The sequence below is a fragment of the Panthera onca genome, chromosome D3 (genome assembly GCF_046562875.1).
Source record: "Panthera onca isolate mPanOnc1 chromosome D3, mPanOnc1 haplotype 2, whole genome shotgun sequence".
NCBI classification, from domain to species: domain Eukaryota; kingdom Metazoa; phylum Chordata; class Mammalia; order Carnivora; family Felidae; genus Panthera; species Panthera onca.
Window position 1 is genome coordinate 61,423,992 of NC_138350.1, and position 144,179 is coordinate 61,568,170.

Consider the following 144,179-nt stretch of genomic DNA (forward strand, 5'->3'; position numbering starts at 1 on the left):
AAATCAGATGACACTGAATAGAGCTTAATGTTTTCATTAAAGCGAGAAGAGACTTTTACTTGCCTAAGAAAAATGTCTTAACTAAAAAATAGATTTTTCAAAGACCACAGACAACAGCAAGGTAAAATGTATCTGATTTATGGCAGGTTTAAAAGGTCTTCTTCCCACATGTGAGTCTAGAGCCACCGTAGGTGCCACAATAGGATGATAAATGGAGAAATAACTCAACAGGAAAGCGGCCAGGCAGTGGACTCTGGGGTGGCTGTGGCCACACCACTGGGCCTCAGCATGAAATCTCAGTGCTGAGGGGGGAGCACTGTGTTATGGGGTGCAAGAGGCAGATAAAGAAAAGAGGGTGACACTGGCAGGCAGAAAAGTAGAATTTCTGTCCCAGGCCTGCCACTAATCATCTACATAGCCTTAGGGAAATCATTTCACCTTTCTTTACCTCCACTTTTGCATCTCTGAATAAGAATAACAATAGACCATTCCACCTACTCACTGGGACGTTAAAAAAAAAAAAATAAAACACAGTGTGATAATAGATGAACTAGTTCTTTGAAGAGCTCAAAGCACCATACAAATGCAAGGTATTAATTATGTTCTAAAGGTATCATTTCAGTGAGAGAGATAAAAAAAGAAGAAACATATTATTAAATTACATATTTGAAAAGATAAGAGGCATATTGGGAGGGCTGCTTTCAAGAGATATTATAAAAGCTGGCATTCTATTTTCTAGACACCAGCCAATCGTCACGCAAAAACACAGACCTGAGATGAGGGAGAAACAGCTGATGGTGTACAGGAGGTGAACCGTGTACCTAGGTAAATTGCAGAAATGTACTGACAAAGTAAAACTGGTGACTTACATAATGAGCACCGCAAATTAGCAAGCATACAAAAGACTTTACATTACAAAGAAGTGAGAGAAGAGAGAGGTTCAGGGCAAATTCAAAGCCACAAGATGAGCTTAAAAGGACAATTATAAGCCAGCACTCCTTCCTACCCAAAGACAGGCGAGCTGTGGAAATATAGGTAATGAAGAACCAGACCTTTGCTGTGGTCCATCCTGCCAGTGGCATGAACAATAATTTCAGAGACCAGCAAGAGCTTCAGGTCCAAGCAAAAATAGTCCTGTAAAATATTTAATGTGTACCTAGTGTTTATTCTGATTTGTGCATTAGGTTGTGAGGGAAACAATAGAAGGAAAAGCTGGAAAATTCTGCTTTTATAGGCTAGCAAGAAAGGATGAAAATGTAGGAAACCGTGTTTAAATGTTAACCACGGGCTATTGACTACGAATGTTACAGCTGGTAACTTGGTTATTATATCAGTTATATATTGGTCAGTTGGTTATTATATTGTAGTTGGTTTTATAGTTGGTTAGAAAGATAATTAGAGGGTTTGCTTCGGTGCGAACAGTACTGTTAACTACCATTTTTTGAGCTACCACCATACGGTAGGCATGCTACCTATGAACTGTTTCATGTATCAATGAACTGTTTAAACTCAAACCATGCCAGGTTAGTTATTTTGCCCATTTCATAGAAGAGGTGACTGAGGCTGACAGTCACATAACTAGTTACTGACACAGACACAATTCACAGCCAGGTCCAACTGGCTCTAAATAAAGCTCATGTTACTTCAACTGTGGCAGGCTGCTTCTCTGAAAGAAGCACAATTTTTGATCTCGGTGCCAGACTAGTGGAAAATATCATTTGAAAAAGAAGCCCACCACCAGTGGCCCTCAAATCATACTCAATTGGCAACTGCATAAACCACTTTATTTGAAAGACTGGACCTGGTGAAGAGGATACATACGCAAATGTAAGTAAGTAAATACCACAAACCCTTGAATGTATTACATATATGAAACTTTATAATTCACCTAATGCAAAGTTATATTGGACTATTCTGTAGCCTATTCAAGCCCTAACCTGAAAAAGCTCCCCCTTTTTCCTAACACTGCTATTGCTTCCACACTGTGAAATTCTTGTGTATATACATCCCTTGGGCTACCTAGATTAGTTATCTTCCTATGTAAATACCTTAGACTTTGCATCTGCTATAGGATTTAATCCTGACAGCCTGGAGCTAAAACAGAGAGAAGAAGATAATAAACAATGGTAACGAAAGAAAGAACATAAATATACCAAGACCAGAAAGCAGCAATACCTGCTGGTGCACTACCACCATTCAATATTAGAAGCTTTATCCTCCTTTAAAGTATTAATCAGTAGGAAGATTTTTCAAGCTCAAAAATCAACAAGATTCCTTTTCTTCATCCAAGATAAAGTCTCCTTTGTACCTCACGCTCTTTTCATTGTGCTGACACTCTAAAACTTGATGGACATTAATAAATAGCCCCAAATGGTCAATTCAGAGACTCCCAGAAAAACTTGGCAGAACTGAAAGTGCTGGGCTCCAGATAGGCATGAACAGTAGACCTTCTGGAGTGTTACCCGCCCAGTCGGAACATCTTACCATTCACTCGTCATTCCTTATTTCCTCATTCCAAAACGGCCACGTGCTGCCCTGCAATCTTTCCACACACATTGCACCTTTGGCAGAGAGACTGCCGCTCCTGTTTAAAGCAGTTATTGGTCTCACATTTATGATAATTAATCAAATGTCTTGCTGAAGTTCCATTTTTTTATGAGGGTATGTAAGAGACTCATGGCGACTTTGCTCTATTTGGCGAAAATTAAAAGCTTTGAAATTTCTTGGCCTCTTTCAAGAAGGAAGCTTTAAGGCAAATCCATTCCTCATATCTCCTAAAGGGATTGACATCACCCTTGGGCTGTAGGCACTCCTGATGCCAAGCTTGGCATGCTGAATAGTTATTTTCTATAATTTATTGCATGAAAATACACACAATTCTGAGAGTTGCATTTGGAATTAGGGCCTAGTCGCAGAGCCACGAGGGCACACCTCCTCCTCAGCAAAGTCATTGAACTCCTACCCCAAACCTCAGTATCACATACCAAATTATACGTTTGCTGAGAACTCATCTTTTACCAAGTGGGTCAAAGGGCATGAAATTAGAGAAGGAAGATAGGAAAGAGGTGTAGGCCAGGTACAATGAGAGTAACAGAATTCTTCAATAAAGTTATGATCACCCCTATTACAGACAGGTTAACTAAGACTAATAGAAAGTAAGTAACGTGTGCAATGACCACAAAGCTTATGGTGTCATATTTGATATCAGGACTCTCTGGCTTCAAAGACCAGGTATGTCCACTTCTTCATAATACAGAAAGAGAGAATACATACTTTGAGTAAAATTCATGTCCAAGAATCTATATTTTTACACAATTACCTGGCATCTGATTGAAAAGAATTAAAAGACACCCACCCCTTTCTCCACTGCCAAATTATGCTGAAAGAATGTGCACACACATGTGCGCGTGCGCACGTGCACACACACGCACACACACACACACACACACACACACACACACACATGCAACAATTCTAAGCACCTGGTTAGGGGCACAAAGAAGCAGGATCACAAAGACACTTTTTGAAACCAATGCAACAGGGCGCCTAGGTGGCTCAGTCAGTTAAAGTGTCTGTCTGACTTCAGTTCAGATTATGATCTCACGGTTCAAGAGTTTGAGCCCCGCATCAGGCTCTATGCTGACAGTGCACAGCCTGGAGCCTGCTTCAGATTCTGTCTCCCTCTCTCTCTGTCCCTCCCCTGCTTGCACTCTCTCTCTCTTTCTCTCTCTCTCTCAAAAATAAAAAAAAAAACATTAAAATAAATCAATAAATAAACCAATGTAACAGACACCAGCTTTATGAAACACATATACAATGGAAATAAAGTCTCCTGTAAGCATCAATTTATAAAGATTCAAGACATACACTCATACCACCAAAAAGTAGGCAATCTATTTCCAGAAATGGGAAGATTTTCTTTTTCTTTTTTCTTTTTTCTTTTTTTAAGAGAGAGAAAGAGAGAGAGCACAGGGGAGGGGGCAGAGGGAAAGGGAAAGAGAGAATCTTAAACAGACTCCATGCTCAGAGTGGAGACTGATGCAGGGCTCGATCTCACATCAAGAGTTGGACACTTAACCAACTAAGCCACCCAAGCTGCCTGGAAAGATTTTCTCTTAATTGCAAGAATACAGCCATGTTACTAAAAATGAAAATAGTGAAATACCTGATACTGTTCAGTGAAAATATAATGCAATCCACAAATGTGAGTCACATGTAACTTAAAATTTTCATAGTAGTCACATTAAAAAAGCAAAAAGAGACAAGTAAAGGTAAATTTAAAAATAAGGTTTTATTCATTATTTTAGTCAATGTAGACTGTTACAACAAAATATCATAGACTAGGTGGCTTTTAAATCACAGAAATGTATTTATCACAGTTCTGGAGGCTGGGAAGGCCTAGATCAAGCCACTGACAGACTCAGTGCCTGACGAGGGTCTATTTCCTGGTTCACAGATGGCTATCTTTTTCTCTGTGTTCTCACAGAGCAGAAGGGATGAAGAAGTTCTGCTTGGTCTCTTTATTTTTTTTATGTTTATTTATTTATTTAGAGATAGAAAGAGGGTACATGTGTGCGGGCAAGCAGAGAAGGAGCAGAAAGAGAGAGGGGGAGAGAGAGAATCCCAAGGAGGCTCCACACTGTGAGCACAGAGCTCAACATGGGGCTTGAACTCCCGAACCATGAGATCACGACCTGAGCTAAAATCAGGAGTCGAATGCTTAACTGACTGAGCCACCCAGGCACCTCTTGGGTCTCTTTGATATGGGTACTAACCTCATTTAGGAAAGTCTCACTTTCATGACCTAATTACCCTCCCAAAACCCACTTCTGAAAGTGTTCACATTGGGGATTAGGTTTCAACATATGAATTTGAAGGGGTGGTCACAAACATTCAGTCTATAGTACTCCATATATACAAAATGTTATCACTTCAGGATATAATCTATATAAAATGTATTAATGAGATATTTTATATTTTTTTGATAAATCCAGTGTGTATTTTATACCTAAAGCTCATCTCAATTCAGACTAGCCACATTTCAAGTTCTCAATAGCCACATGAAGCTAAATGCTAGACAGCACAACTCTGTACCATACCCCACAAAAAAGAGCTAGAATGGATGTGTGTCAAGACATCAGAAAAATAGCTATTCTTCTCCTTACTGGTCTTCTTGGTTCATAAATAAAGGATCCAGACTAATCAGCCTACTGAGGAGTGGAGGGGGCCAGAAAAGACCAAGGAAAACTTTCAAAGATAAGTAGCAACTATCTCAGACTATGAGTCAAGCAGTGGGAAAGGTCAAAGAGCTTTGGGTGACAATTTGCCCTCCAGAGTAATGAAGCAAGAGTGGGAACATGCACCAGAAGCCTACCTGCAGACTCTGAAAGATGTGGCCACAGCTCAAGTTGACAGAGTGAGACCAATAACTACAGTCATGCCTTCAGTTGACAAATATTTTGGCTGAGAAAGATTTCCCCCAGAAAAATTTACAAAAACAATAATAGCCATAACTGAAGGAAAATTTAAAAAGCATAGCAAATCACTGGTAAAAGAATGGATTATTTTATTTTATAACTACTAATAAGAAGGTGAATTAGAAAAAGTATAGTTACATCAAAATGTAAATGCTTTTCTCTTTAACAAGACAATAGAAAGGTAGAAGAAAATATCAAGAGTATTTTTGTAAGCATAGAACTTATGGAAGAAAGCCATTTGGTGGCATGAGAAACAATCAGGTTGTTTGTGTCAAAAATAGAACAGTTCTGAAATTCAACAAACATCATAAACCAAATTAAAAACACATGACAAAAAAGAAAATACTTAATATAAATGTGTTTTTACAAATTGATAGTAAAAATAAGAATAATGAGTTAAACACATGTATAGACATTTCAAAAAAAATGACAGAAAAGTAGATGAAAGTCACGAATGGACAATAGCCTGGCAGAATTCAAATAAACTGAAAACTGAATTATAATATTCAAACTTAACCAGTCATAATAAAACGAAACAATTCAAAAGACACCACTCATGTGAAATTCATCTATAGGATTGTTTATTATGGTATAATATGTACCAGCAAAAGACAAAAAGTAGGAGGATTCTATGTGCTAATGAGAAGAAAATTAGTTATATTAAATAAAAATTAATAAAATAAAATTAAAATAAAAAGTAAACATTCTTTTAGAATAATATTTTTTTTTAAACTTTTTTTTTTAACGTTTATTTATTTTTGGGACAGAGAGAGACAGAGCATGAACGGGGGAGGGGCAGAGAGAGAGGGAGACACAGAACTGGAAGCAGGCTCCAGGCTCTGAGCCATCAGCCCAGAGCCCGACGCGGGGCTCGAACTCACAGACCACGAGATCGTGACCTGAGCTGAAGTCGGACGCTTAACCGACTGAGCCACCCAGGCGTCCTAGAATAATATTTAATGATATGTTTCTGATGTATAATAAATAGGAAAATTTAGTCTACAAATATTTGATGTAATTCTGAATAAAAATGAGATACAAATTAATGTATACAGATAAAATTATTTCTGTCAAAATATGTTTATATTTTAATAATGAGATCTATAGGTTAGATATTATTAAAAATATATGCATATGTATGGCTCTATGATATATATTTATTATATATGTACATCCATATATATACATATACACATACACACATAGAAATACAGACAAACACATTATAGAAAAAAAAGCTTGAAATTATTAATTTTTTAACATAGTTTTCTCTGGAAAATAGAGTTGTAAATTATTTTTATTTTTCCTATATTTATTTTTGTATTTTTCAAGGGTTTTAAGATAATCACATATCATTTTTATCATTAAGTTATAACTAATTTTAAAAATCCTAAATATGAGTAGATAACATGTTTAATATGGGGCAAAAGAGTGATGTGCCCATGAACAAAACTAATGAGATCTCTATTTCTGGAGCCAAAGTACAATATCAAGTCACACTGTACTCTGTATTTCTGGTTCAAATGAAAAAAGTTACTACAGTACATAATCCAAGAATAGATTACCCATAGATACAAATATAAAGAACCTGAGGAGGGAGAAATCAATGAGCTGGAATTAGTGGGGTATGACCATGATAAAAATAAAATTTGTCTAAGTCCTTGAAGAGCTTTTGAAAAGCAGAGAAGGTAAATACTTGGGATTGGAAAATACCACTGGCACAGACAAAGCTGTGGAACAGCCCGGGTGCTGAGGCTCTTTCATTCTTGTGCAGGAAATTTCTCTTCTCCATGAGCTCTCCTCCTCACAGAAAGCAACCCAAGTCATCTGACTTCCAGTCTGAATGTCTTTGTGAAGCGTAGTAAAAGAGAAATTTTATCAGCCTCCTGGACTTGTAGTTCAGAGGCAGTGGTGGCTCTCACTAAATAGATCTTATAGGATAGAATAAGCAATAATTTCAGTTTAGTTTAGTACAATTAATTCTTTGCTTGTATCCTGGCCCAAATCACAGGCCACTTATTTGGCCAAAGTCTAAACATTCCTTATAATTGAGTTCTGAACAGAAGGCTGAATTTAAGATATATTGTTAGCATATAACTCTCAATTTCTGAAAATGTGTCCTTGTTGAAACAGACATTCCAGTAACTGTATACAATTTGATTTTAATGATCTCAATCTTTATTCTCATGTGACACTTCTTACTTTCCTTCTCTGTTTTTCACTTCTACTCCATCTTTACTCCCAACCCATTCTTTCTCTTAGAGGTGGTTGTTTTTACACCTAGCTCTTCTGCCTGCCTCAGAGAATTTCACCTATCTAGTATTTATCCACTACATGTGGCCCACAGTGCAACACAGAGAGTCTCCAACCTGAAGGAGGGTAAAAAATGATCTGGAGAAAAATTCTTCTCCAAAGAAACATCTATCTGCGCGTGCACACACACACACACACACACACACACACACACACACACACAGCAGTTACCTTTTGTTGGGGGGCACTGAGGAACACCAAAATAAAATAACACTTCTCTTTCCAGCAAATTCAGAGTCTAAATCATACCACTTGACCATTCCCAGACACCAACATCCTGTATGCCGTGCTGTTACAAAATCTTTTCACATGAAACTATCCTCTTTCAATTAATTGCAAAGCAGATTTCAGAGGGAGAAGCCCCATCAACAACTGGGACTTAGCCAGAGATCCCAATTCTTGTAACTAACTTGTTGATTCCTCAGGTGAACTTGAATCCTCTTCCTGAAGGTGAAATCTGTCTACAGAGTCCACTGAGCCTTTTAGTCCCTTGAAAGTTCTTACAGTGTCTATAAAAATTTCTGCTCTTAACCTTTCTTGTGTTATAAAAAGCACAGCCACGTTCCTCATAACTATTTGATGTCTTATATAAAACCCTTTATAAAATAAAATAAAAAAAAAATCTCCCCAGATAGCCTCAAAAGAAAAGTTGCCCAGCGTTGTCTTTAAACGGCATGCTTATTTAATATCGACATGAAGACAGAGTCAGTGCTCTGAATTCTGGACTGCCCATGCTGGCATTGAGGGGCACTGTTAAAACCTGCCAGTTGCTAAAATATCCCTTCTACTCCGTGGGGAGATAGTGTCAAGAGTAAAAGCCAGAAAGGGAAATTCTGGCTGGCATCCAAAAACAGTTGTAGAAAAGAAGGTTCTCTCTCCGACAGCATTCTGACATGCTTTCTTCAGTTTTGCCATGAAGTTGAAATCTTTCCTCAGGAGAGATGAGTGTATATATAAAGACAGCAGGCACATGGTGGGCTCAGGAATTTCAAACATGGCCCAGTCTGACATGAAGGAAGAAGAGGGAGAGGGGGAAGGGAAGAAACTGCTGAACTTACAGAAAGACCTGTCAAAAGTAAGCCATTTCAACAGGTTTATCTTTGAAATATTTCTACTGCCAAACTCTTCTGGGAGATTCTAATATAATTTGGAGTCAATCCTTGGATAATTTTATGTCCTTTTAAGCTTAATTTCTGAGTTTGGATCCATCACATATAATAATATATATGATCTATATGATAAAAACTTTTGCATTTCTGGAGTAGTTAGCACACAACACTCAAAAAGCAGCTAAAAAATGCAGTCAAATTTAAACAGCATATTTGGAAGAAGGAGGGGTGATAAGGAAAATATGTAAAAAATTTCAATATCAACTGGCAGTGACTCTGTCACAGAGAAGAGAGTGGCAGGCCTCTGTCATCACGTGGACTTACAAAGTCTGAAATTGTTCTGGTGGAGGTGTGTGTGTGTGTGTGTGTGTGTGTGTGCGTGTGTGTACAAGAGCAGGATAGGGCCAGGAGGCCCCTCAAGCAAAAGAAAACTTCAAAAAAAATACATATGCATCTCTTTCCTTGACAGTTATCCCTCTACTGAGAAAACAGTAAAAAATATGGCAAATTATTGAAGTAATTTCATCAATGACTTTTGTTAGCAGTAACTACAGATAGCATGTATATTAGACTTTGACCAATAGTGTGGGTTTAACAAAGTGATCCTTATTTCATGATTTCATATATTCTGAACTGTAAGAAAGGTCAGAATTTCTAACCTTAAGGTCCCTCTGTATGGCTGTTAGTAAGTAAGCAAAGAAAGAAACCAGAAATGATTGTGTGCTAAGGAAGCAGAATTAGATGAGCCTATATAGCTATCAAAATATACCCTGGAAACATAAAGCACAATTTTCTTGGTTTGTCTAAACAGTAAATTTCTGATTCTGTCCTTGGTTCTTCCACTAGCTAGCTGTTTATCTTCTTCACAATAAAAAAAAATTCTTCTGAACATCAATTTTTTCACTTGACAAATAGAAATAATAATAATACCTACTTCTCAGTATTATGTGATTCCAAAGGGCACAATGGGTGTATCTTTAGCAGACTATAAAATGCTGCACACATGTTGATCATCATGAATAGTGGTAATATCTCTGATTCATTTCACTGACAAGATTGAAGAGAAAGATTATTTTATAGCTTCTTAGATTTTAATCAGTTTCTAATGCACTAATTTCATGGTCATAAAATATTAGAGCTGAAAGAGAGCTTAGAAACCATTTCACTCAAACTTCCTCATTTTTAAGGCCCAGAGAGTTTGTGATGTGCTCAAAGTCAAACAGCAAACTTAAAAAGTTATACATGCACAGAATATAGACACGTATTCCAGATGCACAGAGTTGTAACATAGGCTATTGTGAGCTTGCTAAATGTTTTCTTTGATAGTATTTTCTGACTTTTTGTAAAAAAAAAAAAAAAAAAAAAAAATAGGTTAACGAATCTGGCCTTAAAGAACATTTCTGTAAAGTGAATTTTCTATTTACCTATCACTTCTTATAATGCAGTTTAGGAAAAATGACCTTATGGAAACAACAGGCAGAAACATCTTTTAAAGCTATAAATCTAATCACCTCATCCCTTTGCTTAACCCTTTCTATTGGCCCTCTCTGGCCCATATTATAAAGACTCCTGGCCACCTCCTGCAAGGTTCACATGCTCTGCTTCCTGACGGCTTAGACAAACTCATCTCCAATGAAACACCCCTTCCTCAATTATACTTTTGACTACACCTGCCTTTTTCCCCAAAAATTCTGAGATTTAGGTGATGATTTCCCTCCAGATCTTTGCATGGCACACATTTTGTCATTCATGTCTCATCTTAAGTGTCATCTACCTAGATTTTTTGTGACCTCTCCAGTGTCTTATCTTATTTTGCTCCTTCTATCTGAAATGGTCTTATTTGTGGATATTTTCCATAATTAGTGTCAACCTCTGCTACTGGAACATAAGCTCCACTAGGGCAGCAATTGTTCTTTTTTTTTACAACCACTGAATCCCCAGTATCAGGCTAGACCAGCTGGTTAGCACCTGCCCAGCACATAGTATTAGCTACTAAACTTTCTATAAACAAAAGAATAGATTAATGGATAAATAGATGAATGAGTAGATCATGCATAACTTTTGATAAGAAACATGCTAAGATGGTGATCAGGATTGCTTTCATAACAGCCCACAGTTCCAACCTGGTCATAGCACCTTGGCAACAAGAATTATGTTGGAAGAATTATGTAAATAAATATTGACACTTGAGAGCAAGATGAAAGAACACCAAAGACAAACTATATTGGTATCAGAATTTCACATGATGCCAGGCCTCGGCATCAGGCAGATTAATTAGCTCTGTGAGTTAATAGCTAAATGTTTGAAGCATCTTCAATATTCAAGGCACACAGTATACAGGGGAGTGAAGGGGAACAAAGATACATAAGATGCAGTCTTTGACATAAAGTCTATATAGTTTGCTTTAGGATCTAAGGTATTAATAAATAACAAATTGTATTACAGTGCTAAAATTGAATAAAGATTCAAACTTTAAATAGGAACTGTTACAGTCTGAATGTTTGTGCACCACCCTCCCCAGCCAAATTCATATGTTTAAATCTAATCCCCAGAGTGATGGTATTTGGAGTGGGCCTTTGGGAAGTGATTAGGTCATGAGGATGAAGCCCTCATGTATAGGATTAGCACCCATAAGAGAAGAGGCCAGAAAGAGAGCTAATTCTCTTTCTGCCATGTGAGGATAAAAGAAATTGGCAGTATGCCTTCCAGAAAAGGGCCCTCACCAAAACCTGGCCATGTTGGCACCCTTATCTCAGACTTCTAGCCTCTAGAACTAGGAGGCATAAACTTCTGTTGTTTTTAAGCCACCCATTTTATTGTGTTTTGTTAACAGCAGCTGGAGCTAAGACGGCACCAAAGAAAGATACAAATCATAAAGAGTGGTCATGGTCCTGTGTCAGGTAAGTAGAACAGTCAGAAAGTGCTAAGAGTTCAAGACAGAAAAGAGTGTTGTACACTGGTATCTAATGTAAGGTTTATGTAGAAGGAATTTTATTAAGTTGTCTGCATTCATCATTTTAGGCAATAAGGGCTGTTTGGATCTCCTGATCTTTATTTAGGCCTAAATACATGAAGGTGAAAGATTTTATTCCCCTTATTCTACAATGCTCAAATACCACAGTGATGATCGTAAATGACACAGGAAAGAGTGTCAGTAAACCATACAAAGTTTGTCTATGAAAAAAAACTGGGACATGGGCATAAAAATCACGTTACCTTTATGTTACCTTTTGGGGTTTCCTATTCCTAGGCCCATTTGCAAATAGCAGCAGAGCTAGTGTGTTCAATCCGCTTAATAGTGGGGGATCAATGGATTAGTGTGAATGTGACCAGAATGGTTTTCTAGCTAGAGTATGAGTAAACTAAATTCCTTTAGCTTTCTCTTTTATCTGCCAGGCTGAAATTTCTTTTATTGCTCATGTTTTTGATAAGGAAATGGTAACAGAGACTCACTAGAGTATATATATTTTATACCTTTCCTTCAATATTATCTTAGCATCTCTACTCCAGATGGAGCTGGGTTGAACAGGAACTCTCTTCTGGCAGGGATCAAAGTCTCAGGTCCCAGAGACATTGCACCCAGCAAAGTTCAAGCAGCCACTACTCTAGGATAAGAGCCCAGTTCTTCCAGGGTGGGATGCTCTTGGTGACCCTTTGCCTTTGCAATCTGGGTCCTGCCTGCTAGACTCAGGAAAGGGGTGTATTCTTCTTTATGATGGCTCAACTCTGTAAATTAGCAGTAATCAGAGTGCATTGATGGTGCCTGTCAAATACTTGGAGGATGGTTAGATAAACGTCCAGATGCTTGGATGCATTTACAACAGATACATATAACATCTGTAAGGTAAGTCCTTTCATCTGAAGCTACCAGCCCTATTCTCTGCAGACAGTTGGTTAAAGGCAGGTGAAAAACAGGTATTGGCGTGATTGAGACGTGGGTTCAAACTCCAGCTCACCAATTTAGCTCTTCATTATGAAAAGCAAGATCATTATGAAGACTATGAACCTCAGTTTCTTTGTCTTTAAAAAGTCTTTAAAATGTTCAAAACTTTACTTTCCAAGATGAAGATCAATGAATGGAATTATATGTGTAATGGAATACTTATTTTTCATTTCCCAACCGCCAGAATTTTTTCATACCCTGGTCTGAAAACAGGACTTTTGTTTGTTAGTTGCTTGACTCAGGGTTGTTTTCCCAGGCCTAAGACTAGAATGTCTGATGATTTTCTCTACAGCTGATATTAGTTGCCTTCCTTTTTTTTCTTTCTTTTTTCTTAACTCTAACCTTGCTAGGGGCAGAAAGCCATGCAAAGCACTGAAGTAGGGGAACTATCTGCCCCACACCCTAGTGCATATAACAACATTCTGCTTCTTGGTATTATACATCAGGAATAAATCTGAAAATGAGACTTAATTTATTTCATGTTCTCTGCATTGTGATGCTCATTTTGTAAAAACATTCCCACTCATCACTGCTTATTGTTCTCTCAGATAAAACTGCAAAATTGTGAAGGTGGTTAAACTATTTATTTATTTTAAAGCTAAGTCTCCTTCATCTCTTATATCTTTCTCCAATTTCCGTCATTCTGTGACTCAGGCTCTCTCTTCTTATCATTTTCACACTGCACCCAGGCGTGGGGGCCATGGAAGAGCTCATCACTTCCTGGACAAGAGCATCCATATCTCACAGGAGCAGAAATGGGATGTACGCGTTCATTATCAATGAAGAAGAGGGGAATGAGCATAACATTCAGAAAAGCTGCTGTGACAAACCCTGTGCAAATCAGAGATTTGTGGAAATGATCACATTTCTACAGCCTACCTTCTTTCCACAGCACGCTCTGCTCATTAATTCATTAATCTTTGTACCACCCCTGCAGCGGAGGTAACTATTATTAGCTTGGGTTTGTAGTTGGAGAAATAGAACTAAAATACAGTGGAGTTCAGCAACTTGCCCAGGATCACAGTGGGAGATGTTGTTGGGAGTGGGATGTGAGCCCAGAAGTCTTGTCTCCCAAGTGCCTGCTCTCACAGAGATGCCCCTCCCATCCTGTCCATTAGCATAATGGTTAAGGGAAGCTGTCATTTTATTTCTTAGAGTTGCATTCACCCAAGCTACTGAACTCTCCTGAACACACATACAGTTGAGTTGTTCTAACATTTACACTGCCAAATGTCTGCATAATTCCTCTCTTTTCCTTGCCTACCTGTCAGCAGCTGCCCTGCCTGACAGAATGCACCCACTTGGTCATGAAAATATATTTTTGAAAAAAAAAATACTGCTGCACTTCAGCTCAGTGCTACAAAAGGAGCATAATATTGTCACCTAGTGAAACAACACATTTCTTTCTGAAAGGAAAGGTATATCATATTCTTCTTATGCACTGACCCTCTCTGTGTATCCCATACCAAAGTGCAAATGACATTTTGATTTATCACCAAGATGCTGATGATGAAAATGACCTGCCAGTGGAGATGTTTGGCCTGTTCAACTTAAAACTCCTGGTTTGATTTCGGGAGACCTGTGGAACAGATCAGGGAGGAGGCTCATGTGGACTCAGGGCTCACTGGGCGTTGTGCACTGCACTGCACACAATGACTGCCACAACATTACAAGAAGAGTGCTGGTGTTCCAGTTTTTTACCTGAGGAAATACAGAAAATATAAACTGAGAGGTGAATTGATCCGAATTGCTCAGCTACCAACTGGAGCCAGGATCTGAACTCAGTTCTATCTGACTCTAAGTCATGTTGAATCTATGTATTAGAATAAAAATACATCAATAATATTGACCCTTATCTCAGCTGAACTCACCTTATAGAATCCATACCTTTGAAACAAGAGAGGCCTCGAGTTAAAAATCATTTGTTGAGCATGATCTCATAGCTGTGCTAGATCGTGGGATTCTGCCCATGTGTACACAATTGACTGTCAGGTCACACTGTGATCACTTCTAACCTTGAAGTGGAAACGCAAAATGCTATGAGAGTACGGTTCTCCAGCCTAGGCTGCAGAGTAAAAGAATCTGAAGGCTGGAGATGTCCTGAGGAGTTGAGTGTTAGGGTCTATTACAATCAAAGTATTCCAATAGACAAATATGGATAAATTAGCTACCATGTGCCAAGCAATGTAACAGATCATCTCTCCATTCATATATGCTGACACTAAGTTCAGAGGGAAGATGTGACTTGCTCGAGGCACAGGACAAGCTGGTGAGTGAGCTAAGGCTATAAACATTCTCCTAACTTCCCAGCATTGCAGCCCTTTCTCCTACACCACACCCACATTCTGTGCACATCTGCTACCCAGGAAGACACCATCTTTCCTCTACATTCCTTCTTTCCCACTCTGAGAAGTCCATTGTGAGAGGAAAGATAATTAATCTTTCCCAGGAAATTGTCTCTAACTTTTTTTTAACGTTTATTTATTTTTGAGAGACAGAGAGAGACAGAGCATGAGACAGGGAGGAGCAGGGAGACACAGAATCTGAGGCAGGCTCCAGGCTCTAAGCTGTCAGCACAGAGCATGATGCGGGGCTCAAACTCATGGACCACGAGATCATGACCTGAGCTGAAGTCGGATGCTTAACTCACTGAGCCACCCAGGCACCCCTGTCTCTAACTTTATACTTAGACTTTGATGGAAATCTTACTAAATGTGGTGTTAATGATAGTTCTTTTCAAAATACATTCAGAAATATTTATACACTTAGTCATACCATTTAACACTTATATATAAAACAAACTCCAGTATAATAACTACATGGGTTAAGAAATAGGTATTTTCTAGCACCTCAAAGGCTCCCATGTGACCCTTTCCTTTCCCAGTAAAGATAACTATTACCCTGACACATAGAATAACCTCTCCCTCTTTCTTCTCACAAACATAACTTTAAACAAAAATAGCAAGACACTAAAAAATTCATAGAATGCAATTCCATTCATAAAAGTTAAAAAGTAAAACTATATTGTGTATAGATAAATATATGTGTGCCATTAAGAAACAGAAATAAATGAGTGACTTCTTTTTTATAAGTCAAAACATGCCATCTCCCTGTATAAAATCCTTCAGCAACTTTCCATTTATATGAAATAAAACCCTTACTCCTTAGTAACCCACAAGTGTGGGGTCTGATGGTGCCCACTCCTTTGACTCGACCCCCCCATGGCCACTGCATTCCACAAACATGGACTTCAGCCTGTTCTCAAAAAAGCCTTACCCATGTCTCACAGCGTTTTCTAAGTCAATCTTTCCCAGGACCTTTGCACTGCTGGTACCTTGTCACTCAGATCTCAGTTTAATATCACTTCCTCAGAGAGGTCCTCCTCCACCACCCTCAATATAAATTAAATCAATCCACCTTATTATGTTTCCATCATAGTATGTATCATTACTGAAAGTTTATTATTTATTTACTCACTTGCTGATGTCTGTCTGTCCCCACTAGAACATAAATTCCATGAGGGAAAGGGCCACCTCTGTCTTATTTAATGTTGCCTCCTTAGCAACTGAAACGGTGCCTGGTACACAATAGATACTGAATAAATAGCAGTTGGCAAACTAGTCAAAGATCAAATCATTCTCTGCTTAGATGGAGATCAAACCTAAGAATAGATAAATGTTTCTTAGTAGAATTCTGAGCTTGTGGCAGAGAGCTGGCCAGTGGTAAGAACCAGACATATGAAGACAAAGAGAAAGACCCAGGGAAAGAAGTCTTGTTCCAGATGCTGGGACATGGATTCTCATCTTAGGACTGAAATTCATATGTAGGAAGTGATGAATTTTACCTTCTCCTTACAATTTCCACCTCACCCCCACCTCTCCTATTCTGAAAAGAAGGTCTTGATTAAACCACTGTCTGCCCATTCTAACTCTCCTCCCACACCAATAACCGGGAAAGAGAAGAGCTAAGGAGTACTAGAGAAATGTGAGAACTCAGCCAAGGCAGGCTGGGACTTTTAGAGATGCATCCTTGTCTGTGTCCAGTCCTAACTCATGCCACAGCCGTCATCCAGCCGTGTTATCAATGGACCACAGGTCCCATTCAGGGTCAGGTGACCTTGTGAAGCAGAAATAATATGTCACAAAGATACAGTGTAATAAAAGATGTGTGCAAGGCTTGGCTGCCAAGCCAGCTTTTCTAAATAACATTCTGATTGCATTCGATGCCTCAGCAACCCCACTATTCTTGCTGCCCAGGCACTCTGCAGCCAATATATGCACTGGATGATGAAAAGCCCAGGGACCCACTGGGCAAAAGCCAAATCACATATCGGCAACATCGGCATAAGGGCATATAAAGCAATCCTGTTAAATATTTAGATGTGTAGGGCCCCAGAGCGTGACACACATTCAGCTAGAAATGTACTTTTTTTAAAACTAGGAAACGTGAGATTATAAACCTGTATAATATTGTGCCTTTTAAAAGGAAGTGAATCTGAGAAGGATTTGTTGCATATTGACCTACGGGATTTAAATCATCACCATCAAATCACATGCCTGCCTGGGACTGGGTTCATTGAATCACAGCATTAATCCCTTACATTTACATTTCACTTTTTTTGTTGAAAATCGCTTTCATAGCATTATGTTGTTTCATGCTCAACACAAAAATCCATGAAGATAAGTTCATTAGCAAGTATTTTTTGAGCATCTACTGTGGGCAGGACACCAAACTGTGCACAATGGGAGGGAGATGCATAGACTAACCCTCAACCCGAGAAAGAGGGCACATATAGAAACGGATAGGTATTATCATCTCCTGAAGAAAACTAAAATAGAAGGAGTACCAAGTGGATATCAAAGATAAAAGTAGAATTTAACAGCAAGAATAAGCATTTATTGTGTGTGCCTGTGATCATCAGAAAACTACCGTAAGTTTATGGTTTAGAACCAATTACCACACAGTTATTTATACCACAAATGAAAAGTCAGAACACTTTAACTAATCATCATAAATACAATATTATATGTGACTGCCCACCAAGTAACCCTGAATATGAGGATGTAAGATTCTGAAGGAAGAACAGACTGAATAAAGTTTGTAGAAGAATTTAGATTTGGACTAATATTTGAGGGAAAGGAGATATAAAGGAAGTGTAAGGAAGGCTGTGAATGTGGGAATATAAAAAAGTGTCTTCTCAGTTGAAAGCTCATTCTTCGCATGGGGGATAGCATGAGTTCTCAAGAGTTACAAAGCTAACCAGCCAGAACTCAAATGTATTACAACCTTCCATACTGCAAATGCTACCTATAAATAACTGAAATGATCTATTCACCCGTTCAATAAACAGGGACCAAGTATTAGAGATGGGGTCAAAAGACTGACATGTGTACACAAAGAAGTTCAGCTGGGAAGGAAGGAAGCAGGAAACAGAACACATAGGTGAGGCTCCTGGAATGAGCATATGGGTCGAGTTAGAGGATCGATTGGAATTAGCAAGAGGAGAGCTGGGATAGGGCATTTCTGATAGAATAGAAGAACTAGAAGAAGAAAGGCTTGCATGGGTAGAGCAGGCCACCTGCATTCTGGTAGAGTGTGTTATCCAGGGTACGGAGCCCAATAGAGCGAGCCCTCATCTATCTTTTCCTGAATGAGAGCCTTGGTGGGATGGTAATAAAGGAGGATGGTGATACATACTCCCACCAAGAGTGGAACCTGGGCAGAAGCATCAGCACCAAGCAGACAAAATCCAAGTACCGAGCCTCCCTCAGTCCCAGCAACAGCGGTGAGTCCTGAGGAATGTGAGTGTTCTAGAGATGCTACTTCTCAGATTATATCCAAGGTCAAAAAACGGGTTTAAAAAGATCTGCCTACTGACAGCAATGAAGTTGAGCTTCATACTGAGCCATAATGGTGCATATACTTTTTCAGCCATCTGTATTCTTGCTTAATCTTCTCTCCAGTTTTCTGATGGCTCTCAAATACCTGAAGCTTTGCTCAGAACTGTTAAGTATATTAGATCCCATTAAATCATTTTCATTCAAAGTAAGTGAAAGAGTTAATTACAATTACACCTCTTGAACTTCTCTTAATAAACCATGTAAACCAGCACTCTGAAGAAAAGTGATACTGCTTATAGCCACAGCTACCATCAGGGATCGTTGTTCACTGGGACTTTCTTTGAGGAGAAACTCTCAGATAATCTCATCTGTTATTTCATTGATACAATATCCAGAATAACAAAGAAATCATGTGCTCTCACTCTCTCTCTCTAAAATAAATAAACATTAAAAAATTAAAAAAAAAAAAAGAGTTGGAAGATGTGAACCTGGGCCTATATCCACTGCTTCCCAATTGTGACCCTCTTAGGATCATGGCTCTTTCATCTGTAAAATGTGGGTAGTGCAACCACCATGGGAGGCAGTCTGCAGCCCAACTCATATGGTTATTGTGTGCTTATGAGGATTCAATGGGATCAGCTGTCATAATCTCTGCCACATTATAGGAAAGTAAAAATGCTAATTTAGTAAGTGAATAAAGTCTAAAGAGGCTGAGAGTGAGTAGTGCTGTGCAAAGTGTGGTCTTTAGAGTCAGAGAAATGTGGGTTCAGAAACTGATACCAAATGACTGTGGATAATCGTGGGATTTCTCTGCATTTCATTAAATGAGAGCACCTAAGACACAAATGAGGAGACAGCTAACACAGGATGAGGAGAGTGAGTAAAATGTTTGTTTCATTTCCTTTTGTTTCAAAATAACCTATCATCCAGGACCCTGTACTTTCTCTCTAATGTAGTTTAAACTTACCAAAAATCTACACCTAACGCCATATAATGTTACTATGCCACCCACCCCACTCCAAGTTTTGTCAAAACTCTTTTCAGTTAGCAAGTTTTCTGAAGCTTTAAGATTAAAGAGAGAACAAGGAGACACAGGAAGCAAGAACTAATGTTTATGTTTGGGTGAGTTTGAGTCTATGTGTATGTATGCTCAAATGAGGTCAAGAGCGAGTCTATGATTTCCCTAGTAAGATCTGGATGAAAAGTTAACTGGAAGAGAAGCAGATCAATATGAAATAGTATATACATATGATCCAAGTATGCTTAGGGGCCCCCAGGACTGGTTTAATGCAGCTGTAGCTAAGCTATTAGACCAAGACCCTAGGTGTTAACAGAGCTCCTGCCCAGAGCCACACAAGATATCGACTACTGAGAGACAGGGCTGGGGTAGTTAAGCACAAAGATCCAACCTAGAATTGTGTGTCATTTTTACCTGTGCAGAAAAAAAAAATTACTACCAAATTTGCCATTGTAGGAAATAATGTTCCTATTTTCTCAAACTGACTTTTATTCTTTCGTGTCTAAGGTTTTCTGTAAATGGGTTATTCAGGCGAGTAAAAAAGCAGAAAAATAAACACTGCTACTCTTTTCAAATTACAACAACTACTATGGCTGTTAGTAATCCTGGATTGGTCCTGCCACGCTTCAGTAACAGTATTCCATACGCTTCCTCCTTAACAGTAATCTTGAATGTATAGGATGCATTGCCTTATTTTTTATCAGAACCTTCAAAACTGCATTTATGAGAGCAGCAATCTGCTAAATAAATTTAAGGTTTAGTTCTCCTAGCACAACCAGAGAAAGGAAAGAAATTCTAAAGAAACAGTTGTTACTGTATTATTAAAAATACTGAGTCTGGCTGAAGGCCCTTCTCCTTCCTTCCCAAGCACTGGGATAGGATACGGCTCTCAAGTCTGTCAACTGGAAAATTCTTCCTAAAGGGCAAAATGCAACATTATGGATCACAGTCAACCAAAGGGGGAAAAAAATAAAGTAGAAAATTGCCCTCCAAGCTGATAAAAACCCATCTGCCTCCCATGACAAGGCAGTGCCATTCTTCATAGCCTCCCATCCTGAAGACATTTAGAGGGTCATAATTTCTAGTTCCTTTTTCTTTTATTCTTCTTTCTTTTTCTTGGTGGGGGAAGGCAGGTCTGAATGGAGCTGGTTGCTGAAGACTGAGAGAAGATGGCCTGAACTAATTCATCTTGTGACCTTTTAGTGCCTTCACAGTAAGGTGATTTAATAGCACTTAATCTGTCAAAAATCTGAAGCTTTGTAATAACTGTATATTAAGCCAGTTTTTATGGAGCATTAGCTAAAGTTCTTCCAGTTTACAAAGAAAGACAGAAAGAAAGGAGAAAGAAAACACTGGCTGTGTTTATCCTCATTAAGCTTCCTGTCAATGAGTGGATTCCTGCACTGTGGAGTGACTAAGCCCATAAGGCAGTTATGTCCCTTCCTTGTGGGGTGTCCAGGGGACAGTCACACCATAACTGGCCTGAATGGAGCACCGCAGGTTGAGCCATGTTGCTGACTCTGAAAATGGATTTGCTATTGAGAGCTGATGGGAAGAGGTAGGAGCAAACCTCACAACCCGGTGGCTGTTTTGAATCCGGAGTACTTTGATGTAAAGTGAAAGAAATTGTGATTGGCTTGTCTTGATTTTTTTTTTCCCAATACCAACAACCAATTCTCTGACACCAACTGGGTGTCCAACAATTCATTTCAATTCTGACACTATCTAGCTAGAGTCTGCAGCAGATTCCACAACTTAAAATGGTCATCCTGTAAAACTACTCCCACGTCAGATGCCAGCCACAAGTGGGGTCCCAGGTGCCCATACTTCAGACCAGCTGACTACAAACTCAAGGGTTCCCATGACTCCCTCCTCAGATTCTACAATTGGCTAGTGACAGAATTCAGGAAAATGCTTTGCATGTGATTACTCGGGCCCCACCCTGAGTCACCTATAGCAGAAACTCTGGCATGGTGAAAAGGACTCTTTATGAATAACAAAGAAGACAGTTTGTATTTTAGAACATTCTTAGGCTCTTAGGAACTCTGTGCCAGGACCAGGAACAAAGGCTAAATATATGTTTTATTTTACTACACTTGGACACAGAGTGTACAGTCTGACAAGGATGAGTCAAGGCCAGGTTACAAATTTTACCTTGAGTGGATCTAAAACTCCACTTCTTAAAAACAGCGCACTTACATCCACCTGGCGATCTTGCTCATATTTCTCTTCTTGCCTAAAATTTGGATCACTTTGCCCATAGATGTTTAATACCCGCCCTTCACCAACTATTCTGCAGGGTCCAGTTTCGTCTCATCTTCTACATATGCCTTCTTTTCCTGACCTCCCTATCTTTCTCACTCTTACCTACCTTTCTCTTCTCTGAATTCCTATGTCACTTGGAATCTATGACACAAGCTTGGTTAAATTTGATTATTACTCCAACTGGATCACAATTTCTGTATCATTTGGTGTCAAATAAGAAATAGATGGCACATTTATATCAGGGTAAACTGATGAAAATCTCACAGAAAAACAATTTTCAAAAGTAAAGACAAGATATAGAGAAACCAATGGAACACCAGTGCTAGCAATAGCCCTGTTGCTGTTCTAAGGCTGGAAGTGATGAGGGCAGGAGCAGCTGACAGGACTGGAAGGAGAGAGATGTACAGACAGCTTCCTTGAATGGACCTGTGAATTCTACTACAGAAGTGAAATAAGACTCACATGATACCACAGAGGGGACTGGGTGAATAAAATTCCCAAACCCACTGTCTCATCTCCTACTATAGTTCCACGTTGTCTGAACCAAACCAGAAGCCATGAGCAAGCAAGCCCACTGATGAAGTCCACGCAGCTCAGTCCCCTGGGGCAGAGAGAAAGTGGAGAATAGTTCTAGAAGTGCAGTATAACAGAGAGCAGTTTCATAATCATTAATATATGGATCCTGGGGCCCATAGGTACTCCCCAAGACCAGACAGGCAAATCTCCCTGTCAGGTCACTTACACTCTCTTCTATGGCTGCCATGCCCCAGTGCCCCATATTTCTGTCTGGAATATTGGAAAGATGCTTACCAAATGTTCACCATGAAACGTTGCTATTTTGATCTACCGACATTTAGCAAAAGGAATAAAGGAGCTAAGGGTCTATAGAGGATTCAAAGTACTAAACCCAATGGGTAGGGATACAATAGGATAATACTCTTTTCGTCTTAGTTTCCATGAAGCTTCCTTCCTAGTTTTTCTCCTAGCTCACTGCAACTTCTTGGTTCCTTTACATGCAGGAGATAGTCTCCTCCATGCATTCTCTCTGAGCTTTTTTTTTTTTTTTTATTCTTTCTTCCTAAAGAGGGCTTGGCTGTCATGATTTTAAATACTATCAATACGCTTATGCCATAGAAGTTTTTGAAATCTCACATCAGACTTTTTTGACAAATTTCAAGCACATACACCAAGCTCCCTACCTAGTAGTTCTTATTGAATATCTCACATACATCTCAAAATGTATCCTCTCTGCAAATAAACTCCTTCAGTTTTCCCTGACTCATTAAACAGCCCCTCCAACCACCGAGTTGTTCAAGCCAGCAGGGTCGTGTTGTGTTGCCTCCTCCCTCCTCTCTATCCTTCAGCTGTACAACTGCACCAAATCCTGAAAGCTCTCCCTTACTCTAGAGTATGCATGGAATCTTCCCACTCCACAAGAGCCATTTCTGTCCAAACAACCAATATCTCTCACTAACTACTAATCTGATTCTTTTCTTTGTTTCTTACAAATCACTGTCCACACTGCTGGCAGAATGACCATTTTAAAACGTAAATCCAGTCCTGCATTCTTCTTCTTAAATTCCTTTACCAACTTCCCACTGCATTTAGAATCAAACCCAAACTCCTTCCTCTGGTCTACAAGACCCTACATGATCAGGCTCTGCCTCCCTCTGCAGTGAACCAGCCTAACATACCACCACTCTTCTTCTCCCTCACTCCTTCACCTACCAAGTTTATTGCTGCCTGAGAAGCTTCTTTATGGGTGCTCTCCCTTCTTGCTGGAATGTTCTCCCTAAAGAACATGCATGCTGGCTATGTCACTTGGCTCAAGTTTCAATTCAAATGTTATCTCCTGGGAGAAGCATTCCTTGACTGTCTCAAGTAAAATGATTCCCCTCCTAATCACTCTCAAATCTCATTCCTTCAGAATGGTTTCATTCCTTCAGAACCTATATATCCTTCAAAATATAATATCTGAAATTATGTTGTTCATTATCTACAGTGTTTTCCACCAGAATAAAAATTGCTGGAAATCACCAGACCTCACTGCCTAAGCAAAGGTTGATACATAATAGTTGCTCAATAAATTTACTTTTTCCTGAAATTAGAAGACAAATGAATAAAAGAAGTCATGAATAAGACATAATTCTCTCTTCTCACTAATGATTCTTTAATTCAATTAAATAAGCACCTATCGCATAACTTGATATATTAGCTATTTATATAAACAAAATTTATTTTCAAGATTTGCTGCAAGATTTATTTTTCCCCCTAATTCAGTGCAAGATTGTGAAGGATGGAGACTAGATTTCATACAACTTTTCATCCCTTACGGTTTCCAGTGCATGACATGTAAATCAGAAGTTGCGGGATAAATAATTGCCAAAAGAATAAATGAAAGAATAGAATGGGAGGGAATGAAGAAACAAAGTACCATTTGTTGCATATGATAACAAGCTCAGCATCCAAAATAAACAGCTCCAGCCAACAGCGTCCCAGCTTCTTATAGAAATAACCTTCTCTATGTTTAATACTCTACCCCTGGGGTTCCTCTTTTCTTGAAAGTTTAGTCTTTGTACAAAATCCAAAGAAATAAAGAGGCACAACGTAAGCCCTCAGAGCAACTTGGTTAAAGAGTGAGAAACAGAGGTAAGGAGTGGATGTGATTTAAGACAGGTACTTCGGACTCCATAAATTTTCTCAGTCAGCATTAGAGCTGCTTAATATTTTATACAGCATTGCTTGCCCAGGTGTGACATCTAGAAAACCTCATAAATGTATAAGCTTTCTCTTCAGATTCGTTTTCTCTCCTGGCATCAGGGATAGTTTCTGTCCACATTGCCTACATTTCCCTCCCTCCTTTTTTTCTCATTTACCCCAAATATAAGTATCTCCACTTCTCCTAGATTATAGTTAAGAAATCAATCCCAGATCATCATCTCCCCACCTTTTTCTTTTTAAGTAATATAGGCATATCTTGTTTTATTGTGCTTTGCCTCATTGTGCTTTGTGGATATTGTGGGATTTTTGCTTGTTTGTTTTTACAGACGGAAGGTTTGTGGCAACCCTGCAACTAGCAAGTCTGTGGGTGCCATTTTCCCAACAGTATTTGCTCACTTCGTGTCTCTGTGTCACATTTTGGTAATCCTCACATTATTTCAAAAGTTTTTGTTATTTGTGATGGTGGCCTGTGATCAGTGATCTAAATGTTACTACCATAATTGTAGGGGACACCACGAACCATGCTCATGTTAAGACAGCAAACTTAATTGATATGTGTATGTTTGAACTGCTCCACTGACTGACAGTCCCCTCATCTCTCTCTCTCCCTTCAGGCCTCCCTATTCTCTGAGACATGACATTATTGAAATTAGAACAGTTAATAACCTTACAATGACCTCTAAGTGTTCAGATGGAGGAAGAGTCACATGTTTCTCCCTTTAAGTCAAAAGCTAGAAATTGATGAAGCTTAGTGAGGAAGGCATGTCAAAAGCTGAGACAGGCCAAAAGCTAGGTGTCCTGTGCCCAACAGTTACCCAAGTTGTGAATGCAAAAGAAAAGTTCTTGAAGAAAATTAAAAGTGCTACTCCAGTGACCACACAGGTGATAGGAAAGTGAAACAACCTTATTACTGATAGGAAGAAAGTTTCAGTGTTCTGGAGGGAAGATCAAACCAGCCACGACATTCCCTTAAACCAAAACCCTATCCAGAGTAAGGCCTTCTCTTCAATTCTATGAAGGCTGAGAGAGGTGAAGAAACTGCAGAAGAAGAGTGTAAAGTTAGCAGAGGTTAGTACACAAGATTTAAAAAAAAATTAGAGGGGCGCCTGGGTGGCTCAGTCGGTTGAGCGTCCGACTTCGGCTCAGGTCATGATCTCACAGTCCGTGAGTTCGAACCCTGCGTCAGGCTCTGTGCTGACAGCTCAGACCTGGAGCCTGCTTCAGATTCTGTGTCTCCCTCTCTCTTTGACCCTCCCCCGTTCGTGCTCTGTCTCTCTCTGTCTCAAAAATAAATAAAACATTAAAAAAAATTCTTTAAAAAAAAATTAGAAAAAAAGCCATCTCCTAACAGAAAGTACAAGGTAAAGCAGCAAGTGCTGATGTAGAAGCTACATCTAGATGCTAGATGCTAGATGCTAGCTAGATCTACTCTTAGCTAGATCTAGCTAAGAGAATTAATGAAGGTGGCTACACTAAACAACAGATTTTGAATGGAGATGAAACAATCCTATACTGAAAGAAGATGTCATCTAGGACTCTCATAACTAGACAGGGCTTCAAAGCTTCAAAAGGACAGGCTGACTTTCTTGTTTAGGGTCTATTGCAGCTGGTAGCAACTATTTTATAATAAATACTTGGTAATTAATTATCCTGATTAAAATTCATAGTCTACTTATTCATTAATTAAAAAAAGAAATATGTCATGCCTTATTTATATGATAAATATAAATTTATATAGGAAAAAATAAAAGGAAACATACTTTTAAAAAAAGGAAAAATACCGTATGATAAAATAATGCTTCCATATGTCAATGTTGTAATATGATTTCACCAAACAATGCAACAGAAGAGTCCAGTGATCATATCACCACAAAGAACCATTATGACTTAATAGCCACAAATGTAGGCTGATATACTTCAAGCATAATTTTAGTCAGTAGTATAGTTATAGTAACATTCTGTAGAAAACACAGTGAAATCCTCCCTCAATTTCCCCAATATTCCTCTGTGTAATAAAAAAATTGTTTCTCAGCCCTCAGAGAGCTGGTCTTTTTGTTTCCAGTTCTACCTCTAAACCCTTGGAATTTCCTAAATGATTAGAGTACTTTTGTTATTCATGGTGGGGCCCCAAGGACATTCCTGATAGTTTATGTTAATAAGATGATCTAGGATAGGGAAAGGCCAACCCAGAAAGACCAACCATATGATTAGAGAATTGAACTACAGGATATCAGCTAGACCTCTGGGCAAAGGACAGTGGGTGAAGACTGAGTTCAATTACATAGTCAATGATTCAACAAATCATGGACTACATGGTAAAACCCCAATAAAAAACTCTGGATACTGAAATTCAAATGAGCTTTCCAGGCTCAGCAATATTTTGTGCATATTGTCACACATCAATGCCAAGAGGGTAATACATGTTAAAAGCATAGAAGCTTTGCATCTGAAACCCTCCCAGACTTTACCCTATGTATGCATTTCCTTTTATGGCTGGTTCTAATGTGTATCCTTTTGCTACAATAAAATTATAATCATATGTATATCACTTTATGGAGTTCTGTGAGTTGTTCCATTAAATTATTAAACCTAAGGAGTCTGTGGGGACCCCAGAATTTAGAGCCAACCAGTCTGAAATGAGGGTGGTCCTGAAAACCTGAACTTGTGGCTGCTGTCTGAAGTGGAGACAGGAGGGTAGTCTTGGGACTGTTCCCTCAGAATGTGCAGATTATGTTTGTGGAAAATTCAGGATATATTAAAAATCATTAAAAACATTTTGGTTTTAGTCTGCTTCTGGTAATGGCAGCCTAGATTTGTTTTAGAAAAAACTCTACTGCTGAAAATAACTAGGAAAAATTGAAAACTATCAGTTAGATGGCATAGAGAGTTACTGTGTCAGTGTCAAATTATGAGCCAAGATCCAAGAGAGGAAGGAAGTTCAGGCAATGACTCCAGCATCTGGGGCCACTTTCCTCCTTAAGTTAATTGCCAATTTAGAAAGAAGAGGCTGAGAAGCTGAGAAACCAAGCAGAGCTTTCAATAAACTCATATAACTAAGTGGCAGAAATTGGAGTGATAATCTTCTCAAAGATCAGAAGCCCTGTACAAACACCATAAACTTGCTGTTGGGATGTCAAAGGAGAGCACCATAGGAATATAAATGAATCAGAAATAGCTTAACCTTATCAGAGACTGAAATTCAGATTTCAATTAGCATAAGCTTTGACTGATAAAAGTCAATCTAGGATATCTAGCACAGAGTATTCTAGCTGCCTGTCACCACAGCCACCTCCACCACCACTACCTCCCCAAATAACATAAACCAGAGCCTCACCTTAATCTACCCTTTTTCATATATAATTTTTGTCATTCAACAAAAAATGACCAGGTATACAGAAGATAAGACATGGCCACCAAGAGAAAGCCAAGAGAAAAAGAAAATAGGAACAGATTCATAGGGAATCAAGAGAGTCATCCAAAAAGGACCTTAAATTATTTATTATTGTTATATTCCAGGAATTAAAAGACAAAATTGATAACGTTGGCAAAAAATAAAACTGTGAAATGAAATTAAATCAAAATACTTACAGTAAAAACAAGAAAATATGTAACACTCTGAAATTAATAACTCAAAGAATGGGTTTAACCAAAGATTACACTGGCTGAATAGAGATGTAGAGAACTGAAAGATAACTCCAAAAAAAAAAAAAAAAAAATCCTGACTCAAGTCAAGAGAGATTTTTTTTTTTTAATGTTTATTTATTTTTGAGACAGAGAGAGAGCATGAATGGGGGAGGGTCAGAGAGAGAGGGAGACACAGAATCTGAAGCAGGCTCCAGGCTCCGAGCTGTCAGCACAGAGCCCAACACGGGGCTCGAACTCACGGATCATGAGATCATGACCTGAGCTGAAGTCGGACGTTCAACCAACGGAGCCACCCAGGTGCCCCAAGTCAAGAGAGATTTAAAACTGGAAAATACAGGGGCACCTGGGTGGGTCAGTCAGTTAAGCATCTGACTCTTCATTTCTGCTCAGATCATGATCTCACGGTTCATAAAATCAAGCCCCATGTCGGCTCCATGCTTAAAGCATGAAGCCTGCTTAGGATTCTCTCTCTGCCCCTCCCTACTCATATGTCCCCCCTCCTCAAAATAAATAAATAATCTTAAAGAAATGGAAAACAAAAAACAGAGCATACAAGATACAGTGATAGGGCTACATGCTTGCAACTGAAATCCAAGAAAGAACAGAAGATAAAATGGACAGAAGCAGTATTTGAAGAGATAATAGCTGAGAATTTTCCAAAACTGAAACTAAAAGAATTACTACAAGCATCAAGTTTATAGTCAAAGTTCATGAGTTATTACAAACCTCAAAAAGGATAAAACAACACTAATAAAAATAACACTTATAGAAATCATAGTACACTGCTAAAAAACAAAAAGAAAAAGAAAAATCTGAAAAGCATATAAACGAAAAGGACCTATTACCTTCAAAGGAACAACAACTGACCTCTCAGAAAGAGAGTAAGGAAGGGAGGAAGAAAGAGAGAGAAGGAAGGAAGGAAGGAAGGAAGGAAGGAAAGAAAGGAGGGAGGAAAGGAGACAGGAGAGAAAGAAGGGAAAGAGAAAAAAAATGAAATGAAACAATAGCCAAAAGCCAATGAGATGACTGATATCTTCAAAGTAGTGAAAGAAAATATCTGACAATCTAGAATTCTATATCCAGTGAAGAAAAATTAATGCCTCAAAAGTAAAGGCCAAGTAAATACATTTTCAAAGAATCAATAATTGATACAATTTGTCACTTGCATACTCACTGTAAATGAAATATGGGAAGCAGAAGGAAAATGATTCACCTTAGAAGAAATTAAGAACATTGGACAGGGTAAATATATGGGTAAGTTGACAGAGAGAGAAAGAGATAAAATATAGATGATATAGATACAGGTATAAAATACTATACTTTGGGAAATTTTAAATTATATGACAATAATGGAAAAAATAAAAGGAGTGTATTTGTTATTTTTTTAAAAGTTATTAAGTTTTTAGATTTAATTCCAGTATAGTTAACATACAGTGTTAAATTAGTTTCAGGTGTACAATATAGTGATTCAGTAATTCTACATATTACTCAGTGCTCATGATAAATGTACTCTTAATCCCCTGTACCTATTTCATGCACCCCCCCCCCCCACCTACCTCCTCCCTGTATACACATACACATACACATACACACACACAGCACAACTTCTTTATCTATTTGTCTATCACTGGACATTCGGCTGCTTCCATAATCTGGCTATTATAAGTAATGTTCCAATAAACATAAGGGTGTATATATCTTTTCAAATTAGTGCTTTTGTATTCTTTGGGTAAATACTCAGTAGTGCAATTACTGGATTGTAGGGTAGTTCTGTTTTTAATGTTTTGAGGAGCCTCCATACTGTTTTCCACAAAGGTTGCACCAGTTGCATTCCCACCAATACTGCATGAGGGTTCCTTTTTCTCCACATCCTCGCCAACATTTGTTGTTCCTTGTGAGAGAAGTGTATTTGGGGTAAAATATTCTAAGGTCCCTGCGTTGTCTCAGGAATGAAAGAACACTAATTTATACTAGAATTTAATAAGGTAATACATAAACTCTTACTCATTTTTACAAGAGGTTAAAAAAAAGAAAGAACGAAAAAACACGCCAAGAATATAGAAAGCAAAAAATAAGTTTGTAGACTTAAATCCCAATATATACGTAATTACATTAAATATAAATGATATAAACATTCCAATTAAAGAAGAGTTTGTAAGATTAAGAAAACAAGGTTCACTAGGGAAACCTAATAATAAAAATTTCTATGCGCATAAAAAAAAAAACACTTAGCTTTTATAGTTAAAATTGCGGTGGTTCTAGACACTAGGTAGGCTTTTAGCTTTTTGTTTTGTTTTGTTTCAATCAATGGAACATCTCAAAGTTAGATAGGACATAGGACAATTTTTTTTTTATTTTGCAAGATTGTCCTGTCCATTTCCAAATATTTAGCATTCTTCCATTAAATGTCAAAAATACCATAACATACTACCCCAACACCCACTAAGGAACAGGATTAATTCAATCATTAGGCTAGATAACCAGAACAGAAATAATAGGAGGTTGTTACCCTCTAGTTCAAGACGTTGGTAACTGCAACCTGGGGGAAGGAAGCCCCAGAAATCAAGAATTCAAAGTGCTTCCTGCTCATCTTGTAAAGCAAAAGGGGAAAATTAAATTTTCATTCTTAGTTGATAATTACATAGACAGTGAAACACACTCAATGCATGTCAGTTAATTTCTCATTAAGTTCCACAATTTATGGTCAAATGAATAAGAGAAAGCCTTATAAGAATTCTAAGATTGAAGTTTAAGAGAGATAAGCCACAGTCAAAAATCACTGAAATATAGGAGAGAATAAGTAATAAAAAAATTATAAGTAAGGTTTGAAAAAGACAAAAATCACTATTTGCTTTGGTATCTTCCCTGATGTCAGGTAAGTGTACTTTAAATGTCCTATGGATGACTCTAATGCATTGTGAGGGATAAGAATCAATGTCTCATGCTGTCAAGGAAAACATGTATTGGTACCCTAATGTTGTAACTTCTATGGTGTAAACATTCCTAGTGTAAGACTTGTTAAAAATGGAGATTCCTGGGCACTAAACAAAGATTCTGATTTGATAAATCTGGAAAATGGTCCAGGAATCTGCATTTTTCAGGGCCATTAAGGAATTCCAACACAGACTGCACCCTGGACTACCCTTTTAGAAACACTCTTCTGAAGACAGTTACCACATTTATTTGATAAAATATATGTTTCAGTTTAAACCTGGAAGGATGGTTCCTCTCAAAAAAGCCAATTCTAGGGAGTCCAGAGAGAATGGGGTACAACCAAGAAAGGAAGTATGCACCTTTGGTCCCAACTTGATGAGACTCTTTAGGACCATTATGGCATAGCTAAAAGGCAGAGTGGATGGGTCTACCTGGAGAATAAGGTTTTTTTTTTTAATTTTTTTAAATGTTTATTTATTTTTGAGAGAGACCGACAGAGTGTGAGCAGGTGAGGGGCAGAGAGAGGGAGACACATAATCCGAAGCAGGCTCCAGGCTCCAAGCCGTCAGCACAGAGCCCGACGTGGGGCTAGAACTCACAAACTGTGAGATCATGACCTGAGCAGAGTCGAGCGCTCAACCGACTGAGTCACCCAGGTGTCCTGAGAATAAGTTTTTGGAAGAGCCTCACATATTAGCCCTGGAGTCTGAGGGCATATGTGAACATGTGTCTGTGACTCTTCTTTTTGCTCTAGAGAAGACTGAAGACAGGAAGAAGGAAATGGAGGTAGAGGGTACCATTCCAATTTCCATTTGCCTGTGGAATATTCAAAAAAATTCCTCAGTGTGTTATGGGACTGAAACTAAAGGGGGAAAAAGTTTAATAAATGCTATGGGAGCAGTGGGGCCACCAAGAGAGCCAGGGGTTAGGGGAAGATATGATGCAGCAAAAGTGGTGTTGGGGTCTTGGACCACTGTCAGATGAAAGGGAAAATGAGCCAATATATTGTGATAGGGTCACTCAATGATATGAAGGCACAGGGTGAAACTGGACACTTCTCAGTGTAAACCATATACACAGATGGTATATGGTGTCTATGGTTTACAGATGGTGCATATGGCTTACATACAAGCCTGGAGAGGACAACAAACTCTTATAGACACAGAACATACTAGAGACCACTGCTGTTTCCACACCTCTGATTATGTGGCCGAATTCAGAAGAAGATCTCAGAAGAAAGACAGACTCAGAGCTGGGCAAGTACAGAAACTAGAGAGCATGTTTTCCATCTCACCAGAAGTCTCTCAGAGATAATTCAAGTATATGCTGTGAGAAGGTGGGGAAAGGCGAGCAGATGGGATTTAAACTGGACTAAATTAATTTTAATCATTTAAAGTGATCATGAAGTTTTGGGATCTGGTACCCAGCTGGAAGGGCATTGAGACAGCAAATGTTGAAAATAGTATTTGGAGCAATAAAAGCTATTTCATGTTTGAAATTCCACTAAGTTAAGCCCCTCAGTAAACTGGTTGATAGATGCCTAGTGGCAAAAGTGAGATAAATACCCTGACATGAATCAATCCTTCCACGTGCCTGGACATTTCCAGTTCTCACTTTCTCCTTAAGTCTGAGTAATTCCTCCCATACTTACACTCCATGTAATTTCAAAGAAAGGCTATATCCTTAGCAGGGGTCCTGCTAAGGAGGACCCACCTTTTCCTTTCTTTCTACCCTTGTTATCTGAAGAGAGGTCTTGAGTCCAAAACTCCAAGAAGATAACAATGTCTATGAGTTGGCAGCATCTTAACAGCAGTGCTCATGGCAACAGACACCAATTTGGAGCTCTGGGGTCGCCAGATGGGACGATGTGGGGTCATTCCAACATAGGCAAGGTTGGACTGGGACTGCCTGTCCATCAACCTGGCTTTCTCTCTTCCTGAATGCTTGGAGTGCTGAGAGTTGCCTTGCCGGTGGGGAACAATTGCATTACCATAAACCTCCAATTAGAGAGCCTCACAGGCAGGCTGATCTGATCCCTTTACAAGAGCTGCTGATAGAGGCCAAGTTCTGCCCCAGATCTGCATATTCACTCACTCAGAAGACACAGGAAACAACAGAAAAGAGATTTAGAGAAGGAATTTGGCCCAATGAGCTTGGCACCTGAGGGCTGCACGTAGATTCACTTCTGAGTGCAGGAAGAATTAGTAATTAGTAAGTAGACCACTGTCGATTTTAATAAAGTGACTGAAAAGAGACTGGTTCTCCCCTTTCTAAAATCATGTTTGGGCTCTGTGATACTCTGATCATCTGAGATGTTTTCAGTTCAGATGTTACTAGAAAAATCCCAGGAAGGTAGGTGTGAGGACAGCCTTGCCCCTAGATAACTAATCACATCTCTGTGATCATGTATCACTTTCATAGTGAGGTCAAAGCTAATACTGATAACACAGTCTCCGATGAAATAAGTACAACACAAGCATTTGTTTAAAGTTGAACAAGTTTCTTCCTCTAGTTTTAAGATACATGTTTCCAAATCTTGGATTCTAATACACCATAAACAAGAGTTCTAATTTTTAAATGTTAAACATCACACACTTTAAATAAAGAAATCAGTACAATATATATTAAAAAAATGTGAGATGGTGAAGAATGAACAATAATCCTTCATATAGGTCATGGAAAATAACAAATCGTCTGAATTTAGACTAACTAGTAGAAACTAGTCTATGTAAGGGTTAACATCAGCATTTTCTTCTTTTTATTCCATTAAGACCAAACATATCTGAATGCAATAGTTAATCTAGAATAGTCAAGAACTATGAAATTCCAGCTTTTATTAAATGTGTGCATGAATGATATAAATCTTCTGTGAGCCCAGGGTCACTTTGATCCTTTTAGTGGCTCATAAAGCAGCGTGTATCCTCATGCGGACAAAGGAGGCAGGCGCCACGTGAGAGCAAGAAGCTGAAGAAGGGTCTTTGAAGGGAGGACAGGGATGCGATTGAGTCTTAGATTGCCTCAAATACTGAGACTAGATTTTTCCAACTCAGTCTGACAGAGAAAGACAATGAAAAGCGGGATTTTTATGCACTGAACTCATCCTCTGATCCTTCTCCACTGCTATCTACAGGTTGTGGGCATAAAATCTAATGTTCTGCACTGTCCTGATGAAATCAAATTGGGTTAAATGAAGCTTAAGTGCCTGTCCCTGAAAGATCCTCAACCTAAGGTCAGAAACCTAATTATTGTCACCACTAGGAACTGGGTAGGGGAAGCACATAGTCCTAGACTATTTGGAAAGTATTTGAACAAAAAAAAAGGTTTTCATTCATGTGTAGGTAACTAATTTGCTCGCTACACTTTCATTTGCAAAACCTAGGGTAGCAGCATTTTTAGCTTTTTGTTTTGTTTTGTTTTTAAAAGGCATTTAATAACACTTTTGTGTTGAAGGACTGTTCAGAGATGAGCTACCAGTTATCTGAAAAGACTATGTGACACAGGCCAGCAAGTGAAGGTTAAAACTGTTACACAGGCTGATGGGACACACTCGCTCATTACTTTTATGTAAATATGAGGTAAACAAGCCATTTTGCCTTGAAGGGCCCAAAGGAGGAGTGATGAGATAGTGAATTTAGAATGCCTGTGGTGTGTTTTAGAAAAGACAATTTACGAGACCGGGGCATAAATATTATTACTGTTATTATTCTGATGCTCTACTAAATAAGGCAGCATTGCCCATGGTGTGTTCTCTCAGTAAACCCCTCTGGAGATTCCAGCAAAGGTCCGACAGGTGAAAGGCCACACTTTTCATTAGATAACCCCCAAGCAAGGTTTGGAAGTCTGAGTTTTTAATAAGAAGAGCCTTTTCCAGTCCAAGTTTCCAGTGTGTTGACATAGTTACTCATATTACAATTTCAGAATAAATGCTTCTGGCAGAGCTCTCACCAGCAAATTTCTCTCTACTAATCTTTAAGAGGAATCGGGGTAAGTAGCATATCATCACAGAGGCAGGATTCCTTCAGTCAAGGCAGAGTGAAGTGTCAAATACTTCTGGCAAACACCCCTACCAGGCAGGGGAGACTCCAAACTTGATATGTTACTAGCTTTGCCAAAACTGAATCAAAATTATTTATATTTTGTTTCCATCCACTGATTTAACTGTAATTTTAAAAAGATGATCATTTTTACATGTTAAATTATCTCTACCACCATTGTCACACATAAGGACTTACAGAAAAACATGGAGAAAGACGGTGACAGTTTTCTCTAATGGTGTATACCTTGTTTGAGAAATTAACATGGTGATAAGAACTATTTCATAAAACTGTCATCAGAAAATAACCAGAAAGGGAGAGGTGTATGTACCCATGTATTTCACTGTACACATTTTAATCTTTATTGTAAAATAAACCTACAAATAAGTACACAAGTTTGATCAATAATCAATGGCTTATTATTAAACGAATATGTAATGACCACCTAGGTCAATCCCTCCATCCTGTGCCTCCAGTAATCACTATCCTGATTTAAATGTAATTACATTTTTGTAATTGTTGTTTTCACCTGAATACTACAATTTGGTTTCATTTGTATTTTGAAATTCATATAACTGGAATAATACTGGAGGTACTCCTTTTATTTTTTGGCTTCTTTAGTCTATGTGTCCAGGGTTTTTATTTAGGTAGGCATTCCATGCCTGCATGACTAACCTTAGCTGCTCAGTCTCTAGCTAGCTCCCCCAGAGGTCAAACTAGTTCAGTATGGCGCCAAATCCCAGGCACACCAAAAGTTCACCATAGATCACAGTGTTAGCGTAAACTATACGGCATGGTCCAAACCTGCACGTACACAAGAGACTCTCAGATAGGAGGGGGTAAATGGAATTAAAGAAATCTAAAATCTTTCCACTTTGGGGGAAAGAAGTTAAAGAAATGGAAGATCTGGATAATATGATTCCGTGAATCCCCTAAACACCATTGCAATAATATATACAGATAATCTGATGTTATCTAGAAAGGCTGTAGCTGTAAGAGATTCTGACCACAGTGGAATGGTATATGAAAAACAGAAAGCAAAGGACAGAAAGGATACCAGCAGGTGGCTTTTCATATATTCTAGCCAAGCCAATCCTTCTAGACTGCTCATATCTTAAATTTGGAATTCTTTGATTTCTGGAAAAAAATATCAAGACAAACTATAGGTATTTCTGTAGTGTCAACCTGTGGGGTGGGAAAGGAAGGGGTAGGAGGGCAATAAGTATACAGGGTGCTGCAAGCCAATGAGGACACCCAGAGGTCATCCTCAGAGTCTAGGAGTAAGGGTGGGAAGAATCTGACAGGGGTCTCAACAGAATTTTCAGCCCCATGCCTGTAAATCATTGCTTCCTGCTGGAAGTTGTGGAATGTCAGGATGAACATTATGAAGTAAATATTGTGCACAATGGGAAGGGAATTAGCTGTGCAATTCCCATTAATGCTAATGAGACTTTGGTGGTTAATTTCCCATGCCTTGTGCTGATTATTTGCCCCAATTAGTTATGTCAAGCTTGTGCCACACTCTGAACCAACCAAGTTTCCACTTTTGGGAAGGGGTATGGAAGGAAGTGGGAAACTGTCCTCATCACTTCCTTCAATTTCAGATGGTGAAGGCAAGGCTGAAGTCATCTAATCATACTATTTGCTTCTTCGGATGAAAAGCCTCTGAGAAACGAGCACTTTGCCAAAACTTTTGAAATGCACAACCCCTTGGAAATCATTGTTTTCATTAGTAAGCTACCTGCTGGGGCATTCTCTTACAGGAGACAGGTTTATTTTAGTTTATTTATTTCACTCCAAAGAATAATTTCATCTCTATTCTCATTAGACCTACAGTTTAGTTTAACATCCCTATTACTTCCATGATGATGCTCCAGATAATAGGAAATTAGAGGAAATGTAGGAGTGATTTTTAGAGGAGTACAATTGGATGGATCAGTCCATAATATGCTTTTATTCTTGTGTACAAGGTAAGGTTTTCTCTTTTGTTCCAAAGAAATGTGTATATATCTCATTTATGGCACCTCTCACATCTGCTTTATATTACGTATTACACGTATTTCTCTTATTTTCCTTACTCGATTGTATGCTCCCTAAGGATTGGGACAGTGTTTTACTCCCTCTACTAATATCTAGCAAAGCACTAGATTCTCCATTAATATTTACTAATGAATGAAAATATAACACAATTAAAATGGGTTTGGAGTAACACAAAGCAGTATAAATATCAAACAGACATTCTCTGTAAACGAAATCTTAGGGTACATGGAGTCACACCACATATATCTTCATAACTTTAAAATTTTTGCTTGGGGTACCTGAGTAGCTCAGTTGGTTAAGCATCTGACTCTTAATTTCGGCTCAGGTCATGGTCACAGTGTGTGAGTTTAAGACCCACGTCAGGCTCTGCACTGACAGTATGGAGCCTGCTTGGGATTCTCTCTCTCTCTCCATCTCTCTGCCCTTCACCTGCTTGAGCACGCTCACTAACTCTCTCTCTCTCTCTCTCTCTTTCTCTCAAAATTAATAAATAAGCTTAAAAATTGTTTTTAGTGTGTGAAAACTGCCTTGAGAATAATTTTAAAAAGGAAATAACAGTGTATTTAGAACATAAAAATAGGTAAAAAAAAAAAAAAAAGAGGGAAGGAAGGAAGGGCAGATTTCTGCAGTAAGCTTTTGGGAAAGATATATGAAAATGAGGAGAAATAAATTTCAGCCTTTAAGCTGCATTCAGGTGGTTTTTGTGAGGTGAGGAGGGCCTAGAGCATCTGTAAGAGGAACCAAGATGTCATGGGTTCTGGAACAAAGAAAGGGAGGACTATGTAACCTTGGGGGTCAGAGAAAGGAAGTGATCAATATACATTCAAATGGGCTGCCTTGAGGCTTTTTTATATTTCAAAGATGCCTGTTAATCCTTATAGCTCTTCTTTGGGAAAGAAGGGGGGTGGGGGCCTCAATGTGAAAACACAACAGTTGATCATGAATCAGAAAAGAACTTCTAAATGTTGATTGAGAAACATATCCTAGCAGAAAACTACAAACTGTCCCTCCTGTGCATATTCTCCATAACAAAAGAAGACAGCACACAATTTCAGCATTTCATTGAAATCTTAAGAAAGTACATTCTGAAAAGACAGTAATAAGCAAAACTAATAGCACGATATCTCTCCTCATAAATGTGAAGCATGTAAAATGTCACTAATTCAGTCTTTAGTCTATAGGTACACAATAAATAAATGAATGGATAGTCCCCAAAGCATGCCACCCCTAGATTGGCCTTAGAAGACACTGCTTTCTTTTTTTAAAACATTTTTTTAACCTTTATTTATTTTTGAGACAGAGAGAGACAGAGCATGAACAGGGGAGGGGCAGAGAGAGAGGGAGACACAGAATCTGAAACAGGCTCTAGGCTCTGAGCTGTCAGCCCAGAGCCTGACGCGGGGCTTGAACTCATGGACCGTGAGATCATGACCTGATCCGAAGCTGGATGCCTAACCGACTGAGCCACCCAGGCGCCCCAAGAAGATACTGCTTTCAAACCTTTGTAAATGTGTTTAGAGAAATGGCCTCCCTGGGGCGTTTGGGTAGCTCAGTCAGTTAAGCATCCAACTCTTGGTTTCGGCTCAGGTTATGATCTTGCAGCTTCGTTGGTTTGAGCCCCGCATTGGACTCTGCACTGGCAGCTTGACGCCTGCTTGGGATTCTCTCTCTCCCTCTCTCTCCCTGCCCCACTCCCACTCATGCTGTCTCTGTCTCTCTCAAAAATAAATAAATAAACTTAGAAGGAGGAGGAGGAGGGGAGTGAGGGGGAGGAGGAGGAGGAGGAGGAGGAGGAGGAGGAGAAGGAGAAGAAGAAGAAGAAGAAGAAGAAGAAGAAGAAGAAGAAGAAGAAGAAGAACAACAACAACAACAACAACAACAACAACAACAAGAACAACAAGAACAAGAAGAAAAAAATGGCCTCCATAAGAAGCAATTTATGACCATCAGGAGGGACGCATATCCATGTCCTAGTCATGATTTCCCTTTTCATGTTTCCTCCAGAAAATAATCTCAATTTATCTTCACCCTTACCTACAGTAATTGCATCTAACTTACACTGAATGCTCTGCTCCCTATGTGCTGAGCAATACTCCAAGCATTTTTATGTATTAACTTATTTAATCTTCCTAATAACCCTATGATTTAAGGGTTATTATTATCATTTTACAAATATAGAAAACAAAGCTTAGAGAATCTTGGTAGCATGCTCAAAATCACTAGTCATTAAAAGAATCAGGATTTGAAACCCAAGAAGCCTTACTCCATAGCTTGTTTCCTTCCTTCCTTCCTTCCTTCCTTCCTTCCTTCCTTCCTTCCTTCTGAGCTTTACTGAGATATAATTCATATGCTCTTATGGGATTCTGTTCTCCTCCAAAATTCATATGTTGAAGCTCTAACTCCTAGTACTTCACAACATAATCATATTTAACTACAGGACCTTTACAGAGGTGATTAAGTTAAAATACAGCTATCAGAGTGGGCCCTAATCCTGTATGACCTATGTCCTTATATACAGAGGGAATTTGGACACAGGTGGGTACAGAGGAAAGAGTATCCAGAAAAACACAGAAAGAAGATGTCTATCGACAAGCCAAGGAGAAAGGCCTAGAACAGATCCTCTCCTCGTGGTCCTTAGGAAGAACCAATCCTGTCGAAACCTGTGATCTTGCACTTGTAACTTCCAGTACTGTGAGAAAATAAATTTCTTTTATTTAAGCCAACCAGTCTGTGTTACTTTGTTACAGTACCCTAGCAAACTAACACATACCATACACTTTGTGTAACATGTATAATTCAGTGGTTTTTAGTATATTCATAGAGTTGTGCAAATATCACCACAATCAATCTTAAAATATTTCATCACCCCTCAAATACCTCATACCCATTAGCTACCACTCCCCACCTACAGGCCCTGGCAAACACCAATCGTCATTCTGTCTCTGTGGAATTGCCAATTCTGGAAATTTCATAAAAATGGCCTTTTCATAAAAAGTGGCCTTTTGTGTCTAGTTTCTTTCACTTAGAGCCCACTTTCTTCACTACGATGAATACTGTCTTACCGTCTTACTTCTTTATTCTTGCATTAATCAATATACGACTTAATAAATTTCTGGCAATTACTGCTAATTCACATAAATATTCAATGGCACTCTGAAACAGTAAATCTTCAGACAAATCACTGAAACATATGATGGCATGGAGGAGTGAGTGGTGATGGTAAGCTCCGGTGAATAAAATGTGCCAAAAAGCAAATCTGTATTACATAAAAACGAATCTAGATGATACTGAAAAAAATTCTTGTAAATTACACGAATAGTTTTGACTGTATTTCTGGGGCCGTTAAATGCTCTCAAAAGATTGCAATATCCCCCTTCCTGTTGACTGTGTGTTGGTGATGTAAATGAAAAAGAAAAGACACATCAATCCCACATTTTGGGTTTTAATGTTGTCGGGTCATAGAAACTCTCTAGAGCTGGCAAAGCCTCACTCTCTAGAAGTAGTAGTAACTCTTCCTAGGCCTCATTTTTAGGAAAAACCCATCTCTTTATTGAACACCTATTGTACCATCCTGCTCCATCCCAGGCACCAGGCTGAAGAGAAGCAGTCGAGGAAACACCATCCCAGAACCATAGGATTTTATAGAAAACATCAAACAGATTCAGTACAAACAGAAAGAACCACATTAAAATAGCAAGGCAAAGAAAGGGAACCTTATAAGCTGGGCAGTCCACCAGAGAAGGCAGCCCATCAGGAGGAGGTAGATGAAATTTAACACTGTCCTTCTGGTAAGGAAATGGTAAGGAATCTTTTAGTCTCAGATGACAGAAATCCAACTGAAAACAGGTATTGGTGGACCAAAACTCCAGGAACAGTGCTGGTTTCATGCATATCTGGATCCAGATGGTCAAATAATGTCCTCATTTTTTGTCACACTCTCATACTCTCCATCTCCACCATCTCAGCACTCATTCCTCCAAGTTTCTTTCCTTTCTCTGGCAGCTCTTTTTCTTTCTTTTTTTTTTTTAATGTTTATTATTTATTTTTGAGAGACAGAGAGAGAGAGAGAACAGAGAAGGGGTAGAGAGAGAGGGAGACACAAAATCCAGAGCAGGCTCCAGGCTCCAAGTTATCAGCACAGAGCCCGGCGTGGGGCTCAAACTCACCAACCATGAGATCATGACCTGAGCTGAAGTCGGACGCCTAACCAACTGGGCCACCCATGCGCCCCTGGAAGCTCTTTTTCTATGGCAGAAAGAAGGCCACTCTGAGCTCTGAGCACATATAGTCCTTTCCATTTGTGACCCCAGAGGCACAGAGACCTTTCCTCTCCAGTGCGCACCTATCTTGACTCTCAGTGGGATGCCTACTGGCTCTGCCTGTCTGTGAGCTCACCTTGTGGACAGAGTACTATGGACAGAGGACTGGGGCAGCAAAGCCTGCCCAACCACCCATTCCTGAGGCTCGGAGTGAGTGAGGCAACATGACTGACAGTCTCCTCATAACCTATGGGATAGGGAAGAGGTAGTTAACTCATGGAAAAAGGGGTACTGGGAAGATGCAAACACACATATCCATGCAGCTCAATCAACTGAAAGAAATTTGAATAGGCAGAGAGAAGAAGTGGAAAGCTAGGGAAATGTATAAATAATATATGAATAAATTTATGCCCTAGACTTGATGTTTGCATTTCCCCAAAATGTTGAAATCTCATCCCCAATGTGATGGTATTTCAGTGTGGGACTTTGGGGGGGGGGGGGGATGATTAGGTCATGAGAGTGGAGCCCTTATGAACAGAATTAGCACCCTTATAAAAGACACTAGAAACCTCCTTTGCTCTTCCACCAGGTGAGGACACAGCAAGAAGATGGCCATCTAGGAACCAGGAAGCAGAACTTCACCAGACACCAAATTTTCTGGCACCTGGATTTTGGACTTCCCAGCCTCCAGAACTGGGAGAAATAAATTCTTACTGTTTATAAGCCACTCCATCTATGGCATTCTGTTTTAGTAGCTCAAACCCAGTAACAAAGTTATATAGTGAGAGAGGAGTATGGTAAGCATTTTGGGGGAGAAAAAGAGAATGCGGTATATAGTGACTGGAAAATAGATTCATTATAAAGGAAAATATGAGCACGGATACTATAACATTTCCTCTTCCTACCACTTCTCACACCTCCTCTGTTTACATGGATGAGCCAAGCAAACCTTGAGGAGGACCTGATAAACACAAAAACTAACCTAGTTGATCTGACATAAGATGTGGTGCCCACCTTTGTGAAGTTCATAGCCTCATTGTAAAGACAAGACATATACACACAGAAAGCTCTCTGGTGATGGATGCTAACGGATTAACACACAACCAAGTTCAATACTCAAAAATAAATCTACCTTTACAGCCCCACAGCCCCTAGGCTTAGGGATAATGTCTGATATGAAGAAACCAAGCCTGATGATCTTCCTATAGGGGTCCTGCTGGACCAAGGTGGGCCTCAGATTGCAGCTTCTTCCTCACGCTGTGAAGGTCAGATTGTAGTTCAAAAAGAATCCTGGTGACATAAATTATGTAAAACAACCACTTCAGGGTGTTAAACTGAACTGAAGTCTGGATTTAACTGCCCAGCAAATCACTGAAAAGGGACTATAGCAATATCTTTAATAGATGATATAAATACTTAGGGCATAAAACTGCCTATTCTACTTATTTCCATTACAGCAATCCCCTCCCTCTCCCAGACCTGATTAGGGCTGATAAACAGGCTCTCGAGCTTCTGTTTTCTGGGCATGTGCATTTTTTTCTAAGTACACCACCTTGTCCCACACAACCCCGAACTTATTTGTTTGGGTTCTAAATAAGAAACATACCTGCAAGGCCAGGAGCAGCAGACAAGACCTGCTGTTTTGTACAGGACACTCAGATTACTAAAGTTCATAAATTCCTGTGTTGGCCACCATTTCAGGCTGATATAAAATCTGTCAAAATCTAGTTCAGCCCTAAGTCATCTAAGCTCCATCTCCCTACTGCCCAACCCAATTCCCACCTTTTTTGATGACCCTGAGCACATGAATCTGTCTAACTTCCTATTCTGACCACAATGGGTTGCCTTGTGTGGTAATTTTCCAGGTCTGCATCTTTTTTCCCACTGTCGAATGAATGTGGGGTTCTCAGAATCTGAGAGCACATTTTATTTTTATTCTCAGGGTGTGGAAGGCAGCATGGAGGGACAAAATAGACCAGATTTCAAAGTCATAAGAATTCAGGCTTGAAACCAACTCTGCCATTATTTTTTGTGAGCCCCAGTTATCTCTTCTGTAAAACAGGAATACTTCCACCCCAACTCTTAATTGTGAGAATTAAAATGAAATAGTAAATGTCAGTTCCTTTTCTTGCCCCCCCCCCCCCGTTGTTTTTCTTTTCGTGATGCCTACAAATGTGCCTTCTGAATGCTTAACAAATATTCTTGGCAAATCCAGCTGCTCTTCTAAAACCTGGAGTCACATGCCACATCCTTTCTGCCTCTGTAAAGTCTGCCAACATTTAAAAGTCCAGCTCAAGTCCTAAGTCCAGCTCAAGTCCTAAATCTTTCATTCTCTAATCTAATAGCTTTTGCTCTTTTCTGTCGTTTCCAAGAACACTGTGCACTCTATTTCCAAGAGCACTGTGCACTGTGCAACAGTTAACTACTCATCTTTCAAATGTTTCACATCCTTAATTTTTCCTTTTCTGTGAAGCTCCTTCATGACAGAGGGAGTGGGGGGGGTGCACTTTTTGTCTTTTTTGTGTGTATACTTTCTTATAACTAGTAAAGTACTGTTCCTTCAAATAGAAACAAAATAAACAGGTCTCGATCAACACAAAAATAATACCACAATCAATAATGTACATGTAGAAATTAGTAAATTATAACAGTGAAGGCTACAAAAAATTGGTATGTCAAGCACTCTTCTAAGATGCTTTACACAGATTATCTTACTGAAACAAAAACCTAAATGCATGAAAACAAATATTAAGATATTCTTAGGAAGGGGAGAGAGCTAAGTTGTTTGGATTTTTCAAGACAAAGGCTTTGTAAATGAGATAAAACTTCTGAGGAACTTCAAACGGTTCTTGTTGCAAGGCTGCAATTAGAAACAGCTTGCAGAGTTTTGGATAATGTTATTTTCCTATAATATATGGTCCATCAATCAGCTGGAAATGTGTAAAATATGACTAATTCCTTAGGGGCCACTTTCCCAGCCTAATCATGGAGCTTCTTGGGTTTTTGTGATCCCTTCCATCTGTGACCACATAGATAAGCACTTCTGTGGATACTTCTGCCTTCTTTGTGGTTTCCTGTATGTATGATTTTGTCTCTAACTAAATTTTAACTTCCCTTCAAAACGAAGCTTTTCCCAGCTTCAAAAAACCTAATACAGACCTGAGACTACACAGACAGCATGCAACAAATTTTTCATTAAACTTACTAAATTTCATCCATTCCAAATATCACCGCGAAATCCAGCTACATCTCAAAAGCCCACTATCTTTCAGTAAGGAAAACACGTGACAGAGTGCCAATAAAAACAGCAATTCCTTTTCTAAACTCCTCTAGGAAGTGAAACCATGTTGCACAGTAGAGCATAACAATTTGAAATCCTGAAATACAAAGCAAAGCTGCCCACTCAAAAATGAGGCTCATCCCCCACACAGTGGCATCTGGTTACTCACGGCAGACTAATTCCTGTCTTTGGATGCCCGAGTATACCTTCTATTACACTAACTTAAATGAAAACCCCAAGGGGAGAACATGACCCCAAAGATTTATCTGATGATATGGCCATATTAGATCCTTTCAAATCCTTTAATTTGCAAAAAGTCCCAAAGTCGGTGAACCAAACAAATAGCAGCTCTCTCCCCATGCTGTGTAACTTGGGTGATATTTATGGACAGGCAGAAGTTCTGTGTTCAGCAATTTCCTAATCAACTAAGAACAAATGGAGAAAGCAAATCCATGAAATAGGAAAGGGCAAGACCACCGAGCTATGACTTAAAAGGCAGCAGAGAAATGTTAGAGCCATTACGCTGCTGAGCCTCCTGCCCTAGTCAAAATGCATTCATCAGAGATGCTACAGGAGCTGAAACTTGAGGAAATGGCCTGAGAGTGTTAAAGCTAGAGACTTCCAACAAGGGCCCGACAGAAGAAGGCCCTATCTGATGTGAAAGGGGGATCTATCCATAGACTCAAATACCAATGACATGTCTCACTGGATTCATTTACGTTTAATGTGATATAATTCATCATTGGTTGTTTCCAGTAATAAATTAAAATTTAACAAATTATTTTAAAAATACTTACTATGTGCATGTCAACACCTGAAAGAAAAGTTGTAGAACCTCTAAAACGGAAGGCATGGCCCCATCCTCAAAACATGACGTATTTCAGAAGTTGACTTTTGTTTTTGCTTTTGCTTCTGCTTGGACTTGGGCTTGTGAGTGGTTAGCTCTTCACCTGGATGCCTGTCTCCTCCACCCTTCTACCTTCAGTAGATCTGTATCTCAAATATCCCAGGCGGATGAACCATATATATTCTCGTTGTTTTCCAGCTCTGTTTTTAAAACCTTATTTTACACCATGGAATCCTGCCAGGAAAATCTTCCCTAAATATGACTTAACTAACTGTCCCCATACTGGACCTCAAATTGTTTCTTCTCACCCTTGATTCACAGGAAAGAGAATAACCTGTTTCCTCTTTACGACTATGTTTATATTTGCCGACTCAGAGTAGAAAAGTATTTCTGAATCTAAGGAATACAATTGTAGAATTTCTCTAAACAGTGAACACAAGTTGTTAAAAGAATAAGAGAACAGGAGAGCTCAAAGGACTACAGAGAATGGCTCCCTGTCCATTCAACTTCCTCTTATTTCCCATGTGGGGGCTGTGTCCCAGGGAATATGGGTCATGTGCACAGCACCACAGTCTCTCTCTCTCTCTCTCTCTCTCTCTCTCTCTCTCTCTCTCTCTCCCCCCCCCCCACAGCATGGCTATGGAGAAAGGTTAGCCCTACGTCTTCTTCTACTTTACACAGTGTACAAAGGCCCTATAGCCAACAAACTAAGACAATTATGAGTTGTTTAGCATGAAGAGGCAAAAGCAATCATGAAATGAAGCAAAGCTATTAATGTCATGCTGAACAGGTATTCAAACTTCTTTGACACTTCAAAGAAAAAATAAATTCATTTCAAATTTGTTTAGATTGGTTTAGAACTTTTTCTCCATCTTTTCTCTTATATATTTCTCTTATTGGTTCTTAAGTCTCATCTCTAGTATTACACTCCTGAGACTTCTCTCTTTTACTTTCTTGACTTGATATGTTTGCAAATCAGTGTATTAATGTGACAAGTTTCTGTGGTCCCAAGGTTACTAGATTCTCTATGAAGAGATACATCTTATTTCTTATTGGACTTAAATAATTAAAATAGGAAAGGGCCTATTACTCAAAACTTCCATGGCCATAACTTGTCTACTACTTTATACCTATTTATTTTTTCAGGAATGTAGAGGGGAGGCAAGGGGGTCCATAGCCAGGCTAGCTTGGTGAAATGATCAGCCAGGTTTTCTGGAACCTCTAGACCAGGAAAGCATACAGGAATGGAGCACAGCATTTCCAGTGGGATTGTGTCTATGCAGCTGTGCAGTTAAGAGTATAAAAGTCCTAAAGCAAGTAATAGAGGTCAGCCAAGACAAATGTTTGGGTCAGGAAATGCTTTTCAGAGGAACTAGGGAACTAAACAATAGCAGCATATAAAAATCTAGTTCATAAATTTAAAAAACAAAGGAAAGAAAGGAAAAAAATATACACTGCAAAGAAAGGCAAGAAAAGGCCCTGATTTTAAAAAGTAAAAAATTAAATTAAATTAAAACTGGATTCCTGTGTGCATTTTTTAAAGGAGCTTGGTCATAGAAGAAAATATAAAACAAAAAGATACTTCAAATGAGGGAAACGAAAGCAAAGTCAGCTATGGCCACAAACTAAGTTAAATACAGGCCAGGAAATACTGGCCTATGGCTCCTCATATTCATTACACAGTCCTTCCCACCACCCTGGAGTCCCTCCTCCAGGCTGGCCTTAGAGTATCCTATGACCTGAAACCATGGCTGAAGGACATTTTGTCACCATGGCAAAAGATATCAGTTTGCTACCTTTCTCATCTCTGACTTTTGTGGCTGAAGATTCTCACTAAAGCTATGTCTGTGAATAGAAGCTATGAGCACAATCATGAAAGACACCCAAAAGACTTCCAGAGGAACCACAGAAGAATTTTCTAGAATAAACCCTATGTTATAGGAGTGAAACAGACATTGAGTTCTTTTGTTCTAGTGGCCTTTTTTGTGTTGTCTTAGGGCAGTTAAGGCATTGCCCTTTTGTAGATGAAGATACTTGAAGCCCAGAGACATTTCCAGGGTAAGGAATGGATGGAGGACAGATTAGAATCACAATGTCCCACTGCTCAATGGGACAGAGCACCTTCCACTATGCCACACGTCCCCCTCATAAGCGTGTGGCAAGATCTCTCAATATTTACAGAAACTTTAAAATCAATTAGTGTGCTAACTTCGAAGAAGATATTGTAACCTGTCCAGAGTAATAAAATCAGCAATGCACAGCATTACTTTCCTCTATGAAGAGCTTGAATAAATAAGACATTTATAAAAATGAGTGGAAAATCTGAAATGAATATCCCAAGAACCATGAAAAAATAAGCTAAGAGAAATTGAATTTTCTTTTGAGTCTCTAAGAGAGAGGCGGCAGTTGAGGACTTTATACATAATTTATAAGGAAAATTGTCCCGTTCACTCAGGTATACACCGTATCAGTTTGTGGGAAAGATTAAGCAAGCTGTCTTTTTTTTTTAATTGAAATCAAATATAGGTATGGAAGAAAATGAATTCTGAATGAGGGAGAATGCAGTGAGTCACATGGCTAAAGGCTTACTGGAATTTACATGAGAGCTTTTTTTTTTTTTTTAAACCAAGTAACTTTGACCTTATTTATTGATCAGTAATAAGAAAAGGCCCCAAAGCAAAGTCCTACCTAGTGCTAAAGCTTCCTGTTTTCATTTTCCCTTCACTTCAAGGAAAGCTGGGCCTTGGCATAAATAGCACATTCCTCGCTGGATACCTATGGTTTAAACATCATTAGTAAAGTATTCCAGGCTGGTTGTCATTGTCTCCTAAAATGTTAACATAATCAATTCAGTTCTTGAAATTTTTTTACCTAGAGAGAAACTCTTAAATTGCAAATGCTTCCAGAAACACTGAACTAATCCCTGCTAAGATATCAGTAACTTCCTCTAAACCTTGAATTAAGAGGATTCAGGGGGGCTGGGCAAGCAAAAAGAGATAAACTCTGAATAGAAGGGAATGAGCACGGTAACTGAAAGTTAGAAAGAAGGAAAACCATCCTATAGTGTTGCCACAATTTTGCTGGTAGGACCTCAGGATGGGCCAGGGGCATCTGTACCAGCAGTCTCTATAGAAAGTGCAAGTAATTTGCCATGGCCCCTGTTTGTCTTGAGCGCTCCCCTTATCCCTTTTCTCCATCCCAGGAACTTCATTCTTATCACCCCTTGGACCACTGTGAATTCCTTCAGCAGTGGTGGCATTCACATGTATGTCACTCTCATGTCGTATGTTCCTTTGCCATTGTTTCCTGGGCATTCAATATAGTCTTGCCTTGGGCCCCAGTGTCACTGAACAGTTAATACACATCTCTTTTTGGGTGCCTCACAGCATCTGTAACAAAGCTACTTCTGCCTAGCAGCCTCAATACTAATACTAAGAAAAAAAAACTGAAATGATGCAGCACTTTACAGTTTCTAAAACCCATCTATTTACATACCTGCTTATTTATATAAACCAAAAAAAGAAACTAAGCAAGGGGGATTTATTATTCCACATTTACAAAGCAGGAAATAATGTCTGAAATAGCTTTTACTAGCAACCTCTGCTGAAAATTCCTCTATGTCATGCACTCTTCAGGGCACATTTTACATATTAGCTATTTCAATTATTTCAACAGCACTACAAGGATGCTCAGATGGACGAGGGAACTGCAGCTTTAAATATTTGAGCTACTTTCTCAAGATCACACAGGCAGTGAGTGGCAGAAATTGGCTTCAATCTAGTTCTATTGAATCAAAACTTAATGCTCTTAAATGCTGATGCTCTAAACAAGAGTTAAAGTGTAGACGCTTTTTTCTCAAGGTCATACTTCCTAAGTGGCAGGGAATAGACTACTCCTAGGCCTAACTCCTCATCAAATGCACTTACAACACTACTTTGATATTTATTGAAATGCGGGTGATTTGGCAAAGGAACAGAATGATAAGATACACCTGGCCCTGCACCCAAACTTTAACAAACACTGGTTCCTTACCTAGAGGACTCTCTCTGCTTTGCAATGGAAATTTCCTGTGGATCTCTTAGATGGTTTTAAGATATTCTATCTGCAAGAAATGAAATGGATTAAATGGTTCCCATTAAGCTTATGGTAATTTTAGCCTTTCCAACTTCTGGCAATAGAACATACAGTGTGAGCACAGGGTAAATTCCAATCTAAGGTTGCAATTTTGAGCCCCCTCTGTTATTAGCAGAGCGAGTCACTCTAACCAAGCGCTTCTTCTGGGAGCTTCCTTGAACATGACAATGAGGATTCGAATGAGACCCCAACACACTCAGCTTTTAGATTTTTACTCCAAAGTCATTATTACTGTATTTTGATGAAGCAAAGACATGTCAACAAAATTAAGAAATGTCATTTTCTTCTTAATAGTGATGATTATCATACTTCATAGAGTAAGCTTGAACTATCCAGCATGCTTATTTGGCTGAAGAAAAGAAAGCTGAATTGGATTCATATTTCTTACTTAAAAATTCAAGTCAACATATTTAAACAAGTTGCCAGGTGAGGTGCTGGATGCAGTCTACATCCTACTTGGATGAAGTGGTCAAAGGAGGTTTAGGCTCTGATAAGGAAGGAACCTCCTCCAGGTAAGCAGAGTTATAACCTGTTCTGTGTTCTGATTTGTACAGTGATGCTGATGATGCCTCTCTCTTTGGACAGGTAAGCCACAAACGTCAAATGTTATTGTGTAGATTCTCAATGAAGTGGCTGGAGATTGCTCCGCAATATGAAATTAATCTTCATAGCACCAAAGTGAAGAGAGGACACTGAAAATTACTTAATTTTATCAAGTCATCTTGACTCCCTAATCTAAGCACTAAATCTGAAATGGAAAGCCTAGTAGTGTTGTGTACATTCACTTACAGAGTTTGTTCTTTCTCCTTAAATAAAATAAAGTGTTTATTTGTATTTTTAAAAATATTTTATTTATTTTATTTTAGAGAGAGAGAGAGAGCACAAGTGGGAGAGGGGCAGAGGGAGAGGGGGAGAGAGAGACGAGAGAGAGAATCTGAAGCAGGTTCCATACTCAGCACAAAGCCGAATGCAGGGCTCGATCCCACGACCCTGAGATTTTGACTTGAGCCGAAATCAGGAGTTGGACACTTAACCAAATGAGCCACAGAGGCACCCCTATCTGTATTTTTTAGGTCAAGAACATTAGTCAATAAAAATTCCCAAAAAACAGGGAGATCTTCTCACAGATGTAATGGCAGTGGCTCTCCAAGGCCTAACAGTGTTTCTGGAAACATAACCCTAAAATCATACACAAGAATCACCTGGTTGTGTGATGTGGAGGGCCCCAATTCAGACCTACCAAGCTAAACTCTATAGAGACACCCTGATGTCAGCACATATAACAGACCTCAAAGTCACTGTTTTAGTCTAAAGTTTGAGAATCACTGTCCAAGTTATTGAGGCAGCAGGAAAGTGAGGTGTTGTCTGTGGAGCACAGGGTGATGGGGGATAAAGGCGGCTCCCTCAGATACAGTGGAAAGGCCTAAGTTAGGAAATTCATTCTGACAGGAATTCCTAAGTTGTTTTGGCTTTCATTCAACAGAGCAGGGCCAGGAGTCTAGAGATAGAGCCTTATGAAAAGTGGCATAGAAAGGACAGCTCCCTGAAAAAGGAAGAGGAAGAGTCACTGGGCAGACTATGTGCTCAACTCAGAGTCCCTGGGGTCCTCCCGAGAGAAAAAGTGAGTTGCATGGTTCCAGAAGAATGATGCTGAAGTCAGCACTGCCCTATGTTTGAGGTTCTGGAGGGAGATTCCCCATCAGAGTCCAGTACAACTTACAGTGGCCATGACAAAATGTGCTCAGTGACAAGATGAGCTCAGTCAGAGAGAGGCCTGTGGAATGATGCCCTGACCTTCCCCTCTGCCTCAAAGGGAGACACAGAAGGCAATGGAGTTAAGAGCAGTGAGTGTGCCCTAAACCCAGTCTGGTTGAGGCACCCACTTGTGCCCTCACAGCTAAAGCCAGAAATGGATTAAATGAGATGATATACATAAAGGATTTAATGAGATGCTAATTTGAAAGGTGGCTAATGGCACAAAGTATATGATCTCTAATCTCCTATGAGACCTCTGATCTCCTACCTCACCTGCACTTTACCAGAGTACCACTGGTATGATTCTGTTTCATACTTTAACTTGGATCAGAGATTTTTTTTTCAACTAAGGAAGAGTCTGAGAAATATTTTACTTAAAGATAAAAATTAAAAGGTCACTAAGACTCTAGTAAGAGAAGAAGTACTATTCTTAAGATATAGTCCCCCAGGCCCAAACAGACTTAAAACCCAGAACTATTGTCAACCTTACTCATAATCTGTCTCCTGCTTTGCTTACTGATGAGTGGAATTGGAATCCCAAACCATGCTTAGAGTGAGTGCAGTAGTTTATAATGCTTACAGCCCTAATCTGCCTCCACTAAAGAACAGCATACTGCATTGACTCCAAGGGTTTACAATAAAACCCAGTGAATCTCTAGGTCCCCTAAGCACTGCCTTGTCACAAGCACAATAAATTGCCTCACAAAGAGCTAATACTTTGAATTACTGTCAGCACCAATTCTTATCTGCTAGAAACTGATAAAACAATCAATAGGGAGTTTTTGTGTACTTGTTTCCAAGGAAATAACAATGTACTCAGGGTTACTGGGTAGGCTTCCTGGTCTCCAGAGAAGAGCAAGGACTATAAGACAAAAGCCTTGAGAACAACCATCACCTGTGTTTGGTGACCTTGGATAAATTCTTTACTTTTTGTCTAAAAGTCTCCCATCTATAAAATGGGAGGAATAATCATTGGCCCAACTCCCCAAAACAGGAATAGGTCAAATATAAAATACTAGAATTATAGAGGATGTAGGGCCCTAATCATTAAATACCATTACTTTGTGAACACCAAACTTCATTGCTTTTCACCACTGTATGCTATCGTCATCCACTTAACCTGTCTCACCCCTATTAATATAGAACTGCCTTAAGATTTAGGACAGGGGCACCTGGTTGGCTCAGTCGGTAGAGCGTCCAACTTCGGCTCAGGTCACGATCTCACAGTTCATGAGTTTGAGCCCCGTGTCGGGCTCTGCTGACAGCTCAGAGCCTGGAGCCTACTTCGGATTCTGTGTCTCCCTCTCTCTCTGCCTCTCCCCTGCTCATGCTCTGTCTCTCTCTGTCTCAAAAATAAATAAAACATTAAAAAAATATTTTAAAAAAAGACATAGGGCAATGTCTTAATCATCTTTGTGTCCATAGCACCAACACAGTGTTTGCATATTCTAGACTCATTTATTATTAATCATTTATTAAATAAAGAAAGAAGGAAATAAATGAATGAATAAATGGATTAACAAATAAAGGTTTTAAACCATTTAAAACTCCACTCCCAAATCAAGAATCCTTTATAAAATAAAAATGTAGGGACAAGAAAGTCCCTACACCTAGGAATCTATGTACCAAGAAGATGATCATGATGGCTACGGAGATGTACAAACAATGCCACAAGGCATAACATTCCATTGTTAATGGAGCCAAAACTGTACACACTTATTATTGGTAATCATGTTATATTATCATACCAATCATTTAGTTAACCAGAACTCTCAAATACTTTCCACATGCTATAGATTCAAAACAGCTAAACTCCAAGCACTTTGTGAGTCTAGAATCAGAACCGTCCATAAATCTTTAATAAATATTCACATGAAAATTTGTGCTTTTATTTAAATTTATTAAATATTCACTTGACAATTTAGGCCCATTATTTAACTTTTTATTGATGTACAAAATACATACACAAAAGTGAAAAATCAAGTGTACAGCTTGATAAACTTTCAAAAACAGAACCCAGGTAATTAGCACACCCCCAAAATGATAGAACATTACCAATAGCCCTAGAAGCTCCCCTTTGTGCCCTATCCTGTCACCAACCCTGGCAAGAGTAACCACTGTTCTGGACTTCTAATGCTGTACATTATTTCAGCCTTTTCAAGCTTTGTATACAGGGGATAATACTGAATGAAGTCTGGTAACACTTCTTTCCCTTAACACTTCTGGCATAATATTCCACTATGTGAATACCCTATAATGTATTTAGCCATGGTACTGTTGCTGAACATCTGGGGAGTTTCTCATTTGGGGCCATCAGTAATAGTGCTGCTATGAAATCTTGTACATGTCTTTGTGAATATGTGTTTAGCTTTCTGTTACAACTAATAAAAGCTTTCTGAATCATGAATCTATTTCAGTCCTGACAGCTCCACCTCTGGACATTTCTAGAGCTGACCACATCTGTTTTCCCTGCTCCCAGCATGGTCTAAGCTACCTCACTCATCATGCAGAATACTGCAAAGACGCCTACCTAGACTCTGCTTTTGTAAGCATGCTCTACATCACAGAAATGGCTGTCTCCTTAAAAACATAAATAAGATCATATCCCACCATTGCTTAAAACTCACCAGTGGTTTCCCATCAAAATAAAATAAACACTACATGCCATGTACTGCAAGGCTCTACCAGGAGTAGTCTATGCCAAGATCTCTGAACTGATTTTGAATTATTCTCTCCCCCTGTTCATCTGCTCCTTCCACAATAGCCTTCTTGCAGGCTTCAAACATACTACACATGTTCCTTCTTTCTGTAATGGACCTCCCCCAGAACTTTCACAAAACAGGACCCTTTTCTTCATTTAGAGAGGCCTTCCCTGACCCCCTAATCTAAAACTGCATCCCCCTTTAAGGTCATTTTCCATCTGGTTAAATGGAGCTTATTATACTACCTAATGTTTCTGTTATCTATTTCCTTGCTTACTGAGTATCTTATTGTTTATAACATTTTTATTGAGATATCATTCACATACCATAAAATTCACCCTTTTAAAGTGTACAATTCAGTGGTTTTTAGTATATTCACAAAGTTGTACAAGCATCACCACAATCTGATTTCATACCACCCCTCCTCCAAAAGAAGCCCACTAGCAGTCGTTCCCCATTCCTCCTTCCAGCAACCCCAGACAACCACTAACCTTATTTTTGTCCCTATCACAGATTGTAGATTTGACTACTCTGGACATTCCATATAAATAGAATCATACAATATGTGCTTTTTGCATCTGACTTTTTTCACTTAGCATAATGTTTTCAAGTTTCATCATGTGGTAGCATGTATCAGTACGTAATTTCCTTTCCTTGCCAAATAGTATTCCATTGCATGGATATATCACATTTTGTTTATCCATTCATCAGTGGGTGGACAAGTGGTCATTTCCTTTTATGGGGGACTGCTATTCTACATAATGCAGATATGAACATTTGCGCATGAATATATGTCTTCATTTCTCTTGGGTTTAAACCTAGGAGTGGATGACTCCCTTCTGACACTATAGTGTCACCTCATCTCTGTGACAGCAGTCACCAACAACATCAGCACCTAATAGGTAACCCATTTGGGGGTTGAATTAATTAACCAAGGATCTCAAAGCAAGCTTAACCAGAACTGATTACCTTTTATGATTTGTCTTAAAAATGTGGTATCATCTAGGCCTCAAATGCCTAACAAAAATCACTTAGTAAAAAGCTGGTTTTCCATCATAGTTTTCATATTAAACAGCACATACTGAAAATCATGTGTTGATAGAGATAATCTGAGCTTAAATACACAGTACAATTTGGAAGAGAGAACAGAGTCAAGGATACAATAAGCATCCAAAAGAAGGAAATTCACCTATGGTCACTTCTACAGATGCATCAGCTTGCAGAAGCCCTAGTGAAGAATCTCTGAGGACTAAGTAGAGAAATGACTCTAGGCAGAGCAGTTGTGTCCTTTAGCACGTGTGGAGACAGTTGAGAAAATAAATGAAGCAAATGACTTTAAATATTTGAGGCTGCTGCCTACATCAAAACTGGAGTCAAATGTTTTTTATCTTCATAGCTGTGGGAATTTATCTCAAAATCCTCTTAGAATCCCATTTATCTCTCAGCAAGGTTGTTTAAGACCATCAAAGCACAGGAATTGCCCCAGTGGAGCCAGACCAATGGTCCATCCAGCCCAGGATCTCGCCTCTGAGAGTAGCCAGTGTGGAATGGTATGAAAAAAAGGCAAAAGTCCTTACTGAAATGCACTTAATTGTGCAATGTCAGGGCAGGGGGTTTGGAGCAATCTCTTCTGAGCTCAGCTGGTGACCAACTTGTGCCCTAAAGCAGGAGGCCTGACGGCCCTTGTAACTCTTAGCCTGGCAAGTGTAACTGCTGGCTCCATTTCAGAGCATGATTTCCTTCCCCCGGTGTTTTTAGAAACGAAGGTTGGATATTTACCACCCAACAAGCTTGCTGCTATCGCATTATGGTGGGCCATTAGAGTTAATCCATTAGCAAAGGGAAAAAGATCTTCAGGGAACTGGGGAGTTTAAGTTGAAAATCTAGATAATTTGCTGCCATTTCCTCCAAAATAATTATTTTATTCTTAGACTGACTTTTTTTTTTTTTTTTTTTTTAAAGAAAGACCCTTTGTATTCTGCCTTGCTTGGATATGTTCCCTTAAACAAAGTGGTATTCTCAGCTAACTGTCCTTGTGCATCATAGACAGGCTAGCAAGAAGCATAAACAAAAGCAGTTATAATTTGAGAGCAGAATGGTTCCTCTGTACCTTCCCAACTGATACAGCGCTTATATTTCCCGGGTGTTAATAAAAGAAAAGCAAATTATTCATTCATTTATTCTTTCATTAAAAATTGAGCACCAATTGCCAGGCTGGACCCTGGGGATAAAATGGTGAATAAGACAGATCCTACACTTGTGGTCATAGAGCTTCTATTCCAATGTGGTAACAGGAAAAGAAAGGGAGGGAGGGAGGGAGGGAAGGAAGGAGGGGAGAAATATATAAATTGGGGTACAATCTGCCTAATGGAAAAAAGGAAAATGTTGAAAGCAGTGATCTGGCAAAAGCAGGTAAGGGGTTTAACTTACTTTAGAGGTTTATTAAAGACCAAAGATGTCATAGAGAGAGGTGAGTTCCAGCAGAGAGAAACACATGTCAAGGCTGTGAGGTAGCAATGGGGCTGGTGTGCTCCATAACTGAGTGGTGATTCACCCTACCAGAGGGCAGTCTATAAAAAAGAGCATGACATGAGATGAGCAAGGCCTACCTTGCAGAGCCTTTTATATCATGAGAGATAGTTCAAACTGTATTTTCATGCAATGTAAATGTTTAACTTTTGAGCCCATTATATGACCAGTTAACAGTCACTGAACAAGTCTCTACAACATAAGCAGGTTTCTCTGTGGCCAGCTAACCAGGTTGGGTGGAACCAGACCACAAACCATGAATCTGATCCCTCTGAGACTCCCCAGGCATTAGATGAAAGCTGCTGGGTCCACACAGCTCTTCCATCTGCGATCCTGACCTATGACACAACCTGGTACACACTTCCCTTCAGTTTGACCTGACTTCCCAACTTGACCAGTGTCTTTCTTGGATATTGTGTTTCCATCCCCTTGATCTGATGGGTTTTGTTTTGTTTTGTTTTAAGTTTATTTTGAGAGAGAGGGAGAGCATGAACAGGGAAGGGGCAAAAAGGGAGAGAGAGAATCCCAAGCAGGTCAGCACAGAGCCCAATTCGGGGCTCAATCTCTGAACATGGATCATGACCTGAGCAGAGACTGAGTCAGATGCTTAACTGACTACACCATGTTTTAACAAGGGCATTTCTTCCCTGAAGCTTTCCCTCTGATTATCAGCCACTTATCTCAGGGCATCTAACTTTGGTGGTAAGTCCTTCTGATGCCTGAAATCTGACTCCCTCTCTCTCTGGGGTAATCAGTTGTACCATGCAGAACATATCATTTCAGGCTTTGCAATTGCCAGGGAAGGCAATGCACTGCATTGAAATGGAACACAGGATGGAGGAGAGATAATGATAAAGGAAGGGGGAAACTTCAGGGGCTGAGGGTTTGGCTAACACACAGTCTGGTAAAATTATAATAACTGTACTAACTAGATGCTTACTAAATGCCAGGCCCTGTGCCACATACTTACTATGCATCTACTCATTTGACCTTCCCTGAAATTCTAGAAAAATATTTTCAGCCCATGTTTTACAGAAGAGGGAACTGAGGCACAGAGCAGATATGTAACATGTTCAAGGTAGGAAGATGTTGGAGTCATCTGACACTACAGCCAGTGTTTTTACCTCCAGCTATAGGTAAAGATCATGGAAGGGAAAGTTGGGAGATCTCAGTTCCAACAGCAGTACTGCATGTGATGGTGGTATCATTGACCCCACACCTCTGAATAAAGGACACGAAAAATTCCACCCATCTCCACTTCCCAACGGCCTGAGGTTATCTATTCACAGTACTTAATGAGCATCTGTGAGAAACCATGGGCTATCTCTACATGTTTCCAAGGGAAGACAAAAATCACATGGAAACATCCACCAAATGAGTATCTGCAGAGCACAGAAGACTTTGTTAAGCACAGAGGGACAGAGAAAGAGAGACAGCCCAGTGATTTATAAGACATCCAATGTGCCCCAGATGATTTGCAAAGTAGTTGGCATAGCTAATGATACAAAGCAGAATGAGGGATAAAACCTATGTGAACTATAGAAAATCAAGAGACGGAAATTAATGTTACCTGGAATAGGCAGTAGAACAGGGCTGGGCCAGGCTGGAAACTATAAATTGGTCTCAAACAGGTGGGGAGAATAGGGAATTCTAACTTCCTACTGAATGATTTAAAATGCATATATTTGCTACTACTCAGAGGACTCTTTTAAGTAACTGAACACCCTCCCACCAAAAAAAAAAAAAAAAAAATTCAAAGTACACACATACAAACACATACAAGTAGTCCATGTTGTCTTTTCTTGTTTGTCATTTGAATTACTGGGTTCTGTGCTATTGCATATAAATGTATATAATAGGGTTTAAAAGTTAGGAGTGGAAGCAGGAAATGGAGGGAGATAAAGCCACACTAGGAATTTCATCTTGTATGTTATTGCTTTGGGAGAACTAAGGGGACCACATCCTTTAAGTAGCTAATTTCTGATTATCATAAGCCCAAAACTCACAATGCTTCTCCACAAGAGAGCATGAAACTATGGTGTGGACGCTATGGAAGTTGTCTTTCACCTCATCAGAAGTACATCAAAACGACCTGGAATGTAAAAAAAAAAAAAAATTTTTTTACAAAGGGGGTTGCACCTGGGTGGCTCAGTTGGTTGAGCATCTGACTTTGGCTTAGGTCACGATCTCATGGTTCATGGGTTCGAGCCCCACATCAGGGTCTGTGCTGACAGCTCAGAGCCTGGAGCCTGCTTCGGATCCTGTGTCTCTTTCTCTCTCTGCCCCTCCCCGCTCATACTGTGGCTCACTCTGTTTCTCAAAAATAAATGTAAAAAAAAATAATTAATTAATTAATTTAAAAAAAAAAAAAAAAACTAACTACCTGGAGAGTTTTTTTCAAGACATAGCTTCCTATGCTCCATCTCACGCCTGACAAGATGAGCCTTCAGTGACACAGGTTTCTAGAAGATTACAATGGCTACTGCTCTGTGGAAGTACTGCCATATGGAACAACAGTGTCAGATGTACCATAGTATCATGAAGAGCCACAAGATAAGAAATCAAAGTTATACTCAGAGGAATGTCTCTTTAAGAAGGCAACAGTTGGCTTTATAATAATGAGGGAGTGGGATTTCCAAAGCCCACAGAGGAAGAGAATGACATATTCCCACCATCTTTCTGTCCAATATACCACACAAAGATCACTTAATAGTGTATTCCAAGCATTTAATTCTGCGACTCACTGTGGTTTCTACTATTTTTTTTTCCAATTTTTATCTTTTTGAGAGAGAGAGAGAGACCATGTGCTAGTTGGGGAGGGGCAGGGGGAGAGGGAGAGATACAGAAGCCTAAGCAGGCTCCATGCCAAGTGCAGAGCCCAACAATGCGGGGCTTGAAGCAGGGCTGAAGCGGATCCAATCTCATGACCATGACCTGAGGCGAAATCAAGAGTCTAACATTGAGCCACCCAGGTGCCCCTGTTTTGCTTTGTCTTTAACAGAATCAATCCTAGGTTCAACCCTACAAAAGATGGTCCAGATAGTTTAAGAAAAACACATTTCCAGTGTTAAAGGAACTTAGAAATGAGAGAGAAAATTTGAGATATTTGAATAACAATATAGACAGTTTTGTGATAAAATGGTTATAAATAAAATTTGCTCTAGATCAAAGGTCACAAAATGGCAGTCCATAGATCTCACCTACAAGTATGTTTTGTTTGGCTTGGACTTCGTGATGTTAAAAAATTAAAAATGAGCCACTATTTAAACACTGGGAGACTTCATATACTAACCAAGATTTTGAGCCTCTCTTGAAAACACTGGAAGCTCTGGATTCACGGTGGGGTCTACCATCTTGCCTGGTTATGGTGGAGCTGACAGGCGGTGGCAACTTACCAGCCAAGCCTGGAATATCCTATTGTCCACAGTCCCCACTTCTCCCTTATACTGCCTAACTCCACCTTCCTTCCTCATTCCTGTTTTTCACCTGGTTTCTGTAGATATATGTGTCTGTGTGCTTGCAAGGAAAGAGAGGGCATGGTGTATTAGAATGCTGAATTCCAGAAGAGAGGGACATGGGACATGAAAGGGGATAAGGTATTGTGTATCAGGATTTTTGATCAATGTGAAGAAATAGACTTTAAAATCCCCATCCCCAAATGAGAAAATATATTCCTTTCACCCATCCTTATTTCCTCCTGATATCATGTCAGCAGGATTCATTTATAGTCATTAAAGAATACAACCATCTCTTTTCAGAGCCTGTAACTTTCAGAATTCAGGAAAGAAGTAGAAATGCTGGGGGAAATGTGTTCTGGGCTTTGCCCTCCTCTAAGCACTTGCATAATAGTGAGGGACTCTGGCACTTTTAAAAGGAAATGGCATTCACCCATCCAGAGAGTAAGCAGTTACATAGAAAATGCTAATTCTGAGACCTGGTGCTCTGGAGACATTTAAATTCACAGTGGGAAAAGTGGCCAGCGGGTGCAGAATCCTCTGTCTAGCCCCTGGAAGGGAATTGGGAAACAGGAAGCTCTCACAGGTTTTGAACTCTAGGACATAACCACTCTATTTGCTTTTGACAAAGTGCAATCTAATTGTTAATCTGATGACCTCAAAGGGGACTCTTAGATGATTAAATTCAGGAGTCAAGAACCATGTACCTACTTTTTCCTTTTCATTTCCAAACCATAAAACTTAATGAGGGAAATTCAAGGCCTTATGGAGGATTAGAGTCAAAAAAAAAAAAAAAAAAAAAAAAAAGCCTTAAAAATAAAGAAGAAAAGCCCAGATGGTCTGATCTGGACTTTTTAAAGTTGGCTGCAGCCAGCATTGCCGAGGCCCCAGCCATTATTTTTTAATCTCTCATTGACAAGGCAAAGCTTCCCTGCAGACTGGGATTTGGGACTTGTTATCTCCATTTTATTGGCCTCTTTGCCAAGAATAGCAGGGCCGATAAAACACAGACTTCAGTCAGCAGGAAGGAGGGATGGACACTGAGGCCCCGGGGAAGGCAGAGAGCAGCCGCTCACATTCCCCATGGAAGCAGGAGAGGTTGCTTACTTAGGGGCTGGCGATGGAAAATAATGAAACCAAAGAAGGGTTGACGAGATGCAGGAGAAAGAAAGAAATGAGACAGACAGAGAGAGAGAGAGAGAGAGAGAGAGAGAGAGAGAAGGAAGCAGGCGGAAGGGAAAGGAAGTGGAACGGAAGATGGAAGAAAGAAGAAAAGAGGATGGAGAGGGGGAAATAGAGAAAAGGGGGAAGATAGAGGAAAGCAGAGAAGGATAGTTTTGTAAATAAGTCAAAATTCTATTTCAGTTTTTTGAGCCTCCATTCTTAAAAAAACAAGAGTATCAAGCAACACCTAGGACAATTAATTCTCACATTTCCCTGTGATGTTTATGGAAGAAATTGGAGGGGTCTCCTGTCAACCTTAGAATAAAGTACAAAAATCTCTGTAAGGTTTACAAGGTCCTATAAAATTTGTCCCTAGCCAGCCTCCTCAGACTAGTATTAGACCTTTGTTACACTTCCCATGTGAAACTCAACCTTCTGAAATCCCTTTCATTTTTCAAATGAAATGTGCCCATTCTCATCTCTTTACTTTATTCAGAATGTTCCCTCTGCCCAGAACCCACCCCCTTTCCTCTCTGATGTGACTAACTCCATTCAACCTTAAGGTATGGGTTGACTCTGAATGAATGAAGAGAAAGATGGGGGCAGGATAATCAGATCTTTTTCTGAAAAATGTCTACAGATTCAAGCTCTATACTTGGATGTGGACCTCATGATTTGGGAACCAGATAATTAAAGGAAAGGTCAGGAAGTGGTGGTGGGAGAAGGGCTCTGGCCAGGATATTTCTGGAGCAGTCTGTGAAATCCTACTCTAATAAATGTAGGGGCAGAAACAAAGAACATTAAGATTGCACACAACCCTAACTGTCTCTACTCCTACACACCTCCAATATCCCCTCACTGATCAGAGATGCACCTGTGTGATAACAGCCATTTGTATGATGGTGGAGGAAGGTAGCCATAAAAAATGATTTTCTGTGCCTGACCAGACTTTCTGCAAGACTATTCTTATTGCTCTATGGACTGTCACTTTAGAATGACAACAGCCTTATGATACAGGTACTGAGGCTTAGAGAGTACAAGTACTTCCCCTAGACCTGTCAGATATTTAGAGGCTGAACCAGGATTCAAATTCAGACACAAATAAGTGCTCAGTAGCCGCTAAGCTATACACATGGTAATAATCCTAAACAACGTTGATTGAGCACTCATGTACCATGAACCGGGCGAAATCATTTCTACAGATTATTTCATTCAATGCACTAAGGAACATGATGAGATAGCTATTATTACAATCCACATCTTGCAGATGAAAAGTTTAAGGCTCAAAAACCTAAAAAGATTTTGCTAAAGCCACTGTGCTTGTGAGTGGCAGAACCAGTCCTCTTAGCCTCTGTGCTAGGCAGTTTCTGGTATGCCCTTACTACAAAAGTCAACATGACTATAGGGAAAACATTACCTCCACCATGGGTATAACCTTTTGTTTAAGAATTTCAAACTGTTTAGGCACACTCCAAGTTATCATGGTAAAACGATGCTGATGCCGTACTGTTTAATCTCTTGTGTCAGAAGGCAAACTATCAAGTAATGTTTATTCTTCTCATATAGAAAGTTCTTCTCACCTGCTATAAAGATTTAAATTTGAATTAAAAAAAACAAATTCCAGAAACAAGAAAATAAATCAGACTTCTCATGGGGACCCATTGCAACTGAATTTCACCTTGAGTTTGCATTTTAAGTATAAGTGCAGTATATATATCCGTCCTTTCTGTCCCCTAAGATGGCTATAGCAATGACAGTTCTTTCTGTCCCCTAAGATGACTATAACAATAACTTAATCCAATGGCTTCAAATTTTTTTGTTTGTTTTAGCAGGGGAACTTTTGTTCACAGTCTTCTATTGAACCCCAAAAAGTAAAAGTGGTGTGATTTTATTTTATAAATATAAATTTATAACATTTACTTAGAAGTCAATTAACAAAAACAATGAAAAACTAATGTCACCCTCACTTCCAGGGCAGCATCCACTACTTTTCCAACTGACTAGACCAAAGAGAACCTGAAGCCCATGATCCACTTTGCCTTTTTCCCAACCTATGTGTACATTCTACAAGACTATCTTACCAAGATCACTTCCAGTGCCTCTAGGAACCAAGAACTCTATACCCTTAACCTTCACAGAAGAAGGGTATTTATTCCTATATACCCCATACCTCACAGTCAGGAGGGGAGAGGTGTGAGAAATGAATTCCACAGTAGGTAACTAATGTTCCTCTTCTTATAATGGGTTATCACATCCAGCCACACAGCCCTTTTGCCCCCCCATTACTGCTCCTACACTCTCCTGGCCATTGCCCCTCATTCATGAATGACCTTAATACCCAGACAATGGTCTTCCTCTCAATCCCAATATTACTAAAGCTGTAATACCCTTTGGGAAGACCCATCCAATTCCTGTTGTCATATCCTTGACCCCTCATCTCCAGTTTCCTTTCTCTTTACTTCTCAACCACACACTTTCATGGTCTGTCCCTGGACTTTGTCATTAACAAAAATGGCAGCAATCTTCTAAATCACTTATTGGAACATCCCATCCTCTTCCAGCTGTAATATCTTGCCCAACTAGCTCACTTGCTACAGTGTCCCTCAAAAACAATGAATCTGTTTTTATTTAGTTGTCTAATCTCTTGGCTTGCTTTCTTTCCATCCTATCTGCCTCCTAACTTTCATTAATTTCATGGTTCCTTATCATGCTTACCTCCTTGCAAACATCTTCAACTCTATTACTTCTTTTTCCTCTTTCACATTTTCCTCCCAACTCCAATCCTGGAAGAACCTAATGGTCTTATTTATGCTCATAGATCACATAACTTGGATAACAAGTCACTTACAAATAAATTCACTGCAACCAACTTCAAACAGACTTCCAGCCTGACCTGACAATATCTCTGCATTTCTCCCCAATGCTCATGTTTTCATTCTCATCAAAGACTACTTTGTACTTCTTTCCTATGTCTCCTCACCACTTTCAGCGGATAATCTTATCCTCTCCTTTACTGAGCAAATCAGGAGCCACCAGTATGGAGTTTCTTCTACATGTGCCTGTCCAAATCCCTTAACTGACTGTAAATATCCTTCTCCCCACTTTTCCTTCTGTCTCTCTGTCAAGGCAACTATCCATATGTGCTCTGCACCACAAATCCCCTCACCTTCTCAAGAGATTTCCATTCTCAGCTGTCCCTTTTCTCTCCTACATCATCGAACTCATTCTTTTCACCAAATTGTTCACATTAGCACATAAACATGATGCCTCTTACATCTTAAAATAAAAAAATAAATTAAATAAATTAAAAACAGCTTCCCATGACCTTATAGTTTTCCACCAGCTATAGTACAATTTCTTCGCTTTCCTTCATAGCCAATCTGTTAACAGAATTGTCTGACATACTCTCTGTACTTCCTCATCCTTTTCATAGAACAACCTGCTCCAGTCTGGTTGCCCTCCCATCATTCCATTGAAATCCCTCTATATTTCAATAGCAATGAACCCAGATCCTTCCTCCTGTGTTCGTTCCTTCTTCTCTTCACCTCCAGGACACCATCCCCTCCTTATTTTCTTCCCTTCTCCTTGTCTTCTCTGTCTCAGTATTTTTTATAGGCTCATAGTCCTCTTCCTGAGAGATGAATGTTAGAGGTCCTTTCGGGTTTCACCCTCTCTTCCCTTTTTTCCTAGAGTCTCTTACTTTATTCCAATAGTTTTAACTGACATTTATATCTTGATACTTCCTCAACTTCATATTCTTGGTATGGACTTCCCTGAGATTCACACTCATATACCCAGCTGCCTCCTTAACATGTCCATAACAGAATTCTTGGTTTTATCTTAAAACCTGTTTTTTGCTCAGGCTCCCCATTTCAGTAAATGGCATCACCATCCCCACATTTTCCGAAGCCAGAAACCAGAGAGAACCATTCTTCTTTGCTCCCTTCTTCTGAATCTATATCTGATCCACCAGCAAGTCCTATCCCTTCTACCATCACACTATACTCCAACTACCTGAAACTGTCCCATTCCTACAACCAACAACCTAATCCTAGATACCATCACTTCTCCTTCAGCTACTGCAAGAACCTCATTACAGATCTCTCCCATTCCTTTCTTGTCCTCTTTTCTCCATCTAAAAGCAAAGTCAAAGTGATTTATATATTAGCAAAGCTTATAGATATAGATATAGATATAGATATAGATATAGATATAGATATAGATATGTGTATATATATATATATATATATATAATATATATATACATTAGCTAAAATAATGTCATACTCATCAACTCAAAACGTTTAATAATTCCCCACTGCAAACACCCTCCCATGGCCCACACCACCCTTATTACTGCTCCAGCTCCATTTCATGCTACTGTCCACTTTCTTAAAGAGCTTTGTCCTCTGAGCCCTTCTTCAATTTTTCCAGCATATTAAACTCTTCCCCATGTAAGCTCTCCACATCTGCCATGCCCTCAACTAGATGTAGCCTTTTATAAGGCTGCCTCTTTTCATCCGTCAAGCTGTAACCATAACCTCCTTTGAAGCCTTCCCCCACTACCACATAAAAATATTAGCATAGTGTGTACTGTGCCACAAATACCCAAATAAATATTTTAAATGAATAATATTAATACTTTTAACAAGCCTATAGTAATGCATTATATGAGCATATTAAGGCATAGAGATGTGAAGTAACTTACTCAAGGACAATATAACTTATAAGCAGAGGCTCTAGAATTCAAAAATAGTCTAAACCCAGAACCAAACCTTTGACTACTGTAGTATATTAATTTGTGTCTCCTCCTCTTACTTATTATAGTTTAAAATATGTGAAATTAAGTATTAATTTGACTTCCTTTATTCACACAGCTAAAACTGTGTCAGGGCCCATGCTAGATACAAAGGCCAGATCTTCCACCTTGTGAGGGCTGTGTCTGAGTAGGGATAACTAACAGGATCCAAGGAAACCAATTTGTGTCTTCAAGAGGCCACAGACTTGCCTTCATACCCTTGTCCTGCTACATTCCTGGTACATGATAGGTGCTTAATGATGCTTTTGATTGAAATCTGAGTTCTGAGAAAGTCTGTTTTTAGTTTAAGTAGCAGGAGTTGTGTATTGGTTTCACGTGGCTGACATAACCAAGTACCACAAACTAGATGGCTTAAAAATAACAGAAATTTATTCTCAGCATCCTGGAGGCCAAGTTCCAGAGTCTGAAATCAAAGTTTTGGCAGAGGTGACTTTCATTGGAAGCCTTTTCTTTCCTCTTCCAGCTTCTGGTATTTACCTTATTATGGCCACATCTCTCTCTACTCTGTCTTTACATCACTTTCTTTTCTGTGTGTCTGTGTTATTTCCTTGTGCCTTTCTCTCTAAGGACATGTGTGATGGCATTTAGGAACCACCTGGATAATGTAGGTAATACTGTCATCTCAAGATCCTTAACTTCATTACATTCTTGGCCATATGAGATATTATTCACATGTTCCAGGGATGACGACATGGACATCTTTTTCTTGGGGGGGTGGGGGGGTCACTATTCGAAAGAGTCAAAAGATTGACTCTCAATAAGGTAATATTTTTCTTAAACTGTGCACATTGTCCGAAATAATTGTAGACCCTACCAAGACCCAGATTGATTTTTTGAAGCTACTGGAGAAGGAGCTCTCAAGCTCCAGTATATTTAAGTGTCACCTAGGGAGCTTATTTAAAGTCTTGGTTGGTGAACCTTCCATCCAAAGATCCAAACTCCATAGTTACCTGTTTAGAATCAGATCCCTGCATTGTGACAATACCCAGGTGATTCTAATACAAGCGTCTGAAGACCACTCTTTGTGGACAGTGTCCAAGAGAAAAATCCAAGCCAAAATCATAGAGCGATTTCTGCAAATAATGTCCAGTCTATTGTTCTAAAATCAATAAAACCTAAAAGTTCTAGCTTACTCTTCAATAAGCAAAGACTTGGATACTAAGCAGAATCTGAAAAGACTCCCATCCTTCACATACCTACAGTACTTTATTTCTTTGAGGACACTGAAGGCTTGTTCAGTTTCTTCTCGAAAATAACTTTGAGAAGGCCTCAGGGCCTCTTAAACAAATACTCACATGTAAGAAAGGGGTATAGCTTCCAAAAACTGTAATGACAAATTTTGTGCTATTAGGTAAAGAGGATACTACCTGAATCATTGAATTAAATATATATTATTCTATTTGCTTATGTAAGTGGACATAGCCTCAAATAGCTTTTCAAGCATCTGCCTATAAGAAAGTTACACTAATCCACGTAAGCTACTGGACACATTGTCCTAATACCTTTTCTTCCTGAAAAATCTTTCCACTTTTTCTTTCCTTGAAAAATAAGATGAAGGTATAATCTTGTCTAATGCAAGGTACTAAACTAGCATATTTAAAATATATTGCAGGTCTACTTTCAAAAGCAAAGAAGCACACTTTAAAAATTAAAAATTTAAAATGAGGCTACCATTTGGCTTGTGGCCATTTTTTTTAACAGTTACAGACAAATTAGGAACTAACTAGACTGAAGGGAAGATCCTTCAAATGTGTTAAATTTACCCAAAATTGTCAGAATTTGATTCAACCTAAAGAGTCTATACACCAAATTGTTACAGTCTATTTTTCCAGCCCCTCCAATGGTTTTGCTGCTTATAGGCCTGCAATTCAGACAATTATGGAGAGTCGGTAATGAACCACGATAAATTGGGATAGCTACATTTTCCATTGCTTCACAGAGCTCAGGTGAAGTTATCTCTGCAGAGACCCAGATATGTTCCCCTATGTGGTAGAGCAAATCAATGCATCACATAGGCTATTTTGGAAGTATTCCATAACCCAAATTCCTCTATGGTGATTCAGGTTCGCATTCAGCTGGGTAAGCAGTTTACTAAATGGTGCTTGAAGAAATATGATAACTAACCCCCACTCCGGGCAAAGGGGCAAATGGATTCCTCCATTTCCCCCTCCACCTCCCTCAAGAATAGCCCTGACTGTACATGATCACATTCTATAAATTGTTTCTCTTTCAAAATTCTAAATATTCATTTTGACTTGATTTTTCTGGATACAAATATAGCAAGGGGCAAACTGAATTTACTTTGGTACCATGCCCTTCCAAGAGTATGTTCACTAATTTATTTAACAAATATTTATTAAACATCTAGCGTCTGTCAGGCACACAATTGCATCATGATTTACTTTCAAATAAATTGAAAGCCAAAGAGATTATTTTTTGTTGGATGCACATTTATGCATTTATATTTGTATTATGTGGATGCAAAAGATGACTTTCAAACCTAGTGCTAACTATAAAATGTGTGAATGAAGTATATGTTCACATTATTACTCAAAAGGCTAAACGTTGGCCTCTTTCATTAAGAATGCCTTGACAACGGACATCAGAAAACAAAAGTGTGTTTGTATGGCCACTTATGGTTGAATTCACACTCTTGTGATCTGTATTTCACCCAGAAAAACCAACTTAGCAAATGCTGCCATGTGTTAGTAGCACTACTTCAGCATTACTGCAGACCTCATTTAAATATTTAAATTTCACCATAGAGGCGTTGGTGGCCATTTTTTCATTCTGTAGATAGTAGCTATATTTGGTGATTAACTGCAAATCTCCCTCTCTCTTTCCTTCTTCCGTCTCCCCTCTTTCTCCCTCTTTCTCATACACAATTTGCTTATTATTTTCCCACAGATAACCAGAGGACGGATATTTGCCGTCAAGATAGCTTGGGCCTTCGGTAGCTCAGCAAGGCAGTTTGTGTGATGCCTGTGATTCCATTTGTCACAGGATCCTTTATGAGGGAACAGAAGATATAACTTTGCCTCATTTTTCATTTCCTGTTATCTCTCAGATTTCGTTCTTCAGCTGCTCTGTTTTCCTGTACCTCAACTGGAGCCGACATTATCAGAGCGCCACCTGCTACCACCACTGCAGCTGAGGCCCTGTCAACAGTTCCAGGAGGAAAGAGCTTCCTTCCAGAGCAGCCAGGACACCCCCTCTGGGCCAGAGCAAACCAAGTCCACAGTTAGGCCTACATATGCAGAGCAAAATAAAGGCACCTGACAATGAACTAAAGGAGTCCAAGGGAGGAACATTCCAGGAATTATAAAGCACTGTCAATTTTATGGATCTTTCCCACCTGTATTTCACTGGATCTTTACTTTTGTTTTGTTTTGTTTTGTTTTTAATTTCTTTTGAGAGAGACAGAGAGAGTGTGAGCAGGGGAGAGGAAGAGAGAGAGGGAGAATCCTAAGTAGGCTCTGCTATCAGCACAGAGCCCAAAGCAGGGCTTTAGCGCATGAACTGTGAAATCATGACCTGAGCCAAAGTCAAGAGTTAGAAGCTTAACCAACTGAGTCACCCAGGTGCCCCTCACTGGATCTTTAGAGCAGCCTGTTAGATGACAGAGCTGGTACAATTATGCCCATTTTAACTTGTGTGGAGATCATGCTTTCCATATTCCCTGAAGTTAGAAATGGCCAGACTGCGGGGTGCAACTAAGGATAGGTAATAAAGGGGCACCTATGTGGCACTTACATGGTAAACATCTGACTTTGGCTCAGGTCATGGTCTCATGGTTTGTGAGTTCAAGCCCATGTTGGTCACTGTGCTGACAGCTAGGAGCCTGGAGACTGCTTCAGATTCTGTGTCTCCCTCTCTTTCCACCCCTCCCTGCTAGCTCTCTCTCTCTCTGTCTCAAAAATAAATAAACATTAAAAACATTTTACTTAAAAGGATAGATAACAAAGTCAGTGAGTCAGTGCTGGGTACTCATGGCAAAGGTATACAAAGAAAGGTAAATGTTTTAATGTGAAGCAGCAAAAAACAACAGTGAATGGCTATGATTTAGCTATAATACGACTCTCCAAATGGAGAAAGGACAAGAACAGAAGGAGAAAGTGTTTGATAATAAGAGAAAGGGAGACAAAACACATCAATTGGGAATCATCTGATCCATGTATTGTGGGGAAGGAGGGCAAGTTGCTGGCAGTAGACTCGCTCAGCCTGTTCTTTCCTGCTGCCCTTTCTTAGAGTATACTCCTCAAGTTTGGACCCTAACTAATCTACCATCCGCTTCTACATGCTGTTATCCCTCCCTCTCCTCTTTTACAATATGCCTCTCTTTTGGTCATAGTTCCCTTAAATAAAGGTTCTCACTACCTCCTAAGACCATAATGACATATCCATGTTAACAGGAGTGGGAGGGGTTGGTGTGGGACATGTCTAGTCTCAATGTTGACATTCTCTTCACTCCCCCATCACTGCCCCTCCCGATAGACAATCCTGTTCCAGTATCTAGTGACAATTCTAACCTTGTTTGATTTTTGCTATCAAATCTTATACTTCAGTCTGATCACTGGACCCTGGCCTTGATCATTTACCCATTCCTCTAAACCCTTTAGGACTGCAGCTTCTGGACAATCCCTCTCATTCCCAGGAGTGGCCATATGAACCTCCAGTTCAAGGACCAGGGATCTGGTAACTGAGAAATGCTCTCCTGATGCTGCCTGCCAATCTGTCCTAAATTTTACATGTCATCTGCCTGTCCACACCAAAGTTGTGTTTCTCCTACCTTTTGGGAAAGCTTTTAATTTGTTTTAAATCTCTCCAAAGTGAATGTCATGCTTGAATTATAAACTGTTGCCATATTCATTTGGTATCTAGTTTTCTCCCCAAACCTACAGAAGAGTTGTTCTAATTAGCACTTATTTAGCCTAAATGAGACCCGGGGACCTGATCTCAGGTCCTACTTCTAATCCTCCCAGCCCCTTGAAGTCAAGCTTTGTCATGTGATACAGAAACTGGAGGCCATCACCAGAATGACTGGAAGAAAACTCACATTTCATTTGTACCTTAAGAACAATGTGCCATAGAATGGGTTAGGCCATGAGAGAGAAACAAAACCTGATGAAAGACCCATTAGGGATCTATGCACAGAGAGCCTTAGAAGGCTTACCCTGCAGGGGCAGACGGGTAAGAGTGGCATGGATTCCTGCATGGCCTTCACTGGGAGCAGGCATGTCCCACCATGCCTGCACCTTCCACACTTCTATATGCTTGAAGCATTCCCCTTCTTCAGAATACACTGGTTGCTATCACACATGCTCTCATCCAGGTGTAAATGATACAACTTACAACTAATTATGGTTTGATACGCTACTGATACTAAAGATACTGGATAACTATTCACAGGAAGGGCCCTAAAAGAAATGAGTTTTAAATGGAACATCATGCAAGGCACTGAAAGCTAAGGGGTGGCCATAAAGGAGAGATGATGTGTGTGGTGCTATACCTCTGATGGGGCAAGCAGTCAGGGAATAGGAAAACAAAGCACAGAGGGGCTGCAGCTGAGGCTTCCACAGGAACAAATGGAGCCCTTGGAAGATCCGCCCTACAATATCACCGTGCCTGACCTGCTCCCTGAAACAGGGGATACCATTGGTTTCCAAAGTGTCCTATTGATCCCTGCAGTTACTACATCCCAAATCATTCCTGAGCTTTTCCTAGAACTTCTGATAAGTTTACAACAGAACTCTGGTGACTTAGAGCAGTGTTTCCCCAATTGAAAAAAGCCACAGATAATTTTAGGTGGTACACAAGTTTGGCAAATAAAATTGAATCACATAGTGAGACAGTTATTCCCTTTCCAATTCTCTTTTCATCCCTATGATGACACCAAGGATAAATTCTCAGTCTGGAATTGTACATCTTTAACACTTCTCTAATACTTGCTTTTCTCCTTTTCAGCAAAGGACATGATTTGAAGCTTGAAGGCTCAGAGTCTTTCACAGGTAATAGTATATTCCCATAAATTAATAATATGTGTAGTTATATTTATTTTCAGACCTATTTCCCACTCATGAAAAGTAATGCCAGTCATGTATTTGAGATAGTGAAATTAAATTTTCTTTTAAAAATTAGCTTCTAGGGGAGCCTGGGTGGCTCAGTCGGTTAAGCGGCTGACTTCAGCTCAGGTCATGATCTCGCAGTCCATGAGTTCGAGCCCCACGTTGGGCTCTGTGCTGACAGCTCAGAGAGTGGAGACTGTTTCAGATTCTGTGTCTCCCTCTCTCTGACCCTCCCCCATTCATGCTCTGTCTCTCTCTGTCTCAAAAATAAAAAAAAAGTTAAAAAAATAAAATAAAATAAAATAAAAATTAGCTTCTAACTTAAAAAGAATAGATAGGTTTCAAGAAAAATTTAAGTAAGTGATACACAGGTGGTATGTGGCAGTAAGCATAGGAAGAATGTCAACAGTGATATGCAAATGCCTGACGTAGCAAACACTGGCTTAGGTCATATTCCCAGCATTTCCACTGTGCCAAGGAAATCCTCTCTCTCACCTTTCCCAGCCTTTCTGCTCTCCTTTTGCCTGAAATGATATTTCAGTTGAAGTGAACCTTGACTGACTTGATGGTAAGTACACAAACCCTTAGCATTCATGCATTTCATAACAGTGCTACAAGTCTCACTTAAAAGCTCAGGTATACACAAGGGAAGGAGAAATTTCGCGAGGGGAAAGCCAGCAGCCTTTGCCATCAGCACAGGGGAAGGTAAAACGGGGGTGGGGGAGGAAACATGTCAACACAGGCTGGGTAATATATGCCCCTTCCAGCCTCCCCCTTGCCCTTAACACCTCCAGCTGTTCAGAGGGCAGGGGGAGAGGAAAGGGAGACCACAGCCCATGTATTTAGGTAATTGCTTCCTTGAAATGAAATGACATCTTCTTTTTATTTCCCTTACTCTCACCTAATAACAACAGCATATTGTATTCCCCACACTGAAATCTGGGTGTATAAATCTTTTCGGGCACAGTGAGGCCTTGTTGGGTTTGGCTGTTGTTTCTGAAAAGAGTATAAGGGGACATAAAATGTAAGTGAATCAAGCCCTCAGCTAGCATTTAATTGATAAGAACCAAAGCTAATATTAGATAACAAATAAATGGTCTGTTGCACAGGCATTTAATTAAACACCAAATTAATGCAGTAATGACCTACTGGAACTAACAGCCAGGAATGCTTTACTGCGCGCCAGCATCTGGACGCTTTCACCTTCCAGTCCCCCTCCTCCTTCCCCCGCGTCCACGGACAGATACATTATAAAGAAATATATTCACTCATATCCTACGTCCTCATGTTTTCATGTCCCAACTCATCATGCATAATAATCTACTCTGCCCAAGGAAGCTTGACCATTTAGGGAACTCTCTACCAAGTCTCCCCTATCATAGGTCCCAAATATCAGCATTTGGGACTGTTTGAAACCCTAGTCTTGTAGCCTTTGGCTGATTACACGCTGCCTTGAAGATTAATTGCAGACAGTATTTTAGATAATGGTCTCAGAAAAGAGCATGCAAAATCATGAAGGGGCACGGAAGAATCGATAACTTGGTTTTGTCTGAGCCTATCCAGGAGCTCTCAAGTCATACAATAAAACACATAATAGGCATAGGAGATGAACTCCACTCATATTTGCTCATCTTATCCCTATTGGCTTTATCTGGGCTGTACTCACACTGTCTTCATGCTAACCCATGTCCATAAGTCAAATATAGGCAATAGGGCACTCTGAACACCTGCAAGCACAAACTCTACATATCCATGTGTATGCTACATTCCTCTCTTGGTCCATGAATTTCCTGCAAGACACAGGGACAGAGCTCTTTCAGCCAGCACAAACTCACTCAGTAAGGAAGCCATCTCTAGAAGCCAAAAGCCTTACATCAGTGCATTACTTCAATTATAAACCTAAAACTGGATGTAGGTGGCTTTACTGGAATAGTTCTAGAGGATTCCTGGGCCCAATATTGTCTAATTCCCCACTCTGAGAGCTTAGAAAGAGAACTTTTAGGATTTGGAATATGTATGCACTTTCCATTGTGGGGTCTCTATCTATATACAATCCCTGAGTTAAGGATTCCTATATACAAATGGGCTTTAATGAGCATAAAGCAATTTGTTTCCCAAACCACCACCTGCCATACTCTCAGACATCTTATATCAAACTGATTGACAAACTGAATTAAACCCTATTGACTCTAGTAAGAAAAGTATACAATGAAAGATGCTTGCATCCATCTTTCTGTCTTTCTATCTACCTACCTACCTACCTACCTACCTACTTACCTACTATCACAGGTTTCAGTTTAGAATTGACTTTTCCCTGCAGATCTCTCTTACCTACTTTACCATACTCTATTCTTTTTACATTACAATATCCCTCCCAATCCCACTCCATTTCCATCTCTCCTTTGGGATCTTCATTCTCTCATCCTTCCCCAGAACTTTCTGTAGAGATCTTCACTCATCACAGACCATTGCTGCTTCTTGGAATTAAGAATCTGAAAGTCAATAGTGACTTCAATGGACTTTTTAAGGATTAATTTCCCTTTGTGAGAAGACAGAAAGGAGTAAACCTCTAATAGTGGAGTTTCCTGAAAAATTCAAGGTAAATAGGTGAGATATCAGAGGTCCATATGGGACTCTCAGCATCTGTTAACAACACTGTATGTGTTGCTCTTTCCACGTAGAGGTAGTGCTACGTGAGTAGTGGAGGCAGATTCAAGGCAACCAAACCCTACAACTTACAGTATCATTGGATCCCATGACATATATGGAATCTTCTGAGTGACCTGGAAACAATAATAACAGGTAATTTTTACTGGGGCTTACATGTGTTGGGCACTGTGCTCTTAGGGAAATTTATATATACATATATATACATATATATATATTATACACACACACACACACATATACACATCTGTATAAAATATATGACATATACCCAACATTCTGTTTTCTCCTTAATGCATTAGTCCTAGGCTTCATCTTGCTATTAAATGGCTGGGTGAAAGTGCTTCTATAGGTGCTTCAGCTTTTGCATGCAATACTCTTCACATCTTTGGTAAGATAAATTGGGCAGGTGTAACTATCCCTTATGAAATGAGTGTCTAGATCCAAGAGAAACTTGAATATCACACAGCAATTTAGGGCTTGGAACTAGCAAAGAAACCTGACTTCCAGAACAAGGTGTTTCTTCATGTTATCACATTATCCTTTGCCTTGAGAGGCTGTTATGCACATTGTTGAAATAAACTGCTGGGGAAAAGGCAATCATGTAATAAATTTTTAAAATATATAAAGAGATATTAAATGGTCTCCTCTAATTTTTGTTCTTCAGTCATATGTTTTATCCCAGGATAGCAAATTGTTTACAAGCAATTACAGTAATTAAGCATAAATACACCCCAGCGAGGCAAATATTATTATCCACTTTTTAACAGATGGGAAAGCAGAAGTGGAGAGAACTGGAATGACCTGCACAAGGCCAAAGAGGGTGTCTGCCACAGACACAGGAAGGGCCTGAAACCTCGGACACCCTGGCTTTGTCCTTGAACTTCTGGACAATCCACACTCTTTAAAGAAATTTTGACTTTTAAAAAAAATCGGGAAAAAAAAAGAAAGGATGAAGGTGGTTGGTGACAATGCCAGGGAGAGAGATGCTGGAAGTAACAATGCCAAAAGGGATACAGTTTGAGAGATGCAAAGCGACATAGCCTGATACCTGAGAGGCATCTGAAACAAGGTCCAGGCTCATTCTGGGACTCTCTAGGTTTAGCAGTAAAAGTCACAAATGGAATATGAGTAAGTCTCCTCTAAAAAATAAGGTGGCCAAGCTTTTTTTTTTCCAGTTCTGCAGCTTCAGAATGAGCCTGAGCCCATAAAAAGAAGATTACTGGAACCACAGAATAAGATGATGTGCTCATGATGAAGATACCCTTGCCCTTTCTGAAGGGCTTGGGAATTTGTGAGTGAAATGTACGGTTGCATTAATATTAGGAAAGTTACATCCAGGGGAAAATGTTGAAAGACAAGAAGGCTAACTTCTCATGCTGCGTCTTTCTGCCCCATTATCACATTTGACAAACGGTTTGAATTCAAGCAGAAAGTGTATGGCCAAATAGAGTAAGACAGAAATAAAACAATGGTGTTAAGAGTTAACAAAAACAAATCTGAAATGAAAAGTCGACAAGCAAGGTTCATGTCACATTCCGGATATCAAAAACAGTGAAGCCAAGACAAATAATTGTTTGATTTTTCTGTTGAAACATTTGGGAGATTTTTTATCCTATTTGTCATCACTTATCGATGTAAGATGGATGCAGCATGCAATAAAACAGGAGGGATTTGAAAGCCTCCCTCAGATAGCTTTATGAAGTTGTATGGATAGGACAGAAAAGTATCCAGACACCCGTTTCCACAGAGAAGCAGTTATTTATGGCACTTGTCATTTCTATGAAAATTTATATAGGTACCATACACCAACCACAGAAGAGGCAGAGAGGAAGAGAGAAATGGGGAGGAGAGAGACAGAGAGAGGAAGTAGCACTTAATTGTCTAATTAACTGGGCTGCACCCATCTCAGGGAGGCAGCTGAAAACAGGATGTGTATCTGTGTCACTCTGATTTTCTCAGAAGAAACAGGAAGATATTAAGAGGGGTATGCACCCTCTTAAAACAAATGTTCTGGCCAACATTGGAACATGTGTGGACTGGCACTACTTGTAATGAGGTGACCTTAGTTGCTTCCAACAGATTCTGAAAATTTATTGAGAAAAAAAAATACAACTTAAAGTGTCAGCTGAAATATACCATTTTGTATTATGACACTCAGAACACTCAAAAATTATGTTTCTGTTTCAGTGGTGCAGGTAACAATCTTTCCTCTCTGACTGCCACCACCCCTTAGATGTTTCTACATGCTACCAGAAAACCAGCTGCTTGTGAAATAAGAAAAAGAATGGTGAGACAAATAAAGCAGTGAAGTTGTGTAACCTATCACCAATTAAAAAACATTCCCACTCAACAATAAATCTCTACATCTTAAATACACGTGATCTCAAAGAACAGGGCACCTGGGTGGTTCAGCTCGTTAAGCAACCAACTCTAGATTTTGGCTCAGGTCATGATCTCACAGTTCTCTGAGTTTGAGCCCCATGTTGGGCACTGTGTTGAAAAAATAGAGCCTGCTTGGGATTCTCTCTCTTCCTCTCTCTGCCCCTACCCTGCTTGTTTGAGCACTTGCTCTCTCTCACTCTCTCTCTCAAAATAAATAAATAAACTCAAAAGAAAGAAAGAAAGAAAGAAAGAAAGAAAGAAAGAAAGAAAGATAGATTAACCCAAAGATCAAAATGTGAGTAAATAAAGAAAAGAAGGGTGACTGGAATAACAGACATTTACAGTCAATTCTTTTATTTCTATTATTCTGTTGACTTAAAATTATGGCTTCTTAAATTCAGCAGTGTGAATTCCAGTGAAGCAAAGCCACTGGCCTAAATGAAGAAGGGGATGAATGAATAAATGAATGCATCACAAGTAGCTTTATCTTTGATGTATTGATACCAGATAAGCAATTTAGGAAACTGGATGTTTGAAACCTGAAGTTTCCTGATCCCTGTCTTGGATTGTTCAGCCATCACCTCTCTTACATAGCGTTATCAGCTGGCATTTGGTAGCATCCAGGCTGAGACATTATGCAATGCTATACAAAATCTGGCAAGCAGTGCTATGATGTCGAAATGGCCCTTTAGGCTTTTATCACTAAGGAGTCTAGGTTGGGGGCAGCTTTGATTTACACCTTGTATCCTACCCACCAAATCACTTCCATATAAGGGGGTTCATTTGTCATGAAAACATTGAACACTGGTCTGGAGAGCTTGGTTTCCTCTCACCTTTGAACACAAGTAGTTGATGAGTAATGGCATTGTTGCCTTTCAACTCACTGGAGAAGAACAGACCCCTCTGGAAGCAATTACCAATCCTGGTGGTCAGTAGGTAAGCTATAGCTCCTGTCCCCAGGCCTGTATTTCAACAATATGACCAAACATCTCTATTCTGTAAAACTGGTTATCTAGTGCATGCTGAAAAGAGAACAGTCCAATAAAGGGAGTATCTAATGACCTCCCCAGTTGATGAATCTCCAAATTTTCAATATGGCATTTGAACAAAGTCACATTTATACTCTGCAGATTTTCCCAAGTCCAGATTCCGATTCATGGGTCAATGAAGCAGGTTTACTGGGTCTCAAATCTCTCCTGTACTTTCCCGTTTTTTCAAATACTTTATAATCGTTAATTTTACATAGTGACACCATGTATTTTCTGAACGACCAATGAAAGAAAATTCCTACAGCAAGTTGCTACAACTATTTCTCCCAATCTTCTACTTTGACGTCCAAAGGACTGAGGTGGTTTAGGGCAGGTGCCATCGGCTAAATAATTCTGAAACCTTAATTGATTTATTTCCAAGCCAGCTGTCACATCTTCTTTTGTTGGTCAATATCTTAAATTTTCTTCACACTCTTCCTGCCCTAAAGAGGAATGAGAGGGATTTATGTATATCAAAATTAGCTTTTAATTAGAAAAGCAATGGGGATCTATCTATCTATCTATCCATCTGTTTTATTTATTTATTTACTAGTAGATATTAAATGCAGGGGATTTTTTTATTCCTTTCCGTGTTGTTTAATTCATTATCTCTCCACTTTTAAAATTAAGCATTAAATGCATTTGGGATACTAGTTTCTTTTTCATTTTAGCAGTTTTCCCACCTAGAAAGATCTATTCCTTTTCTCCCAACTGTGATGGAGAAAACATCAAAATAATCTTCAGTAGTCAACCTTCTTGGATGATCTGAGAATAAACCACATTTTTAAAAATAATAGTTCTTTCCAAGATATATAATACTAGTCATGAGTCCTAATAGTCTACGTGGATGGACTTTGTACCTATGTGAATTCATGACTAATAGTGACATGGCCATACACCTCAATTATGAAAATGAACCCCAAATCTCCACAGATAATGGTAATATTTTTTTTTTAATTTTTTTAAAGTTTATTTATTTTTGAGACAGAGAGAGACAGAGCATGAATGGGGGAGGGGCAGAGAGAGAGGGAGACACAGAATCGGAAGCAGGCTCCAGGCTCTGAGCCATCAGCCCAGAGCCCGATGCGGGGCTCGAACTCACGGACCGCGAGATCGTGACCTGAGCTGAAGTCGGACGCTTAACCGACTGAGCCACCCAGGCGCCCCAATGGTAATCTTAATATAATATGAATCTGGGCCTGACCTCCACTGCAGGCTATCACAGATCTGCTGCCCAAAAGGGCATCCAGGCCTTCTGCTCTAGTTTCAAAACTCAAGGTTCCCTGATACCAACTACCTTTGTGTGGCATTGACACCAAACTGTATGCAATACACTGCTCCTCCAACACTTCTAAGCACCCTACAGCACCTTCTACACTTACCACCCTATCTGTCACATCTTTGCCATGTTGAACTCTCCCTTAATTCTGGAATGCTCTAAGGTTGTTTCAGATAACTAGTGATAGTGCAGTGTTGTATTTTTCTGATTTATGGTTTCTTACTAAACAAAAGTGAAACATAATGCCATGCGCTTTTGCATTAAGAAATATTGAAAGCCTGTTTTTTGTATAAAGTTGAAGTTTCTGTATCAAATGGATCTATAATTCACAAAGTAAACCCTTAGTAAAAAGTTTTCGAATACAAAACTCAAATGTTTTTTCAGATCACAGCTTTCAAACGTCACAAAAATAATCAGATGAAATATCATTAAATAAGTATTTCTTCTGTATATCAATGTGCTAAATTTAGTACAGAAATCCCAGAATCCAAAATAAAAGGCATGGTGTGTGCCCTCAAATATCTGACAGTCAAGCTGAGATGCAACCCTCATTTATTACCACATTATAAAATGGCTTACATGAAGTGCTAAATGAAATAAATGTACCAATGAATGAAATAAACAATGTATGCAGATGGAAAAAGTAGAAAAGAATTTGAACAATGCAGAATCAAAGAATGCCACCATCACATGATCTGAAGCATTCCCTGGTAGCCTTTTTGAGGGAAGGTATGGCTAGGGAAGATGAGTTTAGGATTTCATTCTAACTAAACAGAGGGCTTATGTTGGAAAATGGCGATGGTAAGGTTGGAAAGCAGAAACGTGATTGTTCCTGTTTATTTCATGCACTGACTACTCATATTTTCATATAAATAAGGCACTCAACAACTCAATATGATTTGTGATCCACTTTTGTCCAACTTTGATGCTAAAGTTCACTTTCCCACGTAATTGTTTAGACATGTAGCAACTGCATGTTCATCAGCTAATGACTAGGCTTCATCTGACCATCCATAAGGGTGAAGTTCATTATGACTAAGCAATGTGAAGGGCTTAACCATCAGAGCATAACAACTTAGGAAGAAGAAAATGTCAACAACCTTTGATGTTTGCATTTTTATTCTCCACTTTGAGGTTAACTTACTTTGTCATTAGTTTCCCAAAATTAATACACTTTCAAAATGTATACTTCCATCAGCCATATATTTCAAGTCCACTTCTTCCCTTGTTGGCTAACACATTTCATTTCTCCACTTTGGAAACTTCCAGGTTAAGATAGAACAAACATATATTGGAAACATATATACTCAGCTATGACTACATACAAGAAAAAGAAAGTCTTGCAAAAACTTAACTTAGAATCAGAAGACCTCTATGACCTAAATATAATTAAATCTGAGTAATATATAATTTTGTTTTTCTGCAAATATTGACATCTAATAATCTTTAGCTACCCTAAAAACACAGATTAAATACAGAGATGGTAAAAGTCAGTAACTATGTGATGGTATCCATGATCTGAATTACGGTTTAAATTAGTAGCTTCATATTCCAGGATTAGACTAAGAATAGGAAACTATCCATAAGGTCCTAGTATCTTTAAAGTTCAAGTTACATAAAAATGGTCTTAGTTTCTAACATTACTTTTTTTGTTGCTCTGATATCCTTTAAAAATAAAATTTATATTTTAAGACATTAAATTTAAAATTGACTTCTCAAAGTTTATAGAAGTTGAGCAAAGAGATAGGACTCTTGGAATATTCTTTCCATTACCCTACTTTCCATTTTCCAGGGCTATTTCACATTTCTGCTCCTTATGATTTCTTTTCAAAATATTTCAAACTATATATCTGATTATGGGTTAATATCCAAAATATATAAAGACATCATAAAATCAATAACAAAGAAACAAACAAACAAAAAACAAATAACCTAATTAAGAAATGGGTAAAGAATTCGAACAGACATTTCTCCTACAAAGATATATAGAAGGCCAATGGGTACATTAAATAATGTTCAACACCTCACTAGTCATTAGGGAAATGCAAATTAAAACCACAATGAGATATCAGCTCATGCCTGTTAAAATGGCCATCATCAAAAAGACAAGAGATAACAAATGCTGACAAAGAGATGGAAAAATAGAAACCTATGTGCACTATTGGTGGCATGTAAACTGGTACAGCCACTATAAAAACAGTATGAAGGAACCTCAAAAAATTACAAATGATATGAACTATCACACGATCCAGCAATTTCACTTTCTGGAATATATCTAAAGGTGATGAAAATACTAACTCAAAAATATATCTGCATTCCCATATTCACAGTAGCATTATTTACAATCACAAAAACATGAAAACAGTCTAAGTGTTTTTAATAGATGAATGGATAAAGAAGTTATGGTGTATGGTATATGTGTGTGTGTGTGTGTGTGTGTGTGTGTGTGTCTACACACACACACACACACACACACACAAAATGGAATATTATTCAGCCATAAGAACAAGGAAATTCTATCATTTATGACAACCTGGATGGACTTTGAAGACATTATGCTAAATGAAATAAGGCAGAAACAGAAAGATAAATATGCAAGATAAGTATGATCTCACTTATATGTAAAATCTATAAAACAAACAAACTCATAGAAGAGATCACACTTATAGTAACTAGAGACAGGGAGTTGGGGGAGGAGAGATTGGAGGAAAGTGGTCAAAAGATACAAACTTACAGTTATAAAATAAATAAACATTAGGGATATAGTGTACAACATGATGACTACAGCTAACACTGTGGTATAATATATACAAAAGTTGTTAAGAGAGTAAATCCTAAGAGTTCTCACCACAAGGAGAGATTTTTTTCCCTTATTCTTTTCTTCTTTTTTCTTTTTATTGTATCTATATGAGAAGATGGATGTTAGCGGAACATACTGTGATAGTCATTTCACAATATATGTAAATCAAACCATCATGCTGTATGCCTTAAACTTATACAGTGATGCATGTCAATTATTTCTCAATAAAACTGGGAAGAAAAAGACTCCTTTTCAGTATATACTAGAAAGACATTCTTGAACTTGTCCACAGCTATTTCTAATTTGTCTGATCTTCATCAGTCAGTTTAAAGGAGCATAAAATGTCATCTGCCTCATCCGTCACTGTGTGTGTGTGTTAATGTATTTATCTGATTCACTTCCTCTGACTCGTCTAAGCTTGATGGAGTTCTGAATCTTTTCCATCTCCTAATTTATTTCAGTCACTCCTCGGGTGTACTGGAGCTGAATTTCTCAGGTAGACTTGTCTGAAAAGATGCTATGCTCTAGCAATTCTATAAGCAATTATCATCCTAATAGCCTGCAAGTCCTGCTTTGTATATTCACTGTTGGTCTAGTGCCAGACAGAGGTCCATTTACCCCTAAGTCCCTGACTTAGTACTTTCAGGAGCCTTTCAATAGAGAAATGTTTTTTTGACTCCTTTCGAATGTATGGAAATGGTTAATGATGCTGTGTCAGCTTGCAGGACGGGTATGGACAGTAATACTAACATTTGATGGCAGTATGACCACAGTTGCTGCTATTAAAAACTTCAGCCCGGGGGCACCTGGGTGGTTCAGTCAGTTAAGCATCCGACATAGGCTCAGGTCATGATCTCATGGTTTGTGAGTTTGAGCCCCACACTGGGCTCTCTGCGGTCAGCACAGAGCCCGCTTCAGATCCTCTGTCCCTCTGCCCCTCCCCTGCTCACATGAGTGCTCTCTCTCAAAAAAATAAACAAAAACAAACAAACAAAACCCAGCCCAGCCTCTTGTTGCAACTGACATGGTGGAAGGGAGTGGTCCTACTCTGTTCTCAGTAGCTCAGTACAGTGTCAGGAGACCTTTCTTGTTTGTCACCACCACCATCACCACCATCACAATTATGACTGCTTCAGAATCTAACATTTACTGCATGCTTATTACGTTAGGTATTATGCATATGAAGAGACAGAATGATATAACATAAATATCAACATAGATAGCAGATGATGTTTCTCAGATGAATAATACAGATAGTAAATGCCACAGAATTCCAGAGCAGGAATAGGACAGTCAGAAAAGACACCAAGATACAGTAAGATACAGCTGGTGGAACATTAGGTCGACCACAAAGGAAAGGCATGAGCACGTGTAGAGAAGCTGGAGAATGATGTGGGCAATGATGTGGTGGTCATTCTGTGTTGGGAATAACCTATAAGCAAACCACTGATGATATGAAGGACTTAGAAAGGAGAACATCAAATAAGTTCTAACTAACTAACACAGAGTAAGTGAAAATTCAGATCATAGGGGGTTTTGAATTGGGGAGTTTAGGCCAGAAGAAAGTAAGAGACATAAGCACTCAACACTGGCCCCTTGACCTGGGACTATTATGTCCTTGGAATGAAAGACTTCCTGGGACACCTGGGTGACTCAGTTGGTTAAGCATCTAACTTTGGCTCAGGTCATGACCTCACAGTTCGTGGGTCTGAGACCTGCGTCGGGCTCTGTGCTGACAGCTTAGAACCTAGATATGCTTCAGATTCTGTGTCTCCTTCTCTCTCTGCCTCTTCCCCGCTCACAGTCTGTCTCTCTCTCTTTCTCAAAAAGAGAGATTAAAAAAATTTGAAAGACTTCCTAGCATGTGCCTCATTCAGTCTTTTATTTACTCACTAAGCGAAGGGTTTTTGAGTGCTTACTGTGTGTCAAGAACTTTTCTAGGTGTTTGGCATACAGCTAGTAGAGATGGTGTCCTCTGAGGTCTCCTTCTTTGTCTTGCACATGACTGCCCTCTTTCTGCCTCATCACATGGTTGTGCCTGTGCTGCACGCACACCCTCTGGTGTTCCTTCCTCTCATGGTAAGGACACCAGCCATACCGGAGTAGAGCCCCACCCTAAGGGCCTCATTTTAATAATTTTTTTATGTTTATCTTGAGAGAGAGAGAGAGAGAGAGCGAGAGAGAGCAAGTGGGGGAGGGGTAGAGAGAGTGGGGGACAGAGAATCCCAAGCAGGCTCCACATTGTCAGCGCAGAACCCTGATGCAGGGCTCGAATCCACAAACCGTGAGATCATGACCTGAGCCAAAACCAAGAGGGGGGAAGCTAAACCAACTGAGCCACCCACGTGCCCCACTACCTCATTTTAATTTAATCACCCTTTTAGAGCTTATGTCCAAATATGGTTATAGTCTGAGGTACCAGGAGTTGGGACTTCAATATATGAATTTGAGAGGAGACAAAATTCAGCCCATAACATTTTTTTCACTGTACGCTGGAAATGTATTTATATTTTTACTTGAAAACAAATGTATTTATATTTTTATTTGACAAATGATTAGAGTATATAAATTTGATTTTGTTTTTATATACAATATAAAGATTTCCATCATTGATTTTCCATGACAAGGGTTTACAAGCCTGAAGGGAGACACTTTCTGCACACAAGTGTGTATCTTACATGTAGGGTAACATGGAGTAACATTCGAGCGGTAGAAATAGCCACATAAAAATGAACTTCCTGGGGAACTCTCCCAAGGTTGCTCCATTACACCTAACATGCTGGAACCCAGGAGTCCATACAACAGATGCTCAGGTTGAGCTCCTTCTTACTACCTACTATGAACCTTCTCCTCCATTACCAGCACCATCCAAGCAAAGTGTCTGTTGTAACTTTTATTCTCTTCAAGGATTTTCTTGATATCCACCATAACCTGAGATCTCTTGAGAGTGATGGGGATAAAGGACTAACAGTGTGATTTGGCCTTGGATCCACACACCCAAGGGATATCCTTGATCACAAGGCTCACATAAGAGTATATTAAGAGACAAAAATGCTTTGAAAACAAATATGCTATGTGTAACCTGAATTTCCTAGTCTCAGCAGTCTGTGGGTAAGATGAGGTCACATTAATATTAATAATAAAGATTTCCTGGCCTGCAGCCACACCTGAAGAGCTGCAGATTCTCATTCTTCATTCCCCTGGCCTACACCCCAAGGTCTTTGATCATCTCCCAGTTATTTCTGTGAGGCCTTAGGGTGAGTCTCAGCTCATGCTTGTTCAAGAATAAATGCACATTTGTCCTCTCAGCTCCTTGAAGAGACCACTGACTGGGACATTTGGGGCAGCATCTCTCTACCACCAAAACCAATGATGTCTTCTGAGAGAGCACTGTGTCCCTGCCACACTGCCTTGCCAATCCCCAGTTTCCGCCAAACTTGGCTATGCCACCTCTCAAAAGCTCTCCAACTCAGCTTGCTTGTCCTCATCTAGGCACCCAGGCAGCACAGTGGGTGCTCCAAGTCTCACACATAGTTTGCTAGTGTCCCCTGGAAATAGAGAGGAGTATGCTTCCCACTCCAGCCTCCTCCTTGATCCCCAAATACAAGCCCTCAAGCACACCAACTCATAAAACAGATGGCTGCAGGAAGGAGTGAAAGTGTGGGATCAAGCATAATTTGCCCTTACACACCCAATTTCACTTTGGCTTACCTGATCTTAACCATACTGCTATATATAGGAAAATATATTTTCACCATTTGTGATAACGTGACAACTTTCGTATCATGTATTTTACTATTTAGACACTGGTTACTTAATTTCTGCCACATATTATCTATCCGGAGAAAGAAAACAATACTTATTCTAACATGTTTCTATAGGCAAATTGGACTATCTCAATCATTAAATATTTTTGAGCATGGACTGTAGGCAAGGTATTTTTCTAGCAGAGCTCATTGGTCATGTGCTGCAGGTAAGACAACTCTCTTTTCTTTTTAAATCAAATATTAATTTTTCTTCTCTTTTTCCTAAGGATTTAGTGGCAACTGATTCTGTATATTTTCTTAAACATAAGGAATAACTCTTCTTTTGCCTCAAAGTTAGTAGAATCAAGGATAAATGAAGTACATAAACCTTATAGGAAGACTCAACAAGTCACATGTCTTGATGAAAAGATGAAGGAACAGACATCCAGCCTGTTATCACCTAAACCCTAGACCCAAGTGAGCCAGTCAACTTTACAAACCAAGGGACTAGTTCCTTCCTTTTTCCTCTTGTCTGAACATATTTGAGATAAAGCATCTACTCAATCTACCTCAAACAGGGAGTCTCATAAAAATGAATTATCAAATCAGTAGTATCAGGTAGATGATTGAATGAACATTGTTTCTCACTTTTTGCTGTATATGGTACAGGCAAAATCTGATTTTCCAAAATGTTTCCTACACATGGAATAGTAGGCTGGTTTCTATATATACCTATATTTGAAAGACATTTCAAAATATACTTTTTTTATCTCCAAAAATAAACTCTTCCAAAAAAGTCAACAGTGGTCCAGAAGAAGATTCAAACAAATAATCCTAAATAGTCTTCCATTTATAACAAGGACTCTAATATTTCCCTAGGGTTCCTCTAGACAAACTATTTCCAGTCTTCCATATAGTAGTGATCATTATCTGAAATCAATGGAAAAAACAATAAGTGTGTGACTTTTTCAGATACTACACATAATAAGAATTAATTTTTGTACAGCTTCAGAATTATACTATATTCTACCTTCCCTACCTCATTTGAATCTCCTACAATCTTTAATGACATGTATATAAGTATTACTAGAACCATCTGTGAGTTGGGCAAGAATTAGAAACAAGACTTAGAAAAGTTATTTGCCCTCCCAGAGTTATTAGATCAGGAGAGACTATAGGTAAGGTTTTCTGAGTCTTGGTTTCTTTCTGCACACCCATTATTGTCTCATCACTAAAAGCCATAATTGTACACCTACCCACACCCCTAATTTTTCTGCTCCTTCCTCCTTTCAGAATTTTACAGCCATACAGACATCAGTAATCACTGAAGTATTTGTAACATTTTTATGTCAGCAGACACCCTTAAACAACAGTCTTAATTCTATGCAAGGACATTCCTAGAATAAACTGTTCCCCCTTATTTTCCTCCCTTCCCACACAAATCCTTAAATATGATTTATTGCAGCCATCTTTGTAGCTTTTGACAAAATTTACCTTAAACATGAGAGTATGCCCACCTACCATAAACTATTATAAATCTGATCAAAATATATAAATCCATTGTTTTCAAGTAATGTATAAAAGAAAAAGCAGTACCTAAATGTTTCCACCCAAAAAAAAAGAAAGAAAAAAAAAAGGTAAATGTGTGAGGTGATGGATATGTTAATTAAATGAGGGAGGGAATCCTGTCACAATGTGTGTGTGTGTGTGTGTGTGTGTGTGTGTGTGTAAAATCATATGCACCCTTTAAATATTTTACAATTTTATTTGTCAATTATACAAAAATAAAGGTTTACATGTTCAAGGAATTAAGAGATGGTCATCTTGAGTGAATGAATCTTCAAGGAATAAAAAATAAAACAGATGGTGATTCTGGAACTGGTAAATAAAAACTGTAAAATGATAACATCACTGAGTGAGTTGTGTATTATGTATTGGAGACAGTAGAAGAAAGAGTTAGAAAACTTGAAGATAGATCAATAGAAATGATTAAACCTAAAAATCAGAGACAAAAATATTCTGAAATAAATGAATAGTCTTTGAAATCTGTAAGTCAAAATCAAGAGATCTAACTTTTATGTAGCCGAAATCACTAAAAAAGAAAAAAAACAGAAAATGGGGCAGAGAAATATTTGAAGAATAATGTCAAAATTCATGAAAAATATCAACTTACAGATCTCAGAATCTATGTGAATCCCAAGCAGGAAAAATGTAAAAAGAACCACACCTAGGCACATCAGAGTCAAATTGCTGGAAACAGAAAATAATCATAAAAGCAGCCAATGAAAAAAGGCACATTCATACAGGAGAGCAGCAAAACAAAATGACAGCTAACTTATTATCAAGAACAAAGAAACCCAGAAGACAATGAAATGACATCTTTAAAGTGCTTTAAAAACATAAGAGTCAATCCAGAATTATATATTTGTGGGAAATATCTATTAAAAATAATAAATTTAAGACATCTTCAGATTTATAAAAGATGAAAGAACTGTTGTCAGCACACTTATGCAACAAACAATGCCAAAGAATTATTCATCCTGAGGCAAATGACAACAGATGGAAACACAGATTTATAGAAAGGCAGTGGGAATGATAAATATGTGGGTAAATATAAAATAGTGCCATTTTTCCCCTCAATTTTTTTTGAGACAACTGACCGCTTACAGTAAAAGTAGTAGAGTTTGATTGTGAGGTTTACGATACATGTAGATGTATTAATATTTGACAGTAACAGCACAGAGCAGGGAATGCAGAGAGAATAAGTGAAATAATACAGAGGCACCTGGCTGGCTTGGTAAGTGAAGCATGGACTCTTGATCTCAGGGTCATGAGTTCAAGCACCATGTTGGGCACAAAGCTTACTTAAAAAAAAAAAAAAGAAAAGAAAAGAAATAATATTGATGTAAGGTTTCTACACTTTACTTGAAGCAGTACAATATTAATTCTAAGTAGATTGTGACAAGTTAAAGAAACATAAACCCCATCAATAATTTTTAATACAGAGATAGAGCTAAAAAGCTGACAATTTAAAAAAGAGAAATACTAAAATTATATTCTATCTGCCTTAAGAGAAGGCAGGAAAAGAAAAAAACAAAGAACAACAACAGATTGGACCAACAGAAAATAGTCAATCCATACCAATAATCACAGCATAGTGGGTTCCAGCCTCACATTTATGGTTAACTGATTTTTTTACAAAGTCTTGGAGGCAATTCAGTGGAATCGTCTCAACAAATGGTACTGAAACAACTGGATATTCATGTGACCTTCCTACACCCCCAAGAAAATAACCTTATACCACGTTCAAAAATTAACCAAAAATACATCATAAACCTAAATATAAAATGAGGGCACCTGGGTGGCTCAGTCAGTTAAGCAACCAACTCTTGGTTTCAGCTCAGGTCATGATCTTATGGCTTTGTGAGTTCAAGCCCCATATCAGGCTCCATGCTGATAATGTGGAGCCTGCTAAGGATTCTCTCTTTCCCTCTCTCTCTCTGCCCCTCCCCCACTCGCACTGTCTCTGTGTCTCTCAAAATAAAAAATAAATAAACTTTAAATAAGTAGAGTGATAAATTATGTATTATAACTATACAACTTCTACAAGAACTCTTAGGAGAAAAATCTTTGTGACCTCAGTTGAAACAAAGATTTCTTTGCTTACAACACCAAATGCACTACTCATTCAAAAAAAGATAAAAGAAAAAAAAAAGAAAAGAAAAAGTAGGGGCACCTGGGTGGCTGAGTTTGTTGAGCATCCAACTTTGGCTCAGGTCATGGTCTCACAGGTCCCGAGTTCAAGCCCCACATCGGGCTTGCTGCTGTCAGTACAAAGCTTGCTTTGGATCCTCTGTCTCCTTCTCTGTCTCTGTCCCTCCCCTACTTTCATGCACTCTTTCTCAAAAATAAATAAACATTTTTTAAAAAATCTTTTTGAAAAAAGCAATGGATTAATTTCACTACATTAAAATTCAAAACTTCTCCCCTTTTTGAAAGACACCTTTAAGAAAATGAAAAGACATGCCACAAACGAAGATAATATCTGCAAATCACATATCTGATAAAAGATCTGAATCTAGAATTTAGAAAAAAAACTCTCAAAATTAAGTAATGAGATATAAGACAACCCAATAAAAAGGAAGGGCAACTGATGTGTGATATTTTAATTTTTGAACTGAGTGGTGGCCAACCTATATATTTCTTATAGCTATTCTTTGTAGTGTAGACATGTTTTTTTTTTTAAGTTTCCCTTTTTATTTACTCAGTATTTAATAAAATATGTTATGAAGTCTTAGAACTTAAACACTCAATTTAATAGGTACAGATTGCCAGACTGGAGAAACAAAGCATGACCTCCATACACTGTCTAGAAATGATGCAATTAAAATAAAAAGAACAGAAAGGTTGAAAATACAAGGATGGAACAAAAATAAACCGTGAAGACAATAAGCATAAAAGAGAAAGTACTGTTATATTAGTAGTAGTCTACGTACACTTCCAGATGGCAGTGCCACCAGCAATAAAGAGGAACATTTCATAATGATCAAAGGGTCAGTTTGACAAAGTAATGGGGAAGGAGTGAAATAATTATCTGCAAACACCACGACCAACTAATTGGATAATGAGAATTTACAGAGTCCTTCTTGGTCTCTCTGGAGAACAGAGTTGTGACCTGGAAGGACTATGGCTCTGTCAACTTCACTGACCCCACTATTCCAGCTCTGAACTTGCCTTCCTCCAGATTTCTTTTACGTCATATTTGTAAACCTCTACCCTGTCCCAAAGAGAAGGAGGGGGCAACCCATCACCACCACCACCAACAACAAAAAAGAAAGAATGTAGGGGGTATTCATAAAGAAATCAATATTGTAACTATTAACATTCAATAACTCATTATAATACCTGAACATCAGCTCAAATTCTAAAAATAGGTTGTTTACACTATAAATTTTTTGATTCTACCTCTATATGCAACTTGTTCTTTTGCTTGAATGTTTTTTCTCTCTTTGATTTTATGTTTGCACTTAAATCAGGAATACAAATATTGAACTTAAAAATAAATTGATACGTAGTTGGGCCCATGTGTGATCAGAAAAATCGAAATCATTTTTCTTTTCAGACAAAAGTATTAAAATGAATTGCTATGCTGGCTAAGTGGAGACATTACAGTGACATGAGTAATATTCCAAGTCGCTGCAAAAAGCTGCAGTATTTGCTGATTGCTCTATGGTAACTGTGTCAGAAACAGGGCTTGGGGACAGATTTCATCTTCTAAAATTATTTTCAGGGACGAGGAGAAGCTGGCACCTGATGACTGTTGGAGAATAAACAAAACAAAATAACTCAGGCAACTGACATAGGCTGGGGACCAGTACAAACTACCAACTTCACTGGCCCCTGTCCATCTAGTCTTCTCTCTTAATTTACTTGTTGACTTATATGGAGGATGGATTTATTCTCTTCTTTTCCCCAGCTTACACTTCAGATTTTCAGAGTTGGATTATTTTTCCTCATTCCCACTCTCTGGAGAAAGAGGTACAGATCCATATAACCTAGGGTGCAGTCACAGAGAGGTATCTGTATCGGCAGAAATCTTCTTTCTTCTAGCTGCCACAACCATGACAATCTGAATGGCTATAAACCACCCAGAGGGTGGTCAGAGCTGAACATACTAGCAACACATTATTTCTAATATGAAAATATAGTTATGCAGGCAGTATGTAACCATTGTTCAAATATATTCTGTCGATTGGGATGTATGTGTATACATTTGTGGGATTTGTATAAACCATACACAAAAAAACCCGTATCATGATTTAGTGTTAGTACACACATTTGCTCATATATAGAGAGGGAGGTCAGCAATACAAATATTTTCCCCATCAATCATTTCAACAAATACTTATTCATTAAGTATTTTGGGGAACTGATGATGTACCAGGCCATGAATTCAACACTATGGGAGCTACAAAGAAAAATTAGTCATAGACTCTCCCCTAAGTGTCATAACCCAGGGGCAGAGATAACCAAAAATTCAAAAACCTTACTTCCAAGTAAAGAGTGATATATACAACAAGAAGGCAAGTAAAAAGCACCTAGAGAGTCTAAAAGGAGGGAAGACTAACTCTGAGGGTACAGACTATACAGAAGACACATCAAGGAATGCTTTATGGATGAAGTATTTTTTGAAATGGGCCAGACAGTCTGCTCAGATTTCAACAGGGGCAGCTGGGGAAGACATTTCCATTAAAGCAAACTGCATGTACAGAGCTGTAAAAACAAGAAAGTGAGGTGCATTATCAAGCATGTGGATTTGTCTAATTTGAGTAGAGTGTAAGTTTACAAGAGAATCCTGGGAGATGAAGCCTGGGCTACAGGGGTTTAGAATAAATGTGCAAAGAACCTGAGTGTGGAGATGACATGCACTGAGATGTGAGTTTCTTCTCAAAGTTATTTCTCTACCTCTGAATACACAGCAGAAATCCATGCATTTAGTGGATGTCCGATGAAAAATAATGTTTATAGCTTGCATTTATTGAGCTTGTATTATGTGACTGATCCTGTTTTAAAGACTTCACACATAGAAGCTCATTTAATTCTCACAGCAACCTGATGAGGTTTTGGAACATAATCTCTATTCCATAGATGAAATAACTGAGATGGTGTGTTTAAGTTAAAATTTTAACCAAAGTAGATGTGCTTCCCGGGCAAAATAAATTCCTTATTTTCTAGGGGGGATAACAAACATAACCAAAGTCACACCGTTTTTGATAACAGAACAAGGACATCAGCCAAAGTCTTAACTAGTTTTCCCTATTACTACTCAACAAACTAATATCTACTAAATAAACCAATGAAGACCTTCATACCCTGAAGAACAAAACATTATACTCTTACATCTCATAATTAGATGACAGATAAAATTAGACCCAACCTACTGGACTAAGTCATAGCCTTAGCTGTCACATTCTCAATGTCAGAACACAGGAATTATTGGTTTGGGTCAGATTCTTGATGTCATCAGGAGAATGTGATGTCTCGTTGTTTTGTTTTGTTTTGTCACTGAATCCTACAATATGTTCAAAAATAGCTCCCACGTGCTGCCAAACAGTAGCCATCAAACGCTGACCATCCATTATGACATGGCTACAGTATGTGGCCTCCCAGGCTAGGCACTGTGTGGCCAAGAGAAAGGCATGAAAGAATCTTCAAATGGCCTGTGTGGAAAGGAAGATAGGCACAGAACCCTTAAGGGTCCTAGGGATATGTGAAATTGCCTCCTCTTCCACAGCTGAATCAGAATGTTTCTCACACTGGGATAATAAAACTATTCTGCAGTTGGTTGACAAAGGGGGAAGGGAGAGGACTGGGCTATACAGTTATTTGAGGTTGGTCTACACAAGCCAAGGAAAGGGAAAACAAGCATCTGTTCTTTATAATTATAAAGATATCTTAGTTTGAAAATTGTAAGTTCCAAAAGTCATCTTTGCTTTTGAGATTTCTTTTTGTTCTTTCCAAATAAGATAAATCTCTTAAATCTTTCTAGAAAGGCATGGCCTTAGGGTTTCTGAAAACAGGCACCACTCCAGTCATGTCTGGAAGTACACACCTAGTGCTTATTATGAACCATTCAGGTCCACTGTGTTCGGAATTAGAAGACCCTGAAGCAGTGTGGTAAAGGGAAGAGAGCATGAACTTTGACACCAAATCAAATCCCCCTCCAGCTCTTGTAGCTAAGAGTCCAGGCTCAAGGCATTCCGATGCTCTAATCCCATTACTGCATCTCTAACTGAAGACAACAATAGCATCTACATGATAGGGTGGTGGTGGAGTTCAAAGAAGGTGAGGTAGATAAAAGGGTTTTGTAAACATTAAAAGTACTGGATGAATCTATGTGTGCTTGTATGTCTGTGCATATGTGCATGTGTCTAAGAAGTGGTCAAAATGTATTTCAGGTCAGTGATTGCTGAAAAATTGTCTCGCTCACATTCCTGAGACCAGAGAGCCAGGTTATTAGGACTCCATATACTTCCAGACACAGCCAGCCATCTGTCCCAGCTTTATCAGTGGGACGAACTTTTGTTAAATTTTAACAGAGTCAAAACAATCAGTGTGTCAACCGTTCCTCTACTCTTACTTCCTGTTTTGGGGTCCATTAGAGATAAACCAGAGGCTTAAGGGAGGTATTAACATAAAGTTTTAGAATTAATCCTGATGAAACTACACAATATGTTGGCAAAGTGATGCCACAGTCTAGATACATTTTCCTTCCATAAGCGTGTATCAGTTTCCTATATACATTCCTATATGTAGTCCTAAATATACAAATATAGTGGCTTAAACATCACAAATTTATTATTTTACAGTTCAGGTCAGAAGTCTTACTGGGCTAAAATCACAATGGAGGCAGAGCCTCCAGTGTTTCTTCTAGAGGCTCTGGGAGAGAATCCATTACTTGCCTTTCCCATCTTCTAGAGCTGGCCTATGTTCCTTGGCTGGTAATTCTCTTGCATCTTCAAACACAGTAATCACATGAATCCAACCTCTGCTTCTGTCATCACATCTCTGACTTTCCTGTTTCACTGTATCCCTTACAAGAATCTATGTGATTTCAGTGTGTCCTCATCTCAAAAATCCTTAACTTGACCACATCTACAAAGTGCAAAATCCACTTTGTCATATAATATAATATAATTACATTATAATGCAATATATCTACACATCCAGGGATTAACTAGTTTTCTCTAGTGTCTCCTAACAAATAAATTTTTATTAAAGAAATAGATATATGGACGTCTTTTAGGGCCGCTATTCTGTCTACCAGTTTTGTTTATGTTTTTTTTTTTTTCTTATCTCCACCCCCAGCCCAGCATGGTCACTACACCTCAGAGATATCACAGTGGTCTTTGAAAGAACTCTCACCTTGGACAGAGTTGCTTACCTAGTGAGGGAAATACTCATTCAAGAGCAGACTTTGATAGCATTGATCCAGGCATACACTTTGGTAGAGCTTCCCCCACTTTAGACTCCAGCTTGGCAGAACTTCACAATGGCTCTTTGAAAACAGCCCAATTCAAGTAAACAAATTTTAATTATTTGGTTTGAAAATGTAACCTCCCCAAAAGGCAATGACCTTCTGTCTTTCCAGTATTTGGGCCTTGTATTTAACACCATTTTGTGCATATGAAATGAGAATACTTATGTTTCTGTCACACATATTCGTACAACGATACTCAAGGAAAAATAGTGTTGAAGAAAAGATTATTATCTTTCATTTAATTACCCTCTAAAATCTAATTTACAGCATGGGAAGAAATGCCCACACAAAACCAAATTTCATGTTCATTAACGTAACTGGACATTAGTGCCGATGCTACCTCCTTCCACTCCACAGTGAAGACCACCCTCTTCCCGTATTATCATCAATAATGGCACAGTGATGGCCAGGCTGGAACTGACCAGACTATAACTGAGCTCTTGGTCCCTTGGGCAACAGAGTGATTTTTATTTACAGTGACAAGATGATCTTTACACTTGTTTCTCTTTGGACTCTACACACACAGCTCTATCCATAAGCCAAAATACAGCCGGGCTGGCTCTTTCCGCTCTGCACTTTACTTAGCTGACTAGGTGTCAGCATTAATTTCTTGACTATGGGGAAGTTTCATCTCTCTTGCCCTAGGGATGTTTTCTTGACCTCTCCAGTCCTGTGATTGGGAGCAGTTTGGTCTTTTCTCATAAGCTCCAAACATTTTCTTTCTTTTCCATTGCAATTATTATCTCCTGTGACATTTACAAGGACCCGTTCCGCTGTAGCTAGAGCCATAAACATGCAAGGAGCCTCAGCAACTCAGAATTCTTTTCCCTTCAACATGCCAGTTAATAACCATGGGGGCTTTCCACATGAATTTGTGATTTGAGCCCCCCTCCAAAGCAACATACCAACAGGGCCTTTCTCAGTTCAACCCTTCAAAAATATGTTTGAAAAGATTACAGCTAAGCATGATTATATAAACAGAACAATTAAATGTTCAACCCTACAAAAACCATCATATATATGTATACATATATATATATTTTTTTAATTGTAAGTAAATTAGGTTCATACATGGATGAAAAAAAAAGTTTGCATTAAGGCTGGATTCAAAAATCAAGGCAACAGTGAGAATACCACTGGGATAAATATGAACTGAACTCAAACCACTAATGAGTTGTAGCATCTCTGACAAGTAGTTCATTTCCTGAGAACCCTATTTTCCTAATTTTCAAAAGAAAGTTATTATCCTAGCTCATCTCTAAGATCTGTTTTATCTCTGGTATTCTGGAAATAAATAACCACCCATACACAACTGTCAGTGGGTTGGACACCTGAAACTAATATAACATTGTATGTCAACCTTATTTCAATAATATAAATAAATAAATAGCATCCAGAAGCTTTCAATGTTTATGCATATTTTCTGTGGAATGTTGCTTGCCTATTACAGTTGAAGAATTAAACAACAGACTGCCCATTCTGTTTCCAGTGCTGCTGACCTCAATGCTCACATATTTTCACTGCCTAACTGAAGGCAAGAACAAGCTAGAGCCAGCAGGTGTTTGCCCTTATCCATGTAGCGATGCATGCAAAGGCCCAGAGGTGTTGAAGGGGAGTGACAAGAATACCCAGTTCATCTCCATTTGCTAAGGTGCATTCTCCAAGGTGCAATGACTTTGGTTAACCATTAGACAATTTTAGTTATCCTACAGACATTTTGATTAAAAAATGTTATCTTTGGAGAGTGAAACTTTGCTTTCAAGCCAGATAAACACTATTTATCAAGGGCAAAATAGCTATCCACTTTCAGAAAGTCTACTGAATTTTCCTGTCACTGCTTTTTCTCTTCTAGATTCTCTTGAAGTTAAAGCAGAAATTTTCTCTTATCCTCTATAGAGAGTTTGTATTCAAAGAGTTTACTTTGTCCCTTGGCCGTCTGCTTCTGAGTGGTAATACTTGCTATGTCTCCCATTCCTCAGGCAATGTGTCCTGTCCATTATGCAAAGCCCAATGAGTTCCTGGCCTATCTCCACTCTGATTCCAGGCTTCTGAGAACTCTGTGCTTTTACTTATATTAGGAGGATATGCACCATGCAATTTAACTTCTGATTTTTTTTAATGTCACATTTTTTTTTAAATGTGTCTTCTCAATTAGCATATGAGACTACTGAGAACAGGAAACAGGCTGTACTTCATTTACTTTGGAAATAGTTCGTGATCAATGAATATTTAATGAATGCTACATAATGTCCATCATATAAGATAGATAATCACAGATAAATAATGGTCTCAAAGTGAAGTCCTTGAACCAGAAGCATTAGCATCATCTGGGACCTTATTAGAAACGCAAATTCTCAGGCCCCATCCCAGACTTACAGAATCTTTGATTCCAGAGGTGTGACCTGGGTGTGTTTCAAGGATCCTCCCCGGTGATTCTAATGCTTGTTAATGTTTGGGGATCATGGTCACAGACCACTTTATTTTTTATTTACTTATTTATTTATTTTTAGAGGGAAAGCATGCCTGTGCATGCAGCAGGGGAGGGGCACAGAGAGATGGAGACAGAGAATCCCAAGTAGGCTCCTCACTGTCAGCAAAGGACCCCACAGGGGCCTCAAACTCAGGAACCATGAGATCATGACCTGAGCTGAAATCAAGTCAGACACTTAACCAACTGTGCCACCCAGGCACCTCAGTCACGGATCAATTTCTGAATCCTTGAAGGTATAGGAAGTCTCTCATCACTAATGCAAACATAGAAACACTTTGTTACTTATATTGTAATGGAAATATGCAATGAATTAAGTTATGGCTCCATTCATTCATTCATTCATTCATTTTGGTGGTTCATTCATAAAGATAAAATATTTGCCACCCAGGCCCTCACCTGCCAGTACAGTGTACAGAGCAGGTTTCAGTAAGAGTTTTCCAAGGAAAATTTTCATTGATTTTTATCAATGAAAAACTTTACATAAATTATTATCTTACTATAAATTAATCTTTAGTTGTTTCTATTAAATGTTATTAAAGCACCAGGTTCTGAAGCTATTTTGTAGGTCAGTGTATGGACACTAGATATGGTCTGACTTATTCTAGTCCTGACATTTCCTCCAAACTGCACATTTTGGAGAGAAGACATTAAGTGTGCTAACCTATGAAAAATCTCCATATATGATCAAAATCCATTGTAACAGAATACTGGATTCTCAAGATCCATCCCAAAGAGGGGCTATATGTAACCTATATTGCTTTTTAAAATTTATTTATTTTGGGGTAGCCTGTGTGGCTCAGTCTGTTAAATGTCCAACTCTTGATTTTGCCTGACTCTGTGCTGTCAGCACAGAGTCTGCTTAGGGTTCTCTCTCCCTCTCTCTCTGCTCATTCCATGCTTGCATGCACTCTCTCTCTCAAAATAAATAAATAAATTTTAAAACAATAAATAAAATAAAATTTACTTATGTTTGCTTTTATTGTTTTAAAGCACAGATGATCTGGTTTCTGTCAGTGAATCTTTGCATATATGTTCTTTTAGTCAGTGACCCTGAATAATGAATACAGTTATAAACAAAGAGGCCCTGAAAAAATGTGGATTTGTGTTATGTGTGTGTTTATGCATGGACAAACACTATTACAGGAGTGAGTGAAGAGAAAGATTTGTTCTCCTAAGTTACATCACCACAATCCCTCAGAGTTAATTACTTCTTTTGAGAAATTAGCCCTGATCTGTCACTGGCTTACTGACAGTGATTTCATCCGATAAACACCTAGAAGCAATTGCCTTCAGCTGCTTACCTGTGATTCAGGTATATATAGGAGCACATGCACTGTAGGAATGGAAGTTTTTATTTAAACTTATGCAAATGCATGGGCAAGGTGTGGCACAGAATGCCCAAGAGATATGAGAGGTTCCTAAGAAAAATTCAATTCAGTAAATCAATCCAAGAGGTTTAAATACCTCTTCTCTACTCATCCCATGTTAGGCAGACAACAAACACCTTTCCTGTTGCTTTGGGAGCATGACATCTAAACTGTGAGTTCAGACACATGATGGGAAGGAAGGAGGGAGGAAGGGAAGTAGATAAGGGAGGAAAGAAGGAAGGGGGAAGGGAGGAAGGGAGAGAGGAAAGAAGGAAGGAGAAGGAAGGGAAGGGGGGAGGAGAGGAGAAATAAAGACAGGGAGGAGAAAAACGAAATTAAAGGCAATACCGGATCATAAGGAAAGGATTATATATATACAGGAATTCAGAGAAAAAAAAAAGTTTGCATGACGTGAATAAACAGGTAAAGCCTCCTGGGAAAGTAAGACTTGAATAGGCAGGCCCTAAAGGAAGAAGAGATGGCAAAAAGTTTCCTACCAAACAGTGACTTCTCTAAGAATTAATTCTTTTCTGATTAGGCCAGAAAATGAGGAAAGCAGATACAAGCCTATTTTGCTTGAAACATCCTGACTATTTAGCTTCTGTCAGTGAACAGATAAATTATATTGCCACTTATCCCCAATCTCACAGTGGCCTTCGATACTGCAGAAGGGACATTTTTACCACAGGCAAATTAATCCATTCCTTTTTTAAAAAATAATGGATTTCTATTGATATATTTAAAGCATCTGTCAATCCCTGTGCAAACTGCCAAATCATGTGTTAAATTTAAAAATACAGCTGAGCACTTAAAACTCATCAGACTGTAATAATTGAGCTTAGACTTGAAGACAGAAATATGAATGAATGCAAGGCATAGGAACTAAGTTAACTAGATCTCTACAATTTTGTGGAATCTAGACATATCCCAGACATTTTATGGAATGGAAACAAACCATTGCTCTTCACTGGGGAGGGATACCATAACTGGTACGCTACACAGTCAATAGGAAAATCATATTGTCTTAATAATTCTGAAATAGGTAGACATTGCAAATAAGAAGTCAAACAAAATTCTCTTCTATAGTACTAGGGAACTGTGATAATCTACTTCAAAGAAACCGATGTTGCAATATTTCCAAGATCCTGTGGAATATAACTTAGTAAATTAGACTTCTGGACCATCCACTGTAAAATTTTAACTTGAAGTCCACAAGTTGGTCAATATTGTGTATCTTTCTTCTATCCTAGTTAACTCACTCCTCGTTAACTGGTTAATAAGACAGCAAAAAAGGTTAGTATTTTAACTTAGAGTCTTGGTTCTTCAAGAAACAATAACCTATATTTCTTTATAATCAGTTACTAGTATCTATTTATCAGATCAACTAACATAGTTATTAGGTGCCTACTTTTGTGCAAGTCAGAGAATTATTAGACAAAATTTCCATCTTCATGGAATTTAAAATCTTGTGTTGGAAAGAAGGGGAATACCCATGAGACATTACAAATCAAAGCAAAATTCAATAATAATTCATGAGTTATAATTTTTACCATAGATTAAAAAGTTAAGTGACAATACAAGAGATCTTTTTTTTAATATGAAATTTATTGTCAAATTGGTTTCCATACAACACTCAGTGCTCATCCCAACAGGTGACCTCCTCAATAAGGAGATCTTTTTTAAATCATCTTGTATACGGCTTTGAACACAGTATGCACTCACTAAACATGAGCTGAATGATAAACAATACTAACAAAGACAATAGTACAGAGGATGTCAACTTTCCAAGTGAGCTAAAATGGTCAAAAGAAGACCTCATCAAGGGAAAATAACTCAGACTCAAGAAGAACAGTTTTTAGGGACACCTGGGTGGCTCAGTCAGTTAAGTGTCCAACTCTTGACTTTGGCTCAGGTCATGATCTCACAGTTGGTGAGTTCAAGCCCCACATCGGACTCTGCACTGACAGTGTCAAGCCTGCTTGGGATTCTCCCTCTCTCCCTCTCTCTCCCTGCCCCTCCCCTGCTCGCTCTCTCTCTCTCTCTCTCTGTCTCAAAATAAATAAATAAACTTAAAAAAAAAAAAGAGGGCGGTTTTTAATGGGATAAATTTAGAAAGACAAAAGGGAATAAGTAACATAGGTGAAAGAGGCTAAGTAAAATCTTAGACCTGTACTATCCAGCATCATAGCGACTAGCCACATGTGGCTAATTTCCTAGCCACGTTTCAAATACTCAATAGCCACTTATCGTTAATGGTGACCATACTGGACTGAGAAGATATAGAATACATCCATCATCATAAAAGTTTCCACTGGACAGCACTAGCTTAGACTCTCAAAAATACACTGACAGTATGTGTGTGTTTGCACACACACGTGTGTTGAGGGGGTAGAAAGTTTGGCCAGCTTTATTTCCCCATCTATAAAATGAGGAAGGACACAATATGAATTGTGTCTCTCCCAGCTTTAAAATTCTGTCTGTGCAGGGGCTCCTGGGTGGCTCAGTTGGTTAAGCGTCTGACCTCAGCTCAGGCCATGATCTCGTGGTTCATGAGTTTGAGCCCCGCATTGGGCTCTGTGCTGACAGCTCAGAGCCTGGAGCTTGCTTTGGACTCTGTGTCTCCCCCTCTCTCTGCCCCTCCCTTTCTCGCACTCTGTCTCTCTCTCTCAAAAATAAACAAACATTAAAAAAAAAAACTCTTTTAAAATTCTGCCTGTATCTATATAGTCAAGTCAGTAGAGCAGTTGGTTTGTATATAGTAGAGTAGAAGAGAAATTTTGGAAAGAAAAATGGAAAGAGGTAACAAAGGAACTTAATGGGACTTGTACCTATGCTGTGGGCAATGGTGAGCCACTGGCAGTCTTTGAAGAAGAAACTAATATGGTCAATATTGCTGTCATTTGCAGTTTGAAATGTCCCTTTTATTTATGTAACACTTTTCCCCCATTTCCCAGCTATCATTGGGAAATCACATCTCCTTCCTTTGAACAATCTATGTTCCTAATGTCTAGATGTGTCAAACTTGGTCTTCCGGGAAGCAGCAACTTAGATGGAATTAGGGATTCAAATGATTGATTGGGAACTAAATCAGTAAAAGACAAAAGAGTGAAGGAAACAGAATTAGGCAGGGGAAGCCTTAGTTGTGCAGAATTGACTCCAATAAAGAAAAATAGTACAGGAAGCAGGTCTAGGCAGGGACAGCCTCAGATCATGATTCAAGCCTAACAAATTCTCAGCTAACCCAATGGGGAGAGCTCAGAGCAAAGATGGCCCATTAGAGGAGTCTTTCACTGGACAGAAATAGCTAGACCCGGGGTGCCTGGGTGGCTCAGTCGGTTAAGCATCTGACTCTTGGTTGTGACTTAGGTCAAGATCTCACAGTTCATGGGTTCAAGCCCCACACTGGGTTCTACACTGGTGGTGTGGAGCCTGCTTGGGATTCTCTCTCTCCCTCTCTCTCTTCCCCTGCCCTGTTCACTCTGTCTCTCAAAATGGATAAATAAACTAAAAAAAAAATTTTTAATAAAAAAAAAATAAAAATATATAGCTAGGCCCTAGGAAAAGTGTGGCCTTCATGCAAAAGCTGAGGCAGGTCCTGAAGGCTCTGCCTCACCTTCAGCTGAATGACATCCAATGACTGTATTCCTTGCACCTAAATGATGAGAACTGTCTTACAGTAAGATCTAAGCAGCACACATCCATGGCTAACACTCCAGCTTGCAACTCTAACACTCCTACCACCATTTCTCCATGTTACAACCTCCCATTTGGTTTCGGTTTTGGCTCACTCCCATTCCTCCAGACCAGCATGGAGCAAGTGAGACTGAAAATGAACCTGTTATTAATAAAAGGATGAGACAACAAAGAAGGAAAGAATCTCATGGAGAGTTTCCATCCCTCTGGTCCTTAAACTATTCTTGTTGAATTGTGGGAAGCCAAAAATCTGTACCTATACCCTTGGCTCTGCTGCAGGCAAGTCCTGAGCTGGATTGTTGTAAGGAAAAAAACAGGACAGTGGAGGAGAAAAAGGCTTTCAGTTTAGTTATATAAAGGCACAGGTCTTCCCTATTCACATCTATGTTAATGAACCCTTTGATGTCCAGAAAAACCGGAGCTGCCAAATATCCACCTTATGTGGGCTGCTTCTTAGATAATTGCAAATGTCTCTTTCAATTGTAAAAGAGAGAAAAATGTCACAAATGTACATCGCTAACATTAAGCGAAGAGTTGAACCTGGGCAATTTAATGTCATGCTGACATTGGGCTCTTTAGACATTGCCCCAAAGAGAATTTATTCATTTCCCTTGAAAAAAGGGCTGCACTAAATGACATGAATTTTCACCAAATGTCAGATTTTTACCATATGGATAAAGCGATTAGTCCTAAAGAAGCTTATAGTAGGTTGAAGACGCAAAGTTGGTTATGCACATAAACACAAATTTAAACTTAGGCTGGGTGTGGGGTGGATTCTATATCACTGCTTAATGCTCAAGGCCAGTGATTACCAGACTGTGATCCTCAAAACCAATAGCATCAGCATCACTTGAAACCTGTTAACAAGCTCACATGCCCCTCAACAAGATATTTATATTGAATCAGAAACTCTGGGGATAAGACCAGCAATCTGCAGTTTACAAGCCCTCATGGTGACTGTGCTGCTTAAGACTGAGAGCCAGTAGTCTAGTTCAGGATGACACTGAAATGCACTGTTACTATAACTTAAGTTCAGGTGTCCTGGCTGGAGGATTAGACAAGGGAAGCTGGAATGGGGTCATATGCCATAAATAAGGTTGGACTGAGAAAACTGAAGTCACAATAGTAAAGAACAGGTTTTATTTAAATGAAGGTGTTAGCAAGGAAGAGACCAACAGACAATTCAGTGTATATAATTGATGAGGTTTTGAGTGATGGGGGAGTTCATGGGGTCTGAAGCTGACGACCAAGAAACAATTCTTGAAGACATCGTTAGTGCAAAAAGGTGATTTTATTACAGCACTGGGACAGGCTATGGGCAGAAAGAGCTGCCCTGGGACCATGAGGAGAGGCTGGTTATATAGTTGGGAGTTGGGGGAGGTAAAGCCCAGGGAAGTTTGCAATGAGATTTTCATATGCTAAAGAAGATTCACAGGATACTGGAGGCCTACCTTTTGTCAAGCTAAGGTTGTTTTTCCCTCTAGTAAAGCATTAACATTAGGACAGTAGAGGGTTCCTACTGAGGAACTTGTCCCATATGTTAGGGCATTTGAGTTTTAAATTCCTGCTCTTAGGACAATGCTGAAAAAAAAAAAAAATCCTAGCACATATATCATTTAGCACACATGCTAGTCTATCTGTAGAAGAAAAACCTAGAAATCCTGTTCTGGCTTAAGTGGAGTGTGATTTTTTTAATTGAATAATATTCCCAAAATGTCTTCCATAAAGGCCCTAATTCCAACCAAAGTGGAAAGACAGTGCTTTTTCCTCACAATAATTAATATGCAGGGTTATATATCTTTATAAGTTTTTTTCATTTATTATATGGAAAGTGGTAAGCATTATAACTTTACTTTGTACTTCCCTTATTTCAGTGGAGTTGAGCATATTTGTTAAAAATCTATTTCTTTCTTTATGAACTGTATATTAATCTCTTTTCCCATGTTTTCTATCAGGTTATTTGTCTTTTTTATTGATCTGTAGAAACTCTTTATATATTAAATAACAAACCTTTTCATCTATCATATACATTTATTAAATTTTATATTTATATTTAATTTAAAATTAAATTAAATTTTCTAGTTATCTTTTACCTAACGAATACCTTATGTTTTTATGTAGTATTCCATTTTGTTATATTCTATTGACTATATCAATGTTTTCATGATAAAACATTTGAAGGTGATGATTATGTTCACTATCTTGATTGTGGTGATTGTTTTATGCATGTGTGTATATATATATGTGTGTGTGTGTGTGTGTGCATATATATACATATATGTGCATATATATATGTCAAACTTACCAAATTATACATTTTTACATATGCAACTTATTGTATGTCAAATATACCTCAAAAATTGTTTAAAATTACTATTATAGAGGCACCTAGCAGCTCAGTTGGTTAAGCATCTGCCTCTTGATTTCAGCTCAGGTCATTATCTCATGGTCATGAGATTGAGCCCCATGTTGGGCTCCACACTGGGTGTGGAGTCTGCTTAAGATTCTCTTCCTCTGCCCCTGCCTCCCCCTCAAAAAATAAAATAAAATAAAAAATAAAAAATACTATTATATATCTTTCCACTATATATTCTAATTTCATGTTTATATGTATGTATATTTTTGAACAAATATATAAAAATTATTCATTTCTATGTACTATTTTGGTATTCAGCCACTTTATTCTCTTATCTTTTAAAATCAATTTTCAGTTGACTTTCTTTAGTTTTCCAGGTAAAACTTGGAATTTTTCCCTTTCCTCAATTTTTCACCTCCCTTTTATTTATCCTCTTATCTTCACATCCTCCAGCTTCCATAATGCTCCAATATTTAACACTCAGAGCTGGGTTTAGAAGCACACACAGACAATGATTTCCCATTCAGACACAGATTGGGCTCGGTTTTCTAGGTATGGCTGAGTGGCAACTAAGCCTGCCCTGAGGGGAAGCCAACAATATGATCTCACATGAGTGGGACAATGTCCCTGGTTTTTGTGAGGTTCAGAACAAAGGTAACGAAAGTAAAAGTAACAAGAAGAGATTAAAAAAAACCACTGTGAAGGTAGGGTGTTGTAATGCCAGTCAATAATGAGATGGAAGAATCCAAAACTTCAAGCTCAACTGAGTCAGATAATAATAATAAATGCATGAAGAGTGTAGTGGAGAATTTAAAAGCTCATGCCCAACCTAAAAGCTTTCCAACATGCAGTTTTAAAGCACTCACCTGGTGAAAAGAAAACACCTCTAATGGCTCACAGCCAAGGTCAGAATTGAAAATAAATAAGAAACTCCTGGGTGGCTCAATCGGTTTAGCATTCCACTCTTGATTTTAGCTCAGGTCATGATCTCACCATTCCTGAGATCGAGCCCCATGTCAGGCTATTGCTAACAGCACGGAACCTGCTTGGGATTATCTCCCCCTCTCTCTGTTCCATGCATGTGTGCCCTCTCACTCACTCTCTCTCTCAAAAGAAATAAATAAAAACTTAAAAAAAAAATTAAAAAGAAAATAAACGGGCAATGAATCTGGTCAGGATTTTCTACCATTCATTTATTCAATCAGCAGATATTTGTTAAGCAAGAAGTGTGAAAAGCACTGGGGATATAACATTAAATAAGACCCAACCTCTAATTATAAATAGTTTATAATTTACAGGGAAGACCTAACATCTGTCTGAGAAAGTCAAGTGAGACTCCTAGATGAGAGGCCACTTGATAAGGTTTTACATAACTGGGCTTGGTCAAACAGAGCACAGAATTAAAGAGCAGGTATGAGACCCATTTCACAGATGATGGCTATGTTGGCACTGTCTCATTCCGATGGATGTCCCTATACTGCTTGTTTTGCTACAGAAACGTACTCAGTAATAAACATTTGAACCCACTAAATTTCTAGATTCAATTAAAAATGGAACAATGTAACAAACTTTGTCTTTTTCATAAATTCACTAAGAGTTAACCCGATGTCCCCTTAAAAACGTGAACGTCAAGAATGTAAGATGTTTCTCCTCTGGCACCGTCCAGAATCCAGGTATGACAAGGATTCGTGGATATCCTGGATATTCATATTTCTGAATAAAATGTAGAATCAAAATTCAGTATGGTCTGAAAGCAGATGATATAAACTGGACCTGGCTTTCTCTTATTCTTTTCATCCTTCTGTGCCTTGGGTGTCCCATGCCATGCGAAATGCTTCTGGAGCCACTCCACTGAGAACAGAAACACAGAAGTGTGCCTGGACACTGATGTTGGATAGTGAGATGTCACTGCCTTTCTATTCACTGTCTGCGGCAGTGAGAGGAGTAGACTCACCTAAGGACTTACTTTGTCATTGGCGTCGTCCAACACACAACTAAGAATCAATGGTCTCCTCGGTAATCTCAGAAGGAATTGAGAAAATATAACCCTCATTCCCCTCTTCTGCCTCATGTCCACATGGATTTAAAGCAAACTTTTTCCTCTTGCCCTCCACTCTGGTAAAGCCTTGGCAACAATTCTGCCCTCTGCCAACTCTTCACTTTGATTTGGGGCCAGGGAACAGACATTATAAGGACGGGTAGAAACAGAGCATGGCACATTAGCATTTCCAGTCTACCACATCGGGAATCTCGGCATTTTCAATATATATTTAAAATAACGGAGTGAGACAAGCGGCTGCCTTCCCTCAAAATTGCCAACGTATGCTCCAAGATCTCCTGCATTTTGCATTGTGTCAGTCTGTGTCAGAGGTTTCAGGAAAGGTAATATAGAAGATGAATGAAAGTCTATCATTGCAGTGCCAAGATGAAAAAGTGACAGCTCATAATGAAAAGAAAAATAGTTTCCATTTTGGGCCTCTGTAAGTAAGAAAGTGACAGAGTCTTGGGAACTGTGAGCCTGAAAAATGGTCCCTTTGACAGACATGCCTGTAAGTGAGAAGGCCCCGGATATAATACCACCTATAATAGAGGGAATAATGATTATTTTAGGCATTGCATGATTTTGAATAAATCCTTGACTACTCCCTAGAAAATGGAGTTGAAAGGAATCTAGGAAGAGTGGTGGGTTAATTTAAGGAATAAATGACCACATTTTTTTAGTCTTTTAAACCAAAGTTGGCTAAATTTATTCCCGTCAGAAATGACCAAAAGCCAATAGTATTAGTAAAAAAATTTTGCCTCAGCAGTGATAAGAAAAAATGTAACTCTAGAATTTTCCTTCAGGATTTTGTTCTTTCGGTGGCCAAACCTTTTGGAATTAAGTTCTAGATTGGCTATAATAATTCAGTGTTTTTTAATTAATTAAAATCTAAATTCAAGTTGACACAACAGTATAAAATACTGATGCTTTTTAATTAAGTACCACATTTCAAGATGCTTGGGATTCTTTGAGAAACTATTTTCACTTTTCTTTAATAGATGGTATTGTTTGGATGCAGCCTCAGATGTTAGCCATTTCTCAGTGTGTAGAATTTCTTACTCTGCATAATTCCTTTATCCACCTTGATGCACACACAATCAGGAACACACTACTCACATATTTAACAAATGCTAGGTCATTTGCACACACAATCAGGAACACACTACTCACATATTTAACAAATGCTAGGTGCTTTCCTTGTGTGTTTGCTTTCCTGAGAACACATGCTAGTGCATTGATTTTCTTAAACGAGGCTACACAAAATCTATCTAGGAATTGGGGCTCATAGAGTTTCCACTCTCTTAGCTCTAACCATAAGCTACAAGAAATAAATGATCACTAAAAGGAGTGACTGCTACCCGTTGAGAGCTGAATTGTGGAGCCTGAGGGAGAATCCAAAATTATTTATCACAGAGTCATAGGGCTGGAAGGGACATAGAGGTCTGGGCTCTGCTGGCAGGGAGAGCTGGATGCTCCTCAATTCCATTTCAAGCAGATAAAATTATCAAATGCACTTCCTGATTCTAAGTCAATACCAATTTTCCTCTGACAGGCATTCTTTGGTTTCATCTGGACCTGGAAATACAGGGAAAGGATCTATAGCTTCCCTTTAAATGATAGCCCTGCACCTGGTTGTAACCAGCTACTTTGTTGCCTTTGGACAACCTTCTTCTCAATCTTTTCTCTGAAGGAAGGTTGAGTTATAAAGACCATTGAGAAGACCCATGAAGGAAAAAGGCCTCAGGGGAACCCACAGCTCATCTGCTTCCTCAATGTTCTCCCAGGGTGCTGCTGCCTACAGCATTTATCTTCCTGTGCAGTGACCACGTGCTTATCCCTGCATTGGCTCTGAATACAGAAGAGTGGAAAACACAGGCTTTGGGAAGACCTGCATTTGAGTATGGCTCAGCCTTTCGCAGCCTATGTCATCATAGGCCAATCATTTCACTTTCCAAGTTTCATCTGCAGAATGGCCCAATTCCTTTTTGGCCCAATTGTTGTGAAAATTGAGTAAACATGTATAAAGCTACTGGAAAATAATAGATATTCAATAAATACTGAATATTTAAATATCTTGTTCCCTCCAGGCTTATGGCTGAATTTTGGTTGCCTTTGTTTCTTGGATAAATGTCACATAAAAGGTATTCTGAAAATATGTGGGGAGATAAGAAGGGAGGAAGAAATGAGGAAATGGGCATTTCAATTCATTTTACAATGGGGATTGGAGAGACAGGGAAAAAGTAGGAGTATATGAACTGGGTTCTTTTTTTTTTTTTTTCCTTTCATTTTTGAACACACAATGTCCCTAAGCTATAGCGGTGTTGGGTGCTGGAACACAGCACCCAAGGCAATCACTGCCATCCACCTTTCCGGAAAATATTCTTCAGCAAAAACCAAAATAGGAAAGATAATGAATAATGCTGGAGAAAGTACATTTTGGTATAACCAGTCCCAGGTAAATAAAGACTAAAATTCTGGGTGAGTACAAAGAAGCAGGTCCTGATGATGAGATTTATTAGTCAGGGACAATCTGTCTAAGCACAGAGAGCTTCCGCTCTCTCAAAAAAAAAAAAAAAAAAAAAAAAAGGGAATGGACAAAAGGCAGGGGAGGAGACCATATTGTGCTCGGAACAATGCAGCTCTGAAAAGATAGTGAAGAGATGCCCTGATAGATCTTCCATCTCTCACACTCGCTCAGCAAGGACAAACAGTACCAAGAGGACCAGCATTTTCTCAGAATTCTACGGATAATAAAACAATTTCCTGAATGGAGATTACTGCTTATTAACTGGGGTGTTGTATGCACCCCTGAATTCATCAATATGCAAAGGCACTGGACAAGGATTTTGAGATGGAAGAAGGGACAAGAATATTTATCTCATGCTTGCTTTCTTCCCTGGACTCCCCTGTCTGCTTCCTGTTTGCTGATCTTCAGCCCAATGTTTAGGGTCTATGTTGTCCATCATGCAGTCTGCTTCTGTTGTTTAGGAAAGAGACTCATCTCACCATCATAGCCAACACACATACGCACAATCCTACCGTTGTTCATGTGCATGCTTTCTCACACGCAAAAATTCCTTCCCATTTCTCAAAATTCAAATTATCTGCAAGGTGTGAGTCAGGCCTAAGTATCATACCCACTGCATAAACCTCCCCTAGATTCAGTAAATTCACAAGGTACAGACTGCCTGTCCCAGTGAGCTTGACTATTACTAGACAAGGTGCTTCCTGTCAAAGAAATCAAGGAATTGACAATCCGATTGGGGAGACAAGGTTTACTAAATACACACACACACACACACACACACACACACACACACACCCCCCTCACAAACACACAACTAGGCTTTTTCAAATGTATGATGTTGAATAAAAACACCATAAAAAAGATTTGTGTTGAGGAAGAGATGATGTCAGCTGGTCAGGGGGATGGGACTTCAACTGAACCTTGAAGCAAGGATCTGACTTAGATAAGCAAGGAGGAAAGAGAAGCAATTTCCTAAGTTTTTACTATAGCATTCTTCCCACAGACAGGGGAATTTCCTCTTGTTGATTCAATCAAGATAGACTCCATATTTAGCAGCCTTTCAATGTAATGAATCACACCTGGTGGAAGCCTTTAAGACACATATAGACTACCTAAAGCCACACTCATGGCTGCCTATAGTTCCAGCCTTAATCAAATATACGGATTTGAGTTTGTCTTGAAATTTACCCCTGGTATAATTGTTTAAAAAGCAAAGTGGAAAGACAAACTTGGTCAATGAACATTTGGCAGGTGTGCCAGTTATTAATTTATTGCTTCTTAACTTGAACCACGCCTTCTTTTTTTTTTTTGGTCCTACTTTGTGATATTCCAGCTGGGACACTGCCATGGACATTTGCTTCTTTGTCAGATAGGTAGTGGGCTGAATCTTAGCATCAAGGGTCTTCCTCCAAGATCCCAAGTTCCTTCTTATTCACTTTGATTTTTCAACCTTAAGGGTAATGTTGCTTTCCCTAGTTGCTACCTTTGTTAACTTCTACAGCTCCCACTTATCCCTTTTAGCAGATAACCACCTTTTACCTAGTAATCAGTTATTAATATTTAATTTACCTTCTAACAGCACAATATTATATATTTGAAACTTACTAAGAAAGTAGAGTTTAAAAGTTCTCCCCACAAGGGAAAAAAATGTAACTATGAGAGGTGACAGACATCAACTGCATTTATTATGTAATCATTTTGCACTGTATATATATATATATTATATATATATATATATAGTTAAAAAGATTATATATATATAGTTAAAAAGATTATATATATATATTATATATATATATATATATATATATAAAATCATGCAATACATCTTAAATTTAAATAATGCTATATGTCAGTTATATCTCAATAAAAAAAATTGGGGGGAAATTTTACCCCATTCAAAACAATTGATACAGTTTCTGTCTCCTGACTAGACCCTAACTAATAGGAAGGATTTGTTTTTCTTTAACAGGAGAGCACATTTCCTTTAATCTGTGAGACTGAGGTAGACAGAGACATAAAACTGGACGTGGAGATAGAGACAGAGATGGAGACGGAGATGGAGAGATATCTTTAGCCATTAGTCTAGCCCCCTGGACTAGGGCATCTTATCGACTGCCATTTATAGAAATTGTGTTAATGATTCTTGCTGTGCAATCAATTCACCTGTTTGTTCTCAGATCCATTCCCTGCCCTTCCCCTTCTCTGCTTTGTATCACAAGGGCTGATTCACATTTTTTTTTTCTTGCCAAATAATTTCTGGCTAAGCTCAGCCAGTGGTGGAAAATGAAGAGGAGGAAAATAGAAGAATAGGCATCCTTCCTCACTCCCTAGGGGGGGCATCTTGAACAGTGCTGCCCCTCCTCCTTGGTTGTAGTGACCAAAATAGTTTCAATCCCTTCAAGGCAGCCTGGCCCTAGGGCTCTAGTAATGCCACCATTCCTGTGCTCCCTCCAGTCAGTAGCATCTTCCTACTGTTGCTAATAACTGGTTTTCCTATCTTTTTAAGACCTTTTTAACTAGTTGCCCAAAATAAATTCCTACAATTGAATAACCTGGTGGAGGCTCTGTTTTCCTAATTAGACTCAGATATACCTGTAGAGGTACCTCTCACATAATCTTCATCAGTTCATTTATTTCAATGTTCTCTAATACTGTCAAATTATTCTATGCCTTATTTAGTTTTTGTAGATAGTATCATGGCTGCTTCAGAAGGAATGTCACTTAATTCCTCAATAAGCACACATATTCTGTGGGTTTCTTTTCTCCTTCTTGGTTATTTTTAGCAAGAATCATGAAAATGAGTAAATAATAAAGCCAACCAGGGTTTCTTTTTTGCAATTCTACATCACTATAGAGCACCTCCGTATCTCAAAGAAAGGAATAATGAATAAAAGTCTCATTTAAAGCCACTTTTCCCCTAAAATGTCTAGGTAATTGAGGAAAATATGCTTCTTCCCCTTTGGTTTATAAATCACTGGTCTAAATCCCCATCCAAGATAATAAGCCAAAAGAAAAGAAGAAGGACACTGGAGGAAGAGGATAATAATAGCAACTTCAATTGAGTATTATTAATACATGTTTTTCCATTAATTCTCATAACAGTTCATGAGTTGGATATAATCCTTATCCCTATTTTACAGATAAGATAATTGAGGTTCAGAGAAGTTGAATAACTTCCCCAAAGTCATTCCACTGGGCCAGCATGTTAGACCTGGGGTTTGAACACAGGTCTCCCAAACTTAAGGCCCAGTTGACATGCTTTGATAGGGCACCAGGGAGTGGGAATAGCCTGGAGTTTGAAATAGAACTCCACAATGAAGACATCAGGACCCCACTGTAGGCCACTATGAAAGCCCAAAGAAAGGTGAAATTTAGAAAGGAGAGTCCAGTAGGAGACTGGGAAAGAGCAAACCCCACTTCTGATCTTTGTTGGGCAGCAAGTGGCAGAGAGAGAAGGGGCACAGTGGCAGCATTCACACAGAAAACATTCTGGAGGGAGAAGTGGCCACATGTGAGAAATGAGCTTGAACTCCACAACGGCATCCACAAGGCCAAAGTGTCTTTTTAGCATATGCCATTCCCCTAATAGGCAGGTAATTGCTTTAGTACCGTGGTAGAGAGCAGCCTTTGGTTTGGGGTACCTTATTAAGATGTCGACAGACTCTGGAGAGTTCAGAGAGGAGCAGGGAGATGATTACAGGGGCTGGAGGGGTTGATTTATGAGGCAAGATGGAAAGACTGGTGCTGTTACCACTTGGATAAATGATAGCTAAGGGAGGCATAATGATATCTATAAATATTTGTAGGGCGGAAGCAGTGTGAAGAGAAGGGATTCATGTGCTACTGATGGAATACAATACCCTCCGTTTCCCTTTGCTGAACTGCCAGGAAAAACTTTCTGACAGCAGTGTCATCAGAACTGGAGAAAAATCAGCCACAGGGGAAAGGGTGAAAGTGACAGCCCAGGATCACTTAAGACCAAGCTCCAGGAAAAATGACAAAGTGTGTTGAAGGGCATCCTCTGCCCCAACTTAGGAGTGGACTGGAGAGGCCCTCATAGCTGCTGTGGGCACAAGGGGGGCTCTTGCTCCCAGCCTTACCCTTCACCTTCCTCTCTGCACCAGCCAGCTTCATTCACTGTGTCTTTGTTCAGACTTTCTCTTTACATTAAAATCCCCCCTACCAGTTGGTATCTACCCATTCTACACTCACAACAAATGAGAACCTCCAGGAGGCCAGGCACCTAGCTGGCTATGGATACAAAAGCAAGGAGACACTCATTGTTTCCAAACTGATTGCTAACTGGAAATCAGCCAAGTCAACACCTATGTAAATGCAGTGTAATGAGTGTGGTGATAGACTCGGATCTAGGGAGCAAAGAGGAGCAAAGAGAAGAAGCCCCTAATCCAGACTGGGGGAACTGGGAGATAACTCCCAATGTTGACCTTTACCTGAGCCATGAAAACAGCATGGTTAAGAAATCGCCCCGCCACACACACCCTTCTGTGTTCTGGGGAGTGGCTTGCCATAAGAATCACACTTCCACTATGACTTACATAAGAATGCTGGTCTGTTCTTTCTCACAACTTCCAAGAAGAGTCACAGATGCCTCCTCTGTTTACCTGTGACAAAGCCCAACACAGTCCTTGCCTCTTTTGCCTGAACTCTAAAAAGCCAGGCACAGACCCTCCAACTCCCCACTCTTAGACTCATGAATTAGTAGCAGATTAGAAATTGTCCTCCTGGGGCACCACCTAGGTGGCTCAGCCGTTTGAGCATCCAACTCTTGGTTTCAGCTCAGGTCATGACCTCATGGTTCATGAGTTCGAGACCCGAGTCAGGCTCTTTGCTGACGGTACAGAGCCTGCTTGGGATTCTCTCTCTCTCCCTCTCTCTCTGCCTCTCCCTGATATTCTCTCTCTCTCTCAAAAATAAACTTAAAAAAAAAAGAAAAAGAATTGTCCTCCTAAAATTAACTACATGCAGTTCCTGTTCAGCTGAGACTTGTGATTTCAAAACCAATCCCAAAGGTAAAATCACCCTACCTGTAATTTGTCCTGTCCTTTCTATAAAAATCTAAGGCAAAGCCATCCTGCTGAGACACCCTGATCTTCAGATTTCCAGGGTTCTCCCTATTGCAATACCTAAATAAAGTAAGTTTCCTTACTTGCTCTGTATTTGTCATCAGCAAAGTAATCTTGAAGAGTGAACTGCAGTTAAAGAAAGGGAAAAGGATGCATATGAAAAGAAGTTGCATGAAAAGAAAATACCTCATATACAGAATATGTTAGTGGAACTGCCATGGTTGAAGGGTCGTATCTAAGGTGGGAAGGAGGTGGGGAATTTGTCTGGAAAGGCTTCATTTATTAAAGGACCTGACCATAGCCAAGTATCTTTTCTGGCTCAGTTTCCTTACCATAAAAATGGAGGTGGGGCACATAGATGGCTCAGTTGGTTAAGCATCCAACTTTGGCTCAGGTCATGATCTTGTGGTTCGTGAGTTCAAGCCCCGCATCAGGCTCTCTGCTGTCAGCACAGAGCCCACTTCCAAATCCTCCACCTCCCTCTCTCTCTGCCCCTCCCCCACTCACATGTGTTCCCTCTCCCTGTCTCTCAAAATAAATAAATAAACATTTTTTTAAATGGAGGAAAAGATCATAACAACCCCATCAAGGAGGTCACATGGCAAGCTTCTGACCCTTGGAAGATGCTGAGTAACTGAGCAGTGTCTCCAGGACAGGGCACTGCATATGGTAGACAGACAAGAAATTATGTCATATAAGTGGTTGGTAAACACATGTTCCCACATCAGCCACTACACCCAAAGTGAGTTAGCATAGCCAGGTCTGTTGCCACATGGATCAGAAGCCAGCACAGACTGACCCTAATGTCTCAGGCTATGTGCTGAGAGAGCCCACCCTGGCTTAGGGTGCACCACTGTGGTTCAAGCCCCTCAGAATGCAAACAAAAGCAGACCGCATTTCCCTCGAGAACACAAACCCACCTGAATTCCCAGAGCAGGTTGGCCAGACTGTGTACCCTAGAACGTGAACAGCATCAGCCTGATGTGCAGATACACATGGCTCACATTGGACATCCACAGTATGGGCAGCCTAACTCTGATTCGGGTCTCAGCCCCCGCCCAATGTGCTGCCACTTGTGGCAGCTGCAGTTAGTATGGACGATTGGCTAGGAGGGATAAAAACAGATTTCCCAAACCAACTGTATTCAATGCAACATATTTTTCATATGTTTAATGGAACAGAAATTTTTATTTTAACCGACATTTATGGGCATTACTAGTGTTCTGTGGAGGGAGCAGAAACCTGGTGGGGAGAGATAGCAGGTATAGGAATCATATTATTTTTATCATAAGATTAGGGCACTCTGTGTTTTCCTCCCCCAAGGCTCCCTTCTCCTCCTCCCAGCCTAGAAAAACAAGAGATTATAGATGGAGGCTCCCGCTGTACAAAGCCCCAGCTCGGTTAACCCTTCCTCCATTGCAGTCCGGGTACCAGAGATCCCATTATTTAATGCTAATGTATTGTTTTTCCACTGCCTGGCTCTGGGAGATCCAGATTCTTGGCGCCACAGACTCAAGCATCAGCCAAAGCAATAAAGAGAAGACAATTCTTCATTATCATCCCTGGAAGCTACTCAGTGACAATGAGGGAACTGGGGTTTGGGTTGTTTGTGTGTCTGTATATATTCAGAAAGCATGTCCTGAAGTTGTGGTTTTAGTGACAATCAGCTTTATCTACTCTAACCATCCTCCTCCCTTACTCCGCTTTTAAAAAAAATTGCAGCTTCCACGAGATCAAAAGAGACGACAAACTCGGGAAGGAAGGACTCTGAGACAAGTATGTCCTCTGCTTAGTTCCTTCCTCTGCTCTGATTCCCACCACATCCTTGATAACCTCTCCCTTGGCTCCTCTTTCCCCCCATCCCTGTCTCAACTGTTGTATTTCTTCACACAGAAAGAAAACGCTGGCTACGAATCAGCATTCTAATCCTCGCTGTAACCTTACAAAGCTGTGTAAACATAAGCGAAGTCAATCAAGCACAACTGCAGTTTTGTCTCCTGTGGAAGTGGCCCTGAGGCCTTTCCAGCTCCTCCACAGAACATGGAAATACAAGTCTACAGGCTTCCTCTGTGGCCTCTGCCACCACAGGTTTAGAAGCAAGTGGGACACTGAGTAAGGAACCGTTATTGCATCATTTTACCCCTGATGAAACAAGGCAAAGTCGCATCCAAGTTTCTGGTGGCGGCATCATCTTTATAAATCACGTAATCTAGTATAAACCTCAGAGTACAATTTCTAAATAGTGTGTAGTCTTTGCATAGCATCATTTGCTGTCCTTCTATGTAGCTGGCCAAACACACTTAGCTGACCACTCTCCTGGACACTGTGGATAAATGAATACTGTGGATCAAAGGAAATGTGGACCAATACTAGAAAAGCCAAGGGCAATCCCGTGAGAATAGTCTCATGTTTGTAGCGAAATCCAGATAAACTTTCCCTGCGGCAGAGTGAACAAGGACGTTTGTAGGATTAGGTTGGCAGACAAGACGAAGTCTAGTGACTATTCCAGCCTCCAATCTCTGCTCCCCATCATATTCTTCTCTCTGTGTGTGAGTTTTAATCAGGATTTGGAGCCATGAAACATACTCCCTGGCTCAGAAAACTGCACTAAAGTGGCCTCAGTTCTTTTCAGCCTGGCTCTGATGCTGAAAGCCATACCTCTTGGAACTTACGAGCATATCACAGATGCTGAGCAGGTGAGCTTTAAAAAATGGGGTTCCATGTGAATAATCTGTCAGGCTACTGATGACAAAAAGCTATTTCTGACTCTAGCCGGAATGAGTGATTACTTTGATAACAAATTAAAACAAGCTTGGAAATTGGAAATTACCAGAATTAAGCTATCTCCAATGAATGACTAAGCTCCCCCCTTCAGTACATTTTCTTCTATATTAGCCATAAACATGAGCTCTTCATTAATAGAAATTGGTTCATTGCTACCGGCCACAAGGGGAATCTATTGGATGTGTGGCACTAACTTCCAACCTGATCAAAAAGACAACTTGTTCTTAATGTGAGTGCTTTCTTGGGAACTTAAAAATTCTTTATGTCCCTTTTGGCTTCTTGCATACAAAGCCAATTGTAATGTTCAACTTTAAATGTTCGAATATTTTCTCTGTATGGGATGTTTATGGCACCAAATAATTTCTAGATGATTACTGTTTTTAATAACTAGCTAATTATAGTATTAATCAGAAATGTCCTTTTGGCTTATAGAAGGTACCAAGGGACAGAGGTAAGAAACAAACACATTCCTGTTGAAACCACTTGCACAAAACTTCTGAGCTTCCTATTCAGAAGATAAGAAGTGTTGCTAAATGGAAGGCTCAATCCTTAGTGAAGAGAAAACAATTCAGCTTCCCAGCTAAGTGTTCAAAGCTTTCAAAGTGAAATGGGCATCCTGTGACCTCCCAAATTCCCATATATCCTGAACACATAATTGAATCACCCTTTTATACTTTAACTTTGCATGGTGGGAAATGTTGTCATTGAGTCTCAATTGTATTCAAACATTTTCTGTTATTGCTTTGTTTCTTGATCCCTGATCTATAAGCAGTGACCTTATGCAATGATGAACTAGAGGGGTTAATATTCCAAAGAGGCTGTTATTTTTCTTCCTATTTGTCCTAGCCTTACGGAGCTTCCATTTCATCAGGTGACCCCTGCCATCTATTTAAGCTAGCAAGTTTTGTCTAAATCACAATAGCTATATTCCCTGCTGTTCCTCCTACCCCCATCTCCCTGTGGCGGTTTTCGTGGATAGGTCAGATATGGAAGTGACAATGACATCTGTTCTAGCTCCCTCTCTCTCATTCTTATGGCAAGAATGTATGTGTGTGTGTATCTAAAGAAATAATGAAAAATAGTCAGTGAAAATTTTGCAAAGTATTGAGTGTTTCATTAGTGGAACTGTACCAATATATTTATTCTGTGTCTGATGAGATGCTGATTTTCCTGCTTCTCTTTCATACTGAGCTTGATGGACAAGCCCTTCTTTAATGTACAAATAATCTTTATGACCCTTGTAAGCAGGTCTGATGATACTCAGCTGAGTAATGTACCAGAACTGAAATTTCCATCTACTTGATGTTTTGCACAGAGGTTTTGATGAAGTCACTGTCACCTGCTATTAACTTAATATCAATTCTTAATAGGGTCCCTCTCTCACCATCTCCACGCTGTTGGGGTCCAAATTAATTACTAAGTAAAAATTCTGCCACATAAATAAATCCCCACTTCCCAGAGAGGGGGGAAAAAAGTTTTTAACCTCATTGGAGAGCTCAGAGAACAGCCTGTGGAAGAAGATTCACCTTCAAGACACATCTAAGTCTGTGCATCAATGAGAAAACCAGAGTTCCCTGAAAAGTGAGGCTCACTTCTTCATGCTGAAGCCCCATATCTTCTTTTTCAGAATCTTCATATTTATTCTCAAAAATCACTAGACTCTTCACCTAGTACTCTCTGGTACTAAGGTATGGCTAAGGTTAACAAAATGCTCCTTAAAAATAACCTGTTCAGGGGTGCCTGGGTGGCTCAGTTGGTTAAGTATCCGGCTCTTGGTTTCGACTCGGGTCATGATCTCACAGTTTGTGAGTTCAAGCCCCACATTGGACTCTGCACTGACAGTGGTGAGCCTGCTTGGGATTCTCTCTCTCCCTCTCTCTCTGCCCCTCCACCACATGCTTGTGTGCTCTTTCTCTCTCTCTCTCTCAAAATAAATAAATAAACTTTCAAAAAAAAGGGTTCATTAGGTATCACATGTATCAAAAATCCCAAATAGGGTGTGGGATGCGATTAACTAAATCTCTTACAATCTTGATATTCTATAAAAAGTTGTGAACCATAAAAACATAAGAATTTTAACAATCTGCTCAATAGTCATTTGGTGTTACCTAAATTTCACCATCAGAAATAAGTCTGTTATTAAATGATAATATCCCTAAAGGGTCAGGGGATGGGAGGAAAAGAATAAGAGGATAAAAAGAGCTTAATCTCTATTAGGCACACATAACTTCCTGGGAATTTGGTTAGAATACTGCTGGTAGAGAAGACAGAGTTCTTGGGATGTTAAAGAGACTCTGGGCCAGTGGGATAACCTATAATGGTTGAGAAGATGGTAAAGGGTCTTTCCAAACATTTGGTAGAGCACTGAGAACAACTTTGTCTAAGTCACAATTCTTACATTGCAGATACCCAAGGATAAGGCGGGGGGCGGGGGGGGGGGGGGGGCGGAAGACAAGGGTAGGAAGTAATTTAGGGCCTACAAATTAAAAATCTTTGCTAAAAGTGAGAATAATAAAAAGCTCAGAGATACCTGAAACCCCATTAACATGTAGACACCTTGATTTTAATTGCTTATCAGAAGCTAACAAAACAGATTTCTTATTTCACCCTTTCTCCAAAAATTTAAAATTACCCTTTTGAGGCTTTCAGATCCCAGTGGATCCCTTTTGCTGTCTCTCTCTTTCATTTTGTTTGGTTCTAACTATCTACACCTGCAACTCTTCTTTAGCTGGATTTCTACCCTTGGCTCTTAGAGCCCATTTACCAGCTCAGGTAAAGCACACAAGGCACCTGGAAGTTTGTACTGCCAGGCCTTTGGGCAACAACTGACCACAACGGCCATGGGAGTATGACAGCCTTGCTCCCTTGCCTTAGGCAAGATGAACCCTGAAGCACGACTTACATCGCAGAGCTGTCCTGGGTCAGACTGAGTTACACTCCCCAGGTCTTTGCCTGAAATCTCAGCCTCCCTTGGCTTCTTCCCTTTTCCTAAATTTGCTTCACCCCCTTCGCTCACTAGATTCTTCCTTACAAATCACTTGCACACTGTTCATCATCTTAGGGCTACCTTCTAGGGAACCCAGCTAAGATACAGTCCTGGCTGGATACATCTATCTGAAGATCTGGATGAAAACTCCACAACTTATTGTGACCAAAGCCAATGGATCACCATGCCCCACCTATCCCTCCCTCCTACCATTTCTGTTAGGAATGACAACATTCTCCTGGTTACCCAGACACAAAGCTTTGGAGCAAACTTTAAATACTGCTTTTTTACTTAATGACTTACTATGATTTTACTGTCTACAAAACATTTTGATTTATTTATTATAATTTGGTTCTCAAACTACACTTTAGAAATGTATAGGCCAAATTTGATCATTTCAGTCTTAGAGTGAGGCAACAAAGAATAAAGAAAATTAAACAGCTAGTAAATTGAGTAATTAGAACCAGGACCTGTGCCTTTGACTTTGATTGACTACTTTTCTACAAAGCCAGATGTTCTGCCTTCAGGATATCTCTTAAATGCTTCCTTTTTTTTTCTGTTTCATCCATACAACTCTGGTTTAGACCCTTGATATTCTTTCTCAGGTTATGGCAATTATCTACACGGTTACTTTGCCTCTATTTCTCCATATTGCATTCCTGAGTGCCACTGCCAGATTACAATCCCTACTTCACCTCTAATTCTCTTCCTTGTGATCTGGATCCTGCAGACATTTCTAGTTTTAACTCTCATTCTTCCCTTCAGTCTAACTCTAGGGTTTATTTGTTACTGAATCACAGCACAGTTATGCTTATAACAGTAAAGAAATGGGTATCTTGCAGTGGGGTGCTGCAGTAACACACGCCTATAATGCGTGCCACTGACATAGGAACCAAGCAATGAGACAGCATAAAGCTGATGTAAGAGGCTGAAAAGACTGCTGTGCAGGTATGCACTGAATACAGTACTAAAGTTCTTAGTAGAACTGTTGTCTACTATATAGCTGGGAAGGCAGATCACATGCCTAATAAGCTTATGGCACTAGAGGAAGAGGTTGGAAAACTTAAAGTTAATAGTGTGTTTTGGAAAGCTGATTTGTTTCTAGTCTAACAGGATGGCCGCAGAAGCAATAAAGCCACCCCTAGGTCTGCACATGAAATCTACCCTGTGCAATCCTGTAGCTCTCTGTCCCTCCACAGGGACCTTGGAAGCCTTATGTGGAAGATGGCAAAATCTTGAGATGGAGAGATCCTAGACCCTAACAAATGCTGGAAGACTTGTCTCCAAGGAAAACTTCCAGGACCTACACTCGACTCAAATGAAAGGTAAAAAACATGTGCCTGTGTTAAATCCTGAGATGCTGCAATTTGTTTTGATAGCAAAGCATGTCCTAAGGGCACCCTGTTTGAGAGCCCACAATGCCTACATCTTCCATTCCAACACCAAGCAGGATGCTATGCATAGAGCTGAATGTTCAGTGCTTCTGAAATTAAATAGAAACAAAACCTCATATCATAAACTGATTTAAATGAATAAAAAATACACAGCCATTAACGGATACTAGTACACACTAACTACATAAGAAATAAACATCAAGGAAGAAAATGGTGATTATGTTTAATATCTCAAAATAATTATTCTTAACAGCTATGAGTCAAATTATTCAATTATAACAAAGTGAATAGAAAACAATAATTAGTTGAGACATTTTCAGAAAATACTCATCATAATCCCCAAATTATTTTTATTTATGCAAATCATTAAGTAAATGGATGAAATATATAAGCTACACTCTTTATAACATATTTATTATTTTCTTACTTAATGCAATAAAAATATCCTAGCAGTGATTTATTCCCTTAAAGGGGTAGAAAATATTAGTAAACAATTCTAGCAAACAGCTCAGAGCAAGGGAAGTCAGGCTTGCTGGATCTGTGACATCCACAGCACTCAGGACTGTGTTCATAAAACTGCTTCTTCAGTGACTCTGCTTTTCAGTATCTGGTTCTGGTGGCCCTATCCTACTGCATCAGTCAAGGTGAGTTCCCCAAACATGACAAAACCTGACACAGTGACATGTTACAAGCCAGCAGACACCACGGTTCACAAACTATTAAAGTGACTTTCAGAAACACAGCCTTCCCCCACCCAACTGGCCTCCACAGCTGCCAGATTGGTCTCAGCAGAATTTAACAGCCTCCTTCTCCAAGTCCCACTGATGAGAATTCAAGGATCAGTCATAGTAAACCCAACCTAGCTCATTCCAGGTCACTATCATTTAAGCTCCTTCCACTCACACCCTCTGAGTGCCTTCTTCTCGTTCTACCCATATCCCAATGTCTGGTTCATTAACACCTATATAATGAGATCATGGCTTTTGTCACAAGAGTTTTTTCTGGCTTCTCTTCTAGTTCTTCTGCTCCACTTCTCATACTTCTTGCTAGAGTCCACCCTCACCCTGCTTCCACCCATCTCAGCCTTCAATGTACCTTGCCTCTGATCAATACCGCAGCTCCCCCAGCAATGAGTTATCTGGTACCAGCATGGACTCCAGAATGCTGGCTCTACCTCTGTTCAGACCTCCATTTCATTCCCTAACATTAGAACTTTTCACAGGAACACACCTGAACCTCACACTACCTTCTTCTGGATGCAGCTAAAGCAAATCCTTAAAATGTGGACTAGCGAAGTTAGTCAAAAGCAACAGATGGGTGTGCTCTTGGGTTGTCCTTCTCAGTGCCCCAAAGCAGGGTCACTGAGGCATACAGGGTCTCTGATGCTCACCTAAGATATGTCCAAATACAGGAAACCACAGCCTCAAAGTCTTGCCACATGGCCCCCAACCCCAATTCCTGTCCCGTAAGAGACTGTGTGGATCTCATGTAAATGGCATGGAATAGGTCACAAGGCAGAAACTATCTCAACATTAACTACTGGTAATATAACATACACATGAATGTTGGCAGAGAGAAAAGAGTGATGGTATGCCAGCTGCAATGTGAAGCATTATTTATTTCAAGACTATAGGGGATAAAGGGGTGATTGTTTTCCAGAATTTCTGGGAAAGTATCTCCATAAACAGTAGGGCATCTTGTATCTGGGCAATTTGCCTAGGGGATTAGCCTCAGTGGGAATACATTCCTAAAGCTACAAGATGGTCTCAGATTTGTTCAGTTGTGCTTCCCATCTGTAAAAAGTTTTAAAGCACTTACCTCTTTTATATTTATAAATCGTATCTATATGCTATTGTACAAATGCATTATTTTCACTATAAAACATCTTCAATACAAAATTTAAAAGATGAGATGGGACAGAGAAAAAAAGAAGGAAAAAAATAAATGAGCTCTCATACTTTCCCCACTCCCAGTGAACAGTCTTATATACTCCCTGACAAACAGGAATATCACTTTGGCGATGGCTATTCTAACAAAAGTACCGTAAGCCACAGATGTGACATTAAAAGAGTCGGTGATATGACCAACATCATTCAGCAAGGAATAGACACAGGTGGACAGGACTTTAAAATGCTATTTCTAAACTCTTGCTCTACAGCTCAAAGTAAAAGTTTTCTCTGCAGCTGGAATATGCCTATGTGTCTCTCTTTTATTGATAGAAATTGTACTATATGTGTTATGGATGCTCTGGGTAAACTTCTCACCATCTCATCATAAATAAACTTATGGGATATTCAACATTTTCCAGTCATCTTTGTCACCTGGTTCTCTTTCCCAAATTTCCAATTTGGATTGCTTCTTTGGGGATTCATGCCTCCCATTCTTTGCAAGACTTTTTTCTTGTGCATTCATCTACCAGACCCTTCTATGGAAAGATGTGAAGGTGCTGGTGGGGAAAGAGGATCCAGGTACCTTGGCATTTCTGTTTCCATATAATAGGCACCTACTGAAACCAGCTAAAGGGCATTGTGAGCTGTCCTTGACTCTCCAGAGCACAAATAGCATTTATCTCTGGGCAGCGGGCAGCTCCAACGCGGGTTTTTGTCAACCTGTCAATTTTTTTTTTCTTAAACAGAAAGCAGAGTTCAGTAAATAAAGATAAATGATTGTGCTCCTTCTCTGCAGACCCTGGAGCTAAACTGAACAGGCCTCTTATGGTTTGGCCCTGCTTCATTGACTGTTCAGACAGCCCAGTAATACGACAGATGTACCCAGCCGTTCCCTCTTCCCCGCTGTCCATTAGATTATGTTCATTTTGTCTGAGATGCCATTAGAAGTCTCAAGGTCAAAGAAGTCACAGCGAAGAAGAGAGGATGACTAATTTCTTCCTGCAGTCCTTCATTGCCCAAAGAGCCTCCAGACAGGTGGGCTCCTGCTTTGTGAGGGGCACAAATGGGGGTGGGGGGATCCATGCAATTTACTTGAAATAAAATGCAGGTGTGCAATTAACCCAGACACTTCTGGCAACCAACACAGCCCGACACTGGAAGTTTTATTTGAATCAGGGGAGAATACCATTTGGGATATTTTCCTAAATGACAAATGAATGATTTGCCTGCAACAACATGTTGAAGAATAGCCCGGGGAGAAGAGGGGGCTTACATTTCTTTCTTTCTTCCTTCCTTTTTCTTTCTTTCTTTCTTTCTTTCTTTCTTTCTTTCTTTCTTTCTTTCTCTTCTTTCTTTCTTTCTTTCTTTCTTTCTTAAGAAAAAAGGTAATTTTGTTTTTAGGTCTCAAATAGCATTTCCCTTGGGATTTCTTGAAGATATCATGCAAATAGGGAATTTGTCCATGCTTAGCAACTGTGATTATGCACGTAATGGTCCTTGAATTTATATAGTGCATTATTCCTGGGCTCAAAGCACTTAACACACATGGTCACATCATTAACACTTAAAATCATAGAATGTGAAACCTGGAGGAGACTAAAGATCACCTGCTTCAACTCCTCCACAGACAGAAAAATAGGCAGTGCCATCATATGGGGGCCTTCACTTGCTTCGTGCATAAGAGGAAGATTATCTTTCTAAACAATGACAGGGGTTACATTTTCTTCATCTCTAAAAGTCCCCACAGCATTTAGCATAAGCCTGGATACAAGAGAAACAGAGAGGAGTCACAGCATTGACAGCCAACAGTTGAAAAGTAAAAGACCACCTAATCTCTCCAGAATTCCAAGAGATCTGCCCAAATGTCCAGAAAGGGGTTGAACAAAGGGGATATTACAAAGAGGGTGCCAGGTTCCATCACTATTTCAACCAGATCCAGTATCACATAATTTTTTTAAAATATTTTGTAAGATTATATGAGATTACTGATTGAAGTTCTCCACTGGTTTAAAAAAAAAAAAGAAATCCTCATATAGCATCTCAGAGTGATTATCATCTGACTTGACCTTAAGCATGTATGGGAAAAACAGCAGACTTTAAGTTCTGTTCCATAATATCTTGCTGAGTTGGGGGTGTACGAGGTAAAGGCAAATGTAACAAAATGTACAGAGTTATCATATGCATTTTTCTGATGTTCTTGTTCCTATCCAACTTGCATTCAGCAAATTGAGCTGTATTTATTGAGCATCTTGTATTGCCACTGCACTAAGAAGAAGGCTATGTGGAATACCAGAAAATAAACTCTTTACGAGCTTTGAATGTATTTGAGAAGAAAAAAATCATATATAAATAACTACACATTTAAGAATGTAAGTACCAATGTGCATTGTTCAAAACATAAGGGAATAAACCAAAGATAAGTGAGGTCAAAATAGGGAAAACTTACTTAGAAGGGATCTTAGATATTGTTTCTTTATCAGGTGGGTAAGCAGGATAGGAAGTAACATGATATGCTCAAGATTACCCAACTTAGAAGAAACACAGCTAACACTGTTCTACACATCTTCTCACCTCCAATTTAGTTTCCTTTTGTACTATGATGTCTTTTTTAAACTATGAAGAACTGGACTAAAAAGAAATCAGGGTTTAAACAGCAAAGGAGACAGCAGAGTTTTTTCAGTGCAGGAAGAACACAGATGCAAGGCTCAGTGGCCCACAGCCAGCTTGGCCCGCAACAGAAGTTAGATGATCACACAAAACAACTGTAGCTAGCAAACAGTCATCAAGTAAGATCTTCTGTAAAGCACTGTATACTGTGGGAATACCAAAAAAAAAAAAAAAAAAAAAAAAAAGGCAGGGGGCAATACAGTTTCTGCCCTTAAGGAACCCTCTCTAGAGTAGAAGGAACCCTCTCTAGAATAGAAAGATGGGAATATTCACAGATACTGTATTTCAAAATGAGGTGAGTGCCATAGTAGAGGGGCAATCACACTGCTTTGCAGATTGAGAGTATCTACATACTAATGACTGTCAAGTCTCATCCAGATTTAGCTCCTGCATTCCAGACTACATCCAGCTGCCTATTCACATCTCCACCTGGATGTCTTCAGCTCTCCCCAGTTTTGAAAGTCCAAAACGGAATTCATCACTGTCTCCTCCCTTCCTGTATCTTCCACTCCCAATCCTCCTTCTGCGTTCCTCCTCTGAGCGACACACATCAGCTGTCCATCCTAATAAGGGGACAAACCACCCTACCCCACTCCATCGATACAGTTACTCAAAGCCAGAAACCTGGGGGTCAGCCTTGACTCCTTCTTCTCCTTCACTTCTTATATCAACCAATTCCTGGTAGTTTCGTCTCTGAAATAGCTCTAAATCTTGTCCATTTTTCTCAAGACTCACTGCCAATATCCTAGTCTAAGATGTCATTATCTCTTGAACCCTGGTCTTCCTGCTTCCTAGCTTCTCACCTCCAATCCAAGATGCACATTAGAACCTTAAATGATCATCTTTAATTCACGTCTGATTGTATACTTCCTCTTACCACTGCTCTTATGAATTAAGTACAAAACTGCTTAATGTGTTACAAAGTTTCTCCCTATTTCCCCCTGACCTATCTCCCCTTATTTCCCACCAATTTCTTTCCCTCTTATGCTCTCCCATCTTAATTTCCCATTAATAATAGGCTCTGCTAGATTCCTTGATATTGTCATATTTTATTCCCTTTGCCCACGCTGTTTCCCTATTTGAATCCCTGTTTACCCTCTCACACAAAGTCACACAGCCACACACACAAAAACAATAAAGACATACACACACTTCACAAAGTTAGTTTCAATTCATCTTCAGATTTCAGTTTCAATCTCATTACTCCAGAATTTCCCTGACCCTAGACAGAGGACAGACCCTGTCTCCATAGCATCTTCTTTCCTCAGACTCTGTTTCCATATCATCTTACTGCTCTATCATAATATGCACCACACTATGTAGTAATTTTTTTAATGTCTGTCTTTTTCATAGGACTGTAAAGTCAAGTCTGATGTGTGCCCTGCTTCATCCCTAGTGCTTGGAACAACAAATGCACATAGTACTTAATAAATTTTAAACAAATGATTACTCAGGTGATATACAGAGCATTTAATCTCAGGTAAGCAAGTCTCCAAAGGTTTAAAGAAGGACACTCTTTAAGTGAAAATTAGGTATATCAGAAACAATTTAAAAGGTTCTTATCCCAGCAGGCTGGTGCTGTGTCTGGATCAGACCACGGCTGACATCGTCATTTTACTGAGCATTAAATTCATTCACAAATGTTAATGGGTCTGAAAAAAAATAATTACAATGGTAACAAATTAGGGGTCTGTTACACTAACTAACTTTTCTCTATTAACACAGAATTTACTTTGAAGAGCAGAAAGAGCCAAGTGAGCAGATTTCATAATTGCAGAACTTTATTTTCACTTTGCTCTAACTTTCCCAGTGAAACAGAACATAAAGAAAGCCTTTTGCAAATGGATAATTACACACTACATCTCAGGATTATGAGATACTGTGTAACCTTTTCTCCTCCTTTTCTAATATGACTGAGCACCATCACAGAGCTATTCTTGCCCTTATGGGGGAAAAAAGGCACTTCAAGTCACTCTTCATATCTAATAGCATGATTTCATGTTTATTAACATATACCCATAAAATGAATAATTTTTCAGCACCTGAAGGGACCATACGGATCAGCTAACCCAAACTTCTATCTTAAAAAGCTGAAACTAAGGTCAAGAAAAGTTAAATGATTCTTTGTAACACAAAAATTCTGGAATAAGAGAAACTTCTATCAAATGAATGGTAATGGCTGCATTTTTGGAGCAGCGAAATGGAGGGTCATCCTTGGGTGTGGGAGGAGAAGATGGAGTGGAAACATGTGTTAAATTAAAGGAAAATCAAAATTTATTCAGAGGTCTGCTCGCTTAGCTCATATGGTTTAAGATAAATTATCTGACATTTATCCCCTGCACATCAAGGAAGGTAAGAGCTATCAGGTTAGGAGCACAGAATGTGGAGTCACACAGACTTACCTCCAAACCAAAATGAATCCCAACCTACCACTACAGCCTTTCTTTGATGGATGTTCCAGTTGCTTTATCACACAAAGTTTCACCTACACATTATGTTTGGCTAACTTCGGCAACTCTCTCCATTATCACAAAGTATCCAGAATTAATCAGGTGTGTAAGCAAACTCCCAGAGAGCTCTGTAACAATGATCTTTTACATGGTTTCTCTTCCACTTACCTGTTAGGAAAAATTTGATTAACTTCAATTTTTTAGACTTAAAACCCTGTCTCTCAGGCCTTCAATTTTTATCTGCGTGATGCCTCTCTTGATGCTTATTGTGGGTAACTTTGCAGTTCAACTGGCCATTTGGAGTAACACAAACCAAACAACAGCTTGAGCGCATCTTATCTTTTCATCATGTTGTATCTGACTTTTCCCATTTAGAAGTTTTCCAGTCAAGCAAATTAGTTCATTTTTCTTACTAAACACAAAAACTTAAATCCCTCATAAAGAATCAAGGTGTCAGAAGATCTATCAGTAGAATTCAAGGAATGAAAGTTTCATAAGATCTCTTCTTCACTAAGAAAGTAATGTTTTATCTTTACAAATAAGAATTCAACTTTGGAAACCTTTGATAAATCCACCAAAACAACTCTAGTTAAAGTCAATGATGACCTTTAGTTGCTAAATCCAATGATTAAAATTTAACTTTTCACATGGCCTCTCCCGGTAGCAGTATATGACATAACTAATTACTCCCCCTTCCTTGAAGTCTCTCCTTCTTTTGGCCTTTGGGTGACTGTTCTCATTTAATCTCCTAGCTGGCTCCTGCTTCTCAGATTCTGTTTCCATTTTCTCCTCATTTTACCAAACTCTAAACACTGGGCTGCTCCAGGGGTAAGTTATAGATATTTCCTTTATGTACACATAGCACCCAAGCTGTGGCTTTAAATATTATCTAAGTGCTAATCATCCCAGACCTATCCATTAAAACATATTATTTTATAAATAACTACCTTTTCAACATCACCAACTGGATGTCTGACAGGCATCAGATGTTACCTAACCTGTATAAATTAATACTCTTGATTTTACCCAAAATCTGTTCCTCCTATTGCCTTCTCCATCTCTGTACATGGTAGTTCCATTTTCCCATGGGTTCAGGTCTAACATCTTGATTTCTCTATTTAACTCATATCTTTTTTTTTATTATTTTATTATTTTATTTTTTTTTTAACATTTATTTATTTTTGAGACAGAGAGAGACAGAGCATGAATGGGGGAGGGGCAGAGAGAGAGAGAGACACAGAATCGGAAGCAGGCTCCAGGCTTTGAGCCGTCAGCCCAGAGCCCAACGCGGGGCTCGAACTCACGGTTGGTGAGATCGTGACCTGAGCTGAAGTCGGATGCTTAACTGACTGAGCCACCCAGGCGCCCCTATTTAACTCATATCTTACCTCTAACCCCAAAACAAATCCCACTGGCTCCATGTTCAGAATCAAAAGAGTGTAACCATCTTTCTACCTTCAGTGACACTTTAGTACACGCCACTACCATTTCTCAGCAAGAACGCTGCAATACGTTTTAATTGATCTCCCTATTTTTACTTACAAAATGTGAGTAATTTATTTAAAAACTTAAATCTGATCACAACTTTACTCAAATTCTTTCACTTCCAATCCATACTGGAATAGGAGGCATGTCTTCCCAGAGCCTACTAGGTTCTACACAATCAAGATTTCACTACTTCACTGGACATATCTCCTGACCTCTCCCTATTTTTCACTGCATTCTAGCCATACTGGTTTTTCTGTTATTTTCCAAATGAGTGAAGTCACTTCTGTCTTGAAACCTTTTTCTCTTGCTATTTCCTTGGTCAAGATGACTTTTCTCCCACATACATAAATGATTTGCCACTTCTTTCTTCATTTCTTCACTGATCTACCCAAATTACTATTGCCCTCCCAGGCTTCTTCCTATGCTCATTTTTCTGCTACATTTATCTCCATTGCAATTGTCATCATCTGATTTACTATAGATTTACTTATTTTTTATCTGTCTTTCCCCATCAACTCCACCAGAAGGTAAGTTGTATATAAGCAGGAAATATATTTTGTTCACTGCTAATCCTCAATACCTAAAATAGTGTCTGGCACATAGTAGGTGTGCAATAAAAAATGTCATGTTTGAATGAGTCAATAACTGAATGAATGGTAACTGTATTAAATGAGTCTTAATTTGAGTCTAAAAATAGCATGGCTTTTTACTGTAAATGCTACAAAGGGCCACAAAAATTGGGGCTCAAATTATTAGTCAAGACATCAGTGACATATAAAAAAAGATACCTGTGGTATAATTTAAGGAACACTGGACAAGTTCTCCAGACCAAGAAGAACCTTTAAGTTGAATGACATTGAGGTTTAAATTTCATCTCTAAATATTAAAAACCCAAGCAAAAAAAAAAAAAAAAACAAAACTATCTCACTCTTAAAGCCATTTAAAAAAAAACTTTTTTAAGCCATCTAGTTATGGTCACCAAAACAAATTTTTTAACATTTTCTACAAACACGATTCTTAGCAAAACAAACAAACAAAGTCCCTGCTTTTCCTACACTGATATCTAAACACAAGTCATGATCTTTGTGAGTATAATTATGTGAAATGATTGCCAATCCATCGTTCCAAGGTAAAAGTGGTGAACTTGGTTAATTCTGCATGTTGTTTTTATTTTTTATTTTTATTTAATTTTTTAAATGTTTATTCACTTCTGAGAGACAGAAACAGAGCATGAGCAAGGTAGGGGCAGAGAGAGAGGGAGACACAGAATCTGAACCAGGTTCCACATTCTGAGCTGTCAGCACAGAGCCTGACGCAGGGCTCAAACCCATAAACCACAAGATCATGACCTGAGCCCAAGTTGATGCCCAACCAGCTGAGCCATTCAGACGCCGCTGTTTTTAATCTTTTAAATACCTGTATTTTTTTTAATTTTAGTGAGCTATTTCCAAAGTCTGGCTCTCTTAAATGAGAACAAACTGAGGGCTGATGGGGGTGGGAGGGAGGGGAGGGTGGGTGATGGGTATTGAGGAGGGCACCTTTTGGGATGAGTACTGGGTGTTGTATGGAAACCAATCTGACAATAAATTTCATATATTTAAAAAATTTTTTAAAAAATAAAGTCACTGAGACAAGAGATCATTCAGAAAAAAAAAAAAAAAGTCTGGCTCTCTTTATAAAAATTTTTCCTTTTCTCTGAGGCAGCCAAAGACCAAGCACAGGTGATTGATGGAATCATCATCAATTACTCTTCTGAATCTCTCAACACTCTGGCCAGTACAATACAATTAGTAGTGCTAATACTAATAACCAATGATGTTCTCTCTTATGGTATTTATTAAAATTTCATGTATTTCCATCATAGTGATTAGCATATTGCCCTTCTCATACTAGCTACACAATAAATATTTTTTTAATTTATATGCACTATGGTATTCTTTTAAAAGACCTGGATTTGAAAGTTAAAGGAACTCTGTTCTTACCCAGAGTATAATGCTTACTAACTGGAAAATCTTAGGCAGCCTAATCTCTCTACATTGAGAATTTCTCATTATCACTGAGATAATTATGTCTACCTCCATTCACAAGACTGCAATGAGAAATATAAGAGGTCATTCATGTGAAGCTCATAGTACTGCACCTTGTATATTATAGACATACCTGCTGTTGGTTGAATCTAAATCTCTTCTTTGATTGTAGCCTCTAGAGCCTGAATTCTCACCCCTGGCCATGTTGTAGAATCTCTAAATAAATTTTACAAAACACTGATCCTCTAGGCCCACCCAAGATTAATTAGTTTATCAGGAAAGAATATGGTCATAGGTAATTTTTCAAAGCTGTCCAGGTGATTCTAATATACAAACAAGGGTAGGAACCATGTGCTGAAGTCAATCTGCCTATGTTCGGACCCTAGCTCCACCACTTACTTGCTACATGACTTTGGTCAAGTAAATTAATCCCTCTAGGCTTTATCCCCCTAGTCTGTAAAATGAGATTAACAATTGTACCTTCTGGCCAGAGTTGTTACAAGGATTCAAAGACATAATCCATAGAAGTGCTTAAAATACTATCTCTAGTACATACTTAAAGCTCAATACATGAGAGCTAAAATTATTAATAAAAATCATCTCTATTTCACTCTTCTCAAGGACAGAGACTGCCATGTGTTCATTTCTCATCACAAACATGAGATAATGTAACTAATGCGTGGTTCATTTATGATTATAGACCAGTTAAGGAATTCTTTTGGGTATGATGCAATGAATAACCTTACAGAATAGAATCCCACTGTAAGTCACTATCCACTCAAAGCTCAAAGAAGATCAACTGGGGACCACTTAGGGTAAGACATTCACCTGGGAAATAAGTGAGAAGAAAAATATCACAAAGGGAAATGAGAGATCTTGCAAGCTCACAAAGTTGTGCTTGGCTGGTCTTAGTGGAGAGCAAATGGGAAGGGAAAAGAAGGCTGTTTTAACATATTCAAATTATGGAAAAGAGCAATTTGGAGGAATCCTACTCTTCAAGACAAGGGTGATATTGACTATGGGGTGGGAAATCCCTGGAAGCTCACCTCTTTGACATGAAGATTGAGCATTCTATTATTGCATAAGTAGAACATTAACAAGACGATATTAAAAACCCAGTGGTGATCTATGTTTCAATCTTCAGAGCAAAACTTATCAAGAAGGACACACTGTATAATGGCTAAATATGTTTTCTTCATTATATTGGCACTTTACAAATTCAAAAAGGAACACTTAGCTCACACCATTTGTTTTCCTCAGACAGTTCCAAGAAGAAAAATGCTAAATAATTATATTCTTGTTACTCTCCAGAATTTTCATTTGATATTCAATATGAAGACGAATAGGAGGAGGTGGAACATAATTTCTCTTCACCTATGTGATACAGTACTTTTATTATCCAAGCTCTTTACTGAAAATTTAATAGACTGCTTATAGCCTAGCATTCAATCTATGAACTTTGCGTTCTGTTAATTCCCACACTGACTACATAATACAGGGAGAGTTTTTAAAAAAATGAGTTTGTAGTAACAGTAACTAAGTTGACATACGGTGAATTGTTCTATTTTCTGGCATTTTTATTGAAAAAACATGATGCTTGCTACATTATAGTAATGATGATGATTATTTCCAACATATTTAATAAAGTGCTTTAGATTTGACTATTTCTATTAAATTAACCAGATGGTGATAGCACATAATTTCACCCAGAAATGTACATTAATTATTAACAATAAATGTAGGGCAAAACAACAGACTTCAGTAATATAACTGCACATCTGCAAAGGAGATTGTTGGCGACTTGAAAATGCTAATTCTGTGATTAATCTTCCATTTGGCCACTGAGCAGCAGAAGTCGTGCAAACAAGAATGCTAAGATGAATGATGGAGCATGCAGATTTCAACTCGGATTCTGATCTCAGACAGCAGGAGACTTTGGTAGGCGGTAGGAACTTCTCACCAAAAATATGTACTTTTATCACAGAACCATTCAGAGGAAGATGTGTTCTGGTGTCTTCAGTTGAGGCATCTGTCCTTGGGATAACACAGGAAGCCCTTTCTTCCTGCTTTTGCCAAAGATTTCAAATCCACCATCCTGTAGCCTCTCACTGCACAGAATTACCATTTTCACATAGCCTGAAATCTCCTTTCCACAATACAAGGAAGATTATCCTCTATTGTTGCAAAATCATGGTGACTTCACATCTGAAATACAGTGTGCAATTCTAAGCACTTCACCTCAAGGGAGATAGAATAACAACGGAAAAGTTCCAAATAATCAAGTGAACTGATTAAGAACTTTCTGTGGGAGAAGAGACTGGGAGAAAAGGAATCTTCAAACCAGAAACAAAGGTAGAAGGGAAAGACAATCAAAGCCTTTAACACTACAAACGATGAATAATAGGTCAACTGCACACTGGATGGGCAGATCCCACATGGTAACAACACAGATAATCAAGAAGAGTTCATATGGTGAGATTTTTTGAAATGGACATATTTTATAGCTTAAAAAAGCAGAAGGGAAAATTTAAGGAAGTCCTCTTTATAGAACTTCCTGATCTTTGCAACTCAAGAAGGGACATAAACTGAAAGTACAATTTTAGAAATTTTTCATCTCTTTTTAAAAGTTTTTATTTGAATTCCACTTAGTTAACATACAGAGTAATATTAGTGTCAAGTGTATAATATAGTGATTCAACACTTCTATATATTACCCGGTGCTCATCACAAAACGTAAATTTTTCATCTTATTTCACAGAGAATACTTTCAAAATGAGTTATAAGATATTGTAGGAAAATAATTAGCCAAAGATAATTAATGATTTGCTTTTATAAGGTACTGTGTGAACATCTTAGATTCTAACAGTCAGAAGGGATATTTAACAAAGTCCCTGTATCTCCTACTCGGGATAAACCTTAATAATAAAAAAAATCAACAAAATTATGGCGCTCCTGTGTGGCTCAGTTGGTTGAGCATCTGACTCTTGATTTTAGCTCAGGTCATGGTCTCATGGTTTGTGGGATGAATCCCACATTGGGTTCTGCACTGACTGTGTGGAGGCTGCTTAGGATTCTCTTTCTCCTCTGCCTCTGCCCCTCCCCTGCTTGAGCTCTCTCTCAAAATAAATAAAATAAACATTAATTTTTTTAAATCAACAGAATTGAAAGACTGACCAATAAAAAGACTAAAATTACCAGAATCAGGAATAAAAGAGAAGACATTACTATCAGCCTATTAAAAGGATTATATGACTATAAAAAATGATAAAGGCATGTGATGTGAAATTTTATACCAACAAATTAGCCAACCTAGATAAAATGGACAAATTCTTAGAAAGAAACTATTGAAACTGATTTAAGAAGAAACAAAAAATCTGAATAGACTTATAACAAATAAAGAGATTGAATCAGTAATCAAAAAACTCCCCATAAAGAAAAGCCCAAGACCAGATGTTTTCACACATGAATTCTACCAAATATCACCAAACAGCAAATATTTCACAAACTCTTGCAAAGATAGAAAATGAGGGAAAACATACCAATTCTATGAAGCCAATATTCTATGAAGGCCACTATTACTCTGATAGCTAAACCAAACAAAGATATCACAAGAAAACTATAAACCAATATCCATTATAAACACAGATGCAAAACTTCTCAACAACATACTAGCAAACCAAATCCAGCAACATACAAAAAGGCTGACAGGGGCACCTGGGTGGCTCAGTCGGTTAAGCGTCCAACTTCAGCTCAGGTCACCATTTCACGGTCCGTGAGTTCCAGCTCCGCGTCGGGCTCTGGGCTGATGGCTCAGAGCCTGGAGCCTGCTTCTGATTCTGTGTCTCCCTCTCTCTCTGCCCCTCCCCCGTTCATGCTCTGTCTCTCTCTGTCTCAAAAATAAATATACATTGAAAAAAATTTTTTTTTCAAAAAGGCTGATATACCATCACCAAATGGGATTTATCCCAAAAATGTAAAATTAGTTCACCATATGAAAATTAATACTACCATACGAACGCATATTAATAGAATATAAGACAAAAAAACATATATAATCTCAGTAGATTCAAAAAAGGGATTTGATAAAATCCAACACCTCTTCATGATAAAAGCACTCTACAAAATCAGAATGGAAGGAAATTTCCTCAATCTGATAAAGCGTGTCTATGAAAAACACAACCAACATTACACTTAACTGTGAAACACTGACAGCTTATCCCTTAAGATAGAGGTGTCCACTATTACCATTCTGTTCAACATTCTGGAACTACCAGCCATAAAAATTAGATAAGAAAAAGAAATAAAAGGCATCCTGATTGTAAAGAAAGAAGTAAAACCAATCTCTATTTGCAGATGACATGATTTTGCATATATGAAATCTTCAGGAATTCACCAAAAAAAAGCTCTCAGATCAATAAAAAAGCTCATCAAGGTGCAAGATACAAGATCAATATGCAGAAATCAATTGTGCATTACAATACAATAGCAATGAATAATCCTAAAAGCAAATTGAGAAAACACTCCCACTTAAAGTAGCATCTAAAGAATAAAATAGTCAGTGATAAATGTAACAAAAGTAGTGCAAGACTCTTAAATGCTAAAAACTATAAAACCATTGTTGGAAAAAATTAGTCCTAAATACATGGAAAGACATCCCGTGTTCATGGATTAAAAATCCTAATATTGTTAAAATGACAATACTCCCCAAACTGAGCTACAGATTCAATGTCATCCTCATCACAGTTTCAGCTAACTTCTTTGTAGAAATTAACAGGCTGACCTTGAAAATCACATGGAAACTCAGGAACCCAGAATGCCACAAACAATTTTGATAGAGAAAAATAAAGTTGGAGGATTTACATTTCAATATTTTAAAACTTACTACAAAGCTAAGGTAATTATGATAGGTTTGTACTGGCACAAAGGTAGACACATCAATGTGTCAGTGTATCAGTGGAAAAGAATTAGAGTTCTGAAACAAACTTTTACATTTATGGTCAGTTACTTTCAACCAGGGGACCAAGATGATTCAATGGGGGAAAGAACAGTGTTTTCAACAACAACAAAATGAACTTGGACTCCCACCTCACATCATATACAAAATTAGCTCACAATTAAATCATAAAACTAAATGTAAAAGCTAAAACTATAAAACCCCTAAAATAAAACATAGAAGTAAATATTTGTGACCGTGGACTAGGCAATGGTTTCCTTCAAATGACATCAAAATCACAGGCAACAAAAAAATATAGAGATAAATTGTACCTCATAAAAATAAAAAACAAAAAACTTTTATGTTTCAAGGGACACCATCAGGAAAGTGAAAAGACAACCCAAAGAATCAGAGAAAATATTTGTTCATTATATATCTGATAATGGTCTAATATCCAGAATATATAAAGGATATTTAAAATTCTTAAAACAATAAAAAAAGACAGACAAATAACCCAATTAAAAATGTGTCAGAGTGCCTGAGTGGAGCAGTCGGTTAAGCATCCGACTCTTGGTTCCAGCTCAGATCATGACCTTGAGCTTCCTGAGTTCGAGCCCATGTCGGGCTTTGTGCTGACAGTTCAGAGCCTGGAGCATGCTTTGGATTCTGTGTCTCCCTCTCTCTCTCTGCCCTTCCCCCGTTCAGACTCTCTCTGTCTCTGTCTCTCTCTCTCAGGAAAAAAAAAACATTAAAAAAAATTGTTTTAAATGTGTCAGCACATTTGAAAAGATATTTTTCCAAAACAGATATACAAATGGCAAATAAGCACATGAGAAGATGTTAAATGTCATTAGTCATTAGGGAAGTAAAACCAACAGCACAATAAAATACCTCTTCACTAGAATGGCTCTAACGAAAAAGACAGTAACTAGTGTTAGTGAGGATGTAGAGAAGTTGGAGCACTCCTTCACTGCTGGAGGGAATGTAAGTGCAGCCACCTTGGAAAATAGTTTGGCAGTTACTTTAAAAGGTAAACACAGAGTTAGTACATAACCCAGGAATTCCACTCTGAGGTGTATACCCAAGAGATTTAAAAATATGTTTACGTACAAAAATGTATACAAATGCACTATCCATAATAACCAAAATGTGGAAACAACTCAAGTGTCTATCAATTGATGAATGGATAAACAAAATGTGGTATGTCCATATAATGGAATATTTTTCAATAAAAATGAAATATGTACCGATACATACTACAACATGGATGAACCTTGAAAGCATTATGCTAAGTTATAAAAAGAGTCAGTATAAAAGTACATATAATGTGTGATTCCATTTATATGAAATGTTCATAATAGGCAAATCCATACAGATAGAAAATAGATTACACGATTTCTTGTTAGGGTGATAAAAATGTTCTATAATTAGAGAGTGTTCTGTACAAACTATAAATGTATTAAAATTTTTTAAATGTATTAAAAAAATATATACTTTAAATGGGTGAATTTTGTGGTATATAAATTATATCTCAATAAAAAGTAATCACATATTAGTTATGATGGTTTCTAAGTTTACTACTTCGTGGGTACAACCAGAAGTGAAACCCCTTTCAGGCCATTTATCACTACCCTCCCATTTTTAGGCAACTGGAAAAAAAAAAGTCTCACCCAAGGTAAAGCTCTCTGACATAGCCTATCTCCTAAGACATCTGCCACAATTGTTATAACCAAGAGTGACAATAATAACACCTAAACACAACTGTTCTTTTTACATAAAGGACATGGAATAATAAAATCCCTGTATTCTTGACTGCAAAATAGCAAATAAGAGTAACATTATGACATGGTTCAAGACATTAAAATTTCAGAATATCCTATGTTTACATTCTCTTCGCTTCTTATAATGTTTAGGTATTCTAAGGGGAATATTGTGCTGTTTTGTGTGCTGTCATAGTATAGTTTATCAAGTTCATTTGCTCATATTTTAAAGTTGCTCCTGTGGCCTGCTTTTTAGGTTTGTCTTAGGGGACACTAGCTAGTCAAAAGGACTAGGTGTCTTAACAATGGTCATTTTCTTAAAAAACAATTTCTCTAACCAAGATAAGCAGGCATTGTAGGGGTGCCTGGGTGGCTCAGCCAGTTGAGCCTCCGACTTCGGCTCAAGTCATGATTTCAGCGTTCATGGGTTCGAGCCCCATGTCCAGCTCTGTACTCACAGCTCGGAGCCTGGAGCCTGCTTCGAATTCTGTGTCTCCCTCTCTCTCTGTCCTTCCCCTGTTCACACTCTGTCTCTCTCTCTCTCCCAGAAATAAATAAACATTAAAAACTTAAAAAAAAAAAAAGATAATCATGCAATGTCTACGTTGCTGGTCTTTTGCAGTTAAAAATAGAGGACTGTCTTAACCTTCAGAAAATTCCCATGGTATGTCATAGTCTACACTATGTCGGGACAGTGGAATACCAGGAACAGTTCAGGCAACGGAGTAGCACAGGGACATGGGGGAATTAATTAATTGGAAATTCTGGTCTTTCTGAGAATAGTCAGAGTCAGAAGTCTAAAGGGCTGCGTTCTATAGGGAAAGTAAACTATAGACTGGATTTGGTCAGGAATCCTTCCATTTGTCCATCTACCCCCCATCCACACTATCTCTTTGTTCAGTATCCAAATATGTTGTAGACACTAAACCAGAAATGAAGTATTCAATAGCCAAAGAGGCCAGAGCTGAAGGGGGTAAAACAGTAGACATTATGGCAAGAATCCAACTAATTTAGAAACCACGGAGATATGGTTCCAAATTAATAAATCCATTGTTGCAAGACCATGCCAGTAACAGAATGCCCAAAGATGCTAAGCTCTGTACTTGCTCCATTTTGTCTTTCAACCCATTTAACTCTCAAAGAATGTGAGATGGGTATCATATTTTACAAATAAGGAACATAATGATCAAGGAAGTTAAATAACTTGCCCAAGATAATTCAACTTGTAATTCTGGATTCTGACTCCAAAGCCCATGATCATTTTATTATGCTATGCTGTACACAAGATTCCCCTATGTAACAGGGCAGGCAAACCTAGACAAGCTAGAGTTCAAAACAGAGTTACAGTCCCAGAAATGAAAATGATTGCCATGTAAAAAAAAAAAAAAAGAGCTCATCATCTTATAGGTTACCTAGCATATCAGAACACTAGGAAATAGGTGCCACAAATGAGTCAGCTAAAGTCACTGATATCTGGGGGTCCAGACTATCTCAGGAACTAGGTACAGGTGATCCCAGTGAGAAAAAGACATCATTAATTCTGGCCAAGAGAGAACAACATGGGGCTCACCAGAAACAAAACCCTAAGATGCATTTCATTCTGAGTACTTGTAGCAAGGCTCAAATCCTTAAATTCTCACCAAAAGTTGAGATTTTCTTATCTGCAATATCTTTCTTCTAGTATTAAAGGGGACATTTACCTTTCTTCCTCCAATATAGAAACAATGCTTCTTCAAGCTGGCAACCAAAGAGTAAATACCTACTTAACTTATCTTCTGGTTGCAATGAACATTACTTTGATTTGATAACTGCTAATGAGGACAGCAGACATCAATGATACAGACAAACCACTGGGTGGAAAACAGAAATATCAACATAGGCACAATCTCCTAATTTTCTCATCTTTGGTGTACATTAGTTGGTTAATGGACTTGAGCCAGGATATCTACACAGACAAAACAAAGTGGATAATTGAGCAATTATCTGATTAATTTAAGCACTAAAGAACGTGACTTTGGATAATTAAGATTTTGTTCTAAACTGCTGGAGCATCTTTCTTTGGGGAAAAATCATAGAGACATGAGCAGAAGCAGGTATGTATATTTGTTTTTCCACACTGCGTTCTAGAAAGCCTGAAGAAACTTAACAGGGCTGGAAGAGGGACCCAACCTTTGGACTGTTTTCTACAAACTACATGATTAGGCATGCCTCTCTGCTGCCATCATTGACAGCCAGGATACAAACCGAAATAAGACATGGCAGAATTCTAGCTTCAGTCCTTTTCTGGAAACTTAGAGCCTATGATTCGACAGAGAACAAGTCCCCCTCCTCTAGTGTGGTTGGGGGTCCAAGTCTTGTAATTGCAGTGATATAATGTGTCAACTTAGTGGCAGGATCAAACATGCCAGCACTCTTGGTTGAGAAACACCAGCCCCTCATATGGCATGATGGATATGGGGATGGGGATGTTGGGATCTAAGCCTTGCCATATGGCACTTTTCCATAATTGGTTCCCATGAAGCTGTGAAGGCAGCCAACCACTTGGTAATTGATCAGGCTTGAACAGGTTAGCCCTAATCTACCAGTATTATTATCCATGTTTGACAGATGAGAAAACTGAGGCATGAAGAGACTGAGTCTAGCTCAAAGACATATATATCAAAGAACTGGTAGAACCAGGACCAAATCCCAGGTCTGTTTGACTCCAAAACTGCTATTGTCCAATGACCTCATGTACCCCTATTCCCATAAAAGTGAAAATGAAGTATATAATTATGTAATTAATTATCTCTCTTGGGATATTTTCATTGTTAATATGTAATAAGGCAGTTAGCTCAGTATACTGCAACAGACATTCCCCCTAATTACATCATTGAGTATCTAGGCATGACTGGCCCACTGGACCAGAATGATCCAGACTGCTAAACAATGTAGGAGAGACTGTCCCCCAGAACTTAAAATGAAAAGAATTAAAACCAGATACAGAGGGAATGGAATATGTAATAATTCTAAAATAGTCAAGTAAACAAAATCATATGTATACACTAATTCAAATACTCCAAGGCAGGTCAAAATATAAACTTTAACCATATTTTTGTGGATCAAAACAGATCAAATACTGAAAATTCTATACCTCAAACTTAATATGAAAAACTAAATTTCCCATTAATCAGGCAGTTTATAGTCAAGTTCAACTCTATTGAGTATTACCTGTATTGACACAGCCAAGATTCCTCAAGGTTGCATACTCCTCCAAAACATCAGCCAAAACCTAAACAAAAACAGATTTGCATGATATTGTATTTACTCAGACACGTGAAAAAGAAATTTTTCATCTTCAGTAACTACTTAGCAGGAAACCACAGAGCAAAAGTTTGAGAGGGTAGTTGGTTAGGGATATATTTCTTTTTTTATAATTTTTTTTTAACATTTTTTATTTATTTTTGAGACAGAGAGAGACAGAGCATGAACGGGGGAGGGGCAGAGAGAGAGGGAGACACAGAATCTGAAGCAGGCTCCAGGTTCTGAGCCATCAGCCCAGAGCCTGACGCGGGGCTCAAACTCACAGACCACGAGATCGTGACCTGAGCTGAAGTCGGATGCTTAACCAACTGAGCCACCCAGGCGCAGTTAGGGACATATTTCAATGAGAAAGAAGTGTACTAGCTTCTAGGACTTCCTAAAGAGTAAAAACAGCTCAAAATGGTGCATGTGTATGTCTAGCACCAAGTATAACAAAAATCCAAGTGCAAAATAATTTGTTTTGAATTGAGAAATGAGGAATTTTGAGTGATTATACTAATTAGTTCTTTTTGTGAAGGGGGAATGTTAGAGAGCTTCTATATGAGGATCTGTTTTCCAAGGGCAACAGAAAACAGAAGTTTTCTCTTTTGGAAAATTATGGCCAATGAATTTTTTTTTTAAATTAAAACATCCTGACTTGAAAAGCAAAGCAAGAAATGAGTCATACATAAATTTCAAGAGTGAGAGGGAATTATATGTCATATGTAATATCAACTGGCAATACCAGGACACTAGAATGGACAAGAATTCCTATGAAAAATTGCCTGGTCTAAATAGCAATTAAGGATTTAATGGGGGAAAGTAATCAAGAATATGGGTGATCTAGCCAGTAAAAGAGCATTAAATGAGTGATACAGTACTCAAAATATGCCCTGTGAATATTCATGAGTTGATCTTATTGTGACTTATCTACATGGTGACATTTTCCAGTAGGGAAACATTTGACTAAAAGAAAATAGCTCCTGAGCTTCTGAACATAATCAAATTTATAGTGTAAAGGAAGAAAATTAAGTGCTATGAGTAAATGATGGGCAACTGGATAAAATGTTAGAGAATAGGGACTATGCGATTTAAAATGATGATTTATCGTTTTAGAAAACTCCACATGGTTTGATTATGTTCATCCCAAGAAACAGAAAACACATAAAAAGTGGCTGGTTTAAAAAGAGAAATATCTTCCTGGCCTACCTCTCAAACATTTTTGCATATGCTTGTTCACTAAGATAATTGCTTTCATTGAAAATGGAAAAGGGTTATAAAGAAGCTTCAGATAAGAAAAAAAGTTCATGTCCAAATTAAGAAAAATCTGCCCTTTTGCTCTTGTGAGGCTACCTGGAGGAAAACCATAACAGCAACAGAAGTAGCAACAAAAGTCCACTTGGGGAATAAAGGATCAACTTAGGAAAATGACATAATTTCAGAGCCCTCAGTGGATATGGAAATCAGGAGAACCAAAATATGTGCATGCAGGTGAAATGTTGGCTGAACGTAACGCACGCAAAAGAACCTGCTGAGAAAATGCATCAAGTTTGACCTGAATTAGCCAGACAGGCTGTCTAATGCTGTGTCTGCATATCAGCAAATAGTATAAGACTGAATAAATATATATGTAGTTTGTCGCCATAGCACTTCCTTGTGAACAT